General features: G+C 48.6%; 2 protein-coding genes across 3 annotated transcripts; one reads left to right on the forward strand and one right to left on the reverse strand.

Moving 5' to 3' along the window:
* Positions 1 to 26476: 26476 nt before the first annotated feature.
* Positions 26477 to 50894, reverse strand: LOC141580694 (uncharacterized). Its single transcript, XM_074383173.1, has 4 exons — positions 50741 to 50894; positions 35092 to 35571; positions 28172 to 28402; positions 26477 to 27353 (listed from the first exon to the last, which is right to left on the reverse strand). Exons 1-3 carry the CDS (start codon positions 50892 to 50894, stop codon positions 28338 to 28340), a joined length of 699 nt encoding a protein of 232 aa, XP_074239274.1. The 3' UTR covers positions 26477 to 27353; positions 28172 to 28337.
* EMP2 (epithelial membrane protein 2) lies at positions 34837 to 90980 on the forward strand. 2 transcript variants are annotated; one of them, XM_003938738.4, is made up of 5 exons: positions 34837 to 34998; positions 73169 to 73301; positions 77868 to 77958; positions 84325 to 84471; positions 89846 to 90980. In XM_003938738.4, the coding sequence occupies exons 2-5, from the start codon at positions 73224 to 73226 to the stop codon at positions 90031 to 90033; spliced, it is 504 nt and encodes a 167-aa protein (XP_003938787.1). In that variant the 5' UTR covers positions 34837 to 34998; positions 73169 to 73223; the 3' UTR covers positions 90034 to 90980. The 2 variants fall into 2 exon arrangements, with proteins under 2 accessions (XP_003938787.1, XP_003938789.1); XM_003938740.4 differs by lacking the exon at positions 34837 to 34998 and adding an exon at positions 60393 to 60639.
* The last annotated feature ends 11449 nt before the right edge of the window (positions 90981 to 102429 follow it).

Genomic DNA, 102429 nt, shown 5'->3' on the forward strand with positions numbered 1-102429 from the left:
TCCACTCCATAGTATGCAGCCAGGGGCTCAGACCCCTCTCTGCCCTTTCGTGGTGCTGACAGCTAGATGAGGGAAATGGTTAAGTGAACAGAAATGTCCTCCTCATCCTGGAAGAGCATGACTCCACTGGAGAGGTCAAGAGGCTTCCTGGAGGCGGTGTCATGGGAGGATGAGAATGCAGCCAGGTGAGAGCTTTCTGAACAGAAGGAGCAGCTGGTGGGCATGAGAGCTTGTGTTTCGTGAAGGGGGCTCCAGGCAGCATCAGGTTCAAAGCTGGGAAGAAGGTGGCAGTCAGCAGGGGCAACCAGGAAGGTCTTGAATGCTAAGGAATATGCTTAGGAGCTAGGGATGCTGTCAGGCGTGGGAGTGCAGCCCAGGGAATTTATCATGAGCAGGAGCTTTGTGATGCAGTGTGGGAGTTGCGCCAGGGTGGTGGGTCAGCCAGAGCCTTCAGCTGCTTGCTTTGTGTTCCCTGCCATGCCTCTAACTCACTTAACATCGCTTTCTTCCTCTTCCCCTGGGAAGCCAGGGGGCCCCTCTCATCTATTGTTCAGCCAAGATCCTGAGCCATTCAGCTTCCCGAACCTTGATCTTGAACAATCACTTTGCAAACATGATTTGGAGGAGGCTATGTCTTCACCACGCCAAAACCGTGATGTAATCGCTGTCTTTATAAGTACCTTGCTGGGACCCCCACTGACTGGTGAGGGTGGGTCAGGAAGAAAGATCTCCTCTGGCTGAGTCTCCATAGGAGGCGGAGAACCCAGGAATTCAGTAGGAAGCCTGCTGGAGGCTCAGAGTGGGCTAAACTTTTTTTCTTTTTAAAGACAAGAGTTTCACTCTTGTTGTCCAGGCTGGAGTGCAATGGCTGGATCTTGGCTTACTGCAACCTCCACCTCCTGGGTTCAAGTGATTCTCCCAGCTAGCTGGGATTACAGGTATGCACCACCACACCTGGCTAATTTTTTTTTTTTTTTTTTTTTTTTTTAGTAGAGACAAGGTTTCTCCATCTTGGTCAGGCTGGTCTCAAACTCCTGACCTCAGGTGATCTGACTACCTCAGCCTCCCAAAGTGCTATGATTACAGGCATGAGCCACTGCACCTAGCAGAGAGTGAGCTAAATTGAGACTATCCTGTAACACAGAACATCCCCCCTTCAAACTGCTTTGGTTAATAATAATAATAATAATAGCTAATATTTACTGGGCACTTACTTTGTGTAGGTGAATTACAAAATTAACTCACTTACTCTTCATAGCAACTCTATGCAGTAGGAACTATTATTGTCTCTCTTAGGGGCATAAAGCCACTAAGCCACTTCTCGAAAGTCACTGGTTGAACTACTCGAATAAAGGAGAATGGGAGTCTTTTGCTGAGTATGGAAGATTAAATCTGTCTAGAGCTTGGAGATAGTTACACCATCAGGTTTTGCTTCATAGAATTAGTGCAGGCTGGGCGAGGTGGCTCATGCCTGTAATCCCAGCACTTTGGGAGGTCGAGGTGGGTAGATCACCTGACGTCAGGAGTTCAAGTCCAGGATGACGAACATGGTGAAACTTCATCTCTTAAAAAAAAAAAAAATTAGTGCAAACTGGCACCTTCATTTTTTTGCACACAAAGCTTAAAAAATTAAACTGCAGATGCTACTGTTTAAATTGAGATATTTGGGCAGGAAATAGTGTCTCACATCTGTAATCCCAGACCATTGGGAGGCTGCAGAGGGAGGGTTCGCTTGAGCTCAGGAGTTTGGGACCAGCCTGGACAACACAACAAGACTCCATCTCTACAAAAAATTAGCTAGTCATGGTGGTGTGCACTTGTAGTCACAGCTGCTTGGGAGGCTGAGGTGGGGGAATTGCTTAAACCCAGGAATTTCAGGCTGCAGTGAGCGATGATTGCACCACTGCACTCCAGACTGGGTTAAAGAGTAGGACTCTCCTTCTGGAAAAAAATAAGAGAAAATAAAATAAAAATGGAGATTTTTTTGATAAAAAAAATCTGGCTTTTGGGCTTTCCTCTTGGAAAACCAGAAATTCTGGTACCCTGGGCCAGTACATGGCAGTAGTAGTCTAAAGGAAACAGCAGCTGCCCTCCTTAGGGGACAGACGCATCCACACTCTACTGGGTTCACACTGCCTGGATTGTGCACACAGGGCGGCTTCCTGCCCTGGGGGACATTGAGTTTTTCTCCCCTGGATAAATGCTGCCATGGAAGGTAGGGTTAGAAAGCCCTTTAGAAATGGACTTTGAAGCCGGGCGCGGTGGCTCGCGCCTGTAATCCCAGCACTTTGGGAGGCCAAGGCGGGTGGATCACGAGGTCAAGAGATCGAGACCATCCTGGTCAACATGGTGAAACCCCGTCTCTACTAAAAATACAAAACATTAGCTGGGCATGGTGGCTCGTGCCTGTAATCCCAGCTACTCAGGAGGCTGAGGCAGGAGAATTGCCTGAACCCAGGAGGCGGAGGTTGCGGTGAGCCGAGATCGCGCCATTGCACTCCAGCCTGGGTAACAAGAGTGAAACTCCGTCTCAAAAAAAAAAAAAAAAAGAAAGAAAGAAAAGAAAAGAAAAATTTAAAAAGGAAATAGACTTTGCCTTTTTTTTTTTTTTTTTTGAGATGGAGTCTTGCTCTGTCTCCCTGGCTGGAATGCAGTGGTGCAATCTTGGCTCACTGCAAACTCCATCTCCTGGATTCAAGTGATTCTCTTGTCTCAGCCTCCGGAGTGTCTGGGACTACAGGCACATGCCACCACACCCAGCTAATTTTTGGACTTTTAATAGAGGCGGGATTTTACCACATTGGCCTGGATGGTTTCAATCTCTTGACCTCGTGATGCCCCACCTCAGCCTTCCAAAGTGCTGGAGCCACCATGCACAGCCTGACTTTTTTTTTTTTTTTGATAGCATACATGGAAGTTGAGCCCCAAGAAGATAACTGTCTGTGATCACACATCAAATTACATGCAGAAAATCTGTATTTTTGTATGTAAAATGTCAGCATGCTAAAGAGCACTCTGGGGAGCTAGTTATAATGCAGCTTCCTATAGGCTCCATCCCCAGAAGTTCCGACTCAGTAAGTTTTCCCTGAGGCTGGAGTGCAGTGGTGCAATCTCAGCTCACTGCAACCTCCACCTGCCAGGATCAAGCGATTCTCCTGCCTCAGTCTCCCAAGTCGCTGGGACAACAGGTGCATGCCACAATGCCCAGATAATTTTTTGTATTTTTAGTAGAGGTAGGGTTTTACCGTGGATGGTCTTGATCTCCTGATCTTGTGATCTGGCTGCTTGGCCTCCTAAAGTGCTGGAATTACAGGTGTGAGCCACCATGCCCAGCCAAATCTTTGTTCTAACAAACATTGCCCCAACCCTGTCCCCTCAGTGAGTCATTCTCTCATTAGTGATCCTGGGACCACACTTTGAGAAATATTACTTTAGTCCCTAAATACTCAGAGTAACTGTATGGTGCATTAGCCAGCTCCATTGGACTGGGGAGCTCAAAGACTCAAGTTTTCTCTTTGGTTCAGCGTGACCATGGCCAAATCTGTCTTCAACGTATTAAATTTAAACATCCCCCAACACCAAGACCATCTATGGGGGCTTTGTTTTTTTTTCTGGAGCATTCAGCTAAGCCTCAGTCACCTGGATCTGGGCCTGAAAACTTGATGGATGCCCCAGCGCTTCCCTACAGCTGACAGTGCCAGGTCTGTGTGGAACCTGTTTCTGTGCTTGCTGCACAGGTTTGGATGAAACAAACTTCAGGGTGGGATGGGTCTTAAAGGAGGCAACTTGGCATTCAGTTCTCCCCAGAGCCCAGCTGGACACAGCCCACCCAACCCTCCACCACCCCCTCATGACACAGAGGGCTCGTCTGTGATCACGTACAATGGCTTGCAGGGAAGCAGTCCGACTTACCAGCCTGCCCAGGTGGTGGCTGGGTGACTGCTCATAGAAGCATGGAAAGGGAATTGTCCCTTCCCTACTGGGCAAAACACATCCCATTTATAAGGAATCAAATCAGGGGTGTGAGTGGGAAGATGCTGGGTTGCAAAATCCTTGAGAGGTGGGGCATGGCTCTCACCCATGCTGTGCTCCCTGAAGGTGCAGATTGGTCCCTGGTGTCACAGCACCTGCACATGACCACCATTTGTCACCAGAGAAGCCTCCGAAGAGGAGGAGCTGCCAACCTGGGGAAGGCTTTGGCCACCAACTGGGGAAGAGAACTGAAGACACCGTGGGGCCACCTCTCCCTGACCGTTCTCTTGTTCTTGCTACTCTTTATGTTCAGCCCTAAGTCTCACCACAAAGAAATTACATTAGGCTGTTCAGAGGCCATTTACCTAAGTCAGGCCAAATCCTCACAAATCACACAAAGGGAGATGAGCCCATCTCCTGGATGGGGAAATAGAGGCTTAGAACTCATAAGGGGTCCTTGAGAGGGTGGTCCCTGAAATTTTTTTTTTTTTTTTTTTTTTTGGTGAGATGGAGTATTGCTCTATTGCTCAGGCTGGAGTGCAATAGCGTGATCTTGGCTCGCTGCAACCTCCTGGGTTCAAGTGATTCTCCTGCCTCAGCTTCCCAAGGAGCTGGTATTACAGGTGCCTGCCACCACATCTGGCTAATTTTTGTATTTTTTTTAGTAAAGATGGGGTTTCACCATGCTGGCCAGGCTGGTCTCGAACTCCTGACCTCAGGCGATCCACCTGCCTTGGCCTCCCAAAGTGCTGGGATTACAGGTGTGAGCCACCGCTCCTGGCCCTAAATTTCTTTCTTTTTTTTAAGATGGGATTTCACTCTGTTACCCAGACTAGAGTACAGTGACACGATCTCAGTTCATTGCAACCTTTGCCTCCCAGGCTTAAGTGATTCTCCCACCTCAGTCTCCTGAGTAGCTGGGACCATAGGCACGTGACACCACGCCCTGCTAAGTTTTGTATTTTTGGTAGGGACAGGGTTTTACCATGTTGCCCAGACTTATCTTGAACTCCTGAGCTCAAGCCATCTGCCTACCTTGGCCTCCCACAGTGCTAGGATTATAGGCATGAGCCATTGCACCCCGCCTGGATTTTTAAAAGAATCTTTTGTATCTCAGTGAGTTTTATTTTACAAGACTCATGTTCCTCCCCTGACACCCATCATTGGTCAAAGCACGCTGTATATTCTGGCAAGTTTTGGTAGCTTTCACCCTTAGAGAGAAGGACTTGTCTGTCTCATATGATAGCTGTGCTGTCCAGTCCGGGAGCCACTTGTGCCCACTGATCACGTAGAATGTTGAAATTGCTATGTATACTAAGTGTAAAACACACCACTGGGTTTCAAAAACTTAATACCAGGGAATAAAAAGGATGTAAAGTGTCTCATTGACATTTTTTGTATTGATTACAGGCTGAAATGATAATATTTGGAATATATTGCGTTAAAGAAAATACATTACTAAAATTTTTTTTTTTTTTTTTTTTTTTTTTTTTTTTTTTTTTGAGATGGAGTTTCACTCTTGTTACCCAGGCTGGAGTGCAATGGCGCGATCTCGGCTCACCGCAACCTCCACCTCCGGGGTTCAGGCAGTTCTCCTGCCTCAGCCTCCTGAGTAGCTGGGATTACAGGCACACGCCACCATGCCCAGCTAATTTTTTGTATTTTTAGTAGAGACGGGGTTTCACCATGTTGACCAGGATGGTCTTGATCTTTTGACCTTGTGATCCACCCGCCTCAGCCTCCCAAAGTGCTGGGATTACAGGTGTAAGCCACTGCGCCCGGCCAACATTACTAAAATTAATTTCACCTGTTTCTCTACTTTTTAGTGTGGCTACTAGAAAGTAAAAAAATTCACATATGACTCTTACTGTATACATATATTTTTTTTAATTTTGAGACAGTCTCACTCTGTCACCCAGGCTGGAGTGCAGTGATGGGATCTCAACTCACTGCAACCTCCATCTCCTGGGTTCAAGCAATTCTCCTGCCTCAGCCTCCTGAGTAGCTGGGACTACAGGTGCATGCCACCATGCCTAATTTTATTTATTTATTTATTTATTTTTGAAATGGAGTCTCTCTGTCACCCAGGCTGGGGAGTGCAGTGGTGGGATCTCAACTCACTGCAACCTCTGCCTCTTGGGTTCAAGCGATTCTCCTGCCTCAGCCTCCTGAGTAGCTGTGATTACAGGCATGTGCCACCATGCCTGGCTAATTTTTGTATTTTTAGTAGAGATGGGGTTTCAGCATGTTGGTCAGGCTGGTTTCAATCTCCTGACCTCATGATCTGCTCAGCTCGGCCTCCCAAAGTGGTGGGATTACAGATGTGAGCTACTGCGCCTGGAATTTTTTTTTTTTTTTTTTAATTTTTAGTAGAAATGAGGTTTTACTGTGTTGGCCAGGCTGGTCTCTTAACTCCTGACCTCAGGTGATCTGCCCATCTCAGCCTCCCAAAGTGCTGGGATGACAGGCGTGAACCACCAGCCTCTTACTGTATTTCTATTGAGCTCACTTCTACATTAATGAGTACAGACTCACAGAATGGGCAAATGGAGAAATCTCCAGTTGAACAAAGGTGGTTCAGAGATGAGATGATGGGCGGCCAGAAATAGAGGAGGATTTGGTCTGACTTAGGTATATGGCCATGGCCCCCGACACACCACTCTACAGGCGAGAAAACCGGGGCACAGAGAGGTTGAGTAACTTGCCCAAGCAACACAGCTAGAGATGGTGGAGGTAAGATTTGAATCCAAGCTGTCTGGATACAGAGCTGAGCTCTATTGGTTGGGAAGGGTTTGGACAGTCCCTGACCCATAGATCTGGGGCAGTGTCTCAATTGCCTCCTTTCCCAAAAGCTGTGAGCTCCTTCTGGAAAATTTCATAACTGCAATCCTCACCATCCTTTTTTCTTCTTTAATTACTTAATTTATTTATTTATTTATTTATTTTTGAGATGGAGTCTTGCTGTGTCGCCAAGGTTGGAGTGCAGGGGTACAATCTCAGCTCACTGCAACCTTTGCCTCCTAGCTTCAAGCAATTCTCCTGCCTCAACCTCCAGAGTAGCTGGGATTACAGGCGCCCACCACCATGTCCGACTAATTTTTGTATTTTTAGTGGAGACAGGGTTTCATCATATTGGCCGGGCTGTTCTCGAACCCCTGACCTCAAGTGATCCTCCCGCCTCAGCTTTCCAAAGTGCTGGGATTACAGGCATGAGCCACCACGCCCGGCTGTCACCACTTTTACATTACACATTGCAATTACCATTATTTTTAAATTATAATTAAACATCACAGGGAGGAAAAGGTGGGCAATCTTTATTTGCCTACAGAGCCCATGTTGAAAAGTATCACTAGCACTCACTCCTTCCCACAATCCTGTCTTTGCTGTTCATAACAAGATAAATAAAGGAAATTGTACTCCTCTCCCAGGGCTGCTGTAACCAGTCACCACAATCTAGGAGGTTTAAAACAACAAATACACGTTCTCTCACTGTTCCGGAGGCCAGAAGTCTGACATCCAGGTGTCAGCAGGGCTGGTTCCTGCGGGATGCGCTGGGGGAGACTCTGATCCAGCTCCTGGCGCTTGCCAGCAGTCCCTGGCTTACAAATGCATCACTCCAACCTCTGCCTTCATCGTCACGTGGTCTTCTCCTGTGTGCTTCTGTCCAAATTTCCCTTGTCTTATAAGGACACCAATCATTGGATTGGGACCCACCCTAATCTAGCATGGCTTTGTCTTAATTACTAATTCTATCTGCAAAGACCCCCATTTCCAAATACAGTAATTTCCTGAGGTTCTAGGTATACATGAGTTTTAGGGTGACACCATTCAACCAAGTACAGAGACCTACTTGAGTAAGGCACCGAAGGTCTTCTCCATGATGACCTGTTGTGGTGAGTAAGAGGCAAACGGAGAGAGGCTATGTCTTGGGCTCGGCCAGTAGACCAGGGTTTCCATCAATTCTCTCAGTGACTGATGGGTCACTCTCAGGATGCTTGGCAGGCCGGACCTGCCGCAGAGTGGCTGTTGGGGGGCATGTCTCCATTAACAGAAAGTTGGGTACTAAGGGAAGATGTCAGTTCTGGGGCTGCAAGGCAGTGGGTTCTAAGACCTGCCCCATCAAGCCCCCTATGGCTGCCCCAGGAAATTGACCAAGAATATAGCAGCCACATGCAAGGGCTGGCTGTGTCGCTAACTAGCAGCAACATAGAAATCCCAGGTCTACTCCAGTTAGGTATTTCTGGAACTGGGGATGTGCCCCTGGGTCAGGAGCCTCAATGCTTCTCAGTCTCCACTGAAGTTCCCAAGGGGAAAGGGGCTGCTCCCAGCTACAGGAGCCCCAGCTGCCATAGTATCTCCTGTAGCAAACAGGTCTTATTTCAGATGTTGCACTCAGAGAATGGAGCCCTTTGGCATGTGGATCAGATGTCCTGGTTTTATTTCTGGGAGCTGAGTGACTGACCCTGGGACCTAGTACAACCCCAGGGTTCTGCTGCTGCTAGCTACTTTTTCTTTTCTTTTTTTAATATGGAGTCTCACTCTGTTACCAGGCTGGAATACAGTGGCACGATCTTGGCTCACTGCAACCTCCACCTCCTGGGTTCAAGCGATTCTCCTGCCTCAGCCTCCCAAGTAGCTGGAACTACAGGTACACGCCACCACACCTGGCTAATTTTTGTATTCTTAGTAGAGACAAGGTTTCACCATGTTGGCCAGGCTGGTCTCAAACTCCTGACCTCGCGATCCACCTGCCTCAGCCTCCCGAAGTGCTGGAATTACAGGCATGAGCCACCGTGCCCAGCCTCTTTTGCTTCTTAAAGGAGAGGGAAGGCTCAGAAAAGCAACTTGCCTGCAAGTGAGGCTGTGTTCTGGGACCCAGGCAGAGGACACTGTCCCCAAACCATAAAGCTGGACACCCCAGACACGAGGAAGATATTCAAAGAGCTGGGCTGACTTCCTCTTGACTTCCCACCAAGCCTGTAGGAGGATTTGATCATTACAACACCACCATGAGGTAGATATTACTATTTTCCCATGGATTTGTTAAGGGTCTTGGTTGCAAATAGCAGAATTTTGGCTAATTTAAGCAGCAAAGTCTTTTTTAAAACAGGCAGCTCTCTGAATTCAGGGTGAGGAGACAGAAAACTGGGTCTGTGTGGTAGGTAGCAAGAAGTAACCCCCAACCACTCTACAAGGGATGCTTTAGCCAGCGTGCAACTGCTTCTACCAACACATGAGTTCAGCCATTGATGTCCCCAGAGATCCAGTTGTCCCTGCCACCGTGTTCACCAATGATAAGACAGTGCTCGAGCTAGTGGTCTCTCTCCGTGTAAGTCCTACATGGTGGCACCAGATTGATGGGATCAAACTGGGGTTGGGAAATTGAATTCTGACTTCTACCTGAATGAGTACAGACTCACACTGTGGGCAAATGGAGAAATCTCCAGTTACAGAAAGGGGATTCTGAACTGATGGGCAGCCAGAAACAAAAGAAATCCCCCCCACATGCCACTCTACAGGTGAGAAAACAGACAGGTTGAGTAACTTGCCCAAGCCACACAGCTAGAAATGGTGGAGGTTAAGATTTGAATCCAAGCGGTCTGGATAGGGTTTGGTCAGGCGGAGGAGGGAGGTGAAGGCACTCTGATCAAAGGCATAGAAGGAGGGGCAGCTGCTTGCAGAAGGAGCCACTGCTCCCCATATCCTGCCAAATGAAAGGACAAAGAGGGAGAGGCTGGAAGGCGCGGGTAGAGAGGTACGAGGCCCTGTGGAACTCCTGCTGGCTGCCACCCATCTGCTTATGCAATTCCAGGGCCCAGAGTGACCATGTTCCTAGACTGAGGTCTGTGACAAGGGGATCCTGAAGGGGCTGGAGGGCCCATGTGTGACCTGCTCCCATCTCTCCTTCTTGTGTCCCCTGCCAGCCCCCAGCAGGCCTCTGGGAACTGGATGTTCTCCCAGTCAGATTGACATTGATGATAAACAGAGACATTCCAAACCTGCAGGAATTGGAACAATGTGGCCAGAGCCTGAGGACTACTGAGGTGACCCTGGGGAAAGCCAATGGACTGCGGCTCCCTCCAGGCCAGCTGAGGACCCTGCATGTGCTTAGCAAATATTGAGTGCCTACTGTGTTCAAGACGGGGGTGAGGCATTCCTGGGACCCCCCCAGAAACAGAGGGGGCTGGGTCAGCCCACTCTTGATTGAGTGGAGTTTCTATCTCATTCTCGTCTCCGGCTCCTTGAGGGCTGGGGAGGGGCAGGGTGGGGCACTCTGAGATGCCAGCTCCCTGAATGCTGGGCCAGGACGGTATCACCACCCCACCCCTGTCAACAGCCTGACGCCTGGCAGATGGAAGCCAGCTGTCGCAGGCTGGGTGCAGAGGGGCAAGGGCCTCCGACACTGCCTTTGTGTTGGGAGCGTGCATTCCTCCTGGACTGGAATCTGCACTAGAAGGTACAAGGCAAACATCTTGAGTGGAGTTTAATGAGTCTGGGACAAAGTGGAATGGCGATGACAAGTGTGGAGTGGAGCAAAACTGCTCCCTCCCCCAAAGCAGGCTCCCCTGAGCTGTGAGAAGGACCAGGAGACATGGGCGGAGGTGGAGGAGTTCCCCACTCCTGCCTGCCTGTCTCCTGTGGTTTGAGGACGGAGGAGATTCCTGCAACTTCCCAGCCCTAGCTCTTTCCTGTTGGGGGACACAGGCTTGTATATCAGGTCCCCGCCTTGCCAGCTGCCCTTCATCCCTCCAACACCCAACCTCTGGGCAGGTGTCGGGGCCCTTGTAGCTGCCAACACCCACCCCCACCCATCCTGGGCCTTGGTGTATCCCATTCTGTACAGCTCAGCCTGTGGCCTGCAAGCCGTTCACAAACAGTTATCTGTCCTCAAAGAGCTGAGTGCAGTTCCCAGAGGAAGGGTTTGGAAACGTACATAGCAATTAGCCACTGCTGCAACATGTAGGCACAGGGGGGGTTTATGGTAAATTGTGAAAGCATTGGTGCATGATGAATCAGCAATTGAAAACAGATGACTGGTCCTTCACCACAAATCATTTGAAAAACACCGAGCTGAGGGACCTGAGGGAAGACAGCAGGGAGTTCGTTTCCTTCTGGGAGCTGTCAGGATCACCCTGCCTCACCTCCTTCCCTCCATCTCTCTGAGCTGAGACCCAACAGGAACTTCCAGGGACCTGCCAGGGCTCCTCTGAAGGGCAGGGAGTGGGCATGGCCTGGCTGAAGTCTGAAGGACCCAGGCATCCTGCAGCGGATGCCAGGATCCTGGGATGGGATGCATAAGGCAGCTGACTCAGGGTCTCCTCTTTGCCCTGGGCCCTTCCCCTCCCTCTCAGCCCTCTCCCTCCCACCCCCTCACTGGCCCCACAAACCTGGCTGGTGCACTGTGTTAGGCTTCAGATCGACAAGGCCCTTGCCTTTCTGAGTTTAGGTTCTTGTGGCTTCGGATTGGAGGTGGGTGCAGGAATGAACCCATGAGTGAATGAACCAGATGATTTCAGGTGGTGGTAGAAGCTGTGGGGAAATACAACATGATCAGTCAAGAAGGGCTCAAGAAAGGTGGGCTTGGTGGGTGCAGCATAGCAAGTGGGGACTGGGCTCAGGGAACGTCTCTGGGACTTTTGAGTAAAGAAAAGGAGTGAGTGGGCAAAGCTGTCTTTTTGAGAAAGAGCCTCAGATGGTGGGTCACGCCTTTGTTGGGGAGACTGGGAGCAATAACCTTGCTGCATTTGCCTCTACTTACCTGGCCACAGGAGGGGACCATGAGAGGGTGGTGGCGTTTTAAATAGACTAATAAGGCGCAGAGAGTCATCTCAGAAACCTTCAAGGGAAGAAAGAGGAGGACCAAGAAGAGAAGAAATTGCAGGGGCTCGGCTCTGTAAGTCAAGCATCGGCCTTGCCTCCTGCCCACACCTTGGCAGGAACCAGCCATCTCTGGAGAGAGAGCAGCAGGGCCATCCTTTTCTGATGCCATTTCCACCTCCCAAGTGCAGGAGGAGGCGAGGCCCTGCACACAGGGGTTTCCATTCCTAGCAGCGCCCCAGATCTTGTCCCCAGCATGGGGTAGAGTCTATGGCATGAGATTGGTTTATTTCAGGTGTCCCAAGCCTGTGCCTTCGCCGTCGCCTCCTGCCTGCAGATTGTGGCATTCATGAACTCTTTCTCTGTGCCATGTGCCCAAGTGTGTTGTGAGATGTGCAGAGATGTGCGTCGGGGAGGGGGTGGGGCAGCAGCAGGAAGAGGCATGTCTTGGCCATGGTTCCTGGCTGTGCTTCCTGCCCACCTGCCTGCATCTGTCCTCTTGGCTGAGCTGTCTGCCTGGCCTCTTTGGTAACAAGGCTCTCCCCTCCTCCACCCCCTCCCCTTCTTCCTCCCCTTCCCTCTCCTCCCCATTCCTTGGAATTCCCCTCCTTTCCAGGTGCTTTGGGGGAAACCTGGTTTTGAGGTCTGAGGGTCAGGGTTCTACGGCTTCTTCCTGAGCTAAAGCAGCATTTTGGTGTTCTGGGACTGTGGAATAAATCCCCACAAACTTAGAGCGTGGTGGGCCTGAGCTCTCTGCTCTGAGCCTCTTATCTGGAGGCTCTGGGAGAGAATCCACTTCCAGACTCATTAGACTGTTGGCAAAATCTCGTTCCTTGCAGTTGTAGCTCTGACGCCCCCATTTTCTTGCCAGCTGTCATCAAGGGCCAGTCCGTTCCTAGAGACTGCCCAAATTCCCGCTTATGTGGTCGCTTTCCATTTTCAAAGCCACCACCAGCACACCAAGTCCTTCTCAGTGGTCACTCGAACTAAGTCCGTGATTTGTCCTTCTGCCACCAACCAGAGAAAACATTCTGCCGCTTTTTTCTTTTCCTTTTATTTATTTTTGAGACAGGGCCTCACTCTGTTGCCCAGGCGGGAGTGCAGTGGTGTAATCTCAGCTCACTGCAATTCAACCTCCTGGGCTCAAGCAATCCTCCCACCGCCAGCCTCCCGAAAAGCTAGAGTTACAAGTGTGTGCCGCTACGCCCATTTAATTTTTGTATTTTTTTTTTTTTTTTTTGAGAGACGGGGTTTCACCATGTTGCCCAGGCTGCTCTCGAATTCCAGGGCTCAAGCGATCTGCCCACCTATGCCTCTCACAAGTACTGGGATTCCAGGTGTGAATGGCACCCGGCCATACACTATTTCTTTAAGGCTTATGGAATTAGGTTAGACCCACCTAGATAAGTCTCTTTTGATGAACTCAAAGTCAACAGATAAATCCCTTTTGCTAAATAAGGTAATAAAGGTAATATGGTCACAGGAGCGATAGCCTGGTATATTCTCCGATTCTACCCTTCCTCAATGGGGAATTACGGAAGGGTCATGGGGGCTGATTCTTACCACCACAGCAGGCAGTGGGTCCCTAGACCTCCTCCATCAGGGCTGTGCTAGCCTGGAGTATGAAGTCTTGGGTTTGAACTCCACTAGCTGCTGTGTGACCCTGGACAAGTTGCCACTTTCCTCTGGGCTCAGTTTCCCTATCTGTACACCTATGAGACTGGACTCAGCGCTTCCTCACCTTGGGTGCCCTTAGGAAGTGCCAGTGGGAGCTTTTTAAAAACATAGTGCCCAGGCTGGGTGTGGTGGCACATGCTTGTAATCCCAGCACTTTGGGAGGCTGAGGCAGGCAGATCATCTGAGGTCAAGACCAGCCTGACCAACATGGAGAAACCCTGTCTCTACTAAAAATACAAAAATTAGCTGGGAGTGGTGGCACATGCCTGTAATCCCAGCTACTCAGGAGGCTGAGGCAGGAGAATCATTCGAACCTAGGAGGCGGAGGTTGCAGTGAGCCAAGATCGTGCCACTGCACTCCAACCTGGGAAACCAAGTGAGACTCCGTCTCAAAAATAAACAAATAAATAAATATCTCCCCAGGGAATCCTAGCATGCAACCAAGGTTGAGAGCCACTGCTTTAAAGCATTTCCAACCCTGCAGTTCCTGGCCTTGACTGATCACCGCAAATCACCTGGGTAGATGTTTTTATGAACTCGTCTGAGCCGCAACCCCAGGCCACCATGCCCAGATAATTTTTTTGTATTTTTTAGTAGAGACGGGGTTTCACCATGTTGACCAGGATGGTCTCGATCTTTTGACCTCATGATCCACCTGCCTCGGCCTCCCAAAGTGCTGGGATTACAGGCGTGAGGCACTGCGCCCGGCGGCAGCAGCATCTTTTAAACGTTCCCCAGCTATTGCCAGTGTGCAGTCAGACAGTTCTAATTCCCAGCCTCCAACTCTCTTCCTCATCACGGGGTGAGATGGGGACAAGAAAATGCCAGAAGAGGCTGGGCACAGTGGCTCACACCTGTAATCCCAGCATTTTGGGAGGCCGAGGCCGGTGGATCAGGAGGTCAGGAGATCAAGACCATCCTGGCCAACACAGTGAAACCTGTCTCTACTAAAAATAAAAAAAAAAATGAGCCAGGTATGGTGGCATACTCCTGTAATCCCAGCTACTTGGGAGGCTGAGGCAGGAGAATTGCTTGAACCAGGGAGGCAGAGGTTGCAGTGAGCTGAGATCATGCCACTGCACTCCAGCCTGGGCAACAGAGCAAGACTCCGCCTCAAAAAAAAAAAAAAAAGCAAGAAAGAAAATGCCAGAATAAAGGAGGAATTGCAGACAGGGAGAGTAAAGTGTCCTGGGTGAGCCCCAAAGACCCCTCTGTGGAACTGTCATCTTCCTCCAGAGGTCCCCAAGGGCACTGAGAGAAGCTCGCTTTGGGACTGGACCTTAAACCTCTCCATTCCTCTGTGCTCTGCTCTTTGAAACAAGGGCTTATTATGCCCCGATTTCACAGAATGGAGGATTAAAAGTGATCATGCCCCTTCACTTGAGGTCAGGACTTCGAGACCAGCCTGGCCAACATAGTGAAACCCCGTCTTTATTAAAAATAGAAAAATTAGGCAGGCATGGTGGCGCGTGCCTGTAATCCCAGCTACTTGGGAGGCTGAGGCAGGAGGCTGCAGTGAGCTGAGACAGCACTGCTGCGCTCCAGCCTGGGTGACAAGAGCAAAACTCCACCCCGGGAAAAAAAAAAAAAAGTGCTTATGCCCCTGAGTGCTTCGTGCACTGCCCCAAGAATGGCATTACATGCAAACTCTTGGAAGCTCCCCGGGGCAAGGCGGAGGGTGCCCAACCAAATCAGATCTCCACAGCCCCGGGGAAGGAAGCCGAACTTCTCTGCCACTGAGATCTCCAGTGCTCCCCGATCAGCCCTGGAAACCAGGCCCCAGCCCTATTTTAAGCGTGGCCACTGCTCATTCTGCACCATTTCCTTCCAAACAAACAGCTTCCCTTTGGGGAGGTTATCGGTGTGCAGCCCAGGGTGGGCAGGGCCGGATTTCTGCCCTGGGCACTCCCCAGAGGTGGGAAGGAGGCCAGAGCCAGGGCCCTAGCAGGGCTGCTGGAACAAGACTGATTTCTGGCCGGGCACGGTGGCTCACGCCTGTAATCCCAGCACTTTGGGAGGCTGAGGCAGGTGTATTGCTTGAAATCAGGAGTTAAGAGACCTGCCTGGCCAACACAGCGAAACCCTGTCTCTACTAAAAATACAAAAATTAGCCAAGTGTGGTGACTGGTGCCTGTAATCCCAGCTACTCAGGGGGCTGAGGCAGGAGAACTGCTTGAACCTGGGAGGCAGAGGTTGCAGTGAGCTGATATTGTGCCACTGCACTCCAGCCTGGGTGACAGAGTGAGACTCCACCTCAAAAAAAAAAAAAAAATCTTCTTTATTGACTTTTTTTTTTTTTTTTAAATGCCTAGAAAGTGTTGGTTGAATGAAGGAACAAAAGAAATTTACAAAGAGCTTCAAAGCATGAAGTATGTGCAAGGTGCTGTAGGGGCTTAGAAGTTCTGCGTCGCCATACTCTGAAGGCAATACATGGCAAGGGATATTCCTTTTTTGGGGATGATCCAGGTGAATGGCAAGGGTTATTCTAAGTGCTTTGCATATATAAACTAAATATTTCCACAACCCTAGGAGGCAGGGAGTAGTAGTCATTATCCCATTTTACACATGAGAAAATGAAGGCACAGAGAGGTTAAATGTGCATAAGGTCACACAGTCAGTTGAACCCGGGCATAGCCAGCTCCCTAAGCTGTAGTATGTCTATGGGGAAACATGAAGTGTGATGCAAACTTAGCTGGGTTGCACAAGGAAGAGAAAATCCATCTCCTTACACTGTGGCCACACCCTCATGCCTGAGATGAGGCTGCTACAGGCGGGAGCGGGAGTCAAGGAATTCCTTCAGGAATCCTAAAAGAAGCAACAGAATCCCATGGTGAGTACATAAGAAGCACAAAGTTCTAGGACCCATGGCTTCTCACCAGGCCAGACTCGTTTCTCCATCTCCAAAGGGCAACAGTGACAGGATGGTCCTGGGCATTTCTCTCGGTTTTATGATTCTATGAAGTGACAAATGGGTGCCACCCACCATCCCAGAAACTCCTGGGGTGGGCAGGAAATGGTGGTGAGTGGGGTTCAGACAGCAGAGAAAGGCATCGGAATCTAGGTGGGAAATGGGGTTCAGGTGGAGAGGGGTGCACAGCTGTGGCTTCTGTTTGCCTGCACCCAGTCCCCCTTTCTCTGCTAGCTGGATGCATTTCCTCTTGGGAACTACCTTTCGGCCATGCCGTGCAGATCTGGGGCAGGAGAACTGTGACACTCTAATAAGGGGACCTGGCTTCCCCATGGCCATGAGGGTGGACACATGACCCAACCTAAGCTGATCAGATCCTCTCTCCAAACAGGAGTCCCAGCCCTAGAGAACCAGGGATGATGGAGGAAAGTGGTCCCCACTTCTGGGCTCCTCCCAAGTCATGCAAGACCCTGTATTTCCTGTGGCTGGGGAGGCCCCATGGGCCCCCGCCCCAGCCTTTCCCTCTGACCTCATTCCTGCCACTTTCCTCCTTATGTGCCACCTTTCGGCAACACTGTCACTCTTTTATGCCTCAGACAAGGCAAGCTTCTGGCCACCCCAGGGCATTTGCACTTGCTGATTCCTCGCTCAGCACGTTCAGCTGCAGACCTTCCTTCCCACCGTGGTTCCTTCTGGTTATTTCAGCCTCTGTCAGCAGTGACCTCAAGAGAGCCTTTGCCCTGCCCCTGTGGTCAGTGTCTACCATGTCCTCCAGCTCTATTTTTTGTTGTTGTTTTGGAGACGGAGTCTCACTCTGTCACCAAGGTTGGAGTCCAATGGCGTGGTCTCAGCTCGCTGCAACCTCCACCTCCTGGGTACAAGCAATTCTCCTGCCTCAGCCTCCTGAATAGCTGGAACTACAGGCAGGTGCCACCCTATTTGGCTGATTTTTATATTTTTAGTAGAAACGGGGTTTCATAGCTGGGTGCGGTGGCTCATGCCTGTAATCTCAACACTTTGGGAGGCCAAGGCGGGCAGATCATGAGGTCAGGAGTTCAAGACTAGCCTGACCAATGTGCTGAAACCCCATCTCTACTAAAAATACAAAAATTAGCCAGATGTGTGGTGTGCATCTGTAATCCCAGCTACTCAGGAGGCTGAGGCAGGAGACTTGCTTCAACTGGGGAGGCAGGGGTTGCAGTGCGTCAAGATCACACCGTTGTACTCCAGGCTGGGCAACAAGAGCGAAACTCTGTCTCAAAAAAAAAAGAAAGAAAGAAATGGGGTTTCACTATGTTGTCGAGGCTAGTCTCGAACTCCTGACCTTGTGATCCACCATCCTTGGCCTCCCAAAGTGCTGGGATTACAGGCGTGAGCCACTGGGTCCTACCTCCAGCTGTATTTTCCTTAGGGCATGTATCTCAACCTGGGGTTGCTTGGCTGCCTTATTTGCTGATTTGCTTTTGTTGGCCTCCTATGTTTGGTGTGAGCCCCTTCTCTGAGTGTCATGCCTCCCGCTACCTTCCTGGACCAGGTAGATCCCCTGGAACTTGGCCAGTGCTTCCAAAAAATGATATTTGAGGCCAGTCACGGTGGCTCACACCTATAATCCTAGTACTTTGGGAGGCCGAGGCAGGTGGATCACTTGAGTCCAGGAGTTCGAGACCAGCCTGGCCAACATGGTGAAACTAAAATGCAAAAGTTAACCAGGCATGGTGATGCACACATATAATCCCAGCTCCCAGCTACTCGGGAAGCTGAGACAGGAGAATTGCTTGAACCTGGGAGGCAGAGGTTGAAGTGAGCCAAGATGGCACCATTGCACTCCAGCCTGATGACAGAGTGAGACTCCATCTCAAAAACATTTAAAAAAATTAAAAATGATACAAAATTTAAAAATATTTGAATAAATGAATAAGTTAATGGGGCAATGGAGTATGTGTAACGCTAAGTAATCCTCCTAGGGAACACTTCAGAGAATTACAATGAGGGAATTCTTTGTCCTATTTTCAAATGGGGAAACTGAGGCCAGGCAAGAGACAAGGAAGCCATATCGGAACGCCAACCTGGCCTTCCATCCCCTTGGGGAAGAGCTTCTCTAACCTCCCTCCACGCAGGAATACTTGGGCCTTGGGATCACTTCCCACAAAGGAGAGCCCAGCACCCCAGGGGCGGGGCATCCCAGGACTGAGCCTCCCCGAGCTTCCAGGAAACAATCTGTTTCTCTTCTTTGTGAGACACACACAAAGCGCTCTCAGACGGGAGGGGCATGTGCTCGGAGGAGCCTTTGAACACCTGGGCCCGGGGCACCTGGGAGGTGGGAGGATGGGAGGAACCCAGCAGCCGAGGACAGGCGGCAGACAAGCTGGGTCATGCCCTGCGCCCGTCCAAACGGATCCACCTGGCATGTGGGTGGTGTAGTCCAACTGGTTGGGTGACTGTGGGGTGTGGGCTGGCGAGGGTGCCAGCAGTGAACTGTGACACTCCTGCCCTGGAGAAGGGGAGACACGTGGTCTCCCACTCTCAGAGCAGCTCCAGTCTGTGCTGACTCTGGGTTTGAGACCATCCACTCAAGGGACCCAGAGGTTCCCCGCATCTTTCCAGGAACCAGGATGTGCTGGGCACAAGTCACTTGAGTCTGGCTTCCTGAGAGCGTCTCACCTCCTGGTGGAGGGAAAGGAGGAATTATTCGGGGCTGGAAATGAGGTAGATGTTGGGTCAAGACAAATGCATGAAGAGGCCAGTAAGGAGAGAAACCTGGAGGGGGACACCAGGACAGTTGACTGTGGTCATTAAGAATTTGGAGCTCCTTGGAAATTCCAGTTATCCTGATTTGACTATATGAATCTATCAGATTATTACATGTACTCCAAAAATACGTACATCTAATATATCACTAAAAATAAATACATTAACTTAAATGAAAAAAATAATTTTGGCCACGCATGGTCTCTCATGCCTGTATTCCCAGTACTTTGGGAGGCCAAGGTGGGAGGATCACTTGAGCCCAGGAGTTCAAGACCAATCTGGGCAACATAGTGAGACCCTGTCTGTAGCAATAATAATAATATTTTTTAAAAGAATTTGGAGGCTGGGCGCAGTGGTGCATGCCTGTAATCCCAGCACTTTGGGAGGCCGAGACAGGTGGATCGCCTGAGATCAAGAGTTCCAGAACAGCCTGGCCAACATGGAGGAACCTTGTCTCCACAAAAAATACAAAAAAAATAGCTGGGCGTGGTGGCACATGCCTGTAAGCCCAGCTACTTGGGAGGCTGAAGCAGTGAAATCGCTTGAACCCATGAGGTGGAGATTGCAATGAGTCGAGATAGCACCATTGCACTCCAGCTTGGGCAACAAGGGCGAAACTCCATTTCAAAAAAAACCAAAAAACAAAAAACAAGAATTTGGAGTTCCGCAGACCTTGAGTCTTGGCTCTTGCCACCTACTTAATTAACCTGTCTGAGCCTCTACTCCATCATCTGTAAAACAGGGGTCATAGCACCTACTTCCTAGTGTGGTAAGGATTAGGTGAGCTGGGGTGTGTAAAAAGTGTTCAGCACTTAGTAGATGTTCAATAAGGTGGCCATAAGGAAGGGAAGCTTAGCCCGGAGATACTGAGGACAGTCTGGTGTCTGTTAACACTTACAATGTCTCCTTCCTCTCTCACCTAAGTTTAATTTTCCCTTCCTAGAAGATGCAGCGATGGGCCCCACCCCTCTGGATTCTTCCCACTCGTATGTTCTGGTTTTGTCCCTTTGGAAAGCTGGTCACTCATGGCTCTAGCTAAGGTGCTAACAGTTGATGTGTAGCTAATGCGATAATGACTGATGGCTTCTCGGGGTTTCTCATCTAAGAATTTCTATGTTTTACCCAGTGACACCTTGAGAAGCCAAAGGAACATTCTCTGCAGAGCCTGGCGCAGAGAAGGGGATGCGAGAGGGGGATGTGGGTTGAAGGGGGCTTCCTGAGCCGTCCTATGGCTGCTGAGTGTCCTTAGACCCAGCCCTGGATTATTAAATGCATGGGCATTGGATACAACTGCAAAGAGGAAAGACAGGAATTAAAGAATGTTTTTGGGGGATCCTTTAACTTCCCCTTTGGGGGATGCAAAGGGGCAGGATCAATAGATGTGCCACGAGAGATCTGGGGGCTGCATGTGGGAAGAGGCCCCAAGATTCACTCTCTACTCCTCCGTGTTACTGTCCTTGATTTCCTAGATTTGTGCTGGAACAGAGTTCTGAGTTTGGGCATCTCAATACCACCTTCACAGTTACTGCCTTTTCAGTACCTCCTACCTATATTATTATTTGGGAGTTTGTTCAGTTGCTGCCTATGGGCCAAAAGTGATCCCAAGTTGGCCTTTGTAAATAAAGTTTTATTGGAACACAGCCAGGTCCACTCATTTATAGTCGAAATGTATGGCCTGCAAAGTTAAAAATATTTGCTATCTGGCCCTTTACAGAAAAAAGTTTCATGACCTTTGATTTTACTTCATTAAAACAAACAAACAAAATCAACTTCTGTTTTTGACTTAAATTTATTTCAAAATGAAAATTTTTTTTAGCACTACCATAAACAAAAAATCAGAATCTCTAGCCTGAATGGAAGGAAACTAGAAAAATAGAACCAAAGCAAAATAATGTGCTGTGATTCTATCTGGAGTTCGTTGCCAAACCAAACTTCTGAGTTGAGGCCTGTGTTCTCTTTTCTTTTTTCTTTCTTTCTTTTTTTTTTTTTTTTGAGAGAGTTTCACTCTTGTTGCCCAAGCTGGAGTGCAATAGCGCCGTCTTGGCTCACTGTCAAGTGAGCTCTGCCAAGTAGGCTCACACCTGTAATCCCAGCCCTTTGGGAGGTTGAGGCTGGTGGATCGTGAGTCAGGAGTTTGAGACTAGCCTGGTCAACATGGTAAAACTCTATCTCTACTAAAAATACAAAAATTAGCCTGGTGTGGTGACCAATGCCTGTAATTCCAGCTACTCAGGAGGCTGAGGCAGGAGAATCACTTGAACCCGGGAGGTGGAGGTTGCAGTGAGCCGAGATCACACCACTGCACTCCAGCCTGGGCCGCAGAGTGAGACTCCACCTAAAAATAAAAAGAATCCTGGAGCAAGGAATGAGCCGGGGAGCCTCAGCCGCCATTCTTCAGCACCAGGCTGAAGAGGGCTGCGTTGAAGAGGATCCCATGGGCGCAGATGGAAGGGATGAACTTATAACCTTGTATGGTCAGCGTTACCTGCGTCTCCAGGAATCTTAAAATCTGAGCTCTGATGTTTCAGGTTTTTTTTTTTTTTTTTTGAGGCGGAGTTTCGCTCTTGTTACCCAGGCTGGAGTGCAATGGCGCGATCTCGGCTCACCGCAACCTCCGCCTCCTGGGTTCAGGCAATTCTCCTGCCTCAGCCTCCTGAGTAGCTGGGATTACAGGCACGCGCCACCATGCCCAGCTAATTTTTTGTATTTTTAGTAGAGACGGGGTTTCACCATGTTGACCAGGATGGTCTCGATCAGTTGACCTCGTGATCCACCCGCCTCGGCCTCCCAAAGTGCTGGGATTACAGGCTTGAGCCACCGCGCCCGGCCCAATGTTTCAGGTTTTAATTCACTTGAATGATCCAGGACATGACCTGGGTGTCCATTCTAGAATCTTCCAAGTCCTTTGAGGACCACCCGCTTTCCATGCTTTTTTTTCCCTTTTTCTTTTTTGTTTTTGAGACAGAGTCTCACTCTGTCACCCAGGCTGGAGTGCAGTGGGACAGTCTCGGCTCACTGCAGCCTCCACCTCACAGGTTCAAGTGATTCTCCTGCCTCAGCCTCCTTTTCCATGCTTAAAAGACATGTCTTTGCCAGGCATGGTGGCTCACGCCTGTAATCCCAGCACTTTAAGAGGCCAAAGAGGGTGGATCATGACGTCAAGAGATTGAGGCCATACTGGGCAACATGGTGAAACCCCATCTCTACTAAAAATGCAAAAATTAGCTGGGCCTGATGGTGCGCTACTATAGTCCCAGCTACTCAGGAGGCTGAGGCAGGAGAATGGCTTGAACTGGGGAGGTGGAGGTTGCGGTGAGCCGAGATCGCGTCACTGTACTCTAGCCTGGCAACAGAGCGAGACTCTATCTCATCGGGGCTGATCAAACATGGCCCCACCTTGTCTGCCCAGGATCTCACCCAGGAGGGAGAGTAGCTGTTCCAGGGCTAGAAATGTTAACCCTTATCTTGCCAGTTCATCGTTATTCTCAATGCCATGTTGACCATGCATATCTCAGCAGTTTACATACTTAAGCTGGTTATTCTGGTGTTTTGTGTGCCACGATACCTCATTGGCAAAATCTGACTCCTACCCTAGCCAAGGACTCACACAAAGCCCTCTCTAGCAGCAGAGAGATGCAATTGAAGGTCAACGTAGTTCAACTGAGCCAGTGATGCTCTCCTGTGGGCCATCTCTGTGGAAATATAAGGTGGCTCTCTATCAGCCAAGAAAACCTTTCTCAATAGGATGTCAACTCACTACGGCGCCTAGGGTGTCAGGGGTTCTAGCATTAAATTTGAATCTCAATGACAATGGCCACATTTGCTTAAAGGATTAAAGCAGTGGTTTTCAAAATGCGGTCCATTCATCACCTATGTCAGAATCACTTTGCAGGAGAGGGAGGCTTGTTAAATATGCAGATTCCTGGGCTTCACCCCAGATTAATTATACCACCACCTTAGGAGGCGGGTCCCAGAAATTTACATAGTTACTGTGTTTCCCCAGGTGACTCATAGATGCATTCACCTTTCCAATTCTCTGGGCTCCTGTATTTGCTTCCTCCTCCATCTGTGTGGTTTGTATTGCTTTTGTGTCACCTCTATTGTGTCTGTGTCTTTGATGGTAAGCTGCCTTAAGCTTCCCTTTGGAAGCCAGACAGGTAAATACATGAAGCTTCATACATGACTGGGCATCCTAGGAAACCACCCCTGTCCCCTGCTCTCTAGCCAACGAATCCGTCATCAAAGTGCAGCTCACGTAGAAGCTGCCCAGTGAATTATTTCTGATTACCTGGATTAGACCGTCCGATTTCCAGAGTCCAGCATGTCCCCAGCACTTTAAGAAACAGCTGCCCTATCAGACACTCCAATGCACCAAGCCCTTCACGTATGGCCCTCAGAGAAGTGCCCATTTCATCTGACCCTCAGACTCTTCAGTCCTGTAAATATTGTGGTTTTCTCTAAACATCTCCCCAAAGGGACCTCCGAGTCCCCTTTGCATTATTCTCCCAGACTTAGCATCATTCTGCAGTGTGAAAGAAATGTTGAATTTCAAGTTACTATCATTTCTCATCTTGTTATTTCTCCACCTGAGCCCACACTTTCCCTCCCCAACCTTTTCCACACAGCAGTCAATCAGATCATGTTGCTACTGACTTAAAACCTCCTGCCAGGTATGGTGGCGCACGCCTGTAATCCCAGCACTTTGGGAGACAGAGGCAAGTGGAAAACTTGCGGTCAGGAGTTTGAGATCAGCCTGGCCAACATGGAGAAACCCTGTCTGTAGTAAAAATATAAAAATTAGCCAGATGTGGCGGTGGGCACCTGTAATCCCAGCTACTCGGGAGGCTGAGGCAGGAGAATCACTTGAACTCGGGACAGAGGTTGCAGTGCGCTGAAATTGTGCCACTGCACTCCTGCCTGGGTGATAGAGCGAGACTGTCTCAAAAAATGGGAAAAAAAAAGAAAAAGAAAAAACCTTCAGTGGTGTTCCATTGCTCCCAGAATGAATTCCCCAGCCTTCCCATAGCCGACCATCCTTCTTGCCTCATCCTCACTCTGGCCTTTCTATCTGGAATGGCTTCTTTCAGGCCCTCCTGCCCTTCATGTTCCCATCCACAAGACCTTTGCAGGAGCTGCGTCCTCCACATGGCACAGTCTCCCATTACCTTCTGCCAACCAACTCCTACTTACCATTTAGGTCTCAGGCCTAAGCTCTAGCACCCTTCCTCGGGGAAGCCCTCTCGATGTCTCTGCTTGGGTCAGTCCCCTTATGGTAGATTTGCAGAGCGCTGGGTTCCTCCTCTGTCATAGCACAGTGTCACGCTGATACATTCATATTTAGATGAGGAATTAGTTGATTGCAGTTAGGGCAATTGCACATTCCTGTCACCCTGGGAGAGTTCTAAGTGTGCTTACCATCTCACTGCAATTATTAACAGCACCATTTTCACTCTCAGAAGTGTCCTACTGGCCAGGCGTGGTGGCTCACACCTGTAATCCCAATACTTTGGGAGGCTGAGGTGGATGAATCAGTTAAGATTTTGAGACCAGCCTGGCCAATATGGTGAAACCCTGTCTCTACCAAAATTACAAAAATTAGCCAGATGTGGTGGTGGATGCCTGTAATCCCAGCTACTTGGGAGGCTGAGGCAGGAGAATCACTTGAACTTGGGAGGTGGAGGTTGCAGTGAGCTGAGATTGCACCATTTCACTCTAGCCTGGCGACAGTGAGACTCCATTGCAAAAAAAAAAAAAAAAAAAATGAACTGTCCTGCTTTGGATGATACATGGGTGGCCATCCTAACAGTAGTGCACCCCACCAGCCTGTAAACTCCATGAGGCCTTGAGCTGTGTTTGTCTCCACTCATCACCATAGTCCCAGTGCCTGGCTCAGTGCCAATAAGTAGGTGCTCGGTACGTAGGTCCCCCAGAGAACCAGGCTGGGCATGCATGGTCTTTTATGACCTAGCCTTGGGAGCCACATACCTGCTTGCACCATATCTTATTGATTGACCAGACACTAATCAATGGCTCCAAAGCGCTCAATGGGTTGAGTGTCACAGGATTTGCAGACATTTTAAAAAACCACCACATAGGCCGGGCGTGGTGGCTCACGCCTGTAATCCAAGCACTTTGGAGGGCAAGGCGGGTGGATCACCTGATGTCAGGAGTTCAAGACCAGCCTGACCAACATGGTGAAACCCCATCTTTAAAAAAACAAAAACAAAAAAACACCAGATATCCCCCAAGGATTTGCCCTTTCATTCATTGACTCATTCATTATTATTATTTTTTTTTTTTGTAGAGACGGTGTTTCGCCATGTTGGCCAGGCTGGTCTCAAACTCCAGACCTCAGGTGATCCACCCACTTTGGTCTCCCAAAGTGCTGGGATTACAGGCATGAGCCACCGTGTCCAGCCTCATCATATATTTCTTGGTTCTCATGCCCCTTTCTCTTACATAATTTGTGCCCTGCACAAGAATTCCTAGCCAAGAGGTTAGAGGGTGAATCCAGCCTGCAGCCTTCACCAAGCCATATGCCTGGCTTGAGGTTTTTTGTTAGAGAAAGGGGCATTTTTTCCCCTTTGCACCAAGGTGCCATCTATTTATCAAGCTATCAAGCAATCTGATTTCCAAATCATTGGCTCAGAAGAGGCACCTTTTTCTAATTTTCATCTAGGTCTTGTGGGGCTGGGTGCAGTGGCTCACACCTGTAGTCCCAGCATTTTGGGAGGCGGAGGTAGGAGGATCATTTGAGCCAGGAGTTTGAGACCAGCCTGGGCAAAACAGTGAGACTTTATCTCCGCATAAAATGAGAAAATTAGCCGAGCATTGTGGCACACACCTGTAGTCCCAGCTACTCAGGTGACTGAGGTAGAAGGATCACTTGAACCCAAGGAGTTTGAGGCTGTGGTGAGCTATGATCTCACCACTGCATTCCAGACTGAGCCACAGAGCGAGACCTCCATTTCTAAAAGAAATTTAAATTTACAGGATTAATAGGAAGCCTGATTGTTCACCCACTATGTGAAGACTTTGGTGGGAAAGCCATGGGTGAGACAAAGGAAATCTCTGCTCTCGGTAAGCTTGTGTTCTACTGCGGAATGAAGACAGTGGGTAAGAAAGCACACACTTGAAAAACGAAAATCTAATTACAGATTAGAAACAGGATTATGGCCGGGCGCGGTGGCTCAAGCCTGTAATCCCAGCACTTTGGGAGGCCGAGGCGGGTGGATCACGAGGTCGAGAGATCGAGACCATCCTGGTCAACATGGTGAAACCCCGTCTCTACTAAAAATACAAAAAATTAGCTGGGCATGGTGGCGCGTGCCTGTAATCCCAGCTACTCAGGAGGCTGAGGCAGGAGAATTGCCTGAACCCAGGAGGCGGAGGTTGCGGTGAGCCGAGATCGCGTCATTGCACTCCAGCCTGGGTAACAAGAGCGAAACTCCGTCTCAAAAAAAAAAAAAAAAAAGAAACAGGATTATGGAAGAAAAGCCCCTCAAGTGAGCATCTACACTGTGCTGGTTGCTGAAAGCAGAGTCCGGAGTCTGGAGGCTGAGGCTGCCTTATCTCGGACCCCCACCTCTCGGAGGGCATCAAACAAGGAAGGAACGAACAAGAACAACACACAGCCTGTGTCCAAAAGGATTTTGATCCCACGTTCAGAGGGAATTCCAGACTGTAAACGTACAAGGCCTTTAAAATCAAGAATCTCATTCATCCAGAATAGTTTACATACCTTTCTGCCGGGAGGAGAGAACAGGAAGAAATTCCTAGACCTCCCGCCATGTCATTCTTTGAATTTTGAGCTGTTGGACTGTGCATGGGGCAGAAGGGTAGAAATGGAAGACTTCCTCACTTCCCCACATCCACAGATTCCTCAGGATGCGAGAGTCTGGCCAGAGTCCTAAGGCTGAAGTTGCCTCCCGGGGCAGGCAACTGAGGTCACTGGGATTAGGAAGCTGTTTCCATGGTTTTATAGCCTAAGAGACAACTCACAAAAAGATACCCAGTAATCTTGGAAAGAAAAATAAAACATATACCAGTATGAAGTAGGATAATGAGCAGAACTGACCAGGGCTGGTTATGAAGTTCCATGAGATCAAGGGGCTCTGGGGACAAGTTGGCTCACTCGTTGCTATATTCGCAATGTCTCCAACGGTGTCTGGCACACAGGAGATTCCAAATGTGTACGCATTGAGTAAATAAGTGAACAAAAATCACTTTTCTGGCAGAAGAGAAAGAATATTTTGTAAAATTAAAAAATATATATTTAGAAAAGTACAAGGGTGGTGTGGTGGCGCACAGGTGTAATCCTAGCACTTTGATAGGCTGAGGTGGGGGGGGGATTGCCTGAGCTCAGGAGTTCAAGACCAGCTGACCAACATGAAACCCCCTCTCTAACAAAAACATAAAAATGAGCCAGGTGTGGTGGTGAGCACCTGTGATCCCAGCTACTCGAGAGGCTGACACACAAGGTGTGAACCAGGGAGGTGAAGATTGCAGTGAGCTGGGATCATGCCACTGTACTCCAGCCTGGGCAACCAAGCGGGATTCTGTCTAAGGAAAAAAAAAAAAAAGTACAAGGATGCTCTCATAGACTGAAGGATGGCATTTATGACTGTGCTTGAGATCCTGGGAAAATGACAGCCCACTCCTGGGACATTATTAACAAGAACATTTTTCTTTGCAAAACTTTTCAGTGCCAAACTGTTGTCTGCTCTTTTCACAAGATAGGCCAAGACAGCTGGCCTCCATCCTCCTTGCCACTGTGGGGACACCTGGGGACGTTCTTCTGTCATTTGCCAAGAACATCCCATGAGCCACCCTAGGTTCCAGACGTTCGGGTAGTAATGACTCTGGTGGTGGAGCACAACCCCCACCCCCTGCTTCCTGTTATCCTTTCTGACCATATTTCAGGGAAATTCAAATCTGGGAGAGCTCTGAAGCTCTATCCTGTGGTTCCAAGCCTCCTGATGAAAAGAGAACCAGAGTCAGGCAGCCAGATGTTTCTATGATGGGAAAAACCCGGGCACAGCCACTTACCTTTGTTCTACTCACAGACGTTTGCATTCATTTCATGGGATGGCTTTAGGAGACACAAAACAGCCTAAGACAGCATGGTTTTGGGCTGTTTCTCCATGACTGGAAATTCTGTGGTTGTTGTCTTTGGTGCTTAGTCAAACCCTCTTTGTCGTAAGTGAAACGGATACTATTTGTACTGTTCATTCTTATTGCATTTGCAGGATGTTTTATGACAGTGGTTTGCAGGTATTTCTGTAACAGAAATCAGAGATAAAAGGAGGCAGGAAAGGTCAGACTCAAAAGGTATGGCTCTACCCCCTAACTTCATGGGGAGAAGCTATGAGACCCACAGCTCTGAGCTTTAAGTTGCATGCTAGCTAGGGCTTGAAATCATTATCTCCATCCTGCCTCCAACCCAGTCTGCAGAGGTAGGTCACAGGGAGGAAATGGCCTCAAGAAAGCATGTTTCTCAGATTCCACTCAAGGGAATTCAGATTTCCTGATTCTTCATACAGTAGGGAAGAGTCTACCCAACCATCTGTCTCACAGCAAGATGGCAGCCAGCTGAGATGCCCTTAGAAGTGCTTTTGTGGCCAGGCACAGTGGCTCACGCCTGTAATCCCAGCACTTTGGGAGGCTGAGGTGAGTGGATCACCTGAGGTCAGGAGTTTGAGACCTGTCGTGGACCGTCCGGGACGGGTAGGCACGTCTACCTGGGGTCTCTCGACCTGCAAGAGGGTCCCAATACCTGGAAGAGGGAGTGCGCCTGGAAAAATAATAAAGACAGAGAGAGAGAAAGCGAGGTGTCCGGAGGGCTAATAGGCTGTGCCTAAACAGCAAATTTTATTTTTCAAAGGCCAGGAATAAATACACTTTCTTGGCTCTGGTTTATGTCATAGCAAGAGGAAATTCAAATGTATACCTTACATGGCCTATACAAGAGAGAAATCAGATACACAATGGTTGCAAGAGGAAATGCAAATGTATACCTTACATGGTCTATACAATAGAGAAGTCAGATATGCAATCAGTGGTTGTAAAAAGTAACAGAATTTCCTGTAATCACAAAGCTTGTTTACATCCAAACATTATTCCTCCTGGCTGCAGGTATCACTGGTTTGACCTTGTTTTAGAACTGAGATGTGAAAGGTTTTCTGGTTTTGCTCATCAGAATATCTTTTAATCGGATTCTCCTTTGTCTACTCCTGACTCAATTTAACTCAACTTCCCCATTGAGGAGTCTCTGAGTCAGAAATCAAAGCCATCCCTTATGGTGGCATTTGCTTTGCAAATATCGACAGTTAAACCATTAGGCAGTCAGGTAAGTAAAGAAAAAGTTAAAACTTACTTTTTTTTTGAGATGGAGTTTCACTCTTGTTACCCAGGCTGGAGTGCATTGGCGCGATCTCAGCTCACCGCAACCTCCGCCTCCTGGGTTCAGGCAATTCTCCTGCCTCAGCCTCCTGAGTAGCTGGGATTACAGGCACGTGCCACCATGCCCAGCTAATTTTTTGTATTTTTAGTAGAGACGAGGTTTCACCATGTTGACCAGGATGGTCTCGATCTCTCGACCTCGTGATCCACCCGCCTCGGCCTCCCAAAGTGCTGGGATTACAGGCTTGAGCCACCGCGCCCGGCCTAAAACTTATTCTTTTTTTTTTTTTTTTTTTTTTGAGATGGAGTTTCGCTCTTGTTACCCAGGCTGGAGTGCAATGGCGAGATCTCGGCTCACCGCAACCTCCGCCTCCTGGGTTCAGGCAAATCTCCTGCCTCAGCCTCCTGAGTAGCTGGGATTACAGGCACGTGCCACCACGCCCAGCTACTTTTTTGTGTTTTTAGTAGAGACGGGGTTTCACCATGTTGACCAAGATGGTCTCGATATCTTGACCTCGTGATCCACCCGCCTCGGCCTCCCAAAGTGCTGGGATTACAGGCTTGAGCCACCGCGCCCTGCTCTAAAACTTATTCTTAAAGAGAGAGTCATACAAAGGTTAAAAGCAGGAACCGGTTGCCGGCAGGGGGTCACTCGGTCTAGCAGCAACGCATAGTTTTAGGCCCAAACGATATTGTGGTTGATATTAGAAACTGATCATTCATCTTTCAGTTCCTATATTTCCGGATAGCTCGACTGCCTCCAGTAGGAAACTGTGTTTGGGATCAAACTCACCCTATAGTGAGACTCACGCCTTTTGGGGGTCTCACACGGGAGTGTTCCCCACAGAGACCAGCTTGGCTAACATAGTGAAACCCCATTTCTACTAAAAATAGAAAAATTAGCCAGGTATGGTGGCAGGTGCCTGTAATCCTGGCTACTCAGGAGGCTGAGGTAGGAGAATCAGTTGAACCAGGGAGGCAGAGGTTGCAGGGGCTGAGATCGTACCACTGCACTCCAGCCTGGACGACAGAGCGCGACTCCACCTCAAAAAAAAAAACCCAAAAAAAAAGACAAATCGTTAGGTGCAGCCCACTCTCAAGGGGAGAGAACTACACAAAGGCATGAACACTGGGAGGTGCAGGGGCACCAAGTTATCTTAGCAGCCTATGTATCCAGTTTGTTTTCAAAGGAAACAGCCACCGAATGGAAGTTAGTAAAACCCCCGGCAGCTGTTAAGATTCAGCTAACCTGCCAACCAAAAGTGGATTATGATGGTTGAATCACATTCATGTTCAATCTATTCCCATCAGGAGTTTGTGGATATTTGAGAACATCTCCATCCTTCTTAGCAAGAGTCCACATTGTCTTCTTCATGACCTATGCTGCTACAACTGTGAGTTCTGTTTGGTTCTCTTAAGGTTGGGCATCCGATTTGCACCCAGGCATGGACACCCCTAGTCATTCATTCTAAGATAAGGAAAGAGTGAACAGGATCCAGTTACAAGAGACTGCAGAACCCTAAAATGTTCAAGCCAGAAAGACACATGAGAGATCACTGTATAATCAATTATCTTCTATCCCCACCCTGAACCAAGCCCCCATCCTCGGTGACTTTCCATACCTTCAAATGCCTTCCTTACAGTTCTTTCTCTCTCTCTCCATATAGACCAGTTACTGCTGTGAAAGAAACAGCCATGAACCACAGTGGCATGCAACAGTTAGCATGCATTTCCCATTTACATGTCTGCAGTTGGCTGGAGCAGCTCTGTGTCTCTGACCGAAATTCTGTAGGTCCTCTAGGGTAGGTCTACTCCACATGTCTTTCATTTTCTGGGACCACTAAGCTACCAGAGATACACTATGCTCGTAGAAATGGCAAAAGAGTAAGAGGGCAAATCCTACTGTTCAGGCACCCTTCCATTCTTTGTGTGTGTCATCTTTGCTAATATCTCATTGTCCAAAGCAAGTCACATGGCCAAGCTCAAGATGAAGTTGAAGAATATACTTCTCCCATCATGAGGCTATGGCTAGGGTAGGGATATATATATATATATATATATGTATATATATATATATATATACTACTACTATAAGGGGCTGAAGAACTGGGACCAGAACTCAATCAAACACACTCTTACTTTCCCCCACACCAAATTCATTATTGAAACACCAGAAGCAGGGATACAAGCAGGTATGAGGCAGGTTTCTGTTTCCCATTTTCCTGGATAGACAGGAGTATATATAAAGACAGAAAACAAAGAACAGCAAGTAGCAGGTGAATGGGACAGGCAGGTGAGGCTCTGGCGAGGGTCTGGAAACAAGGGAGAGGAGTAACTGGCCCATTCCTTTCTCTGGCTCTTGGAGAGGCATCTTGGGGTCTGGTCAGGTTCTTCCCAGTTGGGACACACTCCACCAGTTGGTGGCTTCGGAGATAGTACAGGGAGGAGGCATCTCTTGGCTCTGAATCAGAGTGAGAACATGACTCTCTTTTCCAAGGATCTTGCAATCGTTCTGATAACAACAGGGGAAAGACTTCTCTGTGTCAGCATGCTTTTAAAATCTTGCTGATCACCCCCATCAATTTTTTTTCAGAGACGGGGTCTTGCTATGTTGCCTAGGCTGCCTCAGAACTCAGGCTCAAGTGATCCTCAACCTCAGCCTTCTGAACAGCTGGGACTACAGGTAAGCACCACCACACCTGGGTCTCTTTTTAATAGACTCTAAACCTCACAGGTGCACAGAGTCTTCCAGGCAACAGTATCTGGCTGCAATTTACTACCACTGTTTTATTTCAATAGTGTTTATATTCATAAGTTCGTCTTCTATTTTTGGCAGATAGCACTGGCTTCCTGTTTACCATGGCAATATAGGGCTTTCTTTTCAAACAAACATACTAAAATAAACAGAGTTAATTTAAATAAAACAATTAAGGGAACACGAGTTCAGGTGGAAGGTGGATATGGCAAAAATTAAAGCTTGAGTGTGGTTAGCATTTGGTAAACAGTGATAGAGTGGAAAGAGGAGAAGGGTTTCCTGCAGTCAGTCTGGGTTCAAATCCAAACTTTATAGATTGTGTAGATCCTTTGGGCAAGTTACTGATATAGCTTCTCTAAGCCTCAGTTTCTTCATGATAAAATGAGGGTAACTTGCTTTGCAGGGCTGCCATGTTCTATTGAAGGTTATGTTTGTGAGTAAGTGGCACACACTAAGCCCTCGGCAAACGCAGAAACCTGCCTGCTCCATCCCTTACCTGGGCTTACTCTTCTGTGAGACTTTGGGGGTTTCTCTGTCCTCCGCATGGCCATGGGCAGGTAGGTGGGCCCTCTTGGCCGTCCTCTATAGCAACCACACCCCACTCTCCTCCCCTTTTATGGAGGAAGAAGATGACTCAGTTCATATTAGTGCCTTCCTGTCCCCTCTCCAGCTCCAAACACACACACACACACACACACACACACACACACACACACACACACAGAGTTATCTTGGGGGATGAGAGTCTTGTCTTGGTTAACCGTAGAATTCCAGGAGATTTGGCAGGTCAGACCCTAGGCCAACTTGGGAAGCCCAAGGCCTGGGGGAGGGGGTGGCCCTTTGGAGGGGATCTCAAATCCCCCAAAGATCTCTAATTTAGACCCAGCAAGTCCCTCTCCTGACAGAGCTCCTCAGTAGGATTAAAAATAGATGATCAACAGAAAAGATAAACAAGGAGTCCAACCAGAGCACATGATTGCACAATAAATTAATATTTCTTAAAAGGGCTTCTCATTCTCTTGTCAGTGGCACAAGTCAATTTTATATTTTAAGAACTGTTAAATTAAAAGTCTTAAAATATACTGTTGTAGGTATTTTAAAAGTATACTATTTAAGTATTTAACTATACTATTTTAAGACTTGTTAAATTAAAAGTTTTAAAATATACTTTTATATGTTGTGGCCCTGTTTGGGAATTTCTTCGATTTAAAAAAAATACACTGACTCCCACTTCCTCCTTCCACACACGTGATGGAGCTCAGGTGCCTCTGGTCTCAGCCCCCATCTCCCAAGACTGTCTATAGCAGATCAGCCCTCTCAGTTTCCAGATGGGGAAACTGAGGCTGGAAAGAAAGGCAGTTCCTTATCTTTTGATGTCATTTCCGGGGACACTAAATTCCAGGACTGTGGGTTGAAAGGCTGTGGTGAGTGGTTTGTGTGAGAGTGTGTGTGTATTGGTGGGGGGAGTGAATAGGGGATCCTGGAAGAGTCTAAAGACTGGTTGCTGGGCGTCTCACACCAAGGCCAGGACTGCAGGTGAGACAATACAAATAACAATGGCTGACGTCTCTGGGGCAGGTACCATGAACCAAGCATGGTGGACCTATTATCACCTTCAGACCTTGCAACCCAAGGAAACAGTTCTTATAATCACACCGATTTCCAGAAGAGGAAACGGAGGCAGGAGAGCTTTTGGACGAGCTTGTAAGTTCATAAAAGGCCAGAGAAGGCCGGGCGCAGTGGCTCGGTCCTGTAATCCCAGCACTTTGCGAGGCCAAGGTGGGCAGATCACAAGTTCAGGAGTTCGGGACCAGCCTGGCCAATATGGTGAAAGGCCATCTCTGCCAAAAACACAAAAATGAGCCGGGCGTTGTGGTGGGCGCCTGTAGTCCCAGCTACTGGAGAGGCTGAAGTAGACTCGCATGAACCTGGGAGGCAGGCGGAGATCGCACCACTGCACTCCAGCCTGGGCTACAGAGTGAGACGCCGCTTCAAAAAATAAAACAAAATGAAAGTCCAGAGCAGGGAGCCTGGATTCCAAAACTCCTGAGGGAGGAAGAAGAACAGGGAAGAAGCGGAGAGGAAAGGGGAAGAGAGGGCTGTGGAGGCCTGCAGGGAAGGGAGGCGCCTTGCTCCGGAGCCCCCTTTCTCCCTCTTCCCCTCCTCTCCACCATCCCCACCCCACTTCCCCTTGGCCCTTGCCCACGGCTCCGCCTAACTTGGCGAAGAGCCTCCGAGAGGTGGACTGGAACTGGGGGGCGCCTGGGCGCTCTGGGGCTCGGCCTCCCCCTCCCCGCGCCCCTCCCCGCGCCCCTCCCCGCGCCCCCTCCCCGCGCCAGCGGCCCCTCCCCGCGCCCCGCGCCCCGCCCCGCGCCAGCGGCCCCTCCCCGCGCCCCGCCCCGCGCCCCGCCCCGCGCCAGCGGCCCCTCCCCGCGCCCCCGCCCCGCGCCCCTCCCCGCGCCCCTCCCCGCCCCGCGCCCCGCCCCGCGCCCCGCCCCGCGCCAGCGGCCCCTCCCACTCGGCGCTCCCGGCTTCTGACGTCACGGCCCGGGAGGCGGAATCGGGGAAGGAGGGAGCGCGGGGGAGGCGGCTCCGCGCTGCCGCGAGGGCGGAGGGAGGGCGCGCTACCCCAGCCTGGAGCCTCAAAACAGCCCCGCGGCCTCGCCTCGCTCCGCGGCCCGTCAGTAGTTCCAGCTGCCAGCGCAGCCTCCAGCGCCAGGTGAGTTGGGGGCGCGCCCAGGGTGCGGAGCGACTTCAGGGGTCCCCAGGATCGCGTGCGCCGGGGCAGCAGGGACGCGACTCCTCCACTTACTGGCCCAGGAGCGGCCCCCGGAATCGGTGACGGTAACGTGGGTGGGGGGGCGAGGCACCACCCAGGCCGCCGACTTCCAGTCCACGCCGCGCTCGCTCGAGCCCCCGAACTCCACTTCGCCGCTTCGGGACAGCTTCCCACGCCTTCTGCGCCGAAGCGGGCGGGAAAAGTTTGCGGAGCAGTCAGGGAGCTTCCCCCTCTCCCTGCTGGACGCGCTCCCGGGGCTCTCGTAATTCAGGGCCATCCCTAGGTCGCGTGAGGGATCCCCGGGCAGCGTCCCCAGCCTCGCCGCGCGGGCAGGACTGGTGCGCCCAGGCCGGGCCAGTGGGTCCTCCTGAGCTGAGTTCACCCCTCTCCGCCCCCGCTGCTGCTCCGTCGCGCCCCCGAGCGGCGAGTAGAGACTTCTTGGGGGTTTGAAGTGGTGGGTGAGCCCGGAGGTGCTGCTGGGATGATACTGTCTCCCTGCCAAATCTATTAGGGCTTGGCGGGGCGGAGGGGGGGCTTTAAGTAGTCAAGACCACACCCATGGGTTACAGAGGGAGGGGAGACTGCAGCTCGGGGTGTGGATCCTACGTCCCCCTCCCCAAATCCAGGGACCTGAGCGCGCTCCAGGGAGGTCTTTTGGGTGAAGGTGTGCGGCTGACATGGGGACTCTGAAGCCACCACAGGGCAACGCTCTCCCTCCAGGCTCAGAGTCCAACGCCTGCCAGCTTCAGATTTGGGGAAGGAAGCACTGCCCCTCCCAAGCTCTGAAGGGGTGTGTGTGTGTGTGTGTGTGTGTGCGCGCGCGTGCACCTTGATTTTATAATTCAGCTGTGTCTAAATAAGGGGCTTGGAGAGGGACTTAAGAAGCCTGCAATTCAAATCGTGTGATTCCACTTTTATGAGATACCTAGAATAGGCAAATTTTATAGACAGAAAGTGGTTGCCAGGGGCTGGGGTGCCTGAGAACGGGAAGTTACTGTTTAATGGGACAGAGTTTCTGTTGGGGAGGGTGAACAAGTTTTGGGTATACACAGTGGCAACAGTTACACAGTATTGTGAAGGTATTTCATGCCACCGAATTGTCTACTTACCATTGGTTAAAATGATGATTAGGATGTTATGCAATTTTATCATGAAATTGTTTTTAAAAAACACCTCCAGCCACATCTGCACTCCAGTCTGAATCAGAGAGATCTTAGAACCGACACGCTATTGCTGGGCAGCTCTTCTTGGACTTTGGTCGTCCAGTTAAGAAAGCTTAAAGAGGATGAGGAAGGGACCGGGTGCTGGTTTCCCAGGAGTCACACAAGCTGCTGGAGATTTGCAGTTGCTGGTGTTCGCCCTCCATCTCGGTTTCTCCCTGGGAGCCTCACCCCTGAGCTGTTTCCAGCACACTCCCCTGTTACAAGTCGGGAAATTCAGGCCAGCGATCCAAGCCAGCTTGCTCAAGGCGGCTGAGCTGGTAAACGCAAAGAACTAGATCTCGACCCTCCATCTGCCTCCCAAGCCCTCCCCTTCTTTCCACCTGGAGATTCCCTGCTGATTTGCAGGGAATGAGGGGAAACCCTTCTGGGGAAACCAGGGCGTGGATGCCCACGGGGGCCTTGGCAAAGGCCAAGCTCACAGCCCAGGGAGAGGCATGGGGGTGGCAGGAAGGTGCAGAACCTGTTTTCTCACTGAGGATTTTTGAATCTCACCACCTCCACCCCCGTGGGGAACCGGGGAGTCAGTTGAGTAGGTGGCAGAGCACCGGCCACATAGCCTGGGGCCTCCTCTGCCCCTCAAGTGGAGAGATTGGGATGTGCCTGAAATCCAGAGAACGTGTTTGTGTTGGAAACCATGGAGCTGACCGGCTGGGTGGGTGAGGGCAGGGCCAGGCGAGAAGAGGGTGGGACTTGGGGCTGACACTGCTCCACCCCTGGTGGGAGGAGGGAGTAAACCTGCTCTGGCTGGCGTCACCCCAGATTAGGGTCTAGCTAATGAGGAGCTAACAGGGGTTGGTGGCATTTGTGGCTAGGAGCACATCCCTTTAGCAACCCCTCCCTGCTCCCCTAGTCCCATCCCAGTAATGGCACTTAAATCTTTTCTTCCCTGAATGGAAGTGAATGTTTCACCTCAGTTTCTCTGCCGCTCACATACTATCTTTGTAGTAGGAGCTAAAACCGCATGCCAGTGTGCACAGACTCCTCATTTTCCAGCAACAGGTAGTTCACAGGAAGGATCAGCCAGCCCATTTTTCACCCTAGGCATAGAATGACACTCCCTTGCCCTCACCTCGGCTCTACGGCCTTCCTGGTTGGTGAGGGCGCAGCAAAGGCCACTTCTTTGTCATAGTAAACTCTGCTAGACATGACCAGGAAGGGAAGTCTGTCGAGATTAAAATACATAAATGTCTCTCCAGGCCAGATGAAGTGGCGCCGGATGCTGGCTGATTGGTGAGGTTTGTTTGGGAAGCAGGAGTCCAGCCACCCTCCAGTGGGCGGGGGGAAGTGTGTGTGTGTGTGTGTGTGTGTGTGTGTGTGTGTGTTTCAACATGTGGCTGCTTCCCAGCTCTGTGGCCAAGTGGGAACTCTGGCACGGGCTATGGGAGCTAAGGGGGAGACGGGACAGGGCGGGGCTCTCCATCCAGAGGGGAGGTTGCAGCCCTACTTACCCAAAGGTGGGGTGGGGCCCCAGAAACTGGGATTGATGGGGCAGAGCTCTACCAGAGGAACGCGTTAAAGGGCCCCCTTGGGATGCCTGTGCAGAAGGGGTGTGTGTTTGGGGGTGTCTCAGGAGGGCAGGTGATTGGCAGCAGCAGCTGGAATGAAGGAAGAGGTTAGTTGGCATCATAGAAAGGACCAGAGGCCTGACTTTTGGGCGATGGCCTCAGCACGTGCAGGGGGAGAATGGGGACTGGTGTGATGGCGGTGGGAGCGGTGGTTCCCCTTCTCCCCCCAGGAATGGTGACGTCTGGCTCCCTGCAGAAGTTAGCCAAAGTATGCAATTTCAGCAGCACTGTGGCAGCAATCAGATGCATCTGGCCCTTGTTAGGGACAGGCCGGGGGGAGTCTAAAAATATCAGAGGCAGAGCTGCCACCCAGCGAGAGTGGCGGGCTGGTAACCTGACACCTGGGTGGAGGCTGGCAGTGGTGACCGGTCCTGCTCCACTCCCCAGGTAGTCAGCCTCCTCCGGCGCCTGAAAGGGTGAGAGCTCACTGCATTCAGGGCAGCCCGGGGCTAAGATTGGAGAATTTCAGGGTGCAATGATATTAGAAAGCCCCAGTGTGACACTCACAGCCAGGGACACTCAGAGAGGTGGAGTGACTTGCACAGCAATTTGGCAGCTGACCCAGGACTAGATCTAGGTCACAGTTGAGGGGAGTTCAGTGGGATTCCAGGCCCAGGTCCTCAGGATCTGGGACCCTTATGGCACATGTCATCTGTCCAGGATGCTGGATTTCTGTGTTCCTGTGCTGATGTGGCCAAGAGCTGTGCTCAGGCAGTAGGTCACTTCCCACTGAGCGCTGGGTTGGTCTCGGGCTCAGCTGTTGAACCCTGGGAATGCTGGCCCATCTTGGGGCAGGATGTAGGGAGGAAGGTGGCTGGAGGAGAACCGGCCAGATGAGTCCCTCCCTCCTTCCTGTGCAGTGACACTGTTGGTTTTGTTCATGGAGTATCTCCGGTGCTTAATGAGTAGTTGTTAAAGTGAATAATTGAATTCCTGGGGCTCTCACCTTCCTTGGTAAGCCAGGTGTCTGATGATCTAAAACGGACTGAGGGCAAAGAGGAGACTTCTCCAGTTCCTGCTCTTTAGGGACGGGCTAGATGACATCAGCTTCCTAGAACTCTGGGTCCAGAGCTGAGGGAGGGGTCACCAGGGTGTTATGTGGCACCAGGATTGTCCCGAGAAATCTAGGATGCAAAATAGCCATCACCATGCAGGATAAGAACACAGACAAGCAAGCCCCTTGGTGTAGAGCACTCATAATCTAAGATCAAGCAAGTTTTCCCAGTAGAAAAGTCTTGCACTTTGAAGATTCCTCTTTCTGGTGATCTGATCACAAACTTCTCTGAACTGTCTTTCCTCAAAATGCAATGAATTTTAAAAATTTGCAGTAAATAAATAAGACCCAAAGTTATCTTATTCATCTTATGAATGCTTTCCAAAACATGTGACCGCTGGTGGTGCACAAGATAATTCTCAAAGGCCCATGGCATAAAAACCAAAAAGAATAATTATGTCTTCTTCTTGGTTGGTGTTGGGGGAAAAAAGTGTAAGTATTACACAAACCCAAGGTTTCACAGATACTTCTTTTTAGGTTGAAACAAAAGTTGATGCTGTCAATTTTAAAACATTCTAAGATACTTAAAGAATATAGTTAATAAGCACAGTGGTCCTTGGGTTTGGCAAAAGTCTGAGTACTAGAGTGCCTGCTTTTTGGGAGATGATTTTTTTTGAGATGGAATTTTGTTTTTGTTGCCCAGGCTGGAGTGCAATGGCGCAGTCTGGGCTCACTGGGTTCAAGTGATTGTCCTGCCTCAGCATCCGGAATAACTGAGATCAGAAGCATGTGCCACCACACCTGGCTAATTTTGCAATTTTAGTAGAGACGGAGTTTCTCCATGTTGGTCAGGCTGGCCTCGAACTCCCGACCTCAGGTGATCCGCCATCCTCAGCCTTCCAAAGTGCTGGGATTACAGGCATGAACCGCCACGCCTGGTGTGAGATGGTTTTATAAGAGGGGCCAGAATGGACATGTCTCACTTTTAGAAGCACACCTCATCTAGAAGTATCTGGGAGATCCCAGCTCAGGCCCCTCTTTTGCAAAGAGGCCTCTGTTCAGCTTCAGACCGAAACCTGTCACTTAGCTTCCTTCATCTTTTTTTTTTTTTTTTTTTTTGAGACGGAGTTTCGCTCTTGTTACCCAGGCTGGAGTGCAATGGCGCGATCTCGGCTCACCGCAGCCTCCGCCTCCTGGGCTCAGGCAATTCTCCTGCCTCAGCCTCCTGAGTAGCTGGGATTACAGGCACGCGCCACCATGCCCAGCTAGTTTTTTGTATTTTTAGTAGAGACGGGGTTTCACCATGTTGACCAGGATGGTCTCGATCTCTTGACCTCGTGATCCACCCGCCTCAGCCTCCCAAAGTGCTGGGATGACAGGCTTGAGCCACCGCGCCCGGCCAGCTTCCCTCATCTTTAATGAGGGTCATGATTCCACTCTGAGGACCTTTGCTGGTTGTCTCAGGATCAGAGGAGATGATAGATCGATGCACATGGAAGTGGCTTGATTTGTTTGTGGTTTGCTTGAACCACAGGAAGGCCGTGGGAGAGGCTGGCTTCCTCACTTTAATCTTGATGGGTTGTTATTAAACAGCTCTGTGCAGTCAGCTGCTGCAGGCTTTGGCAATACAATGGGGAATTTCCCTGTCTTCAGAGGAGGTTATAATCTGGTGATGGGGCTGACAAGTCCAAGAATGCAAACTTCAGGACCAGGGCCATCAGTTGTGGTTTCAGGAAAGCCCACCATATGTGGTATACAAAGGTTTCCTTAAGCCTGTGGGGCTGGAGATGGGCTTGGGAGGATCTTTCAAATTCCTCAAGCAGCGATGGTTCGAGAAAGGTCAGGAAGCAGGGAACAGTGAGAGAGTAGGCAGAGGTTAGCGGGTGTAGTGGCACATACCTAGTATTCCCGGCTACTTGGGAGGCTGAGGCGGGAGGATCGCTTGAGCCCAGGGCGTTAAGGCTGTCACCTCAAGGCTGCTGCCACTTCGAGGCTGCTGAGAGCTGTGATTGTGCCACTGCACTCCAGCCTGAGAGACAGTGAGACCCATCTCTTAATTTTTTTAAAAAAAGTATGTATAAATTTTTTTATTATTATACTTTACATTCTGGGTGGGGTATATGTGCAGAACGTGCAGGTTTGTTACATACAGGTATACGTGTGCCATGGTGGATGGCTGCATCCATCACCCTGTCATCTGCGCTGGGTTTTTCTCCTAATGCTATCCTCCCCTCTCTTCCCACGCCTATTATCCCTTCCCTGGGCCCCCAACCCCCGACAGGCCCTGGTGTGTGATGTTCCCTTCCTTGTGTCCATGTGTTCTCACTGTTCAAAACCCACTTATGAGTGAGAACATGCGGTGTTTGCTTTTCTGTTGTTGTGTCAGTTTGCTGAAAACGATGGTTTCCAACTTTATCCATGTCCCTGCAAAGGACGTGAACTCATCCTTTTTTAAGGCTGTGTAGTATTCCATGTTATATATGTGCCACATTTTCTTTATCCATTCTAACATTGATGGGCATTTGGTCTGGTTCCAAGTCTTTGCTATTGTGAATAGTGTCGCAGTAAACATACATGGGTATGTGTCTTTATAGTAGAGTGATTTATAATCCTTTGGGTATATACCCAATAATGGGATTGCTGGGTCAAATGACATTTCTATTTCTAGATTGTTGAGGAATTGCGACACTGACTTCCACAATGGTTGAACTAATTTACACTCTACCAGCAGTGTAAAAGCATTCCTATTTCTCCAAAAAAAAATATATGTATGATTTTGAAAAGGCAGAGATTATGAGCCAGGACCCTGCTTGAGGAGTAGTGGGTGCCTGGCTTGTCTTCAGTGCCGGGTACATGAAGGGAGGGTGAGGGAGGCCACAGTGTGGAATCGGCTTCCCTTCTATATCCCCAGGAACCTGGCTAAGGAGGCAGGCGTGAGGCTTCGCACAGAGCGCTGTTGGAATAGAATACCCAGTGATAGATAAGAAATGAAGAAAAGGAAAAATGGAAACTACCTCAATATTCATCAGTCATTCTGCACAATATTTTCAGCAGTTAAAAAGAACAAGGAGCCGCGCACGGTGGCTCATGCCTCTGATCCCAGCACATTGGGAGGCCAAGGCAGGTGGATCCCTTGAATTCAGGAGTTCAAAACCAGCCTGGCCAACATACTGAAACCCCGTCTCCATTAAAAATATAAAAAATAGCCGGGCGCGGTGGCTCAAGCCTGTAATCCCAGCACTTTGGGAGGCCGAGGCGGGTGGATCACGAGGTCAAGAGATCGAGACCATCCTGGTCAACATGGTGAAACCCCGTCTCTACTAAAAATACAAAAAATTAGCTGGGCATGGTGGCGCGTGCCTGTAATCCCAGCTACTCAGGAGGCTGAGGCAGGAGAATTGCCTGAACCCAGGAGGCGGAGGTTGTGGTGAGCCGAGATCGCGCCATTGCACTCCAGCCTGGGTAACAAGAGTGAAACTCTGTCTCAAAAAAAAAAAAAAAAAATATATATATATATATATATATATATATATATATATAAAATAGTTGGGCGTGGTGGCGCGCTCCTGTAATCCCAGCTACTTGGGAGACTGAGGCATGAGAATTTCTTGAACCCTGGAAATGGAGGTGGCAGTGAGCCGAGATCATGCCACTGCACTCCAGCCTGGGTGACAGAGCAAGACTGTCTCAAAAATGAAAACAAAAAAACAAGGTTTATCCATTGTACCAAGATGGGAAGAGCCCTATGGCATTACTGAGTTAAAAGAAAGAACAACCAGAAAAGGTATATGTGGAAAAATGTACTGTTCATATAAACATAACCAGAAATTCTTGTGTTTTCCTTGGCCTCACATGTTTACAGGAGGAACAGTGTCTGGAAGAGACATCCCAGCAGATCCATGCGGTTGCCTCTTGTGGGAGGCGGGGGAAGGAAGTGGGTTGAAAGGATATAATCTTATCTCAAGTCTTATCTGGAACTGAGAGACTGTCTTCATCAATTACCTACTTCAATGATAATGCACTCATTTTCCCTGAGCTTGGCAAGTGATGGAGGTTGTGCAGGTGTGAGGGTGGGGAGCTGGAGATGATGAGTTGGGCTGTGAGGTGTCAGAGACTCCATGGATGGCCCAGTTAGGGACTGTTTTGCAAATCCAGAGACCAGGCAATGGTGAGCAATCTGAGCAGGGGTCGTCCAGTCCCCATGGAGCATCCCCCTTGGGACCTCACATATCGGATGTCAATGAACATAATGTGTTTCCAGCCTGGGTGCTGTTCGTGGGGTTAACAGTGGCCAGGTGTGGTGGCTTAGGGCTGTAATTTAGAACTTTGGGAAGCTGAGGTAGAAGGATAGCTTGAGCACAAGAGTTTGAGACCAGCCTGGGCAACCTACATAAAAAAAAATATATAAATTAGCCAGGCATGGTGGCAGGCACCTGTAGTCCCAGCTGCTCTGAAGGCTAAGTTGAGAGTATCGCTTGAGCCCAGGAATCTGAGGCTGCAGTGAGCTGAGATTGCTGCTGCACTCCAGCCTGGGCAACAGAGCAAGACCCCCACCTCTAAAAAGAAAAAAACGAAACAAACAACAACAAAAAGACCGGGCAGACACGGTGGCTCATGCCTATAATCTCAGCACTTTGGGAGGCTGAGGCAGGTAGATCCCTGAGGTCAGCAGTTCCAGACCAGCCTGGCCAAAATAGTGAAACCCTGTATCTATTAAAAAAGTTTAAAAAGTTAGCCAGGCCTGGTGGCAGGTGCCTGTAATCCCAGCTACTCCGGAGGCTGAGGCAGGAGGTTCACTTGACCTTAGGAGATGGAGGTTGCAGTAAGTCAAGGATGTGCCGCTGCACTCTAGCCTGGGTGACATGAGCGAAACTCTGTCTCAAAACAACAACAACAAAAACCGTGCTGACCACTCCCTTTCACCCTGAAGTGAAGGGTTGTTTCTCTCATGGAAGTGATGGAGGAGGCACTTTGGGGTCCCAGTTCTCTTGTAGTGGACACTTGTCTTTGGGGTGGGGATCGGAGCTTCTCTAATTCATCGCAGTGTTCCAACCTTGAGGTCCACATCTGTCCCAGAATGAGAACTTAGTAATTGTGGCATGAACAAAATGGTGTCTGCTGAGGAGTGACAGGTACATTCTGAAGACATTAGGCAGATGCCTGTGGATTGTGGGGGCTGCAGGAGAGTGTGTACAGACATGTGGAGGGTCGAGGGGTGCTATTTACAAGCTGACTCCCAGGCTGTGACATTTATTCTGGAGATAATCCTGAATTCCTGAAGGCAGGAGTTTTCAGGTAGGTCATCTATGTTGATTGATTCCTTATGCGTTCATTCTAACATTTACTGGCCACCTACTATGTGCTGGGCAGTGAACAAAAATAGACTCGGCTCCTGTAATGAAATTTATCTAGCAGTGGGTGAAGGATCATCTGTGTGAGGGTCAAGAGAAACCCCCATTTTTTTTTTTTTTTTTTTTTTTGAGACAGGACCTTGCCCAGGCTGGAGTGTAGTGGTGCAGTCACAGCTCACTGCAGCCTCGAACTCTCAGGCTCAAGTGATCCTCTGTCCTCAGCCTCTTGAGTAGCTGGGACCACAGATGCACCCAGTTAATTTTTAAATTTTTTGTAGAGACTGGGGTCTCGCTTTGTTGCCCAGGCTGCTCTCAAATTCCTGGCCTCAAGTGATCCTCCTTCCTCGGCCTCCCAAAGTGCTGGGATTACAGGCGTGAACCACTGTGCCCAGCTGAAACCCAAATCTTTTAAGAGCCTTTGCTTGCCCTTATCTGTCTAGGATACAGAAGAAAAATGAAAAATCCCCTCTTTGTCCTGTTCCCTCGTTTACTTTTCTGAATAGATTTAGATCATCAGATGATATAATCTTTTGAGTAAAATGAGGCAGGGTAGCCTTGAGTCCTCTCTCTTATTCATGGGGAAAGTGTCTTGAAATTCAGATGGATGGTCACGAGCTCTGAAGCCCAGGGCCTGGAGTCCAGGAGAAGCTGACAGCGGTGGACCAGGCTGGTCTTTGCGCCAACAGTGGTGGCCTCTTAGTACACACCGCCACCACCCATCACCAGCTAACACTGAAAGCCGGGAGCCGTCCTCTGTCTCTTCATGCAGACCTTCAGTCCTTCTGTAATCCATCCCCCTCTTCATCTCAGTGGCGTCTGTCTTGGCCCAGACCGCTGCCATCTTTTGCCTTGACAATTACACAAGCCTCATGACCTCTGTCCCTGCAGCCGTTCTGGCCTTGCAGTCCATTTCCCATATGCATCCAGAAGGATCTTAACAGACCCAAAGCCGACCCAGTCTTTCTTCCCCCGCCCCACTTAAAATTCTTCAGCAGTTTCAACCGCTCCTTAGTGAAAACCAGGCCTCGCATGATCTGGCTCAGAGGTCCTTGGCTGGCTGCCCGCCCATCAGAATCTCCTGGGGAATCTGGATGGAATGCTGATGTCCAGGCCCCCCCTAAAAGTCATGATATCAGAATTTCTGGAGGCAGAGGCCAGGGCACTGGATGTTTTAGGTGCCCCAGTGTGGCTGGTGGTGAGACATACTGGTGTAACCCCTTCCCTGGACTCATCTCTCCGTCCTGTTGCTTTCTACTCTGGCCTAATTTCTTTTCCTTAGTTGCTGTACCTCTTAATTCCCTCTCACCGCTGCTTCTGCTGGCTCTTCCCTTGCCCTTCTTCTTCCACGTTCCCTTCCTCTCTCTGTCCAGCGAATTCTCTTCATTCCTTAAGACTTTTAAGGCTCATACCAGGCCAGGCATAGTGGCTCATGCCTATCATCCCAGCACTTTGGGAGGCCGAGGCAGGAGGATTGCTTCAGGCCAGGAGTTTGAGACCAGCCTGGGCAACATAGTGAGACCCCATCTCTACAAAAAAATAAAATAAAAATTAGCCAGCCATGCATGATAGCTCACACCTGTAATCTCAGCACTTTGGGAGGCTGAGGTGGGTGGATCACCTGAGGTCAGGGGTTCTAGACCAGCCTGGCCAACATGAAGAAACCTTGTTTCTACTAAAAATGCAAAAATTAGCCAGGTTTGGTGGTGCATGCCTGTTGTCCTAGCTGCTTGGGAGGCTGAGGCAGGAGAATTGCTTGAACCCAGGAGGTGGAGGTTATAGTGAGTTGAGATCATGCCACTGCACCCGAGTTCTGAGTGACAGAGCGAGACTCTGTCTCAAAAATAAAATGAAATAAAAATCAGCTGTGTGTGGTGGTGTGCGCCTGTAGCCCTAGGTACTCTGGAGACTGAGGCAAGAGGATTTCTTGAGGCTAGGAATTCAAGGCTGCAGTGAGGTATGATTGCACCACTGTACTCCAGCCTGGGTAACAGAGTGAGACTCTGTTTTTTGTTTTTTGTTTTTTTTTGAGACGAAGTTTCGCTCTTGTTACCCAGGCTGGAGTGCAATGGCGCGATCTCGGCTCACCGCAACCTCCGCCTCCTGGGTTCAAGCAATTCTCCTGCCTCAGCCTCCTGAGTAGCTGGGATTACAGGCACGTGCCACCATGCCCAGCTAATTTTTTTGTATTTTTAGTAGAGACGGGGTTTCACCATGTTGACCAGGTTGGTCTCGATCTCTCAACCTTGTGATCCACCCGCCTCGGCCTCCCAAAGTGCTGGGATTACAGGTGTGAGCCACCGCACTCGGCCCGAGACTGTTTAAAAAAAAAAGACTGGTCATTTTTTCAGGGATACTTTCTAGCCCTAAGTTAAGTCAGATTTTCTCCTCTGCCATTAGTTGTGTTGGTATTTGTTTAAGCCCAGCAAGGGCTGGCAGGCACAGGGACCATCGCTTCCTATCTGATAGTTCACCAGGGCACCCCAGTAACCATCAAGATACATCCCCAGCATCTCAGGAGACCCAGGGGAGGAGTGAGAGAAGGGCAATCCCGAGTCTTGGGGGAACCCTGAGCCGGAGGCTGCAGGGGCAGGGGGTTTGGAAGCCCTGAGAGGTCACTAGGGTCACGCCAGCTGCACCTTCTCCCTCCTGCAGTTGGCTCTGTCTGGAGTCACATCAGGCCTGAGTGGCATGATCAGTATCCGTTTATACCAGTGTGACATGGGGTCACATTCTTCCAGACCAGAGCCTGAGAGAGGCTGAATCATCGACACACCCAGAGTGGGGTCTGCATGCCCAAAGGCATTTGGAAATGACTTCTGTAGCATACAGGCAATGGTAAAGATGCTCATATGCATGTCACTGTATTACTTAAGTGTCCTTTGGCAAGTGATGCTGATTTTCCATTTACAGTGTGGTATATGCTTAAAAATGAATTGGGCTGGGTGATTCAATGATTACAGGCTCATGCCTTTAATCCCAGCACTTTGGGAGCCCTAGGTGGGAGGATCACTTGAGTGTAGGAGTTCAAGACCAGCCTGGGCAACATATGGAGACCCTAATCTCTACAAAAAATTAAAAAAAAAATTACCCAGGTGTGGTGGCATGCACCTGTAGCCCCAGCTACTCAGGAGGCTGAGGTAAAAACATCACCCGAGCCCAGGAGGTCAAGCTGCAGCAAGCTGTGGTCATACCACTGCATTCCAGCTTGGGCAACAGAGGGAGACCCCGTTTCACAAACAAAAAACAAAACAGAACAAATGTTTTAAAAATGAATAAATTTAAGCTTAATGTGTTTTAAAGGAAACTGTAAGTAATGAGTAGAACAGGTGGTGCACACACAGAAGTAACCCCAGTGGTGTGACTGACACTGGGGGCCCGCCTAGGTGCGCTTTGCTGGATCATGTGCCTGTCTCCTCCAGCTGTCATAAGTGCAGGCTTCAAATGATTTTCTTCTGGCTTTCACTCAAGAGCCTCCCTTAGAAAATCCCTAGCACACCCAGGCTGGGTGGCTCAAGCCTGTAATCCCAGCACTTTGGGAGGCCGAGGTGGGTGGATCACCTGAAGTCAGGAGTTCGAGACCAAGCCTGGCCATCATGGTGAAACCCCATCTCTACCAAAAATACAAAAAATTCGCCGGGTGTGGTAGCAGGCGCATGTAATCCCAGCTACTCAGGAGGCTGAGGCAGGAGAACCACCTGAACTCAGGAAAGCAGAGGATGCAGCGAGCCGAGATTGTGCCATTGCACTCCAGCTTGGACAAGAGTGAAACTCTGTCTCAAAAAAATAGAAAAGAAAAAAAGAAAATTCCTAGCACAAGAATTTGCACCCTAACCTCTGCTTCTAAGTAACTGGACCTAAGATGGTGATGCTCAGGGAATGTGGCTTTAATCCGACCCTCCTCTTGGTCTGTCTCGGAGGAACTGTGGCCCAGTGAGCAGGTGGCACTTGCCCCAGGTTGCCCTGTGACTCCCTGGCAGAGCCAGGTGGAGGAAGCCAAAGATAAAGGAAGACGCACCAACGTCTTTTCCTCACTCGCTGGTGTGTTAGTGGGACCAGGTTTGCCACTCTAGCAGCAGGGTCTTGGTGTTGGGAAAATAAGTCAGTTCTCTTTCCCAGGAGGCATCGTGAAAAAAGGACTTGCTTTGGTACCCAGCAATCTGAGAGGCACTTGTGAATATACATGTAAACATGTAATAATACATTTTATATGTGTGTGTGTGTATATATATATATATATATAATGTTGGTATATATGCTATACTTGACTGCAATTCACCAGGAACATGAGGCAGCTGGTGCTTCAAATATTTTCACTTAAGGGCCAAGGGAAGTGGTTTGCAAACCCTACTGTTTATTGGAATCACCAGGCATCTTCTTTTTTCAGACAGAGTCTCGCTCTGTTGCCCAGGCTGAAGTGCTGTGGTAGGGTCTCGGCTCACTGCAACCTCCGCCTTCTGGGTTCCAGTGATTCTTCTGCTTCAGCGTCCTGAGTATCTGGGATTACAGGCGCCTCCATCATGCCCAGCTAATGTTTTGAACTTTTTTTTTTAAGTAGAAACGGGGGTTTTTTAAGTAGAAACAGCTTTTTTTTTTTTTTTTTGAGGCGGAGTTTCGCTCTTGTTACCCAGGCTGGAGTGCAATGGCGCGATCTCGGCTCACCGCAACCTCCGCCTCCTGGGTTCAGGCAATTCTCCTGCCTCAGCCTCCTGAGTAGCTGGGATTACAGGCACGTGCCACCACGCCCAGCTAATTTTTTGTATTTTTAGTAGAGACGGGGTTTCACCATGTCGACCAGGATGGTCTCGATCTCTCGACCTCGTGAGCCACCGCGCCCGGCTAGAAACCGCTTTTTTAAGTAGAAACGGGGGTTTCGCCATGTTGGCTCGTCTTGTCTCGAACTCCTGATCCACCCACCTTGGCCTCCCAAAGTGCTGGGATAACAGACATGCGCCACTGCGCCCCGTCTTACCAGGCATCTTTTAGCACCTGTTGGTGGTGGCCGTCCCCAGAGGTACTGATTTAATTGGTTTAGAGTAAAGAAAGCCCCAGTGCTATGCCCTTCTTACTTCCCGCAGCCTGATTTCTCTGCAGCCCTGGCACTGTCGCAAATTGATCGTGCTTAAGCCTTTGTGTGTTACCTGTGTCTGTCTTCCTTCATTCTATAGCTCTGGGCTATAGAATGAGGTAAGATGACGGTGAAAGGTATGACTGTTCCACTCCCAGCTCTGCCACTTACTGGGGGTGTGACCCTTGACAGGCTACCTAACCTAGCTACCCCCCCACCCCGTTTTCTCATCTATAAAACGGGGATTGCTATGAACCTAAGCAGACAGTACTCTGATGGAAACTATCTCAAACGCCTCCATTCTTCCATTTTCCCCTTGCTCTTGGGGTATTTCGTGCTGCACACAGTGGTGTCTCATCTCAGCCACTGCAACTTCTGCCTCCCAGGTTCAAGCGATTCTCCTGGCTCAGCCTCCTGAGTGGCTGGGATCACAGGCGCGCACTACCACGCCCAGCTAATTTTGCATTTTTACTAGAGATGGGGTTTCTGGTCTCAAACTCCCAACCTCAGGTGATTGGCCTGCCTCTGGCAGGATGTGAATCAGGAAGAGCTTTGGTTTGCTATATGACGGTGGGGCGGCCCTGGCAGTCCTCTTGCGGGGAACCCAAGTATCCCCACTTTGCCTTTTCCTCAGGGGGTCTTAGGGCTCCTGGAGAACTAGTGTCCCGTCCTGCTGAAGCCCACCTTGGACTTGACCCTCCACGCCTGGCCTTACCTTGAGCTTCCTGGCCCTCTGTCCTTCTCCCTCCCTGGGCTGTGGACCGAATGCTTGGATCACCCACCCAGGTACGTTCCAGAGCTTGGTCTGAGCCCCTATTCCCCTTGCCGCGGGCATCCTCACTGGTGTTTCCAAGCAGTCTCCAAGCAGATCATGATCCTTGGAATTATTCATATTCCCTGCCCTCAGAGGAGTCAGAGAGCCGGAGGCTGTGGGGCTGCCAAGGGGAAGAGAATGCTATACTGTCACTTTGACACCCCCTCACTGGAGATTTCCTTGCCAGCCCTGGAGGCTTGAGGCTTCTTGGTGAGACCTGGAGTGGGGCTGAGAACACCGTTGAAAACAGCGTTGCTCATTCATTCCACTGTTAATGACTTGAATATCTGCTGTGGGCAGGCACTGTGCTGGGCATGGGGACAAAGCAGTGATGAGACAGACATAAATACCTGCCTGTTGGGAGCTTCCACGCCTGAGAGGCAAGACAGAAAGAAGAAGTGTGCAGAGATAAATAAGAAAACAGCAGATGATGTTCAGTGATTCAAGAGCTGAAGGCCGGCAGCTCGTGTAGGCCAGAACATCTGGGGAGGCTTCTCTGCTGACTTAGGAGTTGGGGCTGAATGAAGAGAAGCCAGTTACACCAACATCTAAGAATGTTCCAGGAAGAGCGAACTGAACATGCAAAGGTCCCACTATCCCGAGGGGTGGGAGGTGAGCTTGGTTTGTTGTGGGGAAAAGAAAGGGCACTGGTGTGGGGCATGAAAGCGACCTGACAGTTCTTTTGAGCTCTCTGTGAGGGCCGGGTCCCAGGGGTCCATGTCGCCCTGTCCTCCCACAGTGCCTGCAAAGAGCCTCACATGCTCTGTGTACTCAGTGAACACACTGATGGTCACGTAGCCACCGGTGGAAATGGGGAAACACATGCCCCACCTCTTGGGCCATTCAGGGCAGTGGAGAACTGGCTCTGCCCCAGGCCCTGGCGGGTAGCTGCTCACTTGTAGCTGTGGCATGGTCTGAGCGTTGAGAGGGATCCTGGCCCAGACCAGCCCTTTAACTTAAGACCGTGGCTCCTGACCCATGGCTTCCACCCTCCCTCCCCCAGCAGAGGCAACAGAGGGCCCTTTGATCAGGGTGTCCTTCTTGCATTAGACCCAGGGGGACAGAAGTATTGAAATACCAGCTTCCAGTGAACTCATAACTTCCTGGTTTTTAAAAATCTTTGTTTAATAAGGTGTTTTTTGTTTTTTTTTTTTTTTTAAAAGATTCTTTTTGTTGTGTTCCTTTTTTTAAAAAAAATTCTGAGATGGAGTTTTGTTCTTGTTGCCCAGGGAGAGTGCAATGGCGTCATCTCAGCCACTGCAACTTCTGCCTCCCAGGTTCAAGCAATTCTCCTGTCTCAGCCTCCTGAGTGACTGAGATTACAGGCGTGCACTACCACGCCCAGCTAATTTTGCATTTTTACTAGAAATGGGGTTTCTGGTCTCAAACTCCCAACCTCAGGTGATTGGCCTGCCTCTGCCTCCCAAAGTGCTGGGATTCACAAGTGTGAGCCACTGCACCCTCCTTTTTTTTTTTGTTTCTGTTTTTTAAGAAACAGGGTATTGCTCTGTTGCCCAGGCTGGAATACAGTGACTTGATCATAGTTCACTACAGCCTCAAACTCCTGGGTTCATGCAGTCCTCCTGCCTCAGCCTCCTGAGTAGCTGGGACTACAGGTGTGTGCCACCACACCCAACTAATTTTTCGGTTTTGTGGAGATGGGATCTTGCTATGTTGCCAGGGGTAGTCTCAAACTTCTGGCTTCAAGCTATCTTCCCACCACTGCCTGCCAAAGTGTGGGGATTATAGGCATGAGCCACTCTACCTTATCTGTTTAATGAGTTTTTGAAAGCATATTATTCATTATATTTTCATGTATTCACAGATATATGTGACCATCACCACAGTCAATTTTAGAATATTTTCATCACCTCAAAAATCAGTTGTATACCTTTTAGATATCACCTCCCCTGTTTTCCTGCTCTTCTTCAGTTCTGATCAGCCACCAGTCCACTTTCTTTCTATGGTTTTGTCTCTTCTGGACAGTTCATCTAAATAGAATTATAGAATATGTAGTCTTTTGTGCCTGGCTTCTTTCACTTAGCGTAATATTTTCAAGGTCCATCCCCAGCGTGGCATGGGATCAGTGCGTCATTCCTTTTTATGGCTGAATAATACTTCATTACATGGATGTACCTGTCTTATGTATCTATTCATCCATTGATGGATGTGTGAGTTGTTTCTATCTTTTGGCAGTTGTGTATAATGCTGCTATAAACATTCATGTACAAGCTTTTTGTGGATGTATGTTTTCATTCTCTTGGATGTATGTCCAGGAGGGAAATTGCCGGGTCACAGGGGGACTCTCCGTTTAATTATCTGAGGAACTGACAGACTTTTGCATAGCAGCTGCATCATTTTATCTTCCTACCAGCCATCTATGAGGGGTCTGACTTCTCTGCTTCCCAAGGTTTTAATTTAATGCCTCTCCTGGTTCCTAGCTCCTAGGAAGCATCCGGTAAATTCTGTAGGACTAGACCAGGTTCCTAGGGGGGCAGGGCTCCTGGGTCTAAGCTAGGCCGTGCCAGAGGTTCTGGGCAGGCTGGGGCCAGGGCAATGGACTGGCTGAGGTTGAAGGAAGTGAGGGCACCTGCTTTGTGGCTTCCTGGTTTGAGACCACTGAAGACAGAACTGGAATGAATAGAAGAGAGATCCCTGTTTAATGCTGTTTTCTGCACAGTGGAATTCATGATGCTGGAGTGATTTTAGATGGTTCTGCCTTTAAGTGACGTTAAATCACTCAGTGGGAAAGCGATTTCCTTTCCAGTTATCTTTCAGTTCTTCTGAGTCCATCAAGGGGGCAATCTTAGCTGAGGCTAAGGTCTTTAATGTCTCTTTAACTCTAGTTTCCCTTCTTTAACTAAGAGTAGATCTACAGCTTAGTTCCTATGGCAGGCAACAGCCTTGAACAAGGATTTGTGAACTTTGGGGGTAGGGGGTATTTATTTTCACAATTAATTTCTATTTATGGCAAATGATGCTGATTTTCCATTCCCAGGGAGCCAAAACATTTCTTTTTAAAATAAATGTATTTATGTTAGAAAGTGGGTTGATTTAAGGACAATTATGAAGGAAAATCTTCCAGCTGTACTCAAGAAGGTAGCAGACAAGTGACTGAAGTTTGGGAACCCTTGTTCTAAAGTTTAGGGTCCAGTAATCACATGTGGTCATGGCAGTGGTGAGGTCCCCAGTCCTGGGGCCTGTTCAGGTGGAAACTGGATGCTAGAAAAATAATTCACACAACAGCTGGGGGCAGGGTGTCATGATCACACCAGCGCCTTTCAGCTGAGACTGCCTGAGTGCACGATTCCCATTTTGTTGAGTCAGTTTCCTGGTTCCACAGCCGGACAATGTCATTAAGCAGATGCAGCATCATCAGAAGCACTCCAGTGGGATGGGCGAGGGGTTTGGGAGGACTGCCTTTCTTTCCAGCATGGCCACCCCATAGCCCGCTAGGCACGCTCATAGGGAAATGTTACTTTGAAATTCCAAGTTCCTGGGAATGGGTTTCCATAGTGCTAGCTCAGGATCTGCCCTGGTGTTGGATTTTTCATGGTGGTGTCACTTCCTGTTGGATTCCCCCCACCCCAAGTCCCCAGTTAAAGGGCTCAACCTTCCAGCTCTCAGGCTGGCGAATCCATGTAGGCTGGGTACCCTGAGGGGGGTGAAGCTGCCTTAGTCAGGTTCTGCAGAGAAAGCAACAGGGTGCATATAGAGAGAGAGAGTTTGTTTTAGGGAATTGGCTCATGGGATTATGGAGGCTGGCAAATTCAAAATCTGCAGGGTGGGCCAGCAGGCTTGGAGACCCATGGATGAGCTGATGCTGCAGTTCTAGTCTGAAGGTCGTTTGCTGGCAAAATTCCTTCTTGCTCAAAGGAAGTCAGACTTTTGCTCTACCAGGCCTTCAGCAGATTGGATGAGGCCCACCGCAAGAGGGAGGGCAATCTGCTTGATTCAGAGTCCACTGATTCGAATGTGATTCTCATCCCAAAACACCTTCACAGAAACACTGTGACCCAGACGAATTGACACATTAAGTGAATTATCTGAAATGCTTTCGTTGGAGCAGACATATGGCATTAAATAACATAGAATTCCTTTCAAATCACTGCCTTTTAAATTCTCTTTCACCTCTTCAAAGAGGAAATCTCAGTTTTGTTCTAATATGTCTTTAAAACTTCCCAAACGTGTGACATCCTGTTTTAGCAAAGAAATAGAAACCCAGCCTTGGACTCAGAGCTTTTGAGCAGCAGCTTGGAGCTGGAATTTAATAACAATGTTTTGTTTTCATTGTATTTATTTTTTTTCCAGCACCCTCTATTTATGGCAGGTGATGCTGACTTTCCATCTCAGTTGTGATGTACGGTTTCCTTTTATAAAAATGTAAGTTTAAAAAGTGAGTAAGCTAAGCAGGAATGGCAGATTTGGGATAACACAGACATAAGCGAAGCTGGGCCAGTGCCTGAAGTGTCCCCTGCTTGCCCACATGCCCCGAGCTGCATGTTGTCCGTTTGCATTTCCTTCCTTCCCGGAGACTGCCCTGGTGGTTTATTTCCATTTGGTGGCTTCCTCTCTGAGACTGGTGGTAGTAGATGGGGGGAGAGAACACTGGCTCTCTGGGGAAGAGAAAGGCCAGGGGTGGCTGTTCTATGACGGACTCCTTAACTGCGATGCTAGTGATGATTGGTAATGAGGCAGGAGGTGGGACTGGGAGGGACGGCTCACACGTCAGACCACCAGACTAGCTAAAATAGGAACAAGGAAGAAGTACCTTTTTTTTTTTTGGAGACAGAGTCTCACTCTGTCACCCAGGCTGGAGTGCAGTGGTGTGATCTCAGCTCACTGCGGCCTCCACCTCCTGGGTTCAAGCAATTCTCCTGCTTCAGCCTACCAAGTAGCTGGGATTACAGGCACCTGCCACCAGACCCAGCTAATTTTTGTATTTTTAGGAGAGACGGGGGTTTCACCATGTTGGCCAGGCTGGTCTTGAACTCCTGACCTCAGGTGATCCACCCACCGCTACCTCCCATAGTGTTGGGATTACAGGCATGAACCACTGCACCTGGTCAGAAGTACTTTTCCATAAGGCATGTTCACACAGAAGTGGCTGCTCCTTTCCAATGCAACTGCCTGATGCCTCCCTTTTCCTAGAAATATTTGCATAATCCACCCCCTAACTTGTATCTACTTAAAAGTGGGTATAACTATGACTGCTGAACTGCCTCTGGACATACTGCCTATGGGGTACCCCTACCCCCCAAGGAGCAGTCCCTCTGCTGCTGCTGTACACTGCCACTTCAATAACAGTTGCTAACACCACCAGTTCACCCTTGAATTCTTTCCTGGGTGAAGCCAAGAACCCTCCTGGGCAAAGCCCCAGTTTAGGGACTCACCTGCCCTGTGTCAGTGACACTTTGTAGCATTTGCTATGTGCTAGATGCTGTTCCAACTACTTTCACTTCATTATTTCCCAGCAGTCCAGGGCGTAGGGATACCAATGTCATCTCCACTTCAGAGAAGAGAGGAAAAATACAGGCACTGTGTGGTTAAGTTGCTAGTCTACGGTCCAGTCAGTCTGGCTCAAGTCTGTGCTCTTACCTCATTTTGCTCAGATTACTTCCTGCTACCCGGTGGCCCTTTCCTATGTTAACTCCCAGATTAATCAGGTGGGGCCCTGGTTTCCTAGTCCTGAGACTCCTTCGGCCTGGCCGAGTTGTAGACAGTGAGGCACAGCCTTTGACTTGCCAGCAAAGATCCATCTACAAAAATGATGGGTCTTGTTACTTACGAAAGAGGAAGAAGTGGCTGGGTGCATGGCCCATGCCTGTAATCCCAGCACTTTGGGAGATCAAGGTGGGTGGATCATTTGAGGTCACGAGTTTGAGAACAGCCTGGCCAATATGGTGAAACTCCATCTCTACTGAAAATTCAAAAGTTAGCTAGATGTGGTAGTGCATGCCTATAGTTCCAGCTCTTGGGAGACTGAGGCAGGAGAATTGCTTAAATGTAAGAGACGGAGGTTGCAGTGAGCCGAGATTGTGCCACTGTACTCCAGCCTGGGTGACAGAGTGAGACTCCATCTCAAAAAAAAAAAAAAAAGAAAGAAAGAAAGCAAGTAAGAGGAAAAGCTATTAAACTGAGTGACTGATGGCCTGGGGATTTCTTGAAAGTCATCAAGACAAGGTACTCTGTGAAGGAAAGAACATTCCTAAACTAATGGGCGTGAAGCTGGGAAACACCCTGCATTTGACACCTGCCTCACCCGGAGCAACTTAATCCGTGTCAACCTCACTGTCATGCTGACATGCTGTGTGCCTGTAGGTATATCATTAACCCTCTCTGGGCTGCAGTGTGGTTTTACTGGGTGGCATAATTATAGGATCTCCTTGGACGACAGCAGCCAGTGGTGAGCTTGCTAATTGACAGGGTCAGGCAGCAGTCACTGGCAGGATGGCAATTATTAAGTGCTCTGTGAAAACTCCACAAACTAACAAACATCTAACAAGTATTTGCTGAGCAACCTTGGGCACTGGGGAAGGTGGGTGAGTCATGGTTTCTGTCCTTGAGGAACTCTGAATCAGATAAAGCAGTATCTCCACTTATCAGTTAGCTCTTGCTGAGTAACAAACCACCTCAGAATGTAATGGCTTAAAATAGAAAACACTGATTTTGCTGATGAGTCTGTAGGTGGGGAATTGGGGCTGAGCTCAGCTGGGTGGTTTTTCTGATCTCAGCTGGGCTCATTCATAGGGCTCTGGTCAGCTAGTGGGTCACGGGGGGCGGGGGGTGGGGGCGGGGGCTGGCTGGTTTAGGGTGTCCTTCATTGGTAAACCTTGTCTGTCTTTCAAGTGGTCTCCTATCTTCCAGCAGGCCAGCCTGGGCTTTTCACAGAGTTACTGCACAGGGAGAGAGAGTAGATATGCATGATACTTCTTGCAGCTTTGGCTCAGAATTGGCACAATGTCACACTTCTGCTACCTTTAATTGACCCCCCCCCAAAAAAAAAAGGGGCAGGGTGCAGTGGCTCACTGCTGTAATCCCAGTAGTTTGGGAGGCCAAGGCAGTCAGATCACAAGGTCAGGAGTTCAAGACTGGCCTGACCAACATGGGGAAACCCCGTCTCTACTAAAAGTACAAAAATTAGCTGGATGTGGTGGTACACACCTGAATCTCAGCTACTCAGGAAGCTGAGGCAGGAGAATCACTTGAACCCAGGAGGCAGAGGTTGGAGTCAGCAGAGATTGTGCCACTGCACTGCAGCCTGGGTGACCGAGCTAGACTCCGTCTAAAAAAAAAAAAAAATGACAAGGCCAGCTGGAGTTTAGTGGGTGGAGAAATAGAGCGCACTTCTTGATGGGAGGATTTGATCTGCTAAAATTTTGTCTAAATTTTTTCCACTTGTGCACATGAAGGGATATTGGTCTGTCTTTTCCTTTCTTGTGTAATGTCTTTGTCTGGTTTTGGAATCAAGGCAATGCTGGCCTCACAGAATGAGTTGCGGGTGTCCCCTCCTCTTCAGTTTCCTGGAACAGTTTGTTTAGAATCGGTATTATTCTTCCTTAAGTGTTTGGCAGAATTCACCCATGAAGCCATCTAGGCCTGGAGTTTCTTCTATGAGAAGGGACTCCAGGCCCTGGATAAACATTTTTTTCTCCTTTTATTGCCAGCTTTTAAAGAAAAGTCTAGCTTCATTTTTTTTTTACTTGTTATTAGCTCTTTAGCTCCCTGAAATCTGGCCCCTTCAGTCATTCATTCAACACATTTCACTGAGTGCCGTCTATCAGGAAGACGTGTTCTGAGTGCTGGGAATAGCATCCTGCAAAAACAGGGCAGACCCCAACACTGTGGCAGGCAGATACATCATACCCAAGTGAACAACTACAAGGTAACATCAGACCCTGAGAGAGGCCACAGGGAGAAAAATAAAGGGCATTAGTTTCCTTCCCTAAAATTGTGGTTGCCAAGTTGACTGATGACCTAATCCTCCCTCTTTGTCCCTCTTTTCTAGTCTCTTCTCTCTTGGCTTTTGGGTCCCACCATGCGCTCCTGGTTGTCCTCCCACCTCTGTGCCCACTCCTCTGTCTCCCACCCTGGCCTTGTCACCCCCATCCTTTCTTCTCCCTCAGTGCTGTCTCCCCACGCAGGATTTCATACCTACCAGTGGCTTTGTCTGCCATCTGCGTACCCATGACACCAGGATTTCCGTTTCTAGCCCATTTTCTCCTTAGTGACAGTCTTGCCTCTCTTTCCAGCCACCTGAACATATTTCCACCATGTCACCGATTTCTAAAACCAAATGAACTGTTTCCCTCATCCTTCAAACGTGGCCCTTCTGCTCCCGTCCCAGTCGGATCCTGGCACTGGAATCCTTTGCCCCATTCCCCAGCCCATTGTCGAGTCCTGTTGCTTCTGCTTCTGGAAGCTTTCTCAGCTCTCTTCCTTCTGCCCACCCCTCTGTTCCCACCTCATTTGAGACCCTCATCATTTCTCAACAGGGCTGCTCCAACAGCTTCTCCACATCTGCCTCCTGCTACTCCATCCTTCTGACCGTGGAAAGGGTTTCTTGTAGAAGCAGATCATGCCTTTTCTGCTTACAAAGCTTTCCTAGCCCCCATGGCCTCCAAGATAACATTCACTCTCCTTCATGTGGTCTCCAAAGGCCTTAAGCTTCTGGCCCAGTGGAGAATCCTGGTCCATCTTGGGGCCCAGCCTGGTACACGCCTTCCTCCCAAGGGTGCCACTCTGCACCATGGGGTGTCCCGAACCCCTTGCCTGTGACACCCTCTCTGCACCCCTCCACCCATCCTTAGAGACCCGGCTCGAGTGTTGCTTCCTCCATGAAGTTTCTGATGGTGCTCCCACCCCAACACGGGGCCAGTCACACCACAAGTGTCTCCCACCGCATGCATCACAATCAGTTTATACATCCTTGTGCTTTACAGATCTGGCAGTTTCAGGGCACACAGAGCATGCCGTACTCATGCCCAGTACATAGCAGGTGCTCAGTAAATGCTGGGTAAATAATTGCTCCATTTTTTAAAGAATGGGCAATGGGCTCGTGATCAGAAGGCTGGGATTGGAGCCCTGGCGCTGCCACCTGCAAACTGGATGATGTGAACAAACTCCTTAACTTTGTTTTCTCACGTGCAAAGCGCGTCATAGTCCTTGCCCGTCCTTCTGACAGGGCTGTCCCCTCACTGACAGGTATCTACCCTGCGTGCAGTGATAGGAAGAGCCATCTGTCTGGAGGACTCGGGGGTGGCCTGTGTTCTCCGCTTTCTTTGTCCCCAGTTTGCTTTGCAAAGCATATTCCCAGGACGTGGGACCTGGAGGAGCAGCTTAGCAGTGGCCAGCATCTGAAGCGACATGTGTGGTCCTAGGACTCTGGCTGGCTCCCTGATCAGCTTTTAAAGTAACAGGACCCCAGAAGGGAATGGAAATTCAGATTTAAGCAGGCTACTTAATAGTTTCTCTGGTGCCAGGCTGCTTGGGCTCAGATGCCATCTCCAGCTCTTACTAGCTGTGTGACATGGGGAAAATTGTCCAATATCTCTGGGCCTTATTTTCTTTACCTGTAAGACAAAGCTGCCGGGCACAATGGCTCACGCCTGTAATTCCAACACTTTGGGAGGCTGAGGCAGGCGGATCACATGAGTTCAGGAGTTTGAGACCAGCCTGGCCAACATGCTGAAACTCCATCTCTACTAAAAATAAAAAAATTAGCCGGGCATGGTGGCAGGTGCCTGCAATCTCAGCTACTCAGGAGACTGAGGCAGGAGAATTGCTTGAACCTGGGAGATGGAGGTTACAGTGAGCTGAGATTGCACCGCTGCACTCCAGTCTGGGCAACACGGTGAGACTGTGTCTCAAAACCATAAAAATAAAGCAGGGCTAATGAAAACAGCTCCATCACAGTGTTTTGGTGAATAATGAATAAATTAATCCAGGTAAAAGGGCTTGGAACAGTGCCTGGGACACACTAGGCAATAAATGTTGGCTATCATCATTGTTGAAGTTGTGGTTGTTATTATTCCAAGCGATTGGAAGACTCAGGGCTGCACAGACAGAGCGATCCTCAGTGGCTTCTGCCCTGGGGCACTGCCAAATTCCAGTGTCCCGCCTGTTGCCATTTCCGGAGAGAGCCAAATGCTGACTTTGTGCCAAGAGCTGCAGCCGCAGTGAGCATGGAGCTGGGCTGTGCAGGGCACATGGTCTCCTCCTTCCCCGTGGCATCTCAGACGCCTGAATATTCCTGGCTGGCTGGTGTCCAGAGACTAGGGCAGGAGGCTGGGCTGACCTTTGTCTTCCTGAAAACAGAGGCCAAAGCCTCCGTCCCCTCGGAGTGCTCTGGGCAGTGGGAGGGGCCTGGGTTCTGGCCAGCCTGGGGTTGACCCACCAGCCCCGCAGCAGGCCTGGGAGTCTTTCCAGGGTGGCCTGGTGACTGCTCACCAGCTCGGCCCTCCCCAGGGTTCTGGGCCAGAGCCTCCCTGGCATTTGCAGCAGGAGCTGTGGGTGGAACACTTCTGAGTGGGGAGATTGGCTCGGACCTCTGGACGCCAAACACCTCAGGTCTGTATTGAAAGGTTCCACACCTCGGGATTGTCCTTTTGCCTGCAGTTCCGGGAAAAGGTTCCAGCTCAGGCTGAGAATCGGCTGTGGTTTAAATAGCAGGAAGAGCTCCCAGGGTGGGAATGGAGTTGGGCGGACGAAGCGGTCATCTTAACAGCACGTTCTCCCTCCGCGGGAAGCCGGCTGGGCTCTCTCACTCTTGTTCCCTGGCACGTAAGGGAGCGTGTGCCAAAGCGACTTCCTTTGGCAATAGCAAGCCGGGGATGGGGCTCACGGGTGGAGATTCATGGTTGTTAGGAAGGAGAGGACGGGCAGTGAGCATGGAGCATGGACCCTGACCCCGTCCACGGGCAGATCCCATAGCCCTTTGTTTATCCACGAGACCCTCATGGTGACTTTCCTCAAGCAACAGCAAACCAAATGTGCTTCTGGAAGAGGGAGGGCCAGTGAGCCTCCAGAAGGTTGTTTGTGTTTCTCCACACCCAGGACTAGACGTGCGACACACACACACACACACACACTTTAAGCAAACATTGGACCAAGGCAAAGCAGGACAGCATGTCTACGTAGGAAAAAGCGAGGAGATGTCAGTTCTCTTTGTTATCTGAGATCAGGATAGACATTTCTGGAGCACTGTCCTTCCTGTCAAATGACAGAACTTAAAACTGCAGCCGGGCACCGTGGCTCGTGCCTGTGATCCCAGCACTTTGGGATGCATCCCAAAGTGGAAGGATGGCTTGAGGCCAGGAATTCGAGACCAACCCGGGCAACCCAGCAAGACTCTATCTCTACAAAAAGTAAAATTAGGTGGACATGGTGATGTCCAGCGGTAGTCTCAGCTACTGGGGAGGCTGAGGCAGGAGGATCTCTTGAGCTCCGGGGTTCGAGGTTGCTGTGAGGTGTGATTGCGCCACTGCACTGCAGCCCGGGTGACAGAGAGAGACCCTGTCACAAAAAAAAAAAAAAAAAAAAAAAATTACCAAACCAGACCACGAATGTTCCACTTTGTGTGCAGAATTTCCGTAATGCCACCCACACTTCGCAGTGCCTCACCCCTTCCTCTTCCCTCTTTTTTTCCCACTCCTCAGCCCCACTCTCTCCAGTTCTTATGCCTGGAGGATGCTTGCTGCTGCTTGAAAAACCCGTTTGCTGTTCTCCCACCCTAGTTATGGGTTCTTTAAAAATGAATTTAAGGTGGTTCACCCTGTCATCCCGGCACTTTGGGAGGCCGAGGTGGGCAGATCATGAGGTCGGGAGTTTGAGACCAGCCTGATCAACATGGTCAAACCTCATCTCTACTGAAAATATAAAAATGAGCTGCGCATGGTGGCACGTGCCTGTAATCCCAGCTACTGCAGAGGCTGAGGCAGGAGAATTGCTTGAACCTGGGAGGCGGAGGTTACAGTGAGCCAAAAGGAAGGAAGGAAGGAAGGAAGGAGGAAGAAAGGAAGAAATTAATTTAAGTCTGAAGTTGTAATATCCTGTGTTCTATATTATTTTATGTGATTATGGGCATTTCGCAGAATGGGGAGTATTCAGGGCTCTAATATGAAGACAGCTTACCATGGAACCTACGATGCACTAAATTAAGGTTGGGGTATCCAGGCCATTTATTGTACTCAGTGAGATCCACCTCACCGAGTTTCTGGATACCCAGAAAAGGTGATTAATTTAGAAATTAATTTCGAAAACAGAATTGAGCCCATTCTACCACATGTGCATAATTCCTTTTAGATATTAAGGAAAAACTTTATCCATAATCCAAACCAGTCTCAAAGTTAGATCAATAAAGACAGCAAGCACTTCAGCTTGGCCAGTGAGCTAACAGGACGAGAAATGCAGTCAACCCTATGAAGGCTAAAGCATGTTTGTTTGTTTGTTTGTTTGGGGTTTTTTTTTGGAGACGGAGTCTCACTCTGTCACCCAGCCTGGAGGGCAGCGGTGTGATCTCAGTTCAATGCAACTTCTGTCTCCTGGGTTCAAGCAATTCCCATGATTCTCCTGCCTCAGCCTCCTGAGTGGCTGGGTCTATAGGCACCTGCCACCACGCCCAGATAATTTTTGTATTTTTAGTAGAGACAGGGTTTTGCCACATTGGCCAGGATGGTCTTGAACTCCTGTCCTCAGGTGATCCACCCACCTCGGCCTCCCAAAGTGCTGGGATTATAGGCATAAGCTACTGCACCCAGCCTAAAGCATCGTTCTTAATCAGGCCCTCTGTTAATTAGCCCAGTCGTCTCTCAACCTTAGCAAATGGGCCCGTGCAGAGAGAGGCTGCCTTCGCAGATTCCTCCTGCCTGGTACAAAGCACAGTGGACACAAAGATGATTTCACACTGCATTGTGCTGTCTCTCCTGATCTTAATTAAGCTGACGTGTGGTTTTCACCAGGCCTTAAGCATGTGAGTAGGAAAGAGAGTTGTAGAAAAATGCCCTGTATTTGGAACTGGAACACTAGTGAGTTGCAGTCGTGTGAATTTTGGCAAATCACCCAGAGCCATTTTAGGAGCCTTGGTTTCTCATCTGTAACATGGGGATAATGACACCTTGCTCTGCCAGCATCATAAGGTTGACATGAAAACCCCATGCAGGATGTGCTGTGTATTTTTCCTCATCTTAATCATGACCTTTTCCTGACCTTTAATCATGAGGAGTGTCATTTTCATGTGGCATAACCCCTATGGGCACCCCTTCCTCAGGGATCTGCCTTATCACCTACACATCTCAGGGTTATGTTGAACCCCTGTGCCCTGACCAAGGTTAGAAGCAAATTTGGTATCTTCTCTGAAAAGTGCGCCACGTGGATTGCTTGTCCTATTTGTCCTGTGACAGCAGGAGTTGCTGAGGCTGCACCTGGCAGACAGCAGGGAAAGGCAGAGTCAGGAGAGAGACTGCTGGCTGGAGAATGTGCACTGTGAAGAATCAGGCTAACCACAGGCTTGTAACCAAAACCATACATGTGTTGCATTTAGGAACAGAAGTCTTGAAATGACTAAAAAAAAAAAAAAAAAATTGGAAGGAACTGAAGAACTATGGAAAATAGATGGAACCACAGTGAGGAAGGAAGAAAAGGTGGAAGAAAAGAAAGAAGTAAACTAGAAATGCTAGGGAAAAAGGAGTTTCAATCATAGTACACTATTTGGCTCTACAGAGTACAATATTTATATAGCAGTCATGTAAATGCCAATTATTGATCTAAATGTAGACTGTATTGAAATGACGGAAGGAGGGATATGGGGGGCAAATGATGATGGAAAAGAGAAACTTTTCTCTAAGCAGGAAGTTAATAATAATGTTAATCAAGAAATAGCAGTGCATGAATGTTGTTTGGAAATATGGAGATTTGAAGTCGAGTAGAAACAGCTGAAAAGATGAAAAGTGATTGCTTCCAGGTTGCAGGACAGCAGTAAGACAAAGACCGTTTTCACCACATGCCTTTTGGTTCTATTACCTTCTTTAAACAATCATCATTTTATGTAGAGCAAAACATTTTTAAAAGAGAAGTTCTGGCCAGATGCGGTGGCTCAAGCCTGTAATCCCAGCACTTTGGGAGGCCGAGGTGGGTGGATCACGAGGTCAAGAGATCGAGACCATCCTGGTCAACATGGTGAAACCCCGTCTCTACTAAAAATACAAAAATTAGCTGGGCGTGGTGGCACGTGCCTGGAATCCCAGCTACTCAGGAGGCTGAGGCAGGAGAATTGCCTGAACCCAGGAGGCGGAGGTTGCGGTGAGCCGAGATCACGCCATTGCACTCCAGCCTGGGTAACAAGAGCGAAACTCCGTCTCAAAAAAAAAAAAAAAAGAGAAGTTCTGCAAATCATAGGACTTTGATTTCTACACAGAAACTTGAACATTTCATCCAGTTCAGTCTCCTACCTTCAGGTGGGTAAACGCCCAAACTCAGGTGGTCTTTTAGAATGTTCTGCTTGGCCCCTACAGAAATTGAAGAAGGAAGAAGACACAGTTTGTATTCCACAGCGAAAGTTATGCTCCAAAGCGACAGGCTTTTGGGGAACATCACTGACTCTTGAAAGATTGTCATGGGCCTTCTGAGGAGTCTCCCACTGAGATAGACAGGGTGATTGGAGTAGTAGCCAGGAGACCCAGGTCTAGTGTTGAGCTTGTTCCTGCTTTGCTGTGAGGTGGAGCTAGTCTTGGTCTTCCCTGGTTTTCATTAATTCCTCCGGACAACAGGGCTTTGAGCTTTCCAAGGGCCTTATACTGCTCTACGTTTCTAGAACTCAGCAATGATAGCAAACAGCTGTCAGAGGGGGAGATAGACAATAAACAAGTGAGCAAATAAGATGCTTTCAGACCAAGCTAATCCTCCAAAGAAACTCAACGAGGGGGATGGGGTAGATTATGCCGGAGGGGGCGTGGCTACTTTACGTGGTATGCTCAGGGGCGCTTCTCTGGGGAGGTGATTTTGAATGGAGACCTAGACAGTGCCGGAGAGCCAGGTGAGGGCGAAATGGAGAGACTGCTCCGGGGAACCGAGACAAAACCAGAGCCCCTAAAGCAGCAGAGCACTGAAGCCTGCAGGCACAAGAGCGGGTATAGGGGTCGAGGTGTGGTGGGGGAAGGAGATGGATTCATACTATTAACTATACTATTCATACTATTAACTAATGTAATAGTAACTATTACATTTTTTGAAGGGAGAATAACTTTTTGTGACTGTCAAGCATTAATTCTGATGCCACCTTGGGCCTGGTGGACCAGCCTTCATCCAACACACAACCCGGGGAGCAGTTTGTTCTTTCATATCATCAGAGAGGGCAGGATGTAACATGGGTGTATTGTGGTGGCAACGAGACAGCACTACTTGGAAAAGCCCGGGGATGGTGGAGGCTGGTCTCTGTGGACCAGAATTATGTTTCTTGGGGGCAACTTATGTCATGTTAGGAGTCAAAGACATACATCAAGGCTTCTCTGCCCACCCATATAAATGCCTAAGAGCTGGTTCAATGCTTGGCTGGCCGTGGTGGCTCACGCCTGTAATCTTAGCACTCAGGGAGGCAGAGGCCAATAGATCACCTGAGGTTAGGAGTTCAAGACCAGCCTGGTCAACATAGTGAAACCCTGTGTCTACTAAAAATACAAAAATTAGCCATGCATGGCGGCGCACGCCTGTAATCCCAGCTACTCAGGAGGCTGAGGGAGGAGAATCGCTTGAACTTGGGAGGTGGAGGTCGCAGTGAGCTGAGATTGTGCCACTGCACTCCAGCCTGGACAACAGCAAGACTCCATCTCAAAAAGACAAAAAAAAGTTGGTCCAGTACTTGATGCCCTCTGAAGATCAAGGCTGATGCAGTATGAACAGTGCCCAATGTACAAGGCAGTAAATTAAATTGTTTAAATTACAAGCCAAATAAATGCACGTACTCTTTGATTTAATGCCTTCACTACTAGGAATCTGCCTTTCAATATATTAATGCAAGGTGTGTGCAAAGAAGTGGAAGTGGAAGGATGCTCGTTGGCAGTGCCGCGTAGAGCAGCAGAAAGTCTGGAAGTGACCTAAATGGCCACTACCAGTAGGGAACTAGGTCAGTAAATTGTAGTGTCGCTGCACAGTGGAACGCCAGGCAGCCATTCAAGGAATGAGGTGGATTTGGAGGCACAGGGGAAGAATGTTCTCTCAGAGGTATTATTAGAAAAGATGGCTGGAGGTTGGGGCTTAGACGTGTGGCCAAAGGAGCTTGCTGGAGCTCCCAGCTCCACACTACTGTCCCCTCCCAGCCCTCAGTCCCTCCAGCCAAGGCAAGTTGACTGGGGCTCAATGGGAGCAGCCATGCCCAGGAGGAGTTGCGGGGAAGGGCAAAGCACTGCACAGGAGCCTGGAATAAAAGCACTCCATCAATCCAGAAAGCGGACAGTGACGCTTCCTCCAATCAGGAGTGAAGGAATGAATGAGGGGGGGACAAGAGGCCTGGAGTGTTACTCTGGTACAGATCCCTTCCGACGAAAACGTGAAGAGTGAAAAATAAGTGTTCTCTCAGTAAATGTCTCTGGAAGGAGGCACAGGAAACTGAGAAGCGTGGTTGCCTCTAAGAGGGCGCTGGCAGACTGGCATCGGGGATGGTGGCACAGAAGGGAGACGTATTTTGGTATAGAGATGCAGGAGTAAAGGGTTATTTTTTTAACCTCTTAATCGTTGGGGGATTTCCGCTACTTATGAATAACTTCCTCCAAAGCCTCAGATGAAGTCACCAGCAATGTCCTGGGTTCACAAGTCCTAAAATTGAGCTACCCTGTTTTGGTTTTTACTGGAGGTCTGAATTCCAGATGTCATTACCAGAAAGTACTAAGTAGGAGAACTTTACTTCTCTATTTCCTTATTTTTTGAAGTGCCTAATGGTTCAAACCAACCTCTAGCCGCCTTTTCCCTTACACTGGACTCAAAACCTTACCTGACTTCTCATAAAAACGTAACCCTTTCTCTATAGAAACCTGTTTCTGATGTCTGAAATGTCCAAATGAAGCCATTCCCAGAGCTTAAAGCAGTACCCCCCAGACATCAGCATTTGACAACCACCCTCAGGATTTCTGCTGACATTGAGGACCACCTGTCCTTTTACTTCTGTAACATTTTCCCTAAATTATTCACTTTTAAAGCTTCAATAACTTAGTTTTAAAATGATACTTTATGTCACTACTTTAAGTGATGTTTCTTCCTTATAATAAGGGACTTTAAAAATAAATGTAATGAAATCAAAATGATGTTATAAAATTTTAGCTACAAATATGATCTAACCAAAGATCTGCTTTCTCTTTTTGTTACAAAGAAATTAGCAAGTATTAGAGACTGACTAGCACCAAACTGGGTCTTTTTCTTGGTGAACCCAGAAGGATTGGAATGGGGACTTTTTTTTTTTTTTTTTGAGACGGAGTTTCGCTCTTGTTGCCCAGGCTGGAGTGCAATGGCGCGATCTCGGCTCACCGCAACCTCCGCCTCCTGGGTTCAGGCAATTCTCCTGCCTCAGCCTCCTGAGTAGCTGGGATTACAGGCACGCGCCACCATGCCCAGCTAATTTTTAGTATTGTTAGTAGAGACGGGGTTTCACCATGCTGACCAGGATGGTCTCGATCTCTTGACCTCGTGATCCACCCGCCTCGGCCTCCCAAAGTACTTGGATTACAGGCTTGAGCCACCGCGCCCGGCAGAATGGGGACTTTTTCACCTTGTGGTTCAATGTTGTTTACACCTTATCAGTGCACTATTCAAAATCATGCCTTATAACATTGGGATTCCATCTGTTGCAAAAGAATGAGTTAAACCCTTTTTTTTTTTTTTAATTTTCTAGAAAGTTTTAGTTATACTTCCATATGCATTTGTGGCCCCAGTGAAGTTGGCATTTGGGCATTCCAGCTGATGTTAAAGTAACAAGGCATTCAGCATGGTACATGAGCCCTTTTCTCCCCCAGGGTCAGAAATGCATCTATTTAAAAAAAAAAAAAAAGGAATGCACCATTTTGAGAGGCAGCAGCATATGATGGCAGCTAAGAATGACGCAGGCCTAAACAAAGGGAAGTTTGTTCTTTTTGAAAGAATTAGAAGAATCTCTAAGCTGGTTCATTGGGTCCTTCTAAGTGGTAATGCACAGAGTCACAGCCAGGACCTTTCAGAGCTGCGTTCGGCAGACATACAGCTCCTGCATATTGTTAATGAGTCCTACATCTCAAGGAGTGGCCCCTGTGTGAGCGCATGAGACTTGATCCATTCCATGGGGGGCACATTTCAGGTGAGAATGAGCACAGTTAGAGAGGAGAGCTGGCTGTGAAAACGTGGAGGGTTTGTGCAGTCAGGGCATGTCCACTAGAGGAGGGGGAAGAGTAGGTACCAGAAAAAGGCTTTTAAAAATAATCCTATTTTGGGCCAAGCATGGTGGCTCATGTCTGTAATCCCAGCACTTTGTAGGGCTGAGGTGGGCGGATCGCCTGAGGTCAAGGGTTCGAGACCAGCCTGGCCAACATGGTGAAACCCCGTCTCTGCTAAAAATACAAAAATTAACCAGACACGATACCATGTGCCTGTAATCCCAGCTACTGGGGAGGCTGAGGCAGGAGAATCGCTTGAACTTGGGAGGCAGAGGTTGCAGTGAGCCAGGATCATGCCATTGCTCTCCAGCCTGGACAACAGAGCAAGACTCTGTCTCAATTAAAAAAAAAAAAGATTCTGTTTCAGAAATATCAGTGAATGCTTAAACTCTGAGTGAAAGTTGCATGAGAGATAGGATCTTTATGTTATCTCAAAATTCTTTCCCACACATGCCCAATGTGGATGGACCTTTGAAACACTATGCTGAATACAAGAAGACAGACACGAAAGGCCACATGCTGTATGATTCTGGTGATATGAAATATCTGAAATAGACAACTCCATAGAAACAGCACATCAGTTGTTGCTGGGGGTTGGGGAAAAGGAGAAGAGGGAATAGCTGCTTACTGAGTACAGAATTGACTTTGGGGGTGATGAAATGTTCTAGAACTGGATCGTGGTGATGGATATACAGCACTGAGAATGTAATGTGTCTCATTTATACTAATAGTAAATTTTATGTGTATTTTACCAAATATCTCCTATACAATTTTTTTTTGAGATGGAGTCTCACTGTCACTCAGGCTGGAGTGCAGTGGTATACTCTCAGTTCAATACAACCTCTACCTTCTGGGTTCAGGCAGTTCTCCTGCCTCAGCCTCCCCAGTAGCTGGGATTATAGGCATGAGCCACCATGCCTGGCTAATTGTTGTATTTTTAGTAGAGATTGGATTTCACCATGTTGGCCAGGCTGGTCTCAAACTCCTGGCCTCAGGTGATCCACCCACGTCGGCCTCCCAAAGTGCTGGGATTAGCAGGCATGAGGCAGCGCACCTGGCCTTACAAATTATTTTTTAATGACAAAGGAGGAAATGTACAGTAAAAGTCTGGCAGAACACAACCCAATGATCAAAGTCAGCATCACCACGATGAGACACACTGGCATATAGAACCTCCTGGTAGATTCCATTGAGGGATCTATTGAGGGATCTTGTGCCATTCCTGCTAAAAAAAACCATAACCTGCATTGAATCATGAGGAAACATCCAACACAAATTTGAGGAACATTCTACAAAATAAATGGTCAATATTGTTTTTTGTTTGTTTGGTTTGGTTTTTTGAGACAGGGTTTCACCATGTTGGCCAGGCCGGTCTCAAACTGCTGACCTCAGGTGATCCGCCCTCCTCAGCCTCCCAAAGTGCTGGGATTACAGACGTGAGCCACTGCGCCCGGCTGGTCAATATTCTTAAATAATACCAGTGTCATGAAAAACAAAGACAGGCCTGAGGAAGCGTCCCAGATTAAAGGAGACCAAAGAGACCTGAAACTAACATGCAGTGTATCATCTTGGACTGGATCCTGGGGCAGGAAAAAGAAAGCCATATAGTATATTATTGGGATAAGCCGGGCGCGGTGGCTCAAGCCTGTAATCCCAGCACTTTGGGAGGCCGAGACAGGTGGATCACGAGGTCAAGAGATCGAGACCATCCTGGTCAACATGGTGAAACCCCGTCTCTACTAAAAATACAAAAAATTAGCTGGGCGTGGTGGTGCGTGCCTGTAATCCCAGCTACTCAGGAGGCTGAGGCAGGAGAATTGCTTGAACCCAGGAGGCGGAGGTTGCGGTGAGCTGAGATCGCGCCATTGCACTCCAGCCTGGGTAACAAGAGCGAAACTCCGTCTCAAAAAAAAAAAAAAAAAAATTATTGGGATAATTGGAGAAATTTGACTGTGGACTATAAATATGATAGTTATATTGTATCATGTTAAATTTCTTATTGTTATCATCATAGTGTAAGAAAATGCCCAACGGGGAGCAGTGTCTCACGCCTGTAATCCCAGCACTTTGGGAGGCTGAGGCAGGCGGATTACCTGAAATCAGGAGTTCGAGACCAGCCTGGCCAGTATAGTGAAACCCCATCTCTACTAAAAATACAAAAATTAGCCAGGCGTGGCAGTGGGCGTCTGTTATCCCAGCTACTTGGGAGGCTGAGGCAGGAGAATCACTTGATCCTGGGAGGTGGAGGTTGCAGTGAGCTGAGATTGTGCCACTGCACTCCTGCCTGAGTGACAGAGCGAGACTCTGCTCCCCCCAAAAAAAAAAAGAAAAGAAAAAGAAAACGTTCTTGTTTTTCAGAAATAACACACTAAAGCATTTAGTTATAAAGAGATATGGTTTAGGCAACCTACTCTCAAGTGGCTCAGAAAAAAATGTGTGTGTGTGCATTAATCCATTTAAGACTGGGGCTACAATTTCATCCCAGTGAACAGAAAGTCTGATTTGTACTGTACTTCAAAACATTAAACTAGAAATTAATCTTTTTCCCAAAAAATTTAATAACTATCTGGTCACAAATCATTGTAACGAAAGAAGAATGAACCAAGTGTTGATTTTGGGAGGCTGCATCTTCCAACCAGATCATTTGATGTGACATCTTCTCTTGACACTGGAGTTTTGTTAACCAAGATGATGGTCATAAAATACTCAAAGATGTTACCAATTTTCCCAAGTGTGACTTTTAGTCGTTTTATATTTAAATCATTTTTTGAATGCTTTTTCCTCATTTATTTGGAACTTGTCCAGCTCAGACAAATCCTCATGTCTTTATGCTCTCAGTGGCTTTTCATCTGTTCTCCCTCAACATTTTCATCAACTTTGGACAACTGGAGTTCTGTCCAAAGATTTCCAATTCAGCCGGGCGCAGTGGCTCACATCTGTAATCCCAGCACTTTGGGAGGCTGAGGAGGGCGGATCACCTGGCATCAGCAGTTCGAGACCAGCCTGGCCAACATGGTGCAACCCCGTCTCTACTAAAAATACAAAAATTAGCCAGGAGTGGTCGCGGGTACCTGTCGTCCCAGCTACTGAGGAGTCTGAGGCAAGAGAGTCACTTGAACCTGGGAGCTGGAGGTTGCAGTGAGCCGAGATTGCATTGCCACACTCCAGCCTGGGAGACAAAGTGAGACTCCATCTCAGAAAAAAAAGATTTCCAGTTTCACTTTGCTGTTGCTTCCTGTTGCATATCATTCAAACTGTCCTGCCAGAGTAAAGCATTACCCTGAAATTTCAGTGGTTTAACATGCAAAGGCTTATTTCCGCAATCATAATATCTGTCCAAGGTGTGAGGCTTCAACCTGCTATGTGGCTGCACCATCCCCAGCTGCCTCCTTAGGGAGAGTGTGGAGAGCTCATACCTGCTCTTCTGTGCATCAGCCTGGAAATGGTCGTGTTATGTGGTTCTGGCCCATTGGTTAGAATTAGTCACGAGTTCCTAACCTAACTGCAAGGGAGTCCAGAAAATGTAGTCTTTCTGTATGATCTGAGAGGGGAAATCGAAATGGCAGCTTTCTGTCACATGTTGCATTTTTGGGGGGTCCATTGTTATTCAAATGGGAATAGATATTAAGAAGAATGGTGTCTGAGTGGGCATTTATTTTATTTTTATTTTTATTTTTATTTTTGTGAAATGGGGTTCTTGCTCTGTCACCCAGGCTGGAGTACAGTGGTGAGATCATGGTTTATTGCAGCCTCCACCTCCTTGGCTCAAGCAGTCCTCTGCCTTAGCTCACCAAGTATCTGGGACCACAGGCATACGCCACAACACTAGGCTAGTTTTTAAATGTTTTGTAGAGACGGAGTTTTGCTCTGTTGCCCAAGCTGGTCTCAAATTTCTGGGCTTAAGCCATTCTCTTGCCTTGGCCTCCCAGAGTGGTGAGATTACAGGCATGAGCCACCATCCCCAGCTGGGGATTCATTTTATTCGTGGTCAGATTATCAGGAAATATTTCTGTATTGTAATCACTTTGGCTTTGTTATGAAGTAGGGGCTCCGATCAGGAATCCTCAGACAATGAGCTTCTGGGGCATGGGGAATCAGGAACAGCATCTTAGCACACACAGAGCTACTCCTTCCTGCCCAAGAGGAGTGATGCTTTTCTGAATTAGGGATTCTAATGCATCCTCATCCTCCTCCTCCACAAGGAATATCTGGCTTCTGGATGCAACAGCAGACAGCCCCCCTCATGCCACACTTTTGTCCAGTGAAGTCTCCAGGCGAAAAAAGATGGGGAGAGCTGGTTTTGCTTTTCTAAGACCCCATGAAATGTTGCCTTTTTTTTTTTTTTCTTTTTTTAAGAGACAGGGTCTTGCTTTGTTGCCCAAGCTGGAGTACAGTGGTACCATCATGGCTCACTGTGTCCTCCACCTCCCAGACTCAAACAATCTTCCTGCCTCAGCTTCCCAAGTGTCTGGGACTGCAGGTATGACTACTATGCCCAGCTAATTTTCTTTCATTGTTTTTAGAGACAGTGTCTTATTATGTTGCTCAAGCTGGTCTCAAGCTCTTGGGCTTAAGTGATCTTCCTGCCTTCTCCCAAAGTTCTGGGATTATAGGCATGAGCCCCCACGCCCAGCTAAAAGTTGTTTATTTTTTATTGTAATTTTGTTTCGTCATTGACAGATTTTGAATTTCTTTCTTACCCTCTTCAGCACATCCTGCTCTGGGCTTTAAACGTGACCCCTCTCCTCGGCCTGCCCTGTGAAAATGTTGGTGCTTCTTGCTTTCATCATTGCCTTCCACATCACCTCCGCAGCCTTGCTGTTCATCGCCACCATCGACAATGTAAGTTTGCTTTCCTGCCACTCACGCAGAACCCGGGGTCCTGGAGTTAATAGAAGTGGGTTCTATTGGTCTGTTCTCATGCTGCCTATAAAGGCATTCCAGAGACTGGGTACTTTATAAAGAAAATGAGGTCTAATGGACTCACAGTTCCACATAGTTAGTGGGAGCCTCACAATCATGGCAGAAGACAAAGGAGGAGCAAAGACACGTCTTACATGGCGGCAGGCAAGAGACTGTGTGCAGGGAAACTGCCCTTTATAAAGCCATCAGCTCTTGTGAGACTTATTCACTACCATGAGGACAGTATGGGAAAAACCTGCCCCTGTGATTGAGTTACCTCCCCCTGGGTCCCTCTCATGACGTCGGAATTATGGGAACTACAATTTGAGATTTGGGTGGGCCACAGCCAAACCATATCACAGATTGAGAGCCCTGCCAAGGTGCTCATGATTTGCGGTTGTTCTCCCTGTGAAGGCATGACCGATCTTCTGAGCCAAGGTCTCAGGACTCTTGGCCTAAATGTGAAGGTTCAGGGCATCCCATGTTCAAGCTTTGGCGGCAGGTCCTGGCAGGCAGCGGTGTTTGTCCTCGCATCCATGACTCTTCCATGGAGCCTGGCTCTAGGAAGCCCTTCGAGGACGTTGTGTGACTTCAGCTTTCCTCTAGATCAGCGTTCTCAACCTGGTCACTGTTGTCATTTTGGGCTGGATAATCCTTTGTTAATGGGGGCCTCCCTGTATATTGTGGGAAGTTCAGCAACATCTCTGGCCTTATCCGCTAGATGCAGTAGCACCCTTGCTCCTGGTTATGATGATCCCAAATGTCTTCAGACACTGCCAAATGTCCCATGGAGAATAAAATCACCCTCTCTTGAGGTCCGCTTCCCTAGATCTCCCAGGTGACCCATCCCGGGTGGCGTCTGCCCCAACCCTTGATATCTCCTTACCAACAAGGGTCCCTTACTGCTAGTCCACCCAGCCATGTCCTCCCCAGCAGAGCTTAGGCCTGGAACTTTCCAGACTCTACCTATGCCCCTATGAAAAATGAAAAATGTAACGTTTTCTTTTAGTATCCAGCTTGCAGCCATATGGCAGGAATGTATTGGAAAAATAAATAACGTATTGTCATAGATTAATATCCCTCTAAGCAGGGAATGATATTAGGGAAGCTTCTTCTTACTTTTTTATTTTTGAGACAGAGTTTTGCTCTTTCACCCAGGCTGGAGTGCAATGGCGCGATCTTGGCTCACTGCAACTTCCATCCCTTGGGTTCCAATGATCCTCCTGGCTCAGACTCCCGAGTAGCTGGGATTATAGGCACGTTCCATTACACCCAACTAATTTTAGTATTTTTAGTAGAGGTGGGGTTTCTCCACGTTGGTGAGGCTGGTCTCAAACTCCAGACCTCAGGTGATCCTCTCACCTCGGCCTTCCAAAGTGCTGGGATTACAGGCGTGAGCCACTACACCTGGCCTAGGGAAGCTTTTTAACAGAGCTTCTCTATGGCCTATATACCAATCTAAAGAGCTGGCTTCCATTCTGCTCATTGTAGACTGCAGAGATAATTAAAGGGCAGAAACATTGCTCAGAAAGCCGAAAAGTGCACCATACTAGTGGTCATGAACTCTGCCTACATATGCGGCTCCTGTTGATGAATCATCATGACAGTAATAACATAAACGATAACACCTGTCACCTATGGCCAGGGCTCATAAAAGCCCTTTTATGGATGTCATGTCATGTGATCCTTGTACCAGGCAGGGTACCAGCAATTTCTTGCACTGGGTTACAGGTGAAGGAACTGAGCCTCAGGGCAGGCACTTGGCAGAGTTTACAGTGCGGTAAGCGGCAGAGCCAGGATTTGAGCCATTCCAGAGGCTCGTGGTCCTAGACCCTGTCAGGGTAGGTGAGTGCAGTCATTGCATTTGGGTTCTGGAGCTTCTTGCTGAGCTGCTGTAAGTGGCGTGGGCAGGGACCACATTGATGCTGTGGATTATAGCAACGCTCCCCAACCTTTTTGGCACCAGGGGCCAGTTTCATGGAAGACAATTTTTCCATGGATGGGAGAGGGGACATTGCAGGAGGAAGGCTTCAGGATGATTCGGGTGCATTCCATTTATTGTGCACTTTATTATTATTGATACTTTTTTTTTTTTTGGAGATGGAGTTTTGGTCTGTTACCCAAGCTGGAGTGCAATGGCGCAGTCTGCTCACTACAACCTCTGCCTCCTGGGTTCAGGCGATTCTCCTGCCTCAGCCTTCTGCTGCGTGTCCTAACAGGACATGTGCCACCATGTTCAGCTCATTTTTTGTATTTTTAGTAGGATCAGCGTTTCACCATGTTGGCTAGGCTGCTCTCAAACTCCTGACCCCAGGTGATCCACCCGCCTCAGCCTCCTAAAGTGCTGGGATTATAGACATGAGCCACTGCGCCTGGCCCCTTTATTGTTACTACATTGTAATGTATGATGAAATAATGATATAACTTGTCATAATGTGGAATCAGCGGCAGCCCTAAACTTGTTTTTCTGGACTAGGCAGTCCCATGTGGGGGTGATAGGAGACAGTGGGATAGGAGATCAGGCATTAGATTCTCATAAGGAGCATGCAGCCTGGATCCCTGGCATACACAGTTCACCGTAAGGTTGACACTCCTATAAGAATCTGTTATCCCTGCTGACCTGCCAGGAGGCAGAGCTCAGGTGGTGATGAGAGTGACCAGGAGCAGCTGTAAATACAGATGAAGCTTCCTCTGCTGGCTGCTCACCTCCTGCTGTGTGGCCTGGTTCCTAACAGGCCACAGAGCAGTGCCAGTCCATGGCCCATAGGTTGGAGACCCCTGGATTATAGTATATGGACTCACCATTCCCGGAGCTCACTGTGAAATAAATGGGACCCAGTGTTCTTTTCGAATCTCCTTTTTCTATTTCTTCCCATCTAGTCCTTTCAGATCCGGAAAAGATCCCAGACGGTGAAAAGGATAGACAGACATTAGGGGCAGGAACGCCATCTGCCTCAGTGAACTCTATCCAGCACCCTCAGGGCGTGGAGATTATCATGGCATATTCTGAGAAGATGCAGGTGGACTTTTTGTCCATCAATAAGCCTGAGGGGTATTCATTATGAGTTTGGAATTGTGGCTGGGCACGGTGGCTCATGTCTATAATCCCAGCACTTTGGGAGGCTGAGACGGGTGAATCGGAAGGTCAGGAGTTCGAGACCAGCCTGGTCAACATAGTGAAACCCTGTCTCTACTAAAAATACAAAAATTGGCCAGGCATGGTGGCAGGCGCCTGTAATCCCAGCTACTCGGGAAGCTGAGGCAGGAGAATTGCTTGAACTCGGGAGTCAGAGGTTGCAGTGAGCCGAGATCACAATACTGCACTCCAGCCTGGGAGACACAGTGGGACTGTCTCCAAAAAAAAAAAAAGAGTTTGGAATTGTGCTTGGCATTATGGCTGGCACACAGTGGGAGCTCAGGGAATGTTGACTGGGGATGGATGGGTATGGGGAGTCTAGTCTGGGCAACTGGAAAGTAGAAGGAAGGTCATCTTGGGTAGCTGGGGCAGCAGCCGCCAAATCGCAGAGGGAAGTGAATGCTTTGGGCTGAAGACGGGAGAATCCTGTCTGGTCATCCCATCCATTGCAGTGTTTGTTTGTTTGTTTAAACAGGGTCTCTCTCTGTCACCCAGGCTGGAGTACAGTGTTGCAATCACAGCTCCCTGCAGCCACTACTGCCCAGGCTCAGGCGATCCTCCCACCTCAGACTCCTGAGTAGCTGGGACTACAGTCACACACCACCACACTTGACTAATTTTTTGTATTTTTTTGTAGAGACGGGTGGCTCTAGCTGGTGTCAAACTCCTGGGCTCAAGCAATCCTCCCACCCTGGCCTCCCAAAGTGCTGAGATTACAGGCATGAGCCGCTGTGCCTGGCCCTGTCTGCTATTATTTCCACTAACTCAGCATCATCTTTTCTCCCATGCTCTCTGAGGGCCTGGACCACCTCTTATCCTTTGGCAGACATTAGCAGGGCATCATCTGAAGCTGGTTAGAAATATAGAATCCCAGCTGGGCGCATTGGCTCATGCTTGTAATTCCAGCACTGTGGGAGGCTGAGTCAGGCAGATCACCTGAGGTCAGGAGTTCAAGACTAGCCTGAAAATATGGTGAAACCCTGGCTCTACAAAAAATACAAAAATTAGCCAGGCATGATGGTGTATATCTGTAGTCCCAGGTACTCAGGAGGCTGAGGTGGGAGGATTGTTTGATCCCAAGAGATGGAGGCTGCATTGAGCCAAGACTGCACCACTGCCCTCCAGCCTGGGCAACAGAGCAACACTGTCTCAAAAAAAAAACAAAACAACGAAAAGAAAGAAATGCAGAATCCTAGGCCCCACCCCAAACCTCCTGAGTCAGTCTGCAGTAGAACAAGCTCCCCAGGCGATTCTCACGGGCGCTGCGGTTTGAGAATCCCAGAAGCCCACCATGCCTCGTACCTAATTAGGAGTCAGTGTTTGCATCATTAATGGACAGCCTTTCTCTCTGTTTTCATTTTGTGTTATAGGCCTGGTGGGTAGGAGATGAGTTTTCTGTAGATGTCTGGAGAGTATGTACCAACACCACGAACTGCACAGTAATCAATGAGAGCTTTCAAGGTGAGTGTGAATGAAGGAAGCTGACTGAGAAGCACTGAGTGAGGAAGGAAGGTTCCGGAGTGAGGCTTCGGGTTCTCTGACCCCACACCCTCTCCCCCACTCGCAGGAGGGTGCCTGGCCACGTTTGCTTGGTGTGTGCCAGAGCGAAGGACAGCACAAGCTGGAGATGGCAGGGGTGTAGAGAAGGCGAGACTGGGGTGGGACCAAGTCTGCTAAGTGGGGCTCATCCCTTCTCTGTCTCTTGGAAGCACAGTTTCCTTTCCTCATCCTTTTCCGGCTTCCGCTGTCATCTAGAATTTTCCCTACCCTCCTTTTTTTATCCAAGCCTCACCTCTAAATAGGCTCAGAGACCATAATTTACTCTCCAATCTCTTTTTTCCCTCCAGCAGTAAGAAATCAGATCTGGCCGGGTCAGTGGCTCATGCCTGTAATCCCAGCATTTTGGGAGACAGAGGTGGGTGAATCACCTGAGGTCAACAGTTTGAGGCTAGCCTAACCAATATGGCAAAACCCTGTCTCTACTAACAATACAAAAAATTAGCTGGATGTGGTGGTGCATGCCTGTAACCCCAGCTACTGGGGAGGCTAAAGCAGAAGAATTGCCTGAACCCAGGAGGTGGAGATTGTGGTGAGATCGTGCTGCTGTACCCCACCCTGGGTGACAGAGTGAAACTCTAAATTCCAAGATGTGGCTTCTGTTCTTAGGAGCAAGCCATGTGGCCTCACATTGGGCCAGTCAATTTCAGCAGCCTCAGCCATAGAACAGAAGTAATGATGCCCTTGCTGTGCCTACCTCTTCAGTGAGCTAAAATACATGAAAAAGCCTTGAAATACAGAAAATCCATTCAGAAACATGCTGGCCACTGTCTTCCATTATGAAGCAAATGGTTCTGTTTTTCCTCATCGAACTAACAGAATAGATACTTTGGGATCCCAGTTGCCTGATAAAATACAGTATATGCAGTTAAATTAGAGATTTCAGATAAACAGTAAGTACTGTATTTAGTATGACTATGTCCCAAATTTTATTTTACTTTTTTTTTTTTTTGAGACAAAGTCTCGCTCTGTCACCCAGGCTGGAGTGCAATGGTGCAATCTTGGCTCACTGCAGTCTCTGTCTCATGGGTTCAAGTGATTCTCCTGTCTCAGCCTCCCAAGTAGCTGGAATTACAGGCGTATACCACCACACCCAGCTAATTATTGTATTTTTAGTAGAGATGGGCCCTACAAGATTTTGTATTTTTAGGGGTTTCACCATGTTGGTCAGGCTGGTCTCTTAACTGTTGACCTCAGGTGATCCACCCACCTCAGCCTCCGAAAGTGCTGGGATTACAGGCATGAGCGACCATGCTTGGCCTGACTGTGTCCTGAGTATTATTGTAACATGGGACATGTTTATTTTAAAAAGTACTTTTTTTTTGTTGGTTGATGGGGAGGTTGGTTTTTTTTTTTTTTTTTAAACAGGGTCTCTTTTAACGCAGGCTGGAGTGCAGTGGCACCATCATGACTCACTGCAGCCTTGACCTCCTGGGCTCAAGTGGCCCTCCCATCTCAGCCTCTCAAGTAGCTGGGACTACAGGCACTCACCAAATTGCCCCACTAATTTTTGTAATTTTTGTGGACGTGGAGTTTCACCGTGTTGTCCCCAGGCTGGTCTCGAACTCCTGGGCTCAAGTGATCTGCCTACCTCAGCTTCCCAAAGTACTGGGATTACAGATGTGAGCCACTGTGCCTGGCCTAAAAATTATTTGTTGCTATTAGATATTCATTTACTGAGCACCCTGTCTTTTTTGTTTTGTTTTGTTTGCCAAATCTGACAATCGCGTTAGGGAGCAAAGGAACCTGTGATTCCCACCACACTCAGTAACAATACCCGTATTCATCATAAACGCAGCAAAAATCCCAGTAGAAGGCACCATTTACTTAAAGTTTACTGTGAGGTACGTCTAAGTCCTTTATATGCACGATGTCATAGCCCTATCAGGCAGGGACCATAGGCCCCATTTTAAAATGGGGGAACTGAGGCATAGAGCAGTTAAGTTACCCAAGGCCACATAGCCAGGAGTGAATGATGGAGGCAGACGATTCCAGTCAAGATGTGACCAACTCTAAAGGCTGTGCGTGTAACCGCGGAACAGCGTCGGTCTCCCTTCCGTCTCGGTCTCTTCATCGGTCATGCTCACCCCTGGCCCTGGGACAGCTGTCCTGCCCTGTGCTCTACAAGCCCCAGCTGTCGCCAGTGTGCGAGGCCAGCTGGGAGGGCTTGCTGGGCTCCATGGCAGTGTTTCCCAGCCTCTGTGTTCTGCATCTTCCACATGGGATTATTTACTTATTTTTCCTTAAAACAGGCTGGTGAACCACTGGCCAAATTCAGTCCAGGGCCTATTTTTGTTTGGCCCAGGAGCTAAGAACAGTTTTTACATTTTTTAAAGTTGTTTAAACACACGCACACACACACACACACACGCACACACACACACACACACACCCCTAGAAACAAAACAAAAAGAACATTTGACAAGACTTCAAAACCCAAAATATTCACTGTCTATCCCTCTATTGAAAAAGGTTGTCAACTTTTTTTTACTTTAAAAAGTTCACTTTTAAAATAGCCCACTTTCTGTACATAAATCTACTGTGTTTATTTATGTAGTAGAGACAGGGTCTTGCTATGTCGCCCAGGCTCGTCTCCCATGCCTGGCCTCAAGTGATCCTCCCATCCTGGCCTTCCAAAGTGCTTAGATTTATAGGCGTGGGCCACTGTGCCTGCTCATAAATCTATTTTATTTTATTTCATTTTATTTTGCGAATCAGGGTCTCGCTTTGTCACCCTGGCTGGAGTGCCTTGGCGCATTCATGGCTCACTGTAACCTCTGCCCTCCAGGTTCAAGTGATCCTCCCACCTCAGCCTCCTGAGTAGCTGGGACTACAGGTGTGTGCCACCACACCCGGCTAATTTTTTGGTATTTTCTGTAAAGACAGGGTTTCACCATGTTGTCCAAGCCGGTCTTAAACTCTTGAGCTCAAGCAGTTCACCCGCCTTGTCCTCCTAAACCATAAGTCTGTTTTAAAGAGAACTTCACGTCCCTCCCATGAGTGATTAAACTACTATCACTTGCCATCAAAGAAGGGAAGCTTTCTGAAAATACTAGATTGAAAGCCCAATGATGTTATTACAGTCTAGTCAGACACACTTGCCTCCTGAAGCCTCCTGAAGCTTCTCGTCCTTTCCATTCAAAAAGCAAACAATCTAAAACACCCAGATATTAGCGGATGTCTGTAAAGCGTAAAGCAGATGTTAGAGAGGGACCTCCTTGAGGTCCTTAGAGGAAATGGAGAACTCTTCTTTGAGGTCCTTAGAGCTATTTATTTATTTATTCGAGACGGAATCTCATTCTGTCACCTACACTGGGATGCAGTGGGGTGATCTCTGCTCACTGCAGCCTTCACCTCCTGCGTTCAAGCTATCTTCCTGCCTTAACCTCCCGAGTAGCCAGGATTAGAAGTGTGTGCCACCATGCCCAGCTAATTTTTGTATTTTTATTAGAGATGGCGTTTTTCCATGTTGGCCAGGCTGGTCTTGAACTCCTGACCTCAGGGATCCATCCGCCTTTGCCTCCCAAAGTGTTGGGATCACAGGCGTGAGCCACGGCACCCAGCCCTTAGAGGAATCTAAACAGAGCAAAGTGAGCATCCCTCCCATTCAGTGAATTTCTGTGCTTTCCCTTCCTCACTGGGTTCCACACACACCGATCTCAGGGGCTGCCTTGTGGGCACATCCTGCACCCCCTCCCAGCTTTGAGAAACCCTGTTCTAGAAACATATATTCACCCTTTCCCCCAAAGGCATGTTTTCCCCATTTGCCCCAGCATGGGTCACTTGTTGCTGATAATACAGATTCCTGGTCCCCACTCCAGGGCAATGGTAGCAGAAGCTCCAGGGGGAGAGGCCTGGGAATCTGTATTTTTAATAAGCAATACCAAGTGATCCCTGGGACTGGGTAGATTTGGGAAATACTGCTCTAAGCCAGAGGGTCCGCACTTTGGCCCCACATTGGAATTTCCTCAGTGGCTTTACGAAGCCCCAGTGCGTGGTCTCCATGTCCGACATTCCGATTTATTTCATCTCAGGAGAGCCTGCCGGGTTTGTTTTCTTTCTTTTTCTTTTTTAATGGAGTTGCAATATACAAACAAGGAAATGCAGGCTTCTTAAGGGCTCCGTTTGATGGGTTTTGGCAATTATATAAACACCCATGTAACCACTATCCAAAAGATGACAGAGAACATTCCTAACTCTCCAGAAAGTTCCGTGGGCCCCCTTCCACACAGTTGCCACTGCCTTCTGCCCCGATGCAACCACTTCTGACTTCTGCTACTATCAGTCACCTCCATCTGTTCCTGGGCTTCACAGGAACGGGGTCATGTGCTGTGTGTGATAGAGGGGAGCCGGTCTGACTTCTTTTGCTCCCCATAAGGAATTGGGTGAGAGGCTAGATGTTCCCCAGGTAACCATGATGTGCAGCCAGGATGATATGGCTCTAAATGTTTCATTAAGCACTTACATGTTTGTTCCAATGAGTTTTCAGGTAAAACTGCAAAATTAAAAAAAAAAGTAAAAGGAAGGTGTGTCCTTAGATTTTCTGTGCTGTGTGGAACTGTTCCCTCGCCTTATCTTTTGGCCTCATCCTGGAGGTAACATTCAACATTCAGGTATATATATATATATATATATATATATTTTTTTTTTTTTTTTTTTTTTTTTTTTGAGTTGGAGTTTCGCTCTTGTTGCCCAAGCCGGAGTGCAATGGTGCAGTCTCGGCTCACCACAACCTCTGTCTCCTGGGTTCAGGCAGTTCTCCTGTCTCTGCCTCCCAAGTAGGTGGGATTACAAGTATGTGCCACCATGCCCGGCTAATTTTGTATTTTTAGTAGGGATGGGGTTTCTCCATGTTGGTCAGGCTGGTCTCGAACTTCCGACCTCAGATGATCCACCTGCCTCAGCCTCCCAAAGTGCTGGGATTACGGGTATGAGCCACCACACCCGGCCCAACATTCAGCTCTTAAGCAGGACTCCCACCTTGCCTATACCATCTAAATCCCCTCACGTAGATGAGTTTTCCCTCCCTTCCCAGCCCAATGAGGGAGGAGCTATTAGTGTCCCCATTTTAGAATTCAATATTAGCATGAGCAACATAGCGAGACTCCGTCCCTACAGAAATTTTCTTTAGTTAGCCAGACATGCCTGTAGTCCCAGCTACGTAGGAGGCTGAGGCAGGAGGATCACTTGAGCCCAAGAGTTCAAGGCTGCAGTGAGCTATGATTGTGCCACTGTACTACAGCCTGGGTGTTAGAGTGACTCTGGCTCAAAAAAAAAGTATTCCCATTTTACAGGTGAGGAAACTGAGGCCCATGAAGGTAGCTGTAACCCATGTACAGGATGCTTTCCCTACGCCACATAGCTTTCTACACATAGCTTCACTGTGACCTGCTCCCAGGTGACACCCTCCACCCCACACCTCCCTTCTCCACTGAAGTTTCTCTGTACTAAGCCCCAGACCCTCACACCCCAGTCTGTGTTAAAGCTGACCTGAAAGAAAGGAGCTCTCCTCCTCTTCGTAGGTCGTGACCATTAAGATCAGCCTCTGATATCGGCAGGCTGCTATGGAGTCTGCAGAGCGCTTCCACAAGGTCACTCGGTTCCATGAGCCCCAAGTCTGTGAGAATTCCACTCTAAAATGTGGACCCCTAAGGCCCCATCCTGAGTTCTTGAGTCAGAATCTACCACGTTGGAACCTGGGATTCATACTTTAAAAGAATCCCCTGGTCAGACATGATGGCTCACGCCTGTAATCCCAGCACTTTGGGAGGCCGAGGCGGGTGGATCACGAGGTCAGGAGATTGGGACCATCCTGGCCAACATGGTGAAACCCCGTCTCTACTAAAAATACAAAAATTAGCTGGGCGTGGTGACGCGTGCCTGTAATCCCAGCTACTTGGGAGGCTGAGGCAGAAGAATAGCTTGAACCAGGGAGTTGGAGGTTGTAGTGAGCCAAGATTGTGCCACTGCACTCCTGCCTGGCAACAGAGTGAGACTCCATCTCTTAAAAAAAAAAAGAGTCCCCTGTCCACAACTCAAGCGTTTGAAGGCTGTGTGACCAGACCAGGAAGAACGCAGAACAGGTGGTCTTCTCGCTCTGTCTTCCAGATAAGGGTGTCGAGGATTGTCCTGTCAGACAGACCCTGGAGGTGAGGGGCGGGGGGTCTGGAAGACTCCTTTCCTAGCACAGACCATGTAGATGACAGCGTGCACCCCGCAGTGCCGGCTGGCCACGGTCCTCAGTCCTGCGCCCCTGCCCTTTTCCCGCAGAGTACTCCACGATGCAGGCGGTGCAGGCCACCATGATCCTCTCCACCATTCTCTGCTGCGTCGCCTTCTTCATCTTCTTGCTGCAGCTCTTCCGCCTGAAGCAGGGAGAGAGGTTTGTGCTCACCTCCATCATCCAGCTAATGTCATGTAAGTAAGTCGACTGGCTTCCCTAACGAGGGCTTTCTGGAGTAAGCACTCCTTCCCAGCCGCCAGAAGGAGGGAGGATTGGCAAGGAGAAATTGGCAGTCAGGTAGTGCTGTGTGCTTGTGTATGTATGTGTGCACACGCAGGCTGTACTGCAGTGGGACGTTTTATATGTGGGGGTTTGGATTTAGTTGGGAGTCCTGAAGACATGAAGCCAGAGGATCTGCAGGGTGAGTATGAGTTGCTGTCCACAGTGTTCTGTCTTAGTACAGAGAGGAGGGAACAGCATCCTGGGTGGAGGGAACAGCGTGACAGAAGCCCTGTGATGCGAGGGGTGGAGAGCTGCCCAGTGGGGCTGCGGCGCAGTGGGAAGTGGGAAATAAGCCAGAAGGGCAGGCAAGGCCACACCCCATGGAGTCTTGCAGGTCTTAGAAAGTATTTGGAGTCTTTGTCCTAAGCTGATGGGAAGCCATCAACAGGTTTCAGGCCTGTGCTGGCTGCAGGGGCTAAAGAGTTGAACAAGGCACCGCCTCTGTCCAGAGGAACTCAGAGGAAGCAGGGGTCTCGGAGCCTTTTTTTTGCTGCTTCGGAATTTTAGCAAGGCTGAAGTCAGATCAGAAGGAAGAAGCCAAGCAGGATCATTTGTTGTTTCTCAGTGATGATTTAAAGCGTTCTGATCACAAAAGGCAGAAGTCCCTTGTAGGGTGCTGTTCAGTCAGGAGTTAACAGGTGGCTTCATGAAGGCGCGTAATCTGAGTGTCGGAGCCAACTTAGGCTGCTTGGCTGTAACCACCATGACCGCCACCTCCGTCCAGCCCGCCACGTCACGGGTGAGGGTCAAGTCCAAACCTGCCATGCCCTCGGGATGACCCTGAGATGTGTCATCAGCGCAGTGCAGTGACGACTTGTTCTAGTTTGCCTGGGAACGTCTGTTTTAAAACAAAAGTCCCGGCCAGGCGCAGGAGCACTCTGGGAGGCCGATGCAGGAGGATCGCTTGAGCCCAGGAGTTCAAGACCAGCCTGGGCAACATCGTGAGAAAAAAAAAAAAAAAATTAGCCATGCATGGAGGAGTACAACTGTAGCCCCAGCTACTCAGGAGGCTGGAGTGGGAGGTCATCTGAGCCTGAGACGTGGAGGCTGTAGTGAGCTGTGGGGTGCTGTACCATTTGTATAAGTCCATTCCCACACTGCTGATAAAGACGTATCTGAGACTGGGTAATTTGCAAAGGAAAGGGGCTTAATGGACTCACACTTCCACGTGGCTGGGGGGGCCTCTCAGTCATGGTAGAAGACAAAGGAAGAACATAGGGACTTCTTCCATGGTGGCAGAGAGAGTGTGTGCAGGGGAAATGCCCTTTATAAAACCCTCCGATCTCGTGAGACTTACTCACTACCACGAGAACAGTCTAGGGGAACCACCACCCTTGTGATTCAGTTATCTCCCCTGGCCCTGCCCTTGACATGTGGGGATTAAGGTGAGATTCGGGTGGGGACACAGCCAAACCATATCACCACTGCACCCCAGCCTGGGGGATATGATGAGACTCTGTCTCAAAAAATAAAGTAAAGTAAACGGCAAGTCTCACATCCTAGGAAACTCCAGTCCAGGGCAAAGTGGGGTGGCTGGTCATACTCAGCGTTCTCTCCCCTTGGGACATCTTAACTGGACATCCAGATACCACCCCTTCTAGGTACAGGCAGAGAATGAAAGTGTTTTCAAGTGCAAAAGACTCCAGAGGGTCACTTATCTTGAGACCCCCCACCCCGCCGCCCCTGGCAGATTCCACCACAGCCCTTCTGGGGACTTTTCTAAAGTGCAGACTCCCAAGGCCCCAGCCTGCCCTCTTGAATCAGAGTCTGCAGGGTTAGAGCCTGGGGATTTGTTCCCTTGTCCCTGAGCCAAGCGTTGGAGAACGAAAACCCAGACCAAATGAGGCCTAAGGGGGAATGTGACCGTCCCGAGGACCCCAGGTGAGGTAGCGAGGTGTCTGATCCCCTCCTTTACTGCGTCTGTATCGCACGAACCCTTCACCCTCACCGATCCCATTAAAGGCAGTTGAATACTGTCATCTAAGTCGTGGGGGGCAAGGGGGCTTAGGAAGTCACTACCTGAAGGCTTTTCTTTTTTCTCTTTCTTTTTTTTTCTTCCTCTCCTTTTCTCTTTCTCTTTCTTTCTTTTCTTTTCTTTTTTCTTTTTCTTCCTCTCTTTTTCTTTTTCTCTTTTTCTCTCTTTCTTTCCTGTCTTTTTTTTTTTTTTTTTTCCCTGAAACCTCCGCCTCCTGGGTTCAGGCAATTCTCCTGCCTCAGCCTCCTGAGTAGCTGGGATTACAGGCACGCGCCACCACGCCCAGCTAATATTTTGTATTTTTAGTAGAGACGGGGTTTCACCATGTTGACCAGGATGGTCTCGATCTCTTGACCTCGTGATCCACCTGCCTCGGCCTCCCAAAGTGCTGGGATGACAGGCTTGAGCCACCGCGCCCGGCCCCCTTTCCTGTCTTTCTCTCTTTCTTCTGGATCTCTCTGTTGCCCAGGCTGAAGGACAGTGGTGAGATCACAGCTCACTGCAGCCTCAGCCTCCAGGGCTCAAGCAGTGCTCCCACCTCAGCCTCCTGAGTAGCTGGTGCTACAAACATGTGCCACCATGCTTGGCTAATTCCTCTATTTTTTGTAGAGATGGGGTTTCACTATGTTGCCTAGGCTGCTCTCGCAATCCACCAAGGTCAGCCTCCCAAAGTGTTGGGATTCCAGGCATGAGCCACTGCGCCCAGCTTCTGAAGTTTATTTTCTGTTATTGTCTGTGTTTGTCTGTTTATCTGTAAGGCCACTTGGCTAAAATTGATTACCCTAATATATATATATATATTTAGGAAGAAAATTCCCCCCACATTTTAGCATGAAAGTCACATCCCCTCATTTTCCTTCCATCCCCTTCTCCCCAGCTCCTTTGCTCATTTTCTGGTCCAAAGACCTGGCCTTCCCAGTTCTGCTTCAAACTGCAGAGTGTTTAGATGCCGTATCAGGAAGGGAGTTTTAGACACAAGCAGCAGATACTCGAACGCATGTGAGAGATGGAATTCCGGGGGTAGCTTGCAGTAGTCAAAGGAAAAGGTGAATAACTAGGTCTTGGAAAGAAGACTCGGGCACCAGCAACTGACAGGCAGCGGCTTCAGGGAGATTCAGAATCAAGGAACCCTGACAGGCTGTTTATATTCAAGTTTCCAGGAGTGAGAGCCTGATTGGCGGAGACTGTCTGCTCACTCGGTCCCTGGCCAGAGAATGTCTGGGCATCTTGAAGGACACTCCCACAAGGAGAACCACAGCACTTAACCTCATCTTAGCACTCATGTCTCTAAATATTGGGACTGCAAATATTTATTTTTTTAATTTTTTTTGAGACAGGGTCTTGCTCTGTTGCCCAAGCTGGAGTGCAATGGTGTGACCTTGGCTCACTGCAACCTCCGCCCTCAAGGTTCAAATGATTCTCATGCCTCAGCCTCCCAAGTAGCTGGGACTACAGGTGTGCAACATCACACCCAGCTAATTTTGGTATTTTTAGTAGAGACGCGGTTTTGCTATATTGGCCAGGCTGGTCTTGAACTCCTGGCATCAAGTGATCTGCCCACCTCAACCTCCCAAAATGATGGGATTATAGGCATGAGCCACTGCATCTGACCAAGAACCTCGAGTGTTAGAATTAGGATGCTTTTGGCTGCATCCAAGAGAAAATCCAATTAACTGTGACTTCAGCTGCAAAGATAGTTACTATTTTCACATGACAAATACTCTGGAGGTGGAAGGTTCTGGAGCTGATTTAGCAGCATGAACATCAAGCACTTCCACTCATTCCATCCTTCTGTTCTGTCATCTTTAGTGTTGGTGTTGACCTCTTCATGGCTCCAAAAAAGCTGCTGCAACTCCAGACATTTCATCCTAATCTGACAATATCTAAAGCAGTCAGCAAGAGAAAATAAAGCAACTTAAAACAGCTTTCTCTTCCCTCATCTCTCTCTTTTCAGGCAGTCTTTTTTTTTTTTTTTTTTTTTTTTGAGACAAAATGTTTGCTCTTGTTGCCCAGGCTGGAGTGCGATGGCACGATCTCGGCTCACTGCAACCTCTGCCTCCTGGGTTCAAACGATTCTCCTGCTTCCTCCTGAGTAGCTGGAATTACAGGCACTCACCACCATGCCCGGCTAATTTTTTATATCTTTAGTAGAGACAGGATTTCACCGTGTTGGCCAGGCTGGTCTCAAACTCCTGACCTCAGGTGATCCACTGGCCTTGGCCTTGCAAAGTGCTGAATTACAGGCGTGAGTCACCATGCTCCGCCCAGGAAGTTATATTTTTCACTCAAGATTTTCTGTGCTCAGAATTGGGACACATAGTGACCCATCTGTAACAAGTAAACAGGAACCAGGTTGCCAAGAAGAAAGTTGGCAAACTATGGCTTATAGGACAAAACTGGCCTCCCACGTGTTTTTGTAAATAAAGTTTTATTGAAACACCGCCATGACCACTCATTTTTGTATTGTCTATGGCTGTTGTCACCCTTCTGCGGCAGACGTGAGTAGTTTGAATGTGGCCCGCAGAAAACCTAAACTGCTTACCGTCTGGCCCTTTGTGGGTCACTTCTGTAGACCTCTGCTTAGACCAGTTGTGTTCACCCACTGGGTTGGTGACGTGGCTACCCAAACAAAACTGGGTTGAGTTAGCAAGAATGGGAAGCACTATAGCTACGGGGTAGGTGGCAATATCCTGCCACAAAATATAAGTTGCAATTTTTCCAAGACACTAAAATAAATACCTATTAATAATAAGAGCTTAAGGCTGCATGCAGTGGCTCACGTCTGTAATCCCAGAACTTTGGGAGGCCAAGGAAGGAGGATTGCTTGAGCTCAGGAGTTCAAGACCAGCCTGGGTAATATGGCAAAATCCTGTCTCTACAAAAAAATAATAAAGAATAAGCCGGGCGTGGTGTCTCACACCTGTAATCCCAGTACTTAGAAAGGCGGAGGCAGGCAAATCATGAGGTTAGGAGTTTGAGACCAGCCTGGGCAACATGGTGAAACCCCGTCTCTACTAAAAAAATACAAAAAAATTAGCAGGGCATAGTGGTGGGTGCCTGTAATCCCAGCTACTCGGGAAGCTGAGGCAGGAGAATCACTTGAACCCAGGAGGTAGAGGTTGCAGTGAGCCGAGATCATGCCATTGCACTCCAGTCCTGGCGACAGAGTGAGACTCTTGTCTCAAAAACAAACAAACAAACAACATAAAGAATAAAAGCTGAAGTTTGTCTTCAAGTCTGGCTGTACGTCCCTGGGTACCAGGGTGCACTTGGTCCATGACTTATTCAAAATGCACCTTTCTTCCTGACAGGTCTGTGTGTCATGATTGCGGCCTCCATTTATACAGACAGGCGTCAAGACATTCACGAGAAAAACAGAGAATTCTATAACCTGAAGGAAGGAGGTAGCTACGGCTACTCCTACATCCTGGCGTGGGTGGCCTTCGCCTGCACCTTCATCAGCGGCCTGATGTACCTGATATTGAGGAAGCGCAAATAGAGTTCCGGAGCTGGGTTGCTTTTGCTGCAGTACAGAATCCACATTCAGATAACCATTTTGTATATAATCATTATTTTTGTGTGAGGTTTTTCTAGCAAACGTAATGTTTCCTTTAAACACCCCCCCCCAAAAAAAAAAGAAAAGAAAAAAAAAATCCAAAAGAGAGAAGAGTTTTTGCATTCTTGAGATCAGAGAATAGACTGTGAAGGCTGGTATTCAGAACTGCTGCCCACTCAAAAGTCTCAACAAGACACAAGCAAAAATCCAGCAATGCTCAAATCCGAAAGTGCTGGGCAGGACATTTCTTAACCATGGGGCTGTGATGGGATGAGATGAGGGGCTGGGAAAGCTGTTCTCTGGGGATGTGATTCCTGTAGGTCTCAGCTGGCCCAAGCCCCTCTGGAGTCGCTCTGCTAGTGGTGGAGGAAGGGGTGAGGTGGGGTGCAGGACAGGAACCGCAGCCTCTGGAGAGGTGCAGCCCAAGCTCCACGTGAGAAGCAGGTGTAGCCGCCGGCCTTCCGTCTGTATTCAAATCAGAGCCCAGCCAAGCCTCCGGCGTAGGGGTGGGTCAGAAGGAGTCTCACCTAAATTTGCCGACAGTGTTACCTGCTTGCCTTAGGAATGGTGATCCTTTACCTGCGTGCCAGATTTAGACTCACCCTTAGGCAAAACCTACAGCGCAGCCTGCCTCCCGCCCCGACCCCAGACCCACAGAATCAGTCTTCAAGGGATGGGGCCTGGGGATCTGCATTTCTAACACACTCCCTGGGCAATACTTCAGATGCATTGAAGTTGGGGACCACAGTCCCTGGGCCAGGTGAGCAGAGGTGCCTCATAAATGCTAGGATGTCATCATGTGGAGATGGGGAGGTGGGTGTACCCCCTACAGCAAACCAAAACCTTGACCTCCATCACCACAGCTGTCTATTTCCAGGGCCCCCAAACTCCATTCCTGGGCCATGTGAACTCACAGACATCTTCAAGAAGCGGGGTGCCGTACCCTTCCTATCCTATCCCAGAAGGCCTGTCCCTTCTTGTGCATCACCTCATGCTATACCTGGCTGGCCTCTCACCTCTATTCCCAGAGCCTCAGTGAACCTGCCCACCATTCATTCATTAATCAACATAAAACATGACTCGTATGCATGTGCCAGGCAGAGGGGATACCCTCTCCAGACAGTCTCCTGCTAGGGCTCATGGCCTAGTAGAGGAGACAGATTAAAAATTAATTAGAAAAATTGGCTAGGCACAGTGGCTCACACTTGTAATCCCATCCTTTGGGAGGCCAACGTGGGTGGATCACCTGAGGTCAGGAGTTCGAGACCAACCTGGCCAAAATGGTGAAACCCCGTCTCTACTAAAAATACAAAAATGAGCTGGGCGTGGTGGCGCGTGCCTGTAATCCCAGCTACTCGGGAGGCTGAGGCAGGAGGAGAATTACTTGTACCCAGGAGGTGGAGGTTGCAGTGAGCCGAGATCATGCCACTGCACTCCAGCCTGGGTGACAGAACGAGACCCCATCTCAAAAGGAAAAACGAATTACACACCATGATGGAGGCTGCTGAGAACACCATAACGAATTCAAAGTCGAGGCCTGTGGGATGGGAGGGGCACTGCTTTATTCATGCCTATTTTTAAATGCTCCTGGAGGCATCTAGGCATTTAGATCAGTCTAAATATAGCTCCATTCAGTTTGTGCAAACGACATTTATTGGGCAGTACCCGTCTGTGTAACACCCAGAGAACACGTCCATGGAGGGGCCCATGGTCCCGACAGCAAATGTGGTAAGAAGGTCCATAGAGCCGGGGTTCTCAGGCTTTAGGGGCTCTTGCGTCACTTGGGACAGGCTGATTAGTGGGTCTGGGTGGGCGATTCCCAGGTGATTATAAGACTGTGCTGAAAAATAGAGCTCTCAGGGATTTGGCCTGCAGGGTCAAAGCATGATGTGCGTGTGGCAATCAACGCAGGCCTCCCAGAAACCATCCCAGGATAGAAACTCTTTGGACGTCACTGTCTTTTTCTTCTTAGTTGGAGCAGCATGCTGGAGGCTGTCCTGGGGTGGAGTGTGAGACTTCGTGCTATTTAAATCCTTTTGCACTTGACCTTTTTTTTTTTTTGAGACGGAGTTTCGCTCTTGTTACCCAGGCTGGAGTGCAATGACGTGATCTCGGCTCACCACAACCTCCGCCTCCTGGGTTCAGGCAATTCTCCTGCCTCAGCCTCCTGAGTAGCTGGGATTACAGGCACGCACCACCATGCCCAGCTAATTTTTTGTACTTTATTAGTAGAGACGGGGTTTCACCATGTTGACCAGGATGGTCTCCATCTCTTGACCTCGTGATCCACCTGCCTCAGCCTCCCAAAGTGCTGGGATTACAGGCGTGAGCCACCGTGCCCGGCTGCACTTGACCTTCTGCTTAGTGGAGTGATCATTTGCCATCGGCTCACTTTCAGTGGAGCTTCAGAGACATCTGGTTTGGGTAGTTTTATGGCCACCATGGATATCTTGTCAATGCAGGATTGGGTCTTTCCTTCCACCCTTTCATTCATTTGTTTTTGACAAATAGTGTTAAATGTTTATCATGTTCCAGGCACTGTGTGAAGCTCTGAAAATACAGGGGCGAGCAAATCCAGATATCCTCCCTGCCCTCATGAAGCTTGCAGTCTATGAGGTAGGACCCCTCCAACCCATGGAGAAGCCAGCAATCAGTACAGGGTAGCCTGGGGCCAGAGACAGGGCAAATGTCACCCCCTGCCTCCATGAGAAACCATCACTGGGCATGTTGTGTTCAAGAACATGGTTTACACCCCTGGGGCTAACAGGATGTTGCTACCCAAGCTCATAGAGGAAGTTGAATGTTAAGTTCCCTCGAAACTTTCTACCTTGGTGGCTTTTCTGTAATTTTCTGGTAGTCACGATGGAAACAAAGTACCTTAGAACCAGAGATCAACTTCCAAGCAATACAGGAATTCCCTTCACAAAAAATGTCAGGGCTGGCCAGGTGCGGTGGCTCACGCCTGTAATCCCAGCACTTTGGGAGGCTGAGGTGGGTAGATCACAACGTCAGGAGTTCAAGACCAGCCTGGCCAAAATGGTGAAACCCCGTCTCTACCAAAAAGACAAAAATTAGGTGGACTTGATGGCGGGCACCTGTAATCCCAGCTACTGGGGAGGCTGAGGCAGAGAATCACTTGAACCCTGGAGGCGGAGGTTGCAGTGAGCCAGGATCGTACCACTGCACTCCAGCCTGGGCCACAGAGTGAGACTGCTGTCTCAAAACAGACAAAAAACCAAAACGCCAGGGCTACGTGAGTATCTTGTTGCATGCAGTCTGAAATGATCCTGTGGATTTTCCCGGCTGGCTGCCACTACTGTACAACATTCAGTGCCCGCACCCACCTGTGCCATGAAGGTTTTCTGAGGCATGAGTGATGCTTCTACCCTGCTGTATGACATGCATTTGGGAAGTGGGAAGGAGACCACGACATCAGGGAGAAAACATCCAACCTTCTTCCCTGTAGGCATAATCAGCCCCCTCTTGGTGCTTACAACCAGCTGTTCAAGAGCAGTAACAACAAGATTAGTCAACATCCAGGAAGCAAATATTAGGACCAAAGAGAGCATCAACTGCATTTGAAGGAACTGTAGTTTGCGCATTTTATGACATTTTTATAAAGTACTGTAATTCTTTCATTGAGGGGTTATGTGATGGAGACAGACTAACTCATTTTGTTATTTGCATTAAAATTATTTTGAGTCTCTGTTCCAATGAGTTTGGAGAATGCTTGACTTGCTGGTCTGTGTGAACGTGTGTACATATACCTGAATACAGGGACGTCAGAGACCGCCTCACTCCCACACACTCTGCTCTAGTTTTCAGGCTTTTGTGCACATCCCTCATGAACAGGCTGAAGTTCTAGAACACTCTGTGTTCGCTGATGATGAGAAACCTAGAACTTCAGGCCTGTTTGTAAACACATGAGACACAGTGGCCTAGATAGAAGCTGTATCATAGTTTAAAATCTGCCTTGGGGGGTATTACTAAACTCACTAATAGTTTAAAGGTTACTGATGATAGAGCAAGTTGGACAATTTCATGGTGTTGGGGAAATGCTAGGGCAAGGCCTAGAGGTTGACTTTGAATTTTGGTTTGGGGAGAAATGTGATTTTAGGGCAGTTAGAAACCTTCTACTTAATGTACCTTTAAAATAGTCCATTTTCTATGTTTTGTATAATCTGAAACTGTACATGGAAAATAAAGTTTAAAACCAGATTACCTAGAGCAAGACTCAAATGTTGCCAACGGTGATGACATCTAGGGGAGAGAGCTGCCATTTTGGGTGGCAGGGGGTCAGTCGATTTCTCATCAAGATCACAATGGACGGTTTTTACAGCGAGCAATTGGTAAATGGACAATTTGTCACTGGACAATCTCTGCTGCTTTAATGGGGCTGGCTTTGCCGCCCTGCGGACTGTAGCCACGCGCAGTTCCATGCAAATAAGGGCCGCATGCTTGGGAGAATGATCTGCTAGTGTCACTTTAAATGACTTTATATCTGTATATTTCTTGTAGAGACACAGTCTTACTATGTTGCCAACGCTGGTCTAGAACTCCTGGCCTCGAGCAATCCTCCTGCCTCAGCCTCCCAAAGTGCTGGGACTGCAGGTGTGAGCCTCTCCCTGTGTCCGGCATAAAGTAGAACATTCTTACAAGAAATAAATGTTTCTTAGTCATGGTGGAGAATGCTCCTAAAATTTATGTATTTGTTCATCCATCCATTCATTCATTCGTTCTTTTATAGAAGGGGCTCTCTCACTATGTTGCCTATGCGGGTTTTTTTTTCTTTGAGACGGAGTTTCGCTCTTGTTACCCAGACTGGAGTGCAATGGCGCGATCTCGGCTCACCGCAACCTCCGCCTCCTGGGTTCAGGCAATTCTCCTGCCTCAGCCTCCTGAGTAGCTGGGATTACAGGCACGCGCCACCATGCCCAGCTAGTTTTTTGTATTTTTAGTAGAGACGGGGTTTCACCATGTTGACCAGGATGGTCTCGATCTCTCGACCTCGTGATCCACCCGCCTCGGCCTCCCAAAGTGCTGGGATTACAGGCTTGAGCCACCACGCCCGGCCCCATGCGGATTTTGAACTGGGCTGATGTGATCCTCCCACTTTGGCTCCCCAAAGCGTTGAAATTGCGGGTGGGAGCCATTGCACCTGGCTTTAAAGTTCTTCATATTTGAACAAGCAGCTCCATATTTTCACTTCTTAGGGATCCCCCCTAATGACTGATCCTGTTCTTTTTTTTTTAACCTTTTTGTTCCTTGTTAATAGATTTACGTTTTTTCATTCCGTTTGTGTTTAATAAAGACCTCTGCTTTACAGGATAAGGTCATGATGGAATCAGATGATTTTATACCACATACTCTGCTGAAAACTGGAAAATTCAGCCAGAGAGAGAGAGAGGGAGAAAGGGAGAAAGAAAAAGAGAGAGAGTGAGAGAGAACCCATTAGTTTTTATCTAAGGAATGCCAAAGGTAGTAAAAGCTATCTTTGTATTTTGAGAATACTCATTTCCTTACTGCCACACAGGGTTTTCAAACTAAAATTTCCAGAGGCTACTGTCTGCATTCTTTGTGTTTCTAGTTTGAATTTATTTTTATTTATTTATTTTTTTTTTGGTCCACATGGCTGGTGGATGGTGATCATCCCAGACCACTCAATTTCATATTTCTTCCATTCAGAAAGTCAGCCTTTCATTCATTCATTCATTCATGCACTAAATATTTGCATAGCTGTAATGGTGTAAGCATTGTGCTAGGTGTTATGTATAATGTGATGAACTCAGTACCTGCCTTGATCTGGATGATATCAGTCTCTGTTTCAAGTTTCCAGGACTAGATTCTGATGGGTCTGTCTTGGGTAACACACTCACTCATCCTTGCCCCAACACTCGGCAGGAGTCAGGAGTGAGACCAAATTATATAAACATGAAGGGCAGGGTGTGGTGGCTCATGCCTATAATCCCAGCACTTTGGGAAGTGAAGGCAGGAGGACCACTTGAGGCCAGGAGTTTGAGATTAGCCTGGGCAGCATAGTGAGACCCCATCTCTATAAACACTAAAAAAATCAGCTAGGTATGGGGGTGTGCTCCTGTAAGTCCCAGTGACACAGGAGGCTGAGGTCGAGAATTGCTTGAACCTGGGAGGTTGAGGCTACAGTGTGCTGTGATCGCACCACTGCACTCTAGCCTGGGCAACAGAAACTCTGTTTCGAAAAATGAAAATTCTTACACATTCATGAAATGAATTAACCCCTTCCCAAGAGGAATATCACCTGAAGTCTCAACCAGTTTCCACTTCTAACTCCCACTCCAGGGCCGTAGGTGATGTGCTGTGATCTCAGTCGGGTCCAGTTGGGGCTCCTTATGGCCTGGCAGTGGGTGGCTAAAGGTTCAATCATGTCCTCCCAAAAGCCCCTCATAGGTAATGGAGACAAAGGCGCAGGACGTTACCATAATTGTCTCCTTAGAAAAGGGACAGGCAGAGCATCAATGTCCAGTGGCCACAGGTTCATTATTGGTCACAAATACCAGGAAGCCCTTTCCCTGGCGAGAGGGAGACTTGTGGCTGCTCCATCCATTGCTCTTGGTTCTGCTCAGTGAAACCATGTCCTTCGTCCGCTGTCCCCTGTGGGCAGATTTAAGCTGGGCAGCGTGGAGGAGGCCCTTTCTTTCTTGCTCTGGGCATGAAGCCTAGTGTCTCAGAGTTAATTCAGGACTGGATTCAAGCTCTTCTCAGTCACAGACGGGGTTCCTTTGACCATGGAAGGTCTTGTCTGGACCTAATTTCTTCAAGTTTTTTTTCAGAGCAGAAAACATGTATTATCGTAGCGGTTTTGACAGTCAGGAATCCAGTAGTGGCTTATCTGTGTAGTTCTGCCTATGGCTTTTATGTGATGGGTCTGATAATTTGAGCCTAAGAATTCCTGGCCCCATGCCTCTGAGCTTTGAGGCAATAACTGCAAAGCCTTTCTAATCTAAGCTGTCTCTCGAGGCTTGTCCCTCTTTCTGATGAAAAATACTAAAGGATCTAGCATGTCTCTTGCTGGAATCCCATACATCTTATCTTCTGCTTAGCTTTTTGCCTTCACACTATTGGTCGTTAGTTCATAGCAGGGCTTAGCAGATTACTTGCTTTTACATGGCTTACAAGCTGAGAATTTATCTTGCATTCTTAAAAAGTTGTGTAAATGGTTAGGCACAGTGACTCATACCCGTAATCCCAGCACTTTGAAAGGGTGAGACAGGAAGATCGCTTGAGCCCAGGAGTTTGAGACCAGCCTGGGCAACATAGCAAGATTCTGTTTCTACAAAAAAAAAAAAAAAAAAAAAAAGCTGTGAATGGTGGCACAGGCTATGGTGGCACAGGCTATGGTCCCAGCTACTGGAGAGGCTGAGGCAGGAGGAGTGATTGAACTTGGGAGGTGAAGGCTGCAGTGAGCCGTGGTTTTGCCACTGTAGTCTGGCCTGGGCAACAGAGTGAGACTGTTTCATCAAAAAGAAAAAAAAAAAAAAAAGTTGTAGGCCGGGCCCAGTGGCCCACTCCTGTAATCCCAACACTTTGGGAGGTCGAGGTGGGCAGATCACCTGAGGTCAGGAGTTTGAAACCAGCCTGGCCAACATGATGAAACCCCATTTTTACTAAAAATACAAAAATTAGCTGGGTGTGGTGAGCACCTGCAATCCCAGCTATTTGGGAAGCTGAGGCACGAGAATCGCTTGAACTAGGGAGGCGGAGGTTGCAGTGAGCTGAGATCATGCCACTGTACTCCAACCTGGGCAACAGAGCAAGACTCTGTCTTTAAAAAAGAAAAAAACGGCCAGGTGCGGTGGCTCAAGCCTGTAATCCCAGCACTTTGGGAGGCCAAGGCGGGTGGATCACGAGGTCAAGATATCGAGACCATCCTGGTCAACATGGTGAAACCCCGTCTCTACTAAAAATACAAAAAATTAGCTAGGCATGGTGGCGCGTGCCTGTAGTCCCAGCTACTCAGGAGGCTGAGGCAGGAGAATTGCCTGAACTCAGGAGGCGGAGGTTGCGGTGAGCCGAGATCGCGCCATTGCACTCCAGCCTGGGTAACAAGAGCGAAACTCCGTCTCAAAAAAAAAAAAAAAAGAAAAAAAAAAACCGAAAAATAATGCAAAGAAGAAGATACAACGAAGACCTCATGTGGGCCAGGCACAGTGGCTGACGCCTGTAATTCCTACACTTTGGGAGGCCGAGGCAGTTGAATCATCTGAGGTCGGGCATTTGAGACCAGCCTGACCAACATGATGAAATCCCGTCTCTACTAAAAATACGAAAAATTAGCCAGGCATTGTGGTGGGCACCTGTAATCCCAGCTACTCGGTAGGCTGAGGTAGGAGAATAGCTTGAACCCAGGAGCCGGAGGTTACAGTGAGCCAAGATGGTGCTGCTGCTGCACTTCAGCCTGGGTGACAAGAGTATAACTCAGTCTCAAAAAAAAAAAAAAAAAAAAAAAAAAAAAAAAAAAAAAAGACCTTATGTGGTCTGCAACGCCTGAAATATGTACTCTTTGGCACTTCATAGGGAAAGTTTGTCAACTCCTGGTCTAGCAATTGAACGGTCCATTTCTGTAACTCTCTAAATCGTTGGCTTCTCCATCAATGTCAATTGCAGGCTTCAGGCAGAAAGAATCTTAGCAAAGCTGCATTTTCTTCCATTTTGCCATTGGACCATGTTTGGCCCAAGATTTATTTTTTTTGTTTATTTACTGAAGGCTGTAATAAATTGAACTTAACCAAAATCCTGATATGTTTCTACAGTTTCTCCTGATACTACAACATCCACAGGGTCATGGTTGGTGTAAAATAGGTGACAGTTTGAACCAGGCTTCAACTATGGCCCATGGGCCATGTTCAGCTCACCGCCTGATTTTGTAAATTAAGTTTTATTGGAACACAGCCACACCCACTCATTTACATAGTGTTCATGGATGCTTTCCAAAGCAGAACTGGGTAGCTGCAATAGAGACCATATAGTCCAGAGTCTGAAATATTTACTATCAGGCCCTTTCCAGGAAAAGTTTCTCAAACCAAATATTTTGCAATGGCATGACAAGGGCATGTAATGACATCTCCACTGCCATCTGACCTGCTACTGCCATTCAGCCAGTTCCACTGTTGCTTGCAGCAGTAACATATGCTACCAAACTTAGTATTAGTCAAGGTTCTTAGTTGCAAGCATTAGTGACTCTGGCTGATTTAAACAGAAAAGAAATTTATAAAAGGGAAAGGGAGTAGTGCCCAGGCTTGAAAGTATGAAGCCAAGTACCCCCCAGTTGCCTCAGATTGTTCCACAGAACAATTTGGTAAGAAAACCACTGTCATCACTACAAGACGGTACAGCTTGCAGCCACTATCTGCACCCGTGTTACCCCTACTTCTGTGGATTGGAAGCCTGGCACGGCGCCTCTGACTGGGGAAACCTGGATCACATGACCATGTCCTGGCTGCAAGGAAGGCTGGGAAATGATGGGAAGCCATTTTCAGTTTACAACGTGGGAGGTGAGTTCTGCAACCCACCAAGACTCAGAAGGAAGGGAATTCTCCAACATAAGAAGAAAGCTCAGATATTGGGCAAACAAAATATCAAATGTCTGCTAAATCTCATCAGAAGTCCAGTTCCTTGTCTTCCCACAGCTAAGCTAGCACGTCCCAAACTATATTCATCCCTATCACACCCATATGCTCTTTGCTATATTATGTATAGTCTGCACTGTTGTTATATACTGAGCCTTTTTTTTTTTTTCCTTTTTGAGATAGGATCTCCCTCTGTCACCTAGGCTGGAGTGCAGTGATACAGTCATAGCTCACTGCAGCCTCAACTTCCTGGGCTCAAGCACTCTTCCCATCTAAGCCTCCCAAGTAGCAAGGACCAGGGGTGTGCACCACCACACCGGCTAATGTTTTTATTTTTGTAGAGATAGGGTCTTGCTGTATTGCCAAGGCAATCTGGAATTCCTGGGCTCAAGTCATCTACCTTGGCTACCCAAAGTGTTTTTTTTTTTTTTTTCAGGTGGAGTCTTGCTCTTCAACCAGCCTGCACTGCAGTGGTACGATCTCGGCTCATTGCAACCTTCACCTCGCAAGTTCAAGCGATTCTCCTTCCTCAGCACTCTGAGCAGCTGGGATTACAGGTGCACAGTACCAAACCTGGTTAATTTTTGTATTTTTAGTAGAGACAGGATTTCTCAGTGTTGGTCAGTCAGGTCTCAAACTCCTGACCTTTTAATCTGGCCACCTCAGGCTTTCAAAGCGCTGGGATAACAGGCATGAGCCACTGCGCCCGGCCCACCCCCAGCTAATTTTTGTATTTTTAGTAGAGATGGGGTGTCACCCCCCATGGTTCACCAGGGTAGTCTCAAACTCCTGACCTCAAGTAATCTGCCTGCCTCAGCCTCCCAAAGTGTTGGGATTACAGTCATGAGCCACCACGCCTGACCCCAAAGTGTTTTACATGTCAACATGTAGTATAAATCTGTACTCCGCCCTCCAAATAATGTTTCTCAAAATTTCCCTGCTTTCAATGCATTTGCTTTATGGCCTGGAGAAGCCCAGCGTCCAGAAAGTGAACTAGCGGGTACGACTGCCGCCCCCTAGTGGTGATGTGTGACAGCATGGTCTAGGAGCAAAGCATTGAAGCAAAGATCCCATTGCAACTGAGCCCAAACCCAGTGCAGCTGATAAAAGCTAATGTGCACACATCCTGATTAATTTAGAGTTAAATCTGCTACTGCCAGAACACGGCTACGCACCTATCTTCATTTATCTCAATTTATTAATGTGTAGCCATATCATTAACCATGTGATTTTGGTACTTTGTTAATAGAATATTACTCCATTGAGACAGATTTACAGTTTGCAACTGAATGTCGGCGTAGAATTGACTCTACTTGCATGATAAAAAGATTATGTTTTCAGTACAAACCCATTATGAACTATTTATTCATGTATTTATTTTTGAGACAGAGTCTTGCTCTGTTGCCCAAGCTGGAGTGCAATAGTGATAGCTCCGCTCACTCTATCTAGCCTCTGCCTCCTCGGCTCAAGTGATCCTCCCACCTCAGCTCCCGAGTAGGTGGAAGGATCACAGGAACATGCCACCATGCCCGGCTAATTTTTGCATTTTTTGTAGAGATGATATTTTGCCATGTTGCCCAGGCTGGTCTTGAATTCCTGGGTTCAAGTGATCCTCCTGTCTTAGCCTCCCAAAGTGCTGGGATTACAGGAGTCACCTACTGCACTCAGCCTTTAACTAATTTTATTTTATTTTTTAAATTTATTTTATTATTATTATTATTATTATTATTATTAGAGATGGGGTTTCACCATGTTGGTCAGAATAGTCTTGAACTCCTGACCTCAGGTGATGTGCCCACCTTGGCCTCCCAAAGTGCTTGCATTACAGGCATGAGCCACTGTGCCAGGCCCGGTTCTGGCAGGTCTTTTGAGAGACAGAGTTTTTTTATTTTGAGTCAGAGTCTCGCTCTGTCACCCAGGCTGGAGTGCAGTGGTGTGATGGGTCAAGCGATTCTCCTGCCTGTCTCCTGAGTAGCTGGGATTACAGGTGCCTGCCACCACACCCAGCTAAGCTTTGTATTTTTTAGTAGAGATGGGGTTTTGCCATTTTGGCCAGGCTGGTCTTGAACTCCTGACCTCAGGTGATCCACCTGCCTGGGCCTCCCAAAGTGTAGGGATTACAGGCGTGAGCCACTGTGCCCGGCCTGAATTAATTTTAAACAGGGGTATTATGAAAAGTCTTTGTGAGTGTTTTCTTTCAAAAGTTTTTCTTGTAAGAGCTGCGTATTGTATACCTGTAGGGCAGGATTTCACAGCATCAGCACAATTGACATCTGGGCTGCGAAATTCTTGGTGGGGACAGTCCTGTACACTATAGGATGTATAGCAGCATCTCTGGCCTCTATCCACTAGATGTCAACAGTGCACCCCGCCCCCCCCACCACTGTGGTGACAACCAAAAATATCTCTAGACATTGACAAATTCCCCCTACAAGGGGTCGGGACCAAATTGCCTCCAAGGGAGGCTACTGCTGTAGGGTTTTGTATATACCAGGAAATACGGTGATTGGCAACAATGATGGTGGGGCTGTTGGAAATTGCCAGTGAAAGTGAAGGGCCTAGAGCGGCTCACACCCATCTGGAAGGAAAGCCAATGGCAGTCTCCCCACTATGGCCTTTGGCATCTCTCTGAACATACGGGACAACAGCACAGGATGTTCCCTGACCCAAAGCTGAAAAGGCACATTTGCTCAATATTTGTCATCGCTAGAACAAACAGACCGGAGGAACCAGG

The sequence above is a fragment of the Saimiri boliviensis genome, chromosome 12, assembly GCF_048565385.1.
Source record: "Saimiri boliviensis isolate mSaiBol1 chromosome 12, mSaiBol1.pri, whole genome shotgun sequence".
NCBI classification, from domain to species: Eukaryota; Metazoa; Chordata; class Mammalia; order Primates; family Cebidae; genus Saimiri; species Saimiri boliviensis.

Coding starts and splice junctions, on each gene's coding strand:
- LOC141580694 (XM_074383173.1), bottom strand. CDS start 50,894: ATGTGTTTCCCCATTTCCACCGGTGGCTACGTGACCATCAGTGTGTTC. Junction 35,572..50,740: donor GAGCTCAAAAGAACTGTCAG/GTCGCTTTCATG, acceptor CGCCCCGCCAAG/CCCTAATAGATTTGGCAGGG. Junction 28,403..35,091: donor CGGGGGCCGCTCCTGGGCCA/GTAAGTGGAGGA, acceptor TTTCTGTTACAG/AAATACCTGCAAACCACTGT.
- EMP2 (XM_003938738.4), top strand. CDS start 73,224: ATGTTGGTGCTTCTTGCTTTCATCATTGCCTTCCACATCACCTCCGCA. Junction 73,302..77,867: donor TCATCGCCACCATCGACAAT/GTAAGTTTGCTT, acceptor TTTGTGTTATAG/GCCTGGTGGGTAGGAGATGA. Junction 84,472..89,845: donor CATCATCCAGCTAATGTCAT/GTAAGTAAGTCG, acceptor TCTTCCTGACAG/GTCTGTGTGTCATGATTGCG.